This window comes from Budorcas taxicolor, chromosome 11, assembly GCF_023091745.1.
Source record: "Budorcas taxicolor isolate Tak-1 chromosome 11, Takin1.1, whole genome shotgun sequence".
In the NCBI taxonomy this organism is placed as follows: Eukaryota; Metazoa; Chordata; class Mammalia; order Artiodactyla; family Bovidae; genus Budorcas; species Budorcas taxicolor.
The window spans coordinates 36585428-36729606 of NC_068920.1; the positions used below are offsets into that span (position 1 = coordinate 36585428).

At 39.9% G+C, this 144179-nt stretch overlaps 1 protein-coding gene across 1 annotated transcript; it reads right to left on the bottom strand.

Annotated features, from left to right (window-relative positions):
- Positions 1-35878: 35878 nt before the first annotated feature.
- On the bottom strand, positions 35879-95390 carry TFAP2D (transcription factor AP-2 delta). Its single transcript, XM_052649467.1, has 8 exons — positions 95352-95390; positions 93833-94330; positions 90257-90317; positions 79674-79839; positions 79222-79340; positions 61264-61405; positions 56845-56958; positions 35879-36098 (listed from the first exon to the last, which is right to left on the bottom strand). The coding sequence occupies exons 1-8, from the start codon at positions 95388-95390 to the stop codon at positions 35879-35881; spliced, it is 1359 nt and encodes a 452-aa protein (XP_052505427.1).
- Between the last annotated feature and the right edge of the window lie 48789 nt (positions 95391-144179).

A 144179-nucleotide genomic window follows, 5' to 3' on the forward strand; every position in this document is an offset into this window, starting at 1 on the left:
ATTTTTGTCTTGGATTCATAAACAGGCAAAAGAAAGCAAGAAAAAGGAGCACTGACTTATTTTCACATACCCAAATACTACTTCAACCTCTTACCCATCAAAAAGCATAATCACTCACCAAATCAGGCATTACAGGTGCATGTTTTGTTGTGATAGTCTGACTTTAATTTTTTTATTTACCACATTTCTATCTGGAAGCTTTCTTGTAACCATATTTTGGAGGAATCTTGATTATATATTTTTAATATCAGTTTGGAAAAATTACTGTCGAATGTGTGAAACTACAATTCAAGCTCCTGCCCTTAGATTTATAAGACTTCGCTACCACGTAAGTGTCAGTGATCTGGATATGAGAGAGCAAAATAAGAGGGACTAATGTTTGCATAAAGGTTTTCTTTTTTAAAAAATTAAACGGGGGTGGAATGACCTCTAGAATGATTCTTCATGATTATACAGATGGAGGCAAACACTGGAAAGGAAACAGCTTTTCTTGCTTTAACCATAATGTTTAATCAGTGTCAATATTGTGAATTTCTAAAGTGATGTTTAAACTGAAATCACTTGTAAGGATGAAAATCACTGTGACGACAGAAACTTGGACTTTGAGGAGCAGCAGTAATTTTATTGCCTATTTCGGATGTTCGGACGTCCTCAGGCTTTTCTGTTTAATTGTGGGAGTGTGAGGTTGCAGAAAGGAACACTTTTCAAATTTCTATCTCCTGGAGATAAAGAGGTTAAGGAATGGAAGATGGGGTAGGGCTTGGAGTAAATGGTGCAAACAGCCAGAGAACAATTGTTTCCAACACCAGTGGATATTTCACATACAAAATGTGCGAGGTGCTCATTTTCCCTGGCGTGACAAATGCAGGGAGACAGGTATTTCCATCATTGTGAATATTTTCCATATTATTGCTTAAAGAAGGGGCAATCTCAAAGGGTGAGAACACTAAACAATTTGGTTTCAAAATGCAACCAATAGACCAATACACATCTGTGAGGAAAAATTTGCAAATAAAGACATGGAAAGATGTAGAGCAGAAATCTAACCTTTAAAGCATGAGTAAACACATATGATGTATAACATTAGAGCTGAAATGTCTCTTAAGTCCAAAGAACATTCAGGAGAAATTAGCATTACACGGGAACTATTTCCTAAAACTCCCATTCATGAACTTTGAGAAAAATGGAGAGAAAAATGGAGAATTACATGTAGTCTATGACTTTTTATTTCTTTAATGTAAGCAGATTCTTTCACTTACCAGCTATGTCATCTTGGGCAAGTCCTTAGATCTTTCCATGCCTCAATTTTCTCATCTACAAAATTAGGTGAATTTAATGAATGATATTGAAGTTCTTTTTCCTTAGAAATGGACTTAATGAGATTTATAAAAGCAACTAATGGTAATTAATGAAAATTTTAAAACGAAAGTATTTCTTTCTGAACACGTTACAGCAAAATCTGAACTCTCTGAGACCATCTAGGGGAGAGTTTAAGAGAACTGACCCTGATTTTTTGATAAATACTAGTCTCACACACGGAGAAGGCAATGGCACCCCACTCCAGTGCTCTTGCCTGGGAAATCCCATGGACGGGGGAGCCTGGTAGGCTGCAGTCCATGGGGTCGTGAACAGTTGGACACGACTAAGCGACGTCACTTTCACTTTTCACTTTCATGCATTGGAGAAGGAAATGGCAACCCACTCCAGTGTTCTTGCCTGGAGAATCCCAGGGACGGGGGAGCCTGTGGGCTGCCGTCTATGGGGTCGCACAGAGTTGGACACGACTGAATCGACTTAGCGGCAGCAGCAGCAGTCTCACACATGGGCTTCCCAGGTGGTGCTAGTGGTAAAGAACCCACCTGTTCATCAATGCAGGGGACATAAAAGACATGAGTTTGATCCCTGGGTTGGGAAGATCCCCCAGAAGAGGGTATGGCAACTCACTCCAGTATTCTTGCCTGAAGAATCCCCTGGACAGAGGAGCCTGGCGGTCTACAGTCCGTAGGGTCGCAAAGAGTCAGACATGACTGAAGGGACTTAGCTCACATGCACAAAAGTTTTTAGGAAAATCATATTAGAAGAAAACGAAGAAAGAATAAAACTTGAAGGAAGAGGCAATCATTTTGACAGTACCTAATAGGCGCTAATAGAGATAAAGTTTCAAGTCTAAAAGAATGACATCCTAATATAGTCAAGAGTTTGCAGTTTTGATCTTGAAATTACGGTCAGTTACCTTCAAAAATGTATGCAAAATGGTAAGAATGTGTATAGCAGAATCTGGAAAAAACTTATTTTTCAGAAAGAGGGAGAAAGAGGGGCTCTAGAAACTACAGTTGGGGCACCATGCTGTTGTTTCCACAGAAAAATGATAGTTTAAGTTGTCAGCATGGTTAGTCGTGCACTCTAGAAGGGCAAGAGGGCACCCCTAGGGGCCAGCATGGATTCTGGAAGAACGGATCCTTCCATGTGTTTGTACATCTTTTGCTATAGATTTACTAGACTGAGTATCAGGGCCATAATGTATCTGGAGCTCACAGAGATATTTCAAAACTTTCTCACTGGCTCTCCAGTCTGAGTTGAGTGATGCTATGCTGTGTGAAGGCAGTGTGCCTTTAGACTAAGGATATGAGCTTTGGAGTGGGACAGATATTTGTGACTTTCAGATCCATCCCTTGCTCTCTTGGATATTAGAAAATTACATAACCTCTCTCAGCCATAATTTTCTTGTATGAAACCCTTGAAACATACCTCTATATATGAGACACATTCATTATATGAAACATGCATAGCAATAATCTTTGCATGGGCATGGTTGTGATGATTAAATAAGATAATACTTATGAAATGCTTATCATGACCTCCAGCATAAGGAAATCAATTGGTATGTTGTATCTACCATTTTCACCCCAGATTTCAGCTATTTGAATAATTCTCTCCCAAAGAGGTTGATTGACTAATAGAAACCAATTTGAGACAGTTGCTTCAATGATTTGCTATAAGACTCTTGTCCTTAGCCTTATCCTTTCTAATATTAAAAATTAGTGACTCAGAAGAATTTGAAGATGTGTTCATTAGAGTCAGTACCTTGCATTACAGAATGAGGATTCAAAAATATTTTGACAGGTTAATACTCTGAAAAAAAATCCTCAAGGCTATAATTTAACAAAGATAAAAATAAAAACGTAAGCGTAAAGGGGAGGATGAGAAATTGACAGAGGAAGACATGAAAATATGTACAGTATGGGGATTCTCTGGCAATCCAGTGGTGAAGACGCCACACTTTCACTGACATGGGCGTGGGTTCAATCCCTGGTTGGGGAACTTAGATCTTGCAGGCCACAAAGCACAGCAAAAAACACATAAGCATCTCGCCCAGCAACATACTGAGACTGACAAACACGGAGAGTGAGTGAAATCCCCGATTGCATTAGTAAAGATCAGGGGTGATGTGCTTAAGACCTCATTTGTAAATCCAAATGTCCCTAAAAGAGAGCAACCAGATTAAAGAAAGTCCTGGACATCATGTTGAGGGAGAAAGAGTTGAGGAGACTGGGATCATCATCCTAGAACACAGAAAACTTAAAAATTGTAAACCCTATCCTCCAGTATTTGGGGCTGGTTTTGGGGAAGATGTAGACTGAGGATGAAGTTGATACTTGTCTCTTTCATTCTTACATTGCCAGCATACAACAAAGAGGTTCACCCAGACGTGCTCAAAGCATTTTAGGTGAAATCATACCAAAAAGGTCAGTCGAGAGATGTTACCAGGAGACTGATTAAACTCAATGTGAGAAATTTTTTTTTTCTAAAAATTTAAAGGACTGGAAAAGACAGCTTTGACTGTGGTGAACTGCCTGTCCCTTCAGGATGTAACCTTAGCCTGAGCGATCTCTGTCAGTGATGGGGTAACACCAACTGTATAGAACTGGGTGGGAGGTCCTTAATGAAGCCAAAGTATTGTGATTCTGCTCCATGTGCTCAGCTTGACATTCTATTGCAAGTGTAACAGATTAATCACTGAAAAGGACTGGCACTGAGAGGTATATGCAGAAGATCCTGTCATTTCTGCATCTGTATGACTATTATCTGATTGAGGGATTGCACACATTCACTCAGCCCGGGTTTCCAGATACTGTGTATGTTACTCAATGTTTACTGGTAAAACTAATATCCTAATAATTATACTCAATAATATTATTGGTCTGTCAGTCTCTGACTCTTTTGCTTCTGTCATTATCACTTTTTTTCTTTATTTAATTGGATTTCTGGGGGGTAGTTTTATAGAATTATAAAAGGAAGTTTATTTAGGATATGGATGAAGGGCACTTAAGCTTTCATTTGTAATCATTTTTGAGGGACATTTGTTTGACCCATAAAAGTAATACATCCTTTGCCAAGGATTTATCCAGTGACCACACTCCAACCCAAATTCTCTTGGAACCAGTTTCAAAACTCTTTTATTAGTGCTTTGTTATTCTAAGCAATGAACAGTAACTTTTATTTCTGGATTCTTTTGGGTAGGCAAATCTTTTTGCTCCCCATACTACAGTAATACTGTTAACTCACAAAAAGGTGTATTAACTAAATAAATAATTTTAAACAATGACAGCACCACAACAAAATCTTTAGACAGTTTAACAAACACACAATAATGGAAAGTCTTTTTTTTTTTTTTACTATTTTTATTTTCTATTTTATCCAACTTGTGTTGTTCAGTTGCTAAGTTGTGTCTGACTCTTTGCAACCCTATGGACTGTAGCCTGCCAGGCTACTCTGTCCATGGAATTTCCCAGGCAAAAATACTGGAGTGGGTTGCCATTTCCTTCTCTGGGGAAATCTTCCTGACCCAGGGATTGAACCAGTCGTGTCCAACTCTCTGCAACCCCATGGACTATACAGTCCATGGACATCTCCAGGCCAGACTACTGGAGTGGGCAGCCTATTCCTTCTCCAGGGGATCTACCCGACCCAGGAATTGAACTGGGGTATCCTGCATTGCAGATGGATTCTTTACCAACTGAACTATCAGGGAAGCCTCCTGCATTGGCAGGCAGGTTCTTTACTGCTGAGCCACCAGGGAAGCCCAGAAAAGTCATTCTTTTAAAATCTTTCTTTAATTGCTTTCACCATTATTTCTCAAGAAATTATGGAATATATTCTTTTCCTGTTGTATGTAAAATGTTTTTATTAATGCCACGATCACAACCTAAACAAAGAGTGAAAAAATATTTTAAAGCCCAACTAAGTGTGGACAGCATGTTTTTAATCATTTCTTTCTTGCCAGTTTCCTTCAAAATTTTGGTCAATACATGAAACACAGAGTTTTCAGCTTAAAAACTATCTGAAAGCTTCCAAGGAATCAAAATGGAAACTTCCATTAGTTCATATTTTCAACTTTTGAAGCCATGGGAGACCCGGGTTTGATCCCTGGGTTGGGAAGATCCCCTGGAGAAGGAAATGGCAACCCACTCCAGTACTCTTGCCTGGAAAATTCCATGGATGGAGGAGCCCGGTGGGCTAGAGCCCATGGGGTCACGAAGAGTTGGACACGACTGAGCGACTTCACGATGCTTTTATGGGGCCCGTCCTTTCAGTAAATGCTTTTTAAGGGTCTATTGTTTGCAGTGCTTTATACAGTTATAAAGGTAAATCAGAGAAGGAAGTTAATTGGAAAGATTTTACTGTCTGGCAAAGGAAGTGAAATAGGATGAGAAGAGTTTGTGATTTTTGCGATGAAACTACATTGTTATTTTATTTTCTAATGTAAAGCCTTAAATAACTTATCACATCCTATCTAGAGTTTAGAAGCCCTAGTTCTGACAAATTTTGCTTTTCTTTCTAAGAGTTTTGATTTATTTTAATATACAAAAACTGTGATCAGTGTTAGTAAATGAAATGCATTTGTGTGTGTATGTATGTGGGTTCAGTTCAGTTCAGTCGCTCAGTCGTGTCCAACTCTTTGCAACCTTATGAACTGCAGCACACCAGGCTTTCCTGTCCATCACCAACTCCCAGAGCTTGCTCAAACTCACGTCCATTGAGTCAGTGATGCCATCCAACTATCTCATCCTCTGTCATCCCCTTCTCCTCCTGCCTTCTATCTTTCCCAGCATTAGGGTCTTTTCCAATGAGTCAGTTCTTTGCAGCAGGTGGACAAAAAGTATTGGAGTTTCAACTTCAGCATCTATCCTTCCACTGAATATTCAGGACTGATTTCCTTTAGGATTGATTGGTTTGATCTTGCAGTTCAAGGGACTCTCAAGAGTCTTCTTCAACACCACAGTTCAAAAGCATCAATTCTTTGGTGCTCAGCTTTATGGTCCAACTCTTGCATCCATACACGATTACTGGAAAAAACATAGTTTTGACTAGACAGACCTTTGTTGGCAAAGTAATGTCTCTACTTTTTAATATTCTGTCTATGTTGGTCATAATTTTTCTTCCAAGGAGCAAGCGTCTCTTAATTTCATGGCTGCAGTCACCATCTGCAGTTATTGTGGAGCCCAAGAAAATAAAGTCTGTCACTGTTTTCATTGTTTCCCCATCTATTTGCCATGAAGTGTGTGTGTGGGTGGGATCTATTTGTTTCCTATCAGGCTCTATGATCCCTGAACTTTCATTTATTAATAGGAAGAACTGTTCCATATTTTGCCAGTGGTGACTGTGTCCCATGAAGTCTCAGCCTGAGCACCCCAGGTCTTGTTTACACACTCAGTAGCAGAAGCCTGGGCTTCCCTGGTGACTCAGACAGTAAGAAAGCTGCTTGCAATGCAGGAAACCCGGGTTTGATCCCTAGGTCAGGAAGATCCTCTGGAGAAGGAAATGACTACCCACTCCAGTATTCTTGCCTGGAGAATCCCATGGACAGAGGAGCCTGGTGGGCTACTGTCCATGGGGTTATAAAGAGGCACAACTGAAGTACTAACTCTAGCGGAAGTCTGTCTTCAAGGTCACATCTCTTATCGTCATCGTAACTTTTGACACTTGGCCCAAGGAAAGCAAAGAGCTGTGGACTGTGAACTGAAGAGGAGGCTAGTCCTGGCCTGGACACCCGTGTACTCACTACCTGGTCTTTTCACCTCCCTGGGCCTCACAATCCAGGCTAAGTATTCTGTGACTCAGTGTTGAATGACAGCTCATGGAGAGAGCTAGGTCAGGCAGCAACTAGGCAGTTACTTGGTGATGCTAAAGAGGATATGTTCCAGGACTTAACATCTTTACCAGCTTTTCTGATTTTCACAAATCTTGAGTTCAAGTCTGACTTTGGTTTAGTCTTAACCTTGTTTCATGGGACAACAGCTCCTTTTTAAAAAAAAATTATTTATTTTAATTAGAGGCTAATTACAATATTGTGGTGGTTTTTGCCATACATCAACATGAATCAGTCAAGGGTGTCCATGTATCCCCCGATCTTGAACCCGCCTCCCCACCGCATCCCTCTGGGTTATCCCAGAGCACCAGCTTTGAGTGCCCTGTTACATGCATCAAACTTGCACTGGGCATCTATTTTATATGTGGTAATATACATGTTTCAATACTATTCTCTCAAATCATCCCACCCTCTCCTTCTCCCACATAGTACAAAAGTCTGTTCTTTACATCTGTGTCTCTTTTGCTCCATGGCATATAGAGTCATTGTTACTGTCTTTCTAAATTTCATGTATCTGTGTTAATATACTGTATTGGTGTTTCTCTTTCTGACTTACTTCACTCTGTATAATAGGCTCCAGTTTCATCCACCTCACTAGAACTGACTCAAATGCATCCTTTTTATAGTTGAGTAATATTCCATTGTGTATATATATACCACAACTTCCTTATCCATTCTTCTGCCAATGGACATTCTAAGTTGCTTCCATGTACTATTTGGGACAACAACTCTTTTTAATCATTGGCCTTGATGTTATTTTTGAAAATACTTTTCATCTCAGCTCCAGTCATGAGAACAGTAGTAGAAAATGAGGAATGCAATTTTAGATGTGATGATGTTGGCTGCAAAGCGACCTATTACCCAAAGGAGTCCAAGAACAACAAAAATGAATCTGACTACAAACAGAGGCCTCCCAAGTCATATTTGATATGAAGGGAACCAACATATCAGCTCTAGCCTTTTGAAATTAGGGTGTTTCAGAAATATTCCTCAGACATTACTTCATGAACTTATTGTTTCCAGGCATCATTTTTTTCTTCAATAGAAGAAAGGAGTCATTACTTTTGGAATGACTATTATACCAATATATTTCTAGCTCCTCCGTCCATGGAATTTTCTAGGCAATAATACTGGAGTGTGTTGCCATTTCCTTCTCCAGGGGATCTTCCCAACCCAGGGATAGAACCCCGGTCTCCCACATTGCAGGTAGATGCTTTACCATCTGAGTCACCAGGGAACCCCATATTTCTAGTACCATACACTTACATTTGAGAATAAACTCAGCTGTTCTTGTGAGACGGTCCCATGACAGACACTTGGAAGGAATTAGCAATTTTTTGGTGTAACTTGGCAGAAAGACTCAAAGACTGATTGACCGTCAATAAATTTGCCCTTTACTCTGCATTTATTTTCTTTGGGCTAATTAGATTGTGCCTGTTTTGACAACTAACAATAATAATGCTTTACCTGCTATTGTGAGCTCTTCTACTCTTAAAATCTCTCCACGGTGACTGAGGTATGGCTTCCTTTTCCCTAGTAACCTCCTATTAGTAAGTAATAGTTGCCACCTGTTGAGACCTTCTCATGTCCCATGCCCTAAGCTAAGTACAGAAATTAGTTGAGCTCACTTAAATTTAAGATTCTGCAACTCCAATGCAGAATTTGATTCTTGTTCAGGGAACTGAGATCCCATGTGCCACATGGTGTGGCCATTAAAAACAAAAAACAAAGAAAACCCTAAATGTCCATGAGATACCTACTACTGGTCATCAGCGCTTTAGTTCAGTTCAGTTCTGTCGCTCAGTCACGTCCAGACTCATCAGCACTTAGGTGATGATAAGGATGGTTAAGGTTTACTAAAGTTCCAAATAGGAAAAGGAGTACGTCAAGGCTGTATATTGTCACCCTGCTTATTTAACTTATATGCAGAGTACATCATGAGAAATGCTGGACTGGAAGAAACACAAGCTGGAATCAAGATTGCCGGGAGAAATATCAATCACCTCAGATATGCAGATGACACCACCCTTATGGCAGAAAGTGAAGAGGAGCTAAAAAGCCTCTTGATGAAAGTTAAAGAGGAGAGTGAAAAAGTTGGCCTAAACCTCAACATTCAGAAAACGAAGATCATGGCATACGGTCCCATCGCTTCATGGCAAATAGATGGGGAAACAGTGGAAACAGTGTCAGACTTTATTTTTTTGGGCTCCAGAATCACTGCAGATGGTGACTGCAGCCATGAAATTAAAAGACGCTTACTCCTTGGAAGAAAAGTTATGACCAACCTAGATAGCATATTCAAAAGCAGAGACATTACTTTGCCGACAAAGGTCCGTCTAGTCAAGGCTATGGTTTTTCCTGTGGTCATGTATGGATGTGAGAGTTGGACTGTGAAGAAGGCTGAGTGCCGAAGAATTGATGCTTTTGAAGTGTGGTGCTGGAGAAGACTCTTGAGAGTACCTTGGACTGAAAGGAGATCCAACCAGTCCATTCTGAAGATCAGCCCTGGGATTTCTTTGGAAGGAATGATGCTGAAGCTGAAACTCCAGTACTTTGGCCACCTCATGCGAAGAGTTGACTCATTGGAAAAGACTCTGATGCTGGGAGGGATCGGGGGCAGGAGGAAAAGGGGACGACAGAGGATGAGATGGCTGGATGGCATCACGGACTCGATGGACATGAGTCTGAGTGAACTCTGGGAGATGGTGATGAACAGGGAGGCCTGGCGTGCTGTGATTCATGGGGTCGCAAAGAGTCGGACACGACTGAGCGACTGAACTGAACTGAACGTTTACTAGGTGCCTTTCTGTGCCAGGCAAAGTTCTAAGTGTATGTGTTGTAGGTGTTATCCCATGTACTGTATAGCAGCCACTGGATGATCTGGAGATGAGCAGAAATCAAAGCAGGATTCCTTCATCCTTTGGGAATATGTATTTAATTGAGAAGCAGTGCATACGAGGCTGAAAACCACTTAAATATAGAAGTGTCTGACTCAGTCTAAAAGAGAAAAAGGATAGAAGGGAAAACTAGTACTAGTCAGAACATGATTTTAATCAGAAAGGATTTCTAGGAGAAGGTGAATATGCAGCTAAAACTTAGGGGAAGCAGAGGAGAAGGAAAAACACGAAGAGGAGGAATGGGTGCCCAGGAATTTTGAAAATATAAAGATAGCCCCTCCCAACAGCAACTGAGAAATCCTGTGAAAGATCCTGGAATATGCCCTTGGTTGACGGGTTGTTTCCCATGGTTATACCGAAGGTGGAGTTCTAAAGCTAACAAAGTGACTCAAGATGAATCTAATTCAACTTGATCCTCGTGACCTTGGGACCTGAAGTCTTTCTGTGTAAGCCAGACAGCAGGCAGTCTGAGCTGCGAGGGGCTCCAGCAGAGGGACTGTGCCTTTCTCAGATAGAAATGGATGTCCATACTTCTACAGTGCATTAATAGTTTATTTTTTCATCTAGCTAGCAATCTCATTCAGTGAGATGAAAAAAAGGGGAAAAAATTATCTATTTTCCCAGGTGACCAGAAATGTGCATAGGATGCTGGCTAATAGGCTCACTGATGTAGTCAGATATTTTTGTTCAAAGGTGTATCTCACTCAAATACTGATTTTTAAAAAGGAGTAATAATATCACCCTTGTTTTAATAATGCGACTTCATTACATTAAAATAATATTGACTATTTTAGAGACACTATAACAAAATCCTAAAGCCTAGGTATGAAATTTCATTATGTGGTTTATTAAAAATATGTTTTAAAAAACATTTTGGTTAAAAAATATAGTCTACGAATCTACCGTAATATTCTGGTGGAGGGCTACCTCTAGTTGAACTATCACAAGGCCGGCCCAGTTTTCATCTTTGTTACTTAAGGAAATCAGGAGGATTGGCCAGATTCAAGGATGCTCCTGGGTCTATGCAGGGACTATTGTCATTAGGGAGTAGATTTTTGCAAAGCAAATCTGGCTTTATTTTTACTTACTGGTTTATGTTGGTTTTCACCTCTTTGATTTTTTTTCCAGTGGTTCTCATTTGCCTCTTCCCTGGATCATTGCTTTTGTAATCTTCAAAAGCAAGTTGTTATGTCCTTGACATTTCCTATCTACAAGATTTGAAGTTAGGAATAAATTAAACTAAAGTCATATTTTAAAAGTTTTTGTATAAAGAGGATTTGTAATTAAAATCAAACATTTCAGATTAATCCCTGATACAAAATGGAAAAAGCAAAATGAGTGAAATATGGCGAAGGAAGATAAGTAGCAAAAACTGATAAAGGAAATGTTTCTTTTTGTTAACATGTGCCTTAGGGTTCATGAGGAATGAAACTTCATATGGCTCTGCAAATTTGAATTTTGGCATAATTTGTTGTTAGACAATGGGAAAAATATAGCTTGCATTTTCTATGTAAATAATAGCAATGTTATACTTTAAGCATTCATGGGAAAAGATAAATTCATTCAAACAAATATTTAAAAAAATTTTTTTTAATCTTTTAATACAAGTGCAGGCCTTCCCCAATGGCTCAGAGGGTAAAGAATGCACCTGCAATGTGGGAGACACAGGAGCTGCAGTTTGGTTCCCTGGATCAGGAAGATCCCCTGGAGGAGGAAGTGGCAACCCACTCTTAGTATTCTTGCCTGGAAGATCCCATGGACAGAGGAGCGTGGCAGGCTACAGTCCAAAGGGTTGCAAAAAGTCAGATATGACCGAGTGACTAAGCACAAGATACAAGTGAAAATGTCTATACCAACTTCGAGGAACTGGACAAAAAAATAACACAATAAGCAATATTCTTTTTTTTCAAGTTCTGAAACATAGGATGGGAACTAAATATTCCCTTCAACTTTCAAGGTTATGGGTCTACACATGTACATACAAAGAAATAGTGAGAACATAATTGGTTAGATACAAAGGATGAAGAGATGGTGGGAGCCTTGAAACCTATATGTGATTACAAGTGGAAAAAAAAAAAAAAGTTGTCTTTGAAGCACTCACCCTTTTCTTGCAAACTCTCCAGATTTTGAAGTTAATAAGATGGTGAAACTCAGTCCTTGTGATTTAATGTCCCCTGATTCATCCTGCAATTGTGACAGATAGGCAAGGGTAGAATGCAAGTGAAGACATTTTGCTTGAATGTTTTGCCTCAGTCAGTAAAGAATCTGTCTGCAATGCAGGAGACCCAGGTCTGATCCCTGGGTCAGGAAGATCCAGGAGTAGGGAATGGTAACCTGCTCCAGTATTTTTGTCTGAAAAATCCCATGGACAGAGGATCCTGGAGGGCTACAGTCCATGGGGTCGAAAAGAGTCAGATACGACTGAGTGACTAAGCACAGAAATTACATGTTCTCACTTCATCCTGTTGGAAGGTGATTGAGGTCAGCCTGTGCCATGATTGGTGCTATAAACATTGATCGATTGGGTCAAATGGTGTCTGCCACAAGTCTCCACTGTAAAGGTATTTTTACCTTATCAGGAAGGAACACTGGACACATGCAATTTGAGAGATATATGACAAAATAACTTGCTCATGAAATAAAAGAGGGAGAAACTGTTCCATAGTAAAGGAGATTGAAGAGATAAGACAGCTGAATGTGGTGCCTAATCTGATATTTTCTTTCACTTTAAAAGACGTTATTGGTATAATTGGTGAAATCTAAATAAGATTATAGATTATCAATAGTATCTTAGCAATATTAAGTTCCTGATTTTGAAAGTTGTGTTATGGCTTTGTAAGCAAATACCATTACCTTATAATATATAAAATGGATAACTAATAAAATCTTACTGTATAGCACAGGTAACACTACTCAGTACTCTGTAATGGCCTATAAGGGAAAAGAATTTTAAGAAAGAGTGGATATATGTCTGTGTATAACTGATTCATTTTGCTATACAGCAGAAACAAACACAATCTACTGTACTCCATTAAAAATTTAAATGATCTTAACAATTAAGAAAATTAAAAAAATTTTTAAAGAGGAAACAAAAGGAAAACTTAATGAAAAAAGAGAATACCATCACACTTAGGAAACACACTGAAGTTTTCCAGGATAAAGCAGCATTGTGTCTGTTGTTTGTTCTCAAATGGATATACGAAAAGCAAATGAACTAGATGGTTAGTATTTCATCTAACTAGATGGTTATTCTAACGAGATGGTTAGAATATGGCGAAGTGTATATTAACATACCCATCAGCAATCAGTAAGGCAGAAGAAAAAGCCCAGTTTTGGCAGCTGGTCCTTGTTTTGATTTCTTGTCTAACCCTGGGAAAAATACTTGGGCATCTAACTTTTTAACTACTGTAACCATCACTCTCACTATTTTTCGCCTTGGTCTGTTCTCATTTGTAAAGACTTTATATTTGCTTTCTAATGCATTTCGAGACTTTCTATTCACTATCTTACTTTACAACCTTAATGAGTTCAGGTTTGCTAGGAGTAAACTTTGCTGAGAGGCTGTCTCTTCCAGCCTCTGAAGGTCATATATGTATATGACCAGTGAACTAAACATGTAGTGAAACTTCAGGATGGATGCTCAAAGAAAGATTAGGCTGGAAGAGTACATTTAGTCTTTTCTGTCTTCCTCATTTCTCTTGCCTGCTATGTGGGTATGGTGGCAGTCGTCTTGGACCATGAATTGAATCTTAAAAATGGAAACCAGGGCTTGAATGGTGGATTTGAAGGATAGAAGGAGCTTGGGCCATTGATGTCTGGCGTCACCACACCAACCCTGGGCTGCTTACCCCTGGATTCCTTTTATCTAAGAGAGAAGTAATTTTTATCTTACTTAAGGCATTGATATTTCAGATTTTCTGTTAAACCTTTTCCTGATTGACCATGTTACTGTGAGATTCTGAATAAGACAGTTTCTCCAGGCACTTACTTTTTAAAGATATCAAACTTAAGTTAATCTTAAGTCTTTCAAGTTTGGCAGGCCTTATGGAATGAGGACATGGCCAAAGACCAAGCTATTCTTTAGGTTTATTTGTTGAGGGAGGTTGAGTCAAGACTTATGCTATACCTTTGGTTCTTCCCAAAGAGCTGCAGGTGGAGGACCCAGAAGTACAGTGATTTTAGTCTCCTTCTTGTGCACAAGGGATGCATATATTTCTCCTCTCCTCCCAAGACTTCAGAAGTTCACTAGGTCTGGAAAGGGAAGGCTTCTGATCCCTGGGAGAGGCTGACAATGTCAGGACATGCCTATTCTTGAGGGAAACTTACAGTAGGCTCAGGATGTAGCTCAGACCTTCCTAAGACAGCACTATTGACATCTCCCCTCCACGCTTGAGACTTCCACTGTATTATATCAAACCCTCTGTCTGGACTTTAAGACTCCCAAAATATTTCTCCATGTTCTTTATCGGGTTGTTTCTCTCAGTCCTTATCAACCAGTTTCCATAATTGTACATCAATTACATCATTCCAGTTCCCACATCTGACTTTTGTTACTCTCTGCCGAATTTCAACATTATTTAAGAATCAATCCAAGTTTCACCTTCTCCTTGAATCGTCCCTCAATAGTTAGTGCTCCTTGATATCTCCAAGTGCAGTTAAAGTCAGCAGCACACAGGTTAGTAATTGATTATTATATGTCTCATGGCATAGCTTTCTCCTTGCACAAGACTAACACCTGCCTGAGGGTAAACAATACAGCTTATCCCTCAGTGAGTCCCATAATTGCCTCTTCTCTTCTTTTGTGTACATGGCTTTCTGTATCCTTGCTGTTTTTTTTTTTTAATTTTTTAAGTGTCTTTTTTTTTTTAATTTGGCTGCACCACACAGTTTATGATATCTTAGCTCCCCAATCAAGGACTTAACTCATGTGCCCTGAGATGGAAGTGCAGAGTTCTAGCCACTGGACCAAAAAGGAATTCCCTCCCTGCTGTTTGCAATTTCAAAACACTCAAATGAGGTGGATAAAAGGTATTTTAAAAACAATTATTTAATAGGAAGAAAAGCCGTAAGGCTAAGAAAAGTGAAATGGTTAATGGAAAATAAATTGGACAATAAACATTAGAACCAAAATCTTGTTTCCTAGATCTTCCTCATCCATTAGGTAAAACAAGTTAGAATATACGCTCCAGCAAGGCAGGGACATAAGTTTGTTTTATTTGCTGATATATCCCCAGTGCCTAGAAGAGTGTCTGGAACACAGGAGGTCCTCAGTAAACATTTACTGATTAACTGATGGGAGCTTTTGAGCCTAGATAATCATTTGCTCTTTATTTGAAGATCACAGACAAATAAGTGTTGGTCAGAATGTGGAGGAAAGGGAACTCTCCTGCACTAATGGTAGGAATAAAAATTGGGGCAGCCACTATGGAAAACAGCATGGAGTTTCCTTCAAAAATTAAAAATAGAACTACCATATGATCTGGCAATGCCACTTCTGGGTATTACCTGAAGAAAATAAAAACACTAGTTTGAAAATATATATGCACTCTTGTGTGTATTACAGCATCATTTATAATTGACAAGATATGAAAGCAATCAATAGGTGCTTATCAATAGATGAATGGATAAAGAAGATGTAATATATATATATATATATATATACACACAATAGAATGTTATTCAGCCTAAAAAATAATGAAATCTTGCCATTTGTGACAACATGGATGGAGCTGAGGGTGTTATGAAACAAGTCAGATGGACAAAGACAAATACTGTATGACTTCACTTTAATGTGGAATCTAAGCAAATAAATAAACAAAACAGAAACAGACTTATAGATACAGAGAAGAAAAATGGGTAACTGCCAGAGAGCAGGGGATGCGGGGGAGAGAAAAAAAGGTGAAGGGGATTAAGAGGCACAAACTTTCAGGTACATAAGTCATGGGGATATAATGTACATGATAGGGAATACAGTCAATAATATTGTAAGAGCTCTAAACAGTGACAGATGGTAACTAGACTTATGGTGGTACACATCTCTCTCGTAACATATATAAATATCAAATCACTATGTTGTACACCTGAAACTAATATAACATTTGTACTTGAATTTTAAAAAAAGACCATAGACATATAAGCTATTTTCCCATATCTTCAACAAAGTGTCAGAAGTTTCATGTATTTTATGGCAGGAAGCAAATAAAAATACAAGGTATATTTCCATCAAATAAATATAAATATATGAAACACCTATTTTTCTTATGTTCTTAATTAGCTGATAAAATGAGTCTTCAAAATCCAGGTTAGTAAAATTGCTGCTTTTTTGGAGTTGTAAAACAAAGAATATTTTTAAGATATTAAAGAAGATCATTTGTTTAAAATAAGAAAGGAGACATGATTTATTTTGAGAAGTGAAGAATTCTTAAATGTGACTTTATTGCCATTTAAATTGTATTATATTTATAAGGGTAGTGATTTAGAGTATTGTTTTAAAAATAGAGATAACCACATGCAGCTGGAATGTACTGATTAGCACCATGGAAACTAACCTGAAGTTAAGTGGAAATTCCCTCAAATTTTCCAGCTTAGAGTCATAAAAGCCTGTTTCACCAGGGGGTTTATGAATGAAGCATATAATTTCATGGTTCACAAGTAAGGTGTATTCATGATACCTTCCCATCTGTTACTTACTTATGCAGGTTGGAGTTGCAGACACACGAGGAAAGACTTGAAGGATAACACTTTGATCCCTGGGAGGAAATGCTTCACCTGGTTAAAGCAATCAAGAAGGGCAAACATTCTTACAGGGAAGGACATTATAAAATGTTTAATGGAATAATCTGGGCTGAAGACATGCCTGCTGAAAGGAAACGAAAGGTATCTATCCTGAAACCATTGGACCAGCAGGGAGGTTACCTCACTGCCCAAGAGGCTCTGAGAATCAAGAATGACAGCCCAATACATCTCTACTGTGGTCCTGGATCTTATGTTCTTTCTAAATAATGACTTAACAGAGTGAATTGATTTTCACTTGTTCTTTGCATTTTGGACACATGGATTCTTATAATAGATAACAAGGAGGCTGGTCCAGATCTGTGTAAGTCATGGGATTGCTCTAATAGTTTAAAGGTAAATAGTTTAGAGGTTAGCGCTGGAGGTAAAAAAGCAAAAACAAAAACAACATCAAAAAAACAACCTCACCTTCTTAGCTGCTCTGGTTGTAAACATCAGTTCAGTTAGGTCAGAGAAGGGGAATCTATCCTGTGGCTCTAACAAACCTGGTTATGGATAAAAGAGGGGAAAGGAGCTGGAGAAGCAAGGGTACATGTGAAGAGAAGGGTATTTCTCTCTCCCCTCAGTGCTCTACAGGGGCTCCAGTTTCTTTCAGCTGGTCACCTGTTTATGGGTCTCCACCCTCAAAATGGAGGGTCTAAGAAAGGTGATTTTTCGGTTTTCTTTCTTTCTTCCTTCCTTTTTTTTAGTATCAATCTGCTTTATACACTTCAGTTAAAACAAGTTTAAAAAAAGTTAAAACAAGAAGCAAGATCTCTATCCTAACACAAATTTGCAGCAGTTCTATTTTTTCTGAGCTGGAACTACAGTTCCAACAGTAGTTTTGGATTTTTTTTTTTTGTTTTTAATTTCTTTATTTTAATTGGAGGCTGATTACTTTACATCGGTTTCCTTCTAATGCTGCGTTCTGCAGGAAGACTCTGCAGTGAACTCAGTGAATGACCCATTGCTTTTAGAAACTGGAATACTGTCAGGTAGTCCATAAGGACCAAGTCATTAAAGGACAAAATACCAGCAACAGTTTTTCTCAGCACCTGCTGGGCACCAGGACTTGTGCTTCACACTCTGGATGCGCTGCGCCACGTTCTCCCCTAAATTCGGCAAGTTGAGTTTCTTTACTTTCATTTTACACATAAGAAAAATGCAATGCAGGGAAGAGATTTCATGACTCCCTAACTCCATGACTGAAGTCAGTGAAAGTTACTTAATACTTTCTGTGCCTTAGTTGCTTCATGGGTAAAATTGGCACCTCTCTCCCGGGTCTCTTAAACATGGTATATACTATGCAAGTATTTGCTCTGACAGATATTCAGTGCTTTGTTAGAACTGAGATAAAATTCCAGGTTTGTCTGAGTCTGAAACTTATGCCTGTTCCCAGCATGATGATGGGAATACCATCCTTGAGTCAATATTTCTGTCCAAACATGACCCCAGTGAGTCACGGAGGCATCATTCAGAAGTGAGTGTCAGCAGTACCTGGCAAGGGAGGATACCAGCATGTTCTTAAGCGAGAACTGCTTAAATTTTAAAGCCATTATATTTCCAAGTTTCTGGAAACTTTGAGTTAAATCTACGGTTCTAATAAAACTATGACATTAAACATGACATGTTTTTAAGAAAATTCAAGCACACACAGTTTGTCACCCTCAGGGTACTTGGAATATTGGAGAAAAAACTTAGATGCATAAGCTAAGGCACAAAGCAATGCAACTATTTATCAAATATGTTAAGGGCTCTCACGGAATATATATATAGAATAGAGAAATGAAATAAAGTATAATGCTGTGATAAAACCTTCTTTATCTATCCAGTTATGCTTTTCTTACTTGACAACAATTTTCCAGTTTCTAGCCTAAATCTTCTCCCTCTGCGGAACATCTTCAATGTATCGATTATCTGTATATGGGTTAGGACATCTCCTTTCACATTCCCTCCTTGTCAAATGCCTGCCATCTAAAAAGTGTTATCCTAGTTTTATTTTTCAAGTTCGTAGAAGTTTGACTTCGAACTGAAAATAGATCTAATGCAGTTGCAGAATATAATCAATCTTATCTCTGAATAATTATCTATACATCTACGAATTATCTATCATCTCTATCATCTATCCATCTATTTATCTATGTATCCATCTATCATCTGTCTATGTCTATATCCATCACGTGTTTTAGATGACACATTGGCTGACAGATGATAACTAACCTGGATTAGTTAACCGAAAAGTGAAAGTGAAAGTGAAGTCGCTCAGTCGTGTCCGAGAGAGCAGCCATTTCCTTTCTAGTTGATGGGTGATAACTCTATCTTCCAGCAGAGGGCAGTAGAATACGGTCTCTTGCTTATCAACGCCTTCAGAGCTACGGCTAATATTTGGAAAAGGTAGTGTTCATTTGGAGAGAGGGTAATGTGAAAGATATAGGTGAAAAAATTTAGAGGAAAAGTAGGGGTTACATTAATTCTTGTCATAAGAATGAAAAGTTATGTTTATTATAACTTCTTTCTTCTTCAGGGAATTGGTAACTGCTGCATGACTCAAAAGTCTTCATTATCACATAACCCTGTACTTTTCCTGTATCTTTGTGAGTTATCTTCTATATTTGAATAATATTTAATCCATTTTGTATTTCCTTGTGAAATGGGTTGTAGGGTATATAAATATAACGCCTATGTGTGTGTGTGTGTTTGGTCACTCAGTCGTGTCCGACTCTTTGCCGCCCGTGGACTGTGGCCCGCCAGTCTCCTCTGTGCATGGAATTTTCCAGGCAAAAAGCGTCTCCTGCATTTGCAGGCACCACTAGCACCACCTGAGAAGCCCCCATAACACCTATGGTTACTAGTTTAATCAGTAAGGTAAATCTGTGCTTTATAGTTACTAAAATAATTAGTAGTCAGAGAAAACTGTGCCTTAATTGTTAGTAGTAAGTAGTAGTAAAAGTCACTCAGCCATGTCCAGTTCTTTTCGACCCCATGGACTGTAGCCTGCCAGGCTCCTCTGTCCATGGAATTCTCCAGGCAAAAATACTGGAGTTGGTAACCTTTCCCTTCTCCAAGGACTCATCCCAGCCCAAGGATGGAACTCAGGTCTTCCGCACTGCAGGCAGATTCTTTTCCATCTGAGCCACCAGGGAAGCCCATTTTATTCAAGAAACATGTAAAATAACTTTAAAAATGTTTTAGAGCCCGAGATCCTCTTTCAGAGCCCCACCTCTATAGATGATTTTATCCCAAACCTTGTTTATTTTTGCCATTCCTGTAAGCATGTGAGGATATACAGGAAGTTCCCTCAGTCCTTTGATCTCACTGCCTGTTTGATCATATTTTTATTCCCTGTTACCCACATGTACACATCTCCACCATTTGCAAATATCCCTCCTCCCACTGCAGTGATCAATGTCAGTGCCAATTTTCAATTAAGAAGACAACGTACAGGAAATAAGAAAATGGAAACGTTCCCTCAGGTCGCATCTCCTTGAGATCTCCTGGTGCTGGAGACTCTTAGTTGTTTGCTAGCCATGATGAAGGTGAAACTAGAATCTGGGGAAACAAAGTGAAGGAAAGAAGGATGGGCCATCATAGGAGAGGTGGGAAAGTTTGCTGAGCAAAGTCACAAAGTTTTTTGTAGTTGTTCTTTCGAAGATTTCAAGTCTGTATTACCTCAAATACTCTATTCATTCTTATTTTTAGGAGTAAGAGACTGAGTTGTTTTACATGTATGGTTTATTCCAACTCCAAATTCTCTAAAGAGCTCCTCTTACCTGTTTGTCTGGTTGGTTTGATGCAACATCTTCAATAACTTTTCCTGCTGCCGCAGGTGCTGTAGGAATAAGATAGATAAAATCCCTGCCCACTCATGGACTTAATAGCTCCACAGAACTCATAGTGAATAGATAAACCCAATCAAGAATTATAGGGTTGCCCCTTTATTTAGACTTTCTTTATGTAATTGACTGACATGTATTGATGACCTATTCTGTGTCAGGTATCCTGCTTCCATGGAGACATGAAATAAATCACTCGACAAATAAATAAGATACAGAGAATGGCAAGTGCTATGAAAAAAGTAATCAGAGATTCTGTGTTTGAGTTAGTCACTCAGCCACTACTCTTTGAGACCCTATGGACTCTGACTGTGTGACTCTGTGGACTGTAGCCCGCCAGGCTTGTCTGTCCGTGGAATTCTTCGGGCAAGAGCACTGAGTGAGTAGCTATTCCCTTCTCCAGGGGATTTTCCCGACCCAGAGATCAAACCGGTGTTTCTTGCACTGCAGGCAAATTCCTTACCATCTGAGCCACCAGGGAAGCTCCATCAGAGATTACTACGCTACAAATGCGGAGTGAGTGTGAGAAGCTTCTGCTCTGATCATATCTAGTATTATGTACTAGCGGGTAGTAGTTTTGGTGGTGCTAAGTGACATCACAGAATGCTTCCCAAAGGATGTGGTATGTACACAAAGAACCAAGGATTCACAGGTGTAAGAGGTAAAGGGGAGGGTGCTGAGTGAAGAGCATTCCAGCATGTGCCGGATCTAGATGGGATGACTTGCCCTTTAAGATTGTTGAAACCGTTCGGAATCTTCCCAGGATCTCGGAGTACATTTGGCGGCTGGCAAAATTGGAAAGGCTGACAGAGCAAGAGTTGAAGGTCCCTCTGCTTTGTTAAGGTGTTTGTCACAAGAGTACTGGGAAGCAATTCATTTCAATAGAATTGCTGAACGTTTTAAGAAATATTTTCTAGATATGCTTTGATATTGGGTGCCGTTTTCAAGTTTGTGAATACTTGCTTTGCATATGGCCCTTTTGTAAGGGTCCTGTATTAAACATGTATTTTCCAAAGAATACTTTTAATTTCATTCATTTATTCATTAATGTTTAAGTGAACACTTAGTGAAAGTGAAAGGCACTCAGTTGTGTCCCACTCTTTGTGACCCCATGGACTATACAGTCCGTGGAATTCTCCAGGCCAGAATACTGGAGTGGGTAGCCTTTCCCTTCTCCAGGGGATCTTTCTGACCCAGGAATCGAACCAGGGTCTCCTTCATTGCAGGCAGATTCTTTACCAACTGAGCTATCAGGGACAAAACATTAAATTTTCCCACACATGGAAACTCATTTGAAGGAATAAATAGGAGAAAATTGAGGGAACTGTTGTCAAGAACTATGTAGAGTCTGAGATTTTACTGTACTCACAGGCTAACAGCTTAGTCTGGCTTGATTTCATATAAGCTGGCAGAAAATATGAGAATCCTGGGTCAGAGACAAAGGACTTTATTAGGAGCCAGAACATAAGCACTTGTTGCCACAGGACTATGTGGAAAGGGTCGGGTAATACCTATACATGCAGTGAGTTGTGTTATAAGAGAGGAAACCTGAGCCTCCTGAACTCAAATCTTTTATAAAAGACAGTAAACAGAAGCAGGACTATCCCTTGCTCCAGAGGGAGACACTATACTATCTCCCGTGACGGAGCACAATCCAAACAACCTTGAAGAGCTAGTTCAGACCGGAATACTCAGAGCAAAGGACAGGAACACAGGAGACCCATGGAGGACAGTCCTCCAACAGCTTTGTCTCTGTTCCAGTCAACTTAAAGCTTGGGCCATGATATTATTATATGGCAAAATGAGACCGAAGTGCATCTGCTTCTTTTTTTTACTAACAGTATATCTGGATCTATCCTTAGTGGGTCTGCACAGGTGAATTTTTGTGACTTGCTGACCTCCATACATTAGATCTGCAGACTTTAGTCCTGCCTGCAGACATGTTCGGAGAGGCCAGGAGGTTTGGGGTTTTAGATCCTCCCTTTTGTGACTGTTGGAAGTTTGTTACACCTTTTAGCAAACTTCAAAGCTGCTTTTCCTGTTTACATGGCATTTACATGCTTATGTATAAAGATAAGAACAAGGTAAAATAAAATATACCAAAAAATGGCTTAATTAGTAAAATTATCATAGAGAATACATTGGTGGTTGCCAGGGGAAGAGGAGTGGGAGAGGGAGGGATTGGGAGTTTGGGATTAGAAGATGCAAACTGGTGTGTCTTGGCTTCCCGGGGGCACTGGTGGTAAAGAATCTGCCTGCCAAAGCAGGAGATTCAAGAGACCTGGGTTCCATCCCAGGATGCGGAAGATCTTCTGGAGTAGGGAATGGCAACCCACTCCAGTATTCTTGCATTCTTGCTTGGAAAATTCCATGACAGAGGAGCCTGGCAGGCCATAGTCCATGGGGTCACGAAAGAGTTGGATGTGACTGATGACACAAACACACACAAACTCGTGTGTGTGTGTGTGTGTGTGTGTGTGTGTGTGTGTAATGGGTAAACCACAAGGTCCTGCTACACAGCATAAGGAGCTATATTCAGTTTCCTATAACAAAACTTAATGGAAAATAACATGAAAAGATAGATGTATATATATAATTGAGTCACTTTGCTGTACAGCAGTACTTAACACAACATTTTAAATCAACTGTACTTCAGTTGTAAAAAATCAACACATTGTAATCAACTATACTCATAAAAAATTTCAAAAAAATAAATAAAAAATTTTAAATTGTCAATGTGGTAGCTCTTAAAAAATTATCATGGAGAATTCTCTGGCCAAATTTTTTATAGATATTTAAGATTGGGTATCCTTTTTGATGGCTACTTGACTCTGTCAGTGCTTCTAAGTGATTTTAAATAATATAAATAAGATTTTAATTGTTACCTTTAACTCTCGAACTCTAGATACTTTAAAGTTTCATGTTATAGTATTTTCATACAACATACATTTAGTTTCTTATGCAATAATTACTGTAAATTTTAAAAATGAGAAATGCTATTCTTGTCAAACATACAAAACAACCATTTTGGGGAGCTGCATGGATAAAAGTATTTTAAAATACTAAAGGAGACAGGACCAGTGTCTTACTTAGTTAAGCACAGAATTTTTTTTTTTGGCATAAACCTCACACTTGAAAGATTCACTTTGTTTAAAACCATTGATCAATCCAATAGAACATTCAACTTCACAAAGTTGAATGTTGATTTCACCCCAAGTCCCTGTCCTCTCTTTTCGGATAAACTACTGTATGCTAAATCTAGATGACACTTGCCTATTTAAATAGGAGTAGCTTTTTCCTATTTTTCCTCTGAGGAAGGTAGGGTGGGCATTTTTAGATGAATGTCATCAATAGTTCTATTTCTTGATATCACAGAGTTAATGTAAATTCATGTGCCCAACACACAGTGAGGACAAAGAAGCTGAAAGCAGAGAAAGGTTCATTGCAGAGCCATGCAGGGAGACATGTGACTTATGCCTTAGAAAGCCTGGAACTCCCCAAGGGTTTTGGCAAAGCACTTTGAAAGGTGGGTGAGGGAGCAGGTGTCGCAGGGTACTTTATCAGATCGTGCAAAACTCTCTGATCAGCTAATGGTACATCACAGAGGTTACCATTGTCAGTCCCTGGCTCCAGCAGACCTGGGGCTATGTGCTCTGGTGATCAAGTAGTTAACATCTTCCAGTTGGTGGGTGTTTTCACATCTGCAAAACAACTCAGGAAATCTGCATCAAATACTATAATCTAGGTACTTCAAGGATTAGTCAAGGAGTATGTCAAGGCTGTATATTGTCACCCTGCTTATTTAACTTCTATGCAGAGTACATCATGTAAAATGCCAGGCTGGATGAAGCACAAGCTGGAATCAAGATTGCCAGGAGAAATATCAATAACCTCAGCTATGCAGATGACACCACCCTTATGGCAGAAAGTGAAGAAGAACTAAACAGCCTCTTAATGAAAGTGAAAAAGGAGAGTGAAAAAGTTGGCTTGAAACTCAACATTCAGAAAACTAAGATCATGGCATCTGGTCCCATCACTTCATGGCAAATAGATGGGGAAACAGGGGAAACAGTGGAAACAGTGGCTGACTTTGTTTTTTGGGGGCCCCCAAATCACTGCAGATAGTAACTGCAGCCATGAAATTAAAAGATGCTTGCTCCTTGGAAGAAAAGCTATGACCAACCTAGACAGCATATTAAAAAGCAGAGACATTACTTTGCCAACAAAAGTCGGTCTAGTCAAAGCTATGGTTTTTCCAGTAGTCATGTATGGATGTAAGAATTGAACTATAAAGAAAGCTGAGTGCTGAAGAATAGATGCTTTTAAACTGTGGTGCTGAAGAAGAGTCTTGAGAGTCCCTTGGACTTCAAGGAGATCCAACCAGTCCATCCTAAAGGAAATCAGTCCTGAATATTCATTGGAAGGATTGATGTGGAAGCTGAAACTCCAATACTTTGGGCACTTGATAGGAAGAGCTGACTCATTGGAAAAGACCCTGATGCTGGGAAAGATTGATGGCGGAAGGAAAAGGGGACAACAGAGGATGAGATGGTTGGATGGCATCACCAACTCAATGGACTTGAGTTTGAGCAAGCTCTGGGAATTCATGATGGACAGGGAAGCCTGGTGTGCTGCAGTCCATGGGGTCTCAAAGAGTCAGACATGACTCAGTGAATGAACTGAACTGAGGTACTTCAAAGATGAGCTAAAGCAGAAGATATGGGGGAAGGCCTGTCCCGGTCCCATAGGGTCCTGCCTGGTTACAACAGGAATATTCATAGTTTTAAAAACTAAGATGTGAGCTGGAGTTTCTTAGGCCAGGCTCTGTATTTAGAGAGCAATCTCATTCATCTCATTGGGCTTCCCTTGTGGTAAAAAATCTGCCTGCAATACAGGAGACCTGGGTTTGATCTCTAGATTGGAAGATCCCCTGGATAAGGAACTGGCAACCCACTAGAGTATTCTTGCCTGGAGAATCCCATGGACAGAGGAGCCTGACGGTCTTCAGTCCATGGGGTCACAATGAGCAACTAACATTCATCCAACAGTGTTAAACTTTATGGGTAACCCTTATTCTTGGGAAACAACAATGTTTAAGAAATCCTCCCTCTCTTCTGCTTTCGGGAAATGCATTACTACCAAGAAACACTCTTCCCCATCTGACTTTAATAAGACCCAGGTATCTGCTCACTGACCTTTGGCCATGCCAGACACACACCCTCCACATTCTCATTCCTTGTCTCATAAATGATGAGTTGAACAGTTTGTACCCACTGACTAATCTGAACAAAATACCTGACTTGACCAAAGTGAAGTGAAGTTGGTTTCTTCCCCCAAACTCTTGAACTTTGGGTTACTCTCAACCTGAGCCAGTGTGCAAGCCCTCCTTAACCACCCTTCCGAGAATCAGCTGACCCAAAGAACAGGCATTCCTGGATGAACTGTCGATCACTCCACGTCCTCCCCCACCCCAGACTTCTTCTAGCCTTATTTACTCCCCATTTCTTATTAAAGTCCTTTTCTGCGGGACCATTGAAATCCTGCAGATCTTCCAGTTGGGGTGTCTCCCTCCTGCAAGAGGCCCCCCTTCCCATCCTGCAATGATTTCTTTGAATGAAGTTTCTCCTTAACTAAGTTCAAGTCAGTTTTTATTTAACACAGGTTTAGTCTCCAATACTGTTCTTTTCACCCCTCTTTGAGGAAATTGTCAACCTTGTTTACATAGAAAATTAAGTTCAGTTCACAGACATGTTCAAAACATTCAAAACACTTGACTGTGGATGGTCAGGTGTTCACTAGGACTACCATGATGCTCATTTCACAATACATATAAAATACGGTCAGTATAATGTACACATGAAACTAATAAAATATTGTAAATTATATTTTAATTAAAAGCAAAACAAACAAAAACACACTTGACTATGGTTTCCAAAAATGCTTGCAATACATCTAAAATGTCAAGTTCATATGAATTTCTTGGGGGTCCAGTGGTTAGAATTCCATGCTTTCACTGTGGAGGGCCCAGGTTCAATCCCTGTTCAGGGAATTAAGACTGTGCAAGCCACACAGGATGGCCAAAAAATAAAATAAATAAATAAAAATTTGAGATAAACTTTTGCTGCTGAATACTTGCTAGTGAAAAGTCAAGTTCAGTTTCTAAGGAAGCCATATACTAAAGATAAAACATGATGTGGTAAATACTTGAACATCAACTGGTTGCCAGATCCACTCTCAGCAAGTGATCCTGGGGAATTTGAAACTTCAGACATCAAAGAAAGTGGCTCTGCCATGATCCTCACTGAGGACTTCAGCAATCCAGGATTTTGAAGATGCAGATTATCACGCTTACCCCGAGGTCTAAAGGGTAGGGGGTTGGGCAGCCTCCCTCTGGAATCTCACCAATGCTCTTTGTCTACCTCATCCTACAGACATGTACCTGCTTTTCCAAAGAGATTTTAGAACATTTATTTCTAAGCTCCCAAAGTTATTTTCCTGTTTCCAACTAGAAGGGAGCCCTAAAAAGAAAGGAAAACATAAACGTTCTAAAGGACAGATAGGAAGAGGCTTTGAGAACTAAAAACCCCAATTGGTTTCATCATTTTCTGGATTAAAAACTCTCATTGGCTCTCTACTGCACCTACTATGAAACCCAAGATCTAGAGTTGGACCACAGGTCTGGAACATTCCTGTCATCTCATTTCCACCCCTACTCGTGGCTCATCTGGTCCTAACTCACCCCATGGAAGCCACATTGGCTTCTGACAGTTCCTGCAGATGTCAAGCTGTCTTCCTCCTCAAGGGCTCAGCACATGCTGTTGCTGCTGCTGCTGCTAAGTCGCATCAGTCGTGTCTGACTCTGTGCGACCCCATAGACGGCAGCCCACCAGGCTCCCCTGTCCCTGGGATTCTCCAGGCAAGAACACTGGAGTGGGTTGCCATTTCCTTCTCCAATGCATGAAAGTGAAAAGTGAAAGTGAAGTCGCTCAGTCGTGTCTGACCCTCAGCAACCCCATGGACTGCAGCCTTCCAGGTTCCTCCATCCATGGGATTTTCCAGGCAAGAGCACTGGAGTGGGGTGCCATTGCCTTGCTGTTACCCCACCAGAAATGATCTTCACTGTCTCCTTGGATTAAACACCACAATCCTTCAAGTTATTCTCCATTTCATTAGTAAGGTTCACCTTCTCTCTCCTTGCCTAAATTAAATCTTTGTCATCTTGTTTCCATAATAGTACTTTACATTACTTGTCGATTCATTACTTCATTTCGAATAAGTGAAGTGCTGAGGTTGAGAAACTCTAATTTGCTGAAAGAGTATTGTTCATTGTTCCTTTCCCACAGATTTTTTTGAAAGACTTTCCCCCTCTTAATCTAAGTGTCAGAAATAGTTGTATTTCTGCCTAGCAATTGTTTTGGCTTAGTCTTAGGTGCAAACACAGTGAATTGAATAAATGATCAATTTCCATTTTGCTATTAGAATTAAATTTGTTACCTACCTGTAGTAAATGGGACTTCCCAAGTGGCTCAGTGGTAAAGCTCTCCTGCCAATGTAGGAGATGCAGGAGATGTGGGTTTGATCCCTGGGTCAGGAAGATCCCCTGGAGAAGGCAGTGGCAACCCACTCAAGTATTCTTGCCTGAGAAATCCCATGGACAGAGGAGCCTGGCAGGCTACAGTCCATGGGGTCACAAAGAGTTGAATGTGACAGAGCACACTTATAGCAAATACTCATAACTCTATTTTTTATTTTAGCTTCATTTCTGGCTCTACTTTTGATGATCAATTTGTGTTTCCCAGCTGTTTCTTTTTTTTTTTTTCAGTTTTCTTTTTTTTTTAATTTTAAAATCTTTAATTCTTACATTCGTTCCCAAACATGACACCCCCTCCCACCTCCCTCCCCATAACATCTCTCTGGGTCATCCCCATGCACCAGCCCCAAGCATGCTGTATCCTGCGTCAGACATAGACTGGCGATTCGATTCTTACATGATAGTATACATGTTAGAATGCCATTCTCCCAAATCATCCCACCCTCTCCCTCTCCCTCTGAGTCGAAAAGTCCGTTATACACATCTGTGTCTTTTTTGCTGTCTTGCATACAGGGTCGTCATTACCATCTTTCTAAATTCCATATATATGTGTTAGTATACTGTATTGGTGTTTTTCTCTCTGGCTTACTTCACTCTGTATAATCGGCTCCAGTTTCATCCATCTCATCAGAACTGATTCAAATGAATTCTTTTTAACAGCTGAGTAATACTCCATTGTGTATACATACCACAGCTTTCTTATCCATTCATCTGCTGATGGACATCTAGGTTGTTTCCATGTCCTGGCTATTATAAACAGTGCTGCGATGAACATTGGGGTACATGTGTCTCTTTCAATTCTGGTTTCCTCGGTGTGTATGCCCAGCAGTGGGATTGCTGGGTCATAAGGGAGTTCTATTTGCAGTTTTTAAAGGAATCTCCACACTGTTCTCCATAGTGGCTGTACTAGTTTGCGTTCCCACCAACAGTGTAGGAGGGTTCCCTTTTCTCCACACCCTCTCCAGCATTTATTGCTTGCAGATTTTTGGATCGCAGCCATTCTGACTGGTGTGAAGTGGTACCTCATTGTGGTTTTGATTTGCATTTCTCTAATAATGAGTGATGTTGAGCATCTTTTCATGCGTTTGTTAGCCATCCGTATGTCTTCTTTGGAGAAATGTCTATTTAGTTCTTTGGCCCATTTTTTGATTGGGTCGTTTATTTTTCTGGAATTGAGCTGCATAAGTTGCTTGTATATTTTTGAGATTAGTTGTTTGTCAGTTGCTTCATTTGCTATTATTTTCTCCCATTCAGAAGGCTGTCTTTTCACCTTGGTTATATTTTCCTTTGTTGTGCAGAAGCTTTTAATTTTAATTAGGTCCCATTTGTTTATTTTTGCTTTTATTTCCAGAATTCTGGGAGGTGGATCATAGAGGATCCTGCTGTGATTTATGTCGGAGAGTGTTTTGCCTATGTTCTCCTCTAGGAGTTTTATAGTTTCTGGTCTTACATTTAGATCTTTAATCCATTTTGAGTTTATTTTTGTGTGCGGTGTTAGAAAGTGATCTAGTTTCATTCTTTTACAAGTGGTTGACCAATTTATACAAAAACAAGACCCCTCTATATGCTGCTTACAAGAGACCCAGCTGTTTCTAAATTGTAGTATGTTATTATCTGTATAAGTTCCTGAAAACTGTATTAAATCTTATTTTTAAAGCATCTAGGGGTATAAATGAATAAATGCATAAAACAAAATAAGGTATTTGCACTCTGTGATCAAGGACTTACTAAAAATTAAGTACATAATAAGAAATTCTACATAGCCACTGGAAATGAACATGAGTATCTCAGGTCTAGGATTTGAAATGAATGTGAATCTTTAAATATTTAACATAGTGACTAACATGTACTAAGTTCTCAATGAGTATTTGTTGACTAAATAAATAAATAGATGAATGAATTTGATTAGCCTCCATTCTCATCATGACAGTGAAATGATTTTATAAGAATTTCTGGGTTCAAGAAAGTCCATTATTCAATGTGATCTATTGCTGAAAATTAGAATTTTAGCTTGACCTATTTGTAAAGAAATCTGGAATTCCCAAAGTTACTATTATTTGTTCTAGGAGTTACATGTCCATACAACAATTAAATACATGCTTTCATTCAGGGTACCCAGGCGATAGAGGAAAAACTTATACACAGTGTGCTCTGAGCATAATACTGCTTTTTCTTACATGTCCTAAGAAAGTCACAGGTGATCTTTGCCAAAACCCTTTCAATAAAACCATTATAAGTCTTCTGTTTCAAATCCATTATAATGGCTTTATAACTTCTAGGATAAAAAGCTATAATTTTCAGTGAAATTCTGTCATTCATTAAGAAAACAAAATTTATCCACTATAAAATGGAAGTTAACTAATTAGAGAAAACATTTAGGAAGTCAGAAAGAAAATGCAGCTTTGCCATACCCTCTCCACTACTCCAGAAAAAAAGAAAGCATCTCAACTGCTAGTAAATAGGCTTTATAATTAGGATAATTAGGAACAATAAGCATTTATACCCATTTCAGTGCTTTTTGAGGATATGATACCATGTATCAAGAATGCTCTGCTGTGCATGAGACAACAAGTTGTCAGTTTTATTTTGCATTGCTCTTTCATTTAAAATCTTGGTTTTAGCAACATGCTTACAGGATTTATACACTGGAGGGTGAATGTGACAGTGACTTTTTCTGTGTTAATGCAGGAGATATTTTGCTACTATCACTTTTTGTTCTGGCACTGTGAATCTGAAAACACTTCTAGGGCACCCAATAATTTATAATTGTCCATTTTCTTAGAGTCCCACCTGCCCTGCTTGCCAGCTACCTGGGTTGCTTCTGGGTGTGCCTGAAATATCCATTTTTTGCTTCATCTCTATGAGTTGCCAGAATAGCTGCTGCTTTTGTTTTCTGCTCACATGCACATTGTCCTGGTCTCTCCCGGCCATGCTGAGAGACTCTTGCGAAAAACCCAGTGAGGTTGTCCGAAAACTGTCTGCCTAGACACACTCCATAGAACCCCAGCTTCTGCTCAGGGCTGGGTCTTCTTTCTCCCTCCTGCACCCCCAGGATGTGGTCTCATCTTAGAGGGATGCAATGATCACTAACCTTTCTTCAATGCTTCTTTTATCCTCTCGTTCTTTTGTCAACCTGAGGACTATTTTCTGGGGCTGCTGTATGTGTGTGTGTGTGTATGAGTGTATGAGGAGAAAGATAAAGGTCCTGACTGGCTTTTAAACCTCAAGTCCTAGGACTTCCCTAGGTTAGGACTCCACGCTCCCAGTGCAGGGAGCCCAGGTGCCACACCTGGTCAGGGAACTAGACCTCACATGCTGCAACTGAAGATCCTGCACACCACACCTGAAAAAAACAAAACAAAACAGAAACCCGCAAGTCCTCCTTAGGCCTAGGATTTTGCAACTGAAAACTTGTATAGAGGTGCAACACCTTTGCTGCCTGCATCCACTTGGTCCTTCCCTGAGGCAATACGGGCAACTTGTTAGGTGCCCTGCAAATGGAGGAAAAAATAACTAGAAATACAAGCGACATCAGTTAGTTTTCAAAAATCACATCCTGCCCTAAATGTTTTTAACTTACCCAGAACCGTAAAATCTCCTATTTCTGGCTTCCACCTTTCCCTTCCCTTCCACCTTTACAACCCCTTCCTTGATTTCCCTCCCTCCCCACAATCCCCTGGACCTGGGTCTGGTTTGTGTCAGGGTAACTTGAGCACATTTACATCAGGATGCTAACCATATTCTAATGGCTGGGATCGTCATAGGAGAATGCAAGAAACTCTCAAGAAAAACACTTAATTCCACTATCTTCAGTCTCTCAGACAGAGCCTGACATATATAATAGAAGGGATTCAATAAACTGAAGAGATAAAAAGTATGGTTTGTCCCAACTCTAAGTATTAATGACCACAACAAATACTCAAGTAGCAGTAGCTACGCCCCTGCTCTTGGCAATTTGGATACGTCAACTCTTTGATTCAGACAGTAATTCTGTGAACAGGTATCTATCATTATCCTTATTTTACAGATGGGGAAGTGGAGACACAGAAAGATTCAGCAACTTGCCCAAGATCACACAGAAGCAAATGAAAGGTCCATGATTTGAACCCAGGTAATTTGGCTTTAGAGTCTATGCTCTTAGTCACTGTCTCAGGCCACCTCTCACATATTGACTTGGCTTTCATAGGGAGATGGCATATTCATTGTGTAAAAGATGCTGATACATTTAAAAAATTGCTGGTCAAAAACACCTCCAAAGAAACCCCAAAGAAAGAAAATATAGGGCAATGGAATTACATTGCTTTACTCATCTTAACAAGGATAATTCATCGACACGTTTACTTTAAAAGTGCCAGATGACAAAAGGTCAGATTCCTATCACTGTCACTCTAGGGTCTGGGTGCTCATCTATGCTAAAGGTCACGTTTGGTCTTAGGCACTGAAGAGAACACACCCTCACAGGTGGGAAAGAAAAAAGGAACTGCAAAGCTAGAAAGAATTACCCTTTTAAAAAGCATCTGGAAAGAGGGATGCAGGAGAATAGACTAGATACTTTTGTGCTCTGATCTTCCCAGAGAAGAAAATATAGACTAATTCAGAGTTTTCTTCACTTTGCGAGAACCACCAAACTTAAGTTAAAAAATAGCTCCAGTGAAATAACTATGGAAATGGCATTTAAATTGGTTATTGAAATGGCTTTAAAACAAACATTTCTTTTTGTGGGAGTTTGACTCCATCTTTTACAAGTTTATTAATTCTAAGTAATTAATGACAGGTTTGGACAAAATGCCTGGGCCAGTAATAGTTAATCTAGAAAGCCTTTTCATTGCTTTCTTACTAAAACACTGAAAATCAGACTTTGGTGAACTCTTTTCCTTTGCTATAAATTATGATACTGATAATGATCATAATTTTACTTCTCTGGACATTTTGATACTTACCTTGTTGCTTTTATTGTTTTATATTAAACGCACCTAATTGCAACTAATGTGATAGAGTGGAAATACTTTCTTACTCAAATAAAAAGTGTTATCCATAAACTATCATGGAAGAATCCAGCCAGATTGAAGCAATGGGTTTCCAAAAAAAAAAAAATCAAAAGTAAAAGTAAAAGGTCCTTTGGCCCATTTTGGACAAAGAACACACACACATTCATTTACTCATTTATTTAAAAAGTGTTGAGTACCTATTATATACAAGGTAAAAGTTGGCATGTTAACAATGTCTATTAAATATGATAAATAATTACTCTGAACATGACCAGTCCATTAATTCATTTATGTCCTAATGGCTGGTTAAGTTAAATGATGGGTGCTGTCCATTTAAGGCTCTGAAGACACCCAGAATCCTGGAAATAATATGCACTGTAGTTATAGTTATACTTCTGTTTCCAAAGTTAATAAATATAACACCCCACTGAGGTGTTAAGAACCCCAACTAGTTACATCTATGGGTGAAGTAAGCTGGTACTATAAGCCGGATCTAATTTTTTTGTCTGATTATGGGTGAACATTTGACATGGTATATAACTACATTAAGCACCTAGCAGATATACATATCAAAATGCCATATTAAGTACATATGTACGTTAATAATAAAAGGAATAAAAGTCAATGTGGAAATTTCATTAAGGAAATTAGTAGCCCGCATTATCTGTATATAGCTTTCCTACAACTTATTAAACTGAAATAGTCATTTTTTGTTTCATGTATGTATTTTACAATATGGGAATTTTCATGTAAAATGGAATCAATTTATTTTGTGATGAAATTTGGAACCGCAGCAGAATCTCAGCTTTTATTCTATTTTATTTGAAAAAGTTAAAGCCATGAATAATGGTAAGATTTTAAAAAATGGAACTAGAGAAACACACGAAGTCACAATGCATTACTTTTACATTTTCTTTAAACTCTTCTACTGTGTAACTATAAAACCGCTTTATTATAGAATTCCTTATTAGGGTCTTCTGTTAACTGAATTTAATCTAGAAAATTTAAATATTCATTGGTTATGTTCCTCTTTTCTGTACAAGATTGAAGATAAAAGTTAAATGATTTTAAGAATTATCAGGTAAAAAGCATTTTCTTGTGATCTCTTGATGAAAACTTTCAAGCAATTTCCTTTCCATTAAAAATAATAATAATATTCCTTATGGGGTTATACTGTGGCTGAGACTTTCTGAAAGTAATTGATGTATGTTAACGAGAGGAGAATGTTTTCATGCTAAACAATGTCAGGGGTTCACGTATTTTTTAAATATTTTTCATTGAGGATGACCTACATTTTTATTTGCTTACAACTTTGAAAACTGTTAACAGTAACAGTAGAAAGGTTAGTACTATGTGGTGCCAGTTAGGTTTCTCTACACATTCAGGTTTTAATGGACTGAACTTTCGTTCTACTAGCCCCTGGACTTTGCAGCCAGGAACCTCTTGTTTTCAGTGTTTTAACTAAAGGACAATAAGGCTTAAGAACAAGCTATGAAAAAAAAAGGAAGCATCTTAAAAGCAAAAGTCTTCTCTGATCATTGTGTTTTCGTTTTCTTTATTGAACACAGACCTGAATGCTTTGAGCCTCTAAAGGTTTAGAACACAGCTACTGGGCAGGTGGAAGAACCACAAAGGGAGACAAGAATAGTGGCTTTCATTATAACCATACAATCATTGGCCGCCAACACTTCGAGGGGCCTCCACTAGTTTCCAGGGCTCCTCTCCTGTCTCTGAGGGGCAGGGCTTCCTGGAAAGTGCTGTTCCTATTCTCATGCTTTTCCAGGTGAGACAATACCACAGCTTTTCTTTAGAAGCCTAAGTAGCCGAGCTACCCTTTCCTACATCCATCTTGCCCTGACCTGCTATGTGCAGTCTGTTTCCCTAAACTGTTAGGTTGGGGATGTGAGGAGATTGGATAGAAGAGGTCATCTCTTATTTTTTAAACATTCTTCTGAGCCTTTTCTTTTAAAAAATTGTTCTTAGGATGGGGTGGGAATAATCATACAAAGAGGGGATAGAGTTTTCTGGAGTTTTTAAATACCACCAAGGCACTGGTAGTTAAGTGGGCTAGCGGTGACCAAGATTTTAAAATTGCTGTCAATTCACAGGACAAAGATTCATGAATGCCCTTTTCAGTTCCCAAAGCATTTATTGATGGACCGATCGCCAAATTGGTCTATTTAGTGGAAAGAGGCACTCTTTCGTTATAGGGGATTAAGCCGAGAAAGATGGGCGCTGGTGGTGGGTTCCAGTTTGGTCATGCTTTCTGATCCCTAACTACAGAGTTGGATAAGAAAGTGCAACAGTTAGATGTGAAAAAGCATGTGCTGCCTCTCCAAAGTCCAGAAGTGCTTAAAAATTGTGATGTATATAATTCGGAACAATAAATTACGTGCACAAAAGGAGTTTATCATAACATAAAATTAAAAGGTGACAACTTCATCACACAGTTACACTGTTGTTTTCCTTTTTTTTTGTCTTTTTTTTTGATTTTGTCCTTTTTTGTTTCATTTTTCATTTCCTTTTTTTTTTTTTTTTTATGGAGGGCTGAGATTTTGTCCACTGAAGATTAATCACCCTCAATGATATATAAATTAGAAAAAATATCAGCAGCAAGACTCTCTGGAAATAGATTCTGTTTGATGTAGTTAGTCTGTCTTTTCTGTTTTGCCCTCTTTCACGGCTGCCTCTGAAGTTTTCCGCAGGGGGGCTTTCTCCGAGGTGCCATGTCCTTGGCCAGAATCTGCCGCTCCACCATTTTTGTGAGCAGTGTGTTTTTCCAAGTAGTTCAGCATTTCACTGAGGACTGTTTGGAAAGTGCTTAGGGCTGCACATATTGCTGGGGTCCCAAAGCCATGAGTGATCAAACTGGAAATGAGAAACAGTAGGAAAAAGAGATGAGCAATTTGCAGTATGATGTGGGATAACAAATCATCCCTCCCTCCCCATTCAATCTGGAACATTACATTAAAAAGCATTTATTGTGTTCCTAAATGGTGCCAAGCATTGTGGAAGGCAGATGCAAGCCAATGTATTGCTCTGAATGACAAGAAATTTAGGTCTATTTGTTATAATATGTCCTTAATAGACTTGATTTGTTGTTGTTTAGTCGCTGAGTTGTGTCCCACGCTTTTTCGACCCCCATGGACTGCAGTCTGCCAGCTTCCTTTATCCATGGGATTTCCCAGGCAAGAACACTGGAGTGGGTTGCCATTTCCTTCTCCAGGGTGTCTTCCTGACCCAAGAATTGAACCTGTATCTCCTGCACTGGTGGGTTCTTTACCATTGAGCCACCAGGGAAACTCTGACAGACTTGGTAGGCACTAATTAGCATTTCCAAGTGTTTGACACATGCCTTGACTGAGTCTCTATGTCATTAAGAAAGCCAGTAAATACAACTTTCTATTGTGAGAATCATTGCTTTTAAGAATGGCACATACCCTTACATAAGCAGAGATCACACAATAAGAGACCAAAAGTGGCTGAGTGTGCTTGACGGTTAGCTGTTCCTCTAACTTCATTCTTCTTTTCTCCAAAATTACAAAGTTTTATCTGAGCATAAGGCATCCTGCTGGAGGCCACATTCCCAAGCTTCCCTTGCAGGTAAGTTGGACCCAGGACTAACCTTTCCACAACAGACCAAAAGAAGTGATGTTTGCAATTCCCATCTGCTTAAAATGAAAGGTACTGCCCTCTATTTTCTCTCAAAATAGCCATGCAGCTGTGCAGATATGAATGGAACAAGATGGCAGGAATCTACTCAACTCCTGTCTCCTATCTATTTTTGGGGGGTTTCAGCAGGTAACTAATTCACTAGTAACTATAACTAATGAGACATGTAGGGAGGGCTGTGGCAACCTCAGCATTGGTAGCCCATCCAACCGTAACAAACATCTTCTCTAATTGAACAAATACCTAAGCGTAGATTCACTCTTTCTGCAAACAGAACCCACCCAGATTATTCACTTGTGTCTGTTGTTCCTGAAATGACATTGTCAGGTTGCTCCCCATTACTCATATCTTGTAAAATATAGAAAAACGTGTTTGACGTACATCTTGCACATGTTATTATATCCATTTATCTATAAATAACATAGCAGATAAATGGTACATTCGATAAATGAAGTCATTAACTGCTTACAAGCCCTAGTTGTTATGCTGGCATTTTACAAAGCCTACCTATGCCTTAGTCATAACTAACATACATTAAAAAGAAAAAAAACCAGACCTCAGTCACCAATTATCTAGAAAACAAGACTGGTTAATGCTTGGGCAACTATATACACCAAAGTTTGCCTTTTATGAGTAAGGCATCACTGTTGTTGAAGCATATACATATACATATCTCACACTGCTGAACAGGAAAACTGACTTTGGCTCCATTTTTACAATGATAACAGTTAAAGGGGACTCCAAATGTTTTAGAACTTATCAGGAAGACAGAACATAAATGGAGTTGATTAAGGTTGTAGCAGAATTAATCATGGAGGCAACCACATAAAGAACAAATGAGGCGACCTATTAATGTCTAGATGCTTGGCCCTGAGCTCAAACTATTGGGTTGACCAAAAAGTTCGTTCAGTTTTTTCCATAGGATGTTATACATGTTAATGGGATACCTCTTTTCTCATGCTTTATTCCTGTTCAGGGCTCTCTGTACCTTTGAAAGTGAAAGTGAAAGTCACTTAGTCATGTCCGGTGTCTGACCTACTGTGACCCCGTGAACTGTAGCCCACCAGGCTGCTCTGTCCATGGAATTCTCCAGGCAAGAATACTGGAGCGGGTTGCCATTTCCTACTGCAGGGGATCTTCCTGACCCAGGAATCAAACCAGGGTCTCCTGCACTGCAGGCAGATTCTTTACCATTTGAGCTACCAGGGAAGCCCATTAGATAAATTTATTTTCCCTCTCTATTGCCATGTCCTCTCAGTTTTGACTCCTCTTTCAGAAATTACAGAATTTAGTTCCACTTGGGTAAATATTAAGGTTAGTAGCCAATATTTGAGTCCTGACCATATGCCAGGCTGTGTTCTAAGTGCTTTCTTCTGCACCTCTGATATAATCCAGGCAACAACTCTAAGTATTATTACGTTGATTTTACAGATGAAGAAACAGCTACTCAGACATATTAAATAATTTGCCTGAGAAATTCTGTATTGACTCTGTGCTTATTTACATTCCTCCCAGGCTGTGGGTGTGTTTATGACTTCATTTTGAGAAATCAGTCTGTTGGCTATTTCTGCTCAACTTCTTTAACTGAGCTTTGTTCTATGGGCCGGCTTGTAGCCTGAAAGATCGTTCTTACTCATTTTCCTGTTTAAGATCAGGATTCTAAAAGGCCAACTGCAGGAACTTCCCTGGTAATCCAGTGGCTAAAACTCTGCTCCCAATACCGGGGGCCTGGGTTTGATCCCTGGTTAGGGAACTAGATCACATATGCTACAACTAAGTGTTCACATGCCTCAACTAAAGATCCCACGTATACCAATGAAGCTCTAAGATCCTGCACACCACAACTAAGACCTGGTACAGCCAAATACATAAATAAAAATAAATATTAAAAAAAAATCTTTTTAAAGGCCAAGTACAAAGTAGACAGGTCTATATAAATGCTCTACTTCTCCATGTTGAGAAGAGTGGTTGCCATAATGAAAGATTCTCAGGTTGGCATCCCTCCTTGGCTGATGGTCTTTTTTGCTTCTAAATATGTACCTGGTCTTTTGTAAGCTGCATTGGCCCATGTGCCCTGGGTTGAGAACTCTTTGCGTAGAGTCTTCACACTGCCTTTGACCTTAGGCACTGTGTAACTTGTGGGAAGTTACATAGCCTTGTAAGATGGTCTGATGAAAATATCTGCAAGTTTCTTTCCAGCTCTAAGCTGCGGTTCACTGGTATAATGCTTATGGTGCACTTCTTAAAACTAAGGACATGACAGAAGGTTATGGACACTGAAAAACCACTTGGCTCAACAGAGAAGTCTAAACCTCTGAAATATTCAATGTAAGAAAAGGAAGGATCTGAAGTGTTATCTTCAAAACAAAAAATATAATGTAAATGTTAATTTCCTTGATTTCACATTACCTGCACATCAAAAAATATGTATGGAACACTACATGGGATAATGCTAAATGCAAAATATAGCTCTGTTCTAGCAGTGTTCAGTGAGGTTTATGAATCCAAATAATTTAAAGTAATCTGATACTGTATGAGAATCACAGAACAAAGTGTAAAAGCACAGGATGATTAAAAGATTTTCTGGGGACGTCATGTTTTTCTTTTGGCCCCAACCATTTCAGAAAAATAGGTATATCTCTCATTCACAGTGACACACAAAAAGAAGAAAAGGAATAATATAGAGTCTACAGAAAAACAAGAGAAAAACAGAAAAAGATGAGGCTGACTTTCAGTCCTAGACAGAAAATAAAGTCATGTATAAGGTAACACACCATAGTCAAATCTTCAAAATCTTTGATAAGGCCATTTTTTTGCCCTTAGAAAATATTTTTTAGCCATAGATTCAATGCTTGTTATATTTGGCATTTGCATCTATTTTTATCAAATTAATATCAGAGAGCATTTCACAAGTAAATATTACCTGGGCTAAGTAGCAGCCATGATGGCTTGAAGTAGGTTATCAAAATATAAAAGTCTTTATAAATTCATATTCATCTAAAAGTTTGTCCTCAAGTACACACGTGAGAAAGACAACCAACATTGTGCTAGACGTATCATCTTCATGCCACATTTAACACATTTTGCTCGACCCTGGCAGACAATACAAAGGTTGTATCAGCTTTCTTAATGTATTTGCATTTTACTGCTCTCCTTTCTTCACTCTTTATAATCATATGTTCTATTATTTTATTTTTGAAAGGCCTATCTCTTCTCTATCCTTAAACCTACCCTGGTCATTCCCACTTGTGTTTGTTTATCCTCCCTTTTTTTTTTTTTTTCCAGCCAATCTAAAAACCACTCACCCTTCAAAGCTCCTTGGATAATATTGAAAAAAAGAGTCAGTTTCCTGGTCCCCTGATTAAGACATTGAAAAGGATGTGCTTCTACCAAAGGACAGAAACTTGCCAAAGTGATGAGAAAACTTAACTTGAATTCTGAAGAGAAAGGAGTAACATTCCCCATCCCACCCCCATCCCAGAATATAAAACTAGAGAGCCCAGAGAACACAATGAAAATAAAATAAGTGAGGGCAAGATCTCATCATCAAAGAGGAAGCTATATGGAGCCATATCAGTTACAGCATAAGTGATTGTCCAAGTTGCAACTTCGACCATGCCCAAAAGGGCAGTCATGGAGGTCCTCCAGTGCCGGCAGGAGGGCCTGGGCTCCTGAGGCTCCGAGGGGAACAGCAGCCTCCAGGTTCTGCCCTTGCCCTCAGGCTTCTAGAGACTTCTCAAAGCTATTCCTCAACTCTGAGACCCCTCCTCTGCTCTGTGTACGTAAGCTGTGAGCAGATACCAGCTCTCACGCGTACACGTGTGTCTGCCCAATGCAGGGGAAGATGGTGCTCATGGCTTCCTCTAGGCAGTCCTCAACCCATCACTCCTTGCAGGGCCTCAGTGTTTGCATATCCTCTGCTCGAGGCCTGAGCCTTCTTGCTCTCAGCACCCTGGGCTGCGGGCTGCTCCTAGGCTGGGCCATGATCTCCCTTCTGCCTCTGGCTGGGTTGTCTGTCCTGGCCAAGTGAGTTCTGACAGTGCCTCCCCTTTCTGGGGCCTCCAAGAAAAGTATTTTTACACCTCTCTCTCTCTTCTTTTTTTATTCAACTTGTTAATAAAGAGCTTGTAGTGAGAAAAAAATTTAATATAAGATTTAGTATATTAATATAAAATCTATATTGACATAGATTTTAATGTAAGTGGCAAATAAGATGTTGAATGTATCTCCAACAATCTGTGGCTTGAATTCTTACCATAAACTTTTAATCAAATGTTAGAGTCTAGCCTTCAAAGAAAACCAAAATAGAACCAAACCACCAGCCAACAGCAACAACAACTAAAACAAACAGGACTGAGCTGGAGCACTAGTATTGTCAACCTACACTCTACTTGACATTGTCTGATTGCCACCATTTGGGTATCTGTCACTTCCAGGAGGCAGAGTCTTGAGGGAGAGGAGGCAGGACTCCCATGTATGGAATAATTGAGTTAACGAAGACTAAAGTTTCCTTGATGAAAGTGAAGAGGAGAGTGAAAAAGTTGGCTTAAAGCTCAACATTCAGAAAACAAAGATCATGGCATCCGGTTCCATCACTTCATGGGAAATAGATGGGGAAACAGTGGAAACAGTGTCAGACTTTATTTTTTGGGGCTCCAAAATCACTGCAGATGGTGATTGCAGCCATGAAATTAAAAGACGCTTACTCCTTGGAAGGAAAGTTATGACCAACCTAGATAGCATATTGAAAAGCACAGACATTACTTTGCCAACAAAGGTCCGTCTAGTCAAGGCTATGGTTTTTCCTGTGGTCATGTATAGATGTGAGAGTTGGACTGTGAAGAAAGCTGAGTGCCGAAAAATTGATGCTTTTGCACTGTGGTGTTGGAGAAGACTCTTGAGAGTCCCTTGGACTGCAAGGAGATCCAACGAGTCCATTTTGAGGGAGATCAGCCCTGGGTGTTCTTTGGAAGGAATGATGCTGAAGCTGAGACTCCAGTACTTTGGCCACCTCATATGAAGAGTTGACTCATTGGAAAAGACTCTGATGCTGGGAGGGATTGGGGGCAGGAGGAGAAGGGGATGACAGAGGATGAGATGGCTGGATGGCATCACTGACTTGACGGACGTGAGTCTGAGTGAACTCCGGGAGATGGTGATGGACAGGGAGGCCTGGCGTGCTGCAATTCATGGGGTCACAAAGAGTGGGACACGACTGAGCGACTGAACTGAACTGAAAGTTTCCTTGGTTTCATCCAGGAGTCTCTGTTACCCCAGCCTGTAGAATTTACTTTTTTTTTGGTTGTGCTGGGTCCTCATTGCAGGCACACAAGCTTAGTCACCCTGAGGTATGTGGTATTTAAGTTCCCTGACCAGGGGATCTGTGTCCCCTTCATTGGAAGGTGAATTCATAACCACTGGACAACCAAGGAAGTCCAAGACCTATAGTTTGAATTTTTGTTCCAAGAATGAGGAAGAGGAACAATGCAGAGACAGGCTTAGGTGAGGGAGGACTCTGTTAGCAAGTGAAAGATTAAATTGTAATTAAGATACTTTGCTTTCTTCTCAAAGAGGTTAATCTTTAAAACTGGTAAGGGTATTAGTGGAACTGCAACTTTTTTTTTTTAAGTATATTTAAAGATAAAGAAAACATAGGTGTTTGTTTCTGAGACACTCGAGTGGCTGAGTAATCTTTGAAAAATCATAGAAGATGGAAATGAAGTAGTGAAATAGAATACTCCAATACACTGGCCACCTGATACCAAGAGCCAACTCATTAGAAAAGACCATGATGCTGGGAAGAATTGAAGGCAGGAGGAGAAGGGGATGACAAAAGATGAGATGGTTGGATGGCATCACTGATTCAAAGCACATGAGTGTGAGCAAACTTCAGAAGATAGTGAAGGACAGGGAGGCCTGGCGTGCTGCAGTCCATGGGGCTGCAAAGAGTCAGACACCACTGAGCGACTGAACAACAAATACCTTAATAATCAAAGCAGGGAGGGAAAGAGACAGATTTTAGAAATTCTAGGTTATTAAATTACATTTAATTAGTCCCATAGTAAATTTCTAATAATGAGATATTTTTAAAAATCATGTATACCCAGTTTGAATTTACATACAGTAATACTAATCCTTTTTAGGGATGTAATTAGTTGAATTTTGACAAACTTACAAAGTTGTGTCATGACTACCATTACCCAAAACATTTTCTTGTGATTCGTTTTGGTCAATGACACTTTCCTCACCTCAAGATCCTGGGAATCAGTGTTCTAATTTCTATCTATATAGTTTTTACTTTTTCCCTGAATGTCATATAAATTGGATCATGAAGTCTACAGGCTTTTATCACTGGCTCTTTTCACTTTGCCTAATTATTTTGGGATTTACCCAGATTGTGGTGTTTATCAATAGACGATTTCTTTTTACTGCTGGTAGGTTTTCCATTAAATGGAATTATTGCAATTTGTTCATGTAATGAATACATCTAAGAGGCTAATATTTTTTAAAAATATAAGTGATCACTACAATACTGCATGGGTTCAGTAATAATAATTGAGTTAACAAAAGCTAAACGTTTCTTAGTTTCCAGTGGAATGCCGCAAGACTTTCTCATTAATCCTACTCTGCTCCACATCTTAATTGACAACATGATTGACAGTGTCATGGATTTGTAACTTAATGGCTGGCATTAGAATAGAGAGGAAAATTGCTGCATTGGATAACAGAACCAAAGTTCTGAAATACCTTTATGTGGTAAAAAGCTTAGTTGGTGGGCTAAATCAATGATGTGAAATTTAGGAGAGATTAAAGAAAACACATCCACTTGCAGTACATTGAGAAAAGGAGACAGCTGACTCGAGCAATTTTCAGGGAAAAAGCTCACCAAACAGTAAGTCAAACCAAAAAACGAGGGTCAAAATGTGAAGTTTGGATGCTAGCTAGTCAGGCTTATAACTACATTCACTTTGAACTATTTTCTAAGTAGATTCCAGCTCATTGATTTAATTTTCCCATGACTAATTTCACACCGAGGCGCAGACAGGTTTTGACAACCACCTGCTGAGAAAACCCAGACTGTTGTAGTTTACAGCACCCGATGTTCTAGAAAATGTAACTTATATTTAACAGTCATCTTCTTAATTTTACTCATGGTTTTAAAAACCCCTATTTTGCTAGACCTCTTAATTGACATTCTCTAGAGCATCTTTCTGCCACATAAACCATCTTCAAATTGGCTCAGTTTAGGAAGGTAGATAACACTTTGCTGGATCTAGAGGTGAAACCCTACTTTTGACATTGCCCCTAGTGTTAAAGTATGCTCACATCTCAGCAATGGGAGAGATACCAAATCATAGAACCACCTTTTCTAGGGAGTCTCTGTGTTAGTGTATACACACATGTACACACAACTGACTTATACTGTTTTTATTGACCTGAACACATACTACAGAGACAGATTTTAATTTTTTAAAGGAAAATAGATTGCAACAGTTCAAATTGTACTCTCTGTTAATGAGATTAAAAATGAAATAATTGAGGGACTTCCTGGTGGTCCAGTGGCTAAGACTCCGAGTTCCCAATGCAGGGGGCCTGGATTCGATCCCTGGTCAAGGAACTAGATACCACATGTCTCAACTAAGAGTTTCCATGCTGCAACTAAGACCTGGCACAGCCAAATAAAGAAGTAAGTATTTTTTTTAAAAAAGAAGAAATTGAGGAAAAATGAAAGCGGTCATAGAGGATAGTAGAGAAGAGATTGTTGCTTGAAAAAGAATAAATTATTATTCTTTATTCTTTCTCCCTGGGCAATTTTCTAATAAGACATTATTAACAACCCATCTTTAACTCCAGCAGTATTTATGTTTATAAACTACTTGACATTAATCATGCGGAATTATCAGGAGACTTCTATATAATAGAAATTTCACAAACTCCCTGTGGTCTCTGGCTAAATGAATGTTTTTTGCTTGTGGCTAAATCCTGACGTATTTATCTTTAAAATCTCCAAAGCTTCATGCTTACTTGGAATATAGGTTAATATAGGATTCTGAATAAATATCTACCAGAGGAACAAGTAAATATAGTTTACATTTCAACAGCCTTGCTGTCCACCAGAGACGTGTTACAAAGCTTTTTCCATATTGCCCTAATTGTTCTTCAGAAATGCTTTATCATTACTTTAACTGATTTGTCTAAACTCATTTAAATTAAGCTACTAAGGTAATTTTCTAAAGCATGGCCTAAAGCAAATTTCTATGGAATCTTCCCCTGAATTCTTCCTATCTTGGCAAGAGTTGGGCGTGGCACATGAAAAGACGGATCAACACCACTAATATTAGAGAAATGCAAATCAAAACAACAATGAGACATTACCTCACACTTTTCAGAATTGCTATCAACAAAAAGTCTGCAAGTAACAAATGTTGGTGACATGTGGAGAAAAGGAAAATCTTATACACTGTTGATAGGAACTTAGCTTGGTAGAAAATAGTATGGAGGTTTCTCAAAAAACTAAAAATAGAGCTACGATATGATCCAGCAATTCCACTCTTGAGTATGTATCCAGAAAAAAATGAAAGCACTAATACAAAAAGATACATGTATGCCAATGTTCACAGCATCATTATTTACAATTGCCAACATATGAAAGCAACCCAACTGTCCATCAATAGATGAATTTACAAAGAAGATGTGGTATAGCCACTGCAGGAAAAAATAAGGTCTGCCCTTTTAAGCAATGTGACTGAACCTAGAGGATATCATTAGTGAAATAAGTCAGAAAAAGACAAATACTGTATGAAATCACTTACATATGGAGTCTAAAAAGTAATACAAATAAATGACTGCTGCTGCTGCTAAGTCGCTTCAGTCGTATCTGATTCTGTGTGACCCCATAGACGGCAGCCCACTAGGCTCCTCTGTCCCTAGGATTCTCCAGGCAAGAACACTGGAGTGGGTTGCCATTTCCTTCTCCAATGCATGAAAGTGAAAAGTGAAAGTGAAGTCACTCAGTCGTGCCCGACTCTTAGCGACCCCATGGACTGGAGCCTACCAGGCTCCTCCGTCCATGGGATTTTCCAGGCAAGAGTACTGGAGTGGGCTGCCATTGCCTTCTCCAAATAAATGACTATAACACTATAAAAACAGACTCACAGATATAGAAAACAAACTAGTGGTTACCAGAGGGCCGAGGGAAAGGGAGAGGGGCAGGTTAGGGTTATAAGATTAAGATATCCAATTATTATGTATAATAGATAAGCAATAAGGATACACTGTATAGCACAGGGAATTATACTCATTATCTTATAATAACATTTTAAAAAGTCTAAAAATACTGAATCACTGTGCTATATACCTGAAACTAACATAGTACTGTAAGTCAATTTTACTTGAATTTTAAAAAAAGTTGGGCCTGAGGTCCAACATATCCTTTCTACCTACTAAGTAAACATTCTCTAATGGCAGAAAGTGAAGAGAAATTAAAGAGCTTCTTGATGAAAGTAAAAAGAGGAGAGTGAAAAAGCTGGCTTAAAACTCAACATTAAAAAACTAAGATCATGGCATTTGGTCCCATCATTTCATGGCAAATATGAGGGGAAAAAATGGAAGCAGTGAGAGATTTTATTTTCTTGGGCTCCAAGATCACTGTGGACAGTGATTGTAGCTATGAAATTAAAAGACGCTTGCTCCTTGGAAGGAAAGCTATGACAAACCTAGACAGCATATTAAAAAGCAGAGACATCATTTTGCTGACAAAAGTCCATATAGTCAAAGCTATAGTTCTTCCAGTAATCGTGTACAATGTGATAAGCTCAGTCGTGTTTGACTCTTTGCGACCCTGTAGACTGTAGCCTACCAGGCTTCTCCGTCCAAGGGATTCTCCAGGCAAGAATACTGGAGTGAGTTACCATTTCCTTCTCCAGGGGATCTTCTTGATCCAGGGATCAAACCTAGGTCTCCCGCATTGGAGGCAGACGCTTTAACCTCTGAGCCACTAGGGAAGATATACAATCTTCCCTATACAGTGTGATAGTTGGACCATAAAGAAGGCTGAGTGCCGAAGAATTGATGCTTTCAAACTGTGGTGCTGGAGAAAACTCTTGAGAGTCCCTTGGAAGGCAAGGAGATGAAAGCTGTCAATCCTAAAGGAACTCAACCATGAATATTCATTGGAAGGACTGATGCTGTAGCTGAAGCTATAATACTGTGGCCATCTGATTTGGAGAACCGACTCACTGGAAAGGACCCTGATACTGGGAAAGATTGAAGGCAAAAGGAGAAGGGAGTGGCAGAGAATGAGATGGTTAAATAGCATCATTGACTCAACGGACATGAATTTAAACAAACTCTGCAAGATAGTGAAGGATAGAGGAGCCTGGGGTGCTGCAGTCCACTAGGTCACAAAGAGTCAGACAAGACTCAACAACTGAACAATAACAACAACAACAACAAGCAAACACTAATTTAACAGGATTAAAAGGAAAATGAAAGTCTCATTACTATGTGCCACTGAAGACTGCCTCACTTAGTTGTGTCTCAACATTAAAAAACTAAGGACAGATTTTTTTGGCTTTCTTTTGGGAAACAAAAAGCTAGGCATAGTAGATACTATTATGCTACAAACTAGAAGAATGAAATTCAAGAGGAAATATCCTGGGACTTTCCTGGTGGTCCAGTGGTTAGGACTCTGTGCTTTTACTGCAAGGGGCACAGGTTTGATCCCTGGTCGGGGAACTAAGATCCCATAAACCACATGGCCAAACAAAAACCAAAAACAAAAAGACAAAAAGGAAAAGAAAATTATCATTTAGATAATTAGAGCAAAACCTGATTTTATTTTATCAAACTTTAACTTTCTATCTGGAAAAGTTCTGGTGTCTGTAAAGGTTGAAATAGTTTGGGCTACTCCTATTATTTTGTTATGTTGCATCAATCCAATGTGTGCTTGCTGTCATGTATCTTTGATTTCCTGCATAGCTTACGGATGCCACTGTCACCAACCTCAGTTCTGCTTTCTGGCCTCCGGGAGGCATGCAGGTAGCAAGATTTAAAGGGAAGATAAGTCTTCTTTTCCTTCTCTCCTGGATTATTCAGTGACTGCAGGTTTGGGTCCAACTGTAGCCTGAGGCTCAGTCTGTACTCCTCACTACAGTTTTAGGTGGCAGCTGGAAAAATGCCTCCTTCCACTCATGAGAAAAGCCATGAGGGCAGGAGGCTGGGAAATAGCCACTGGAGAACACCAGCAAAGGATTGTGGGGCTTCTCTGCAAAACCTTAGTTCTTTTCAGAACCATGAGGGGAAGATGCTTCATGTCTCCTGAATATAGATCATGGAGAGAGACCTCAGCCTGAGAAAAGCAGCTGGGGCCTTTGCACCCAGAGCTGCTTGATGACATCTATCCTTTGTAGCCTAACTGGCAGAGGAAGCAGAGAAAAAGGGAACTGGCTGATTGTGCTTATTGTCTACATAAATTATATTATCCCATAGGCCCAAGGGCTTTTAAAATGGAGGTTGCTTGAGGTGCATAATTAAGGTGTATGGTTCTCTGGTAGTGAGGAATCCTTACAGTTCACTCATTAGCGAGGCCTGTCAGCACTCACAAATGTTCTGTGGTTCCTTTGGGTGCTGGTTCTCAACCCTGGATACATGCAAAAACCACCCAGGGACCTTATTTTAAAAATGCCAGTGGTCTGGATGGGAGGGGAGTTTAGGGGGAAAATGGATACATGTATGTGTATGTTCATTGCTGTTCACCTGAAACTATCACAACACTAGTCTCCTATATGCTGAACCTAAAACTCCACTAAAGTGTTATCAAATGACCTGCAATAGATGCTTATATGTTCGGATCTCTTGCAGCATTTGGTTTGGGGCCATGCACCTTGGGAAGTGGGCTTCCCTGGTGGCTGAGTCAGTAAAGAATCTGCCTGCAATGAAGAAGACCTGGTTCGATCCTTGGGTCAGGAAGGTCCCTTGGAGGAGCAAATGGCAACCCACTCTAGTATGATTGCTTGGGAATTCCCATGGACAGAGGAGCCTGGCAGGCTACAGTCCATGGGGTTGCAAGAGTTGGACATGACTGAGTGACTAAACCACCACCACGTTATGAAGTATAATAAATGTTGGCAACTGATTTACACTTTAATTTCCTGCTTAACATTAAATGAAGGTAAGTAATTTAATGTAGATTCACACAAGAAAGGCATCGTGGTTTCACTTGTCTGCTAAGGAAAACAGTTCTTGGTTTTTATTTTTTAGTCTATATTTCTTTCTATTGAAAGTTTTACTTCAAGGGAAATGGGTTTTTTTCTCTTATGTAAACACAGACTATCCTTTTTAACTCAAGTAGTGAATAAGACTTGACCACTTACAGGTATGTTTTTCTTTGCAGTTGTGAGTGTAAGTACATTTTTTGACTTTAAGTTTTAAAGTTTAATTTCAACCTTACAAAAAAGAGTTTAAGTTTGCAAAGCATAAGATTTTTTTTCCTTCACAATTCAGGCCTATTATTTCCAATATTCTTAAATAAAATGGTCTTCGAAGTTGCCTTGAACTGGCAAAACATCGTCAAGGAGGCCTAATGATTCTATTTCTTAAATCCAAGCTTAGTCATGTAATTTATTTTATGATGTTTTTCTTTGGGGATTGGAGGTTGGAGATTTAATTGAAATTTAAATTGAAATTACTTCTCCTCTGCCATTAAAAATGCTTTCACAAGATTAATAAAATAGCCCCTCCTGATTACCTTCCCCACCATTTTTCCATCTTGAGAAAATTTAAAAAATAAAAGCAAACAACAAAAACAGTATACATCTCAGGCTCCTTGGAGAGGAAGACCAAACGTGCTCACATTTAGTAGAGACACATATCCTATCTTCCACATGTCGCTAAGCCAGAGCACTCAGAAAACACTAGTCAAGTTGACTGGAGTGCATGTTATGTGTGGAACACAAAGAAAAGGAAGATGAATAGCCCAGAAAGAGAAAACTCAGAGAGACATGAGAGCTGCCTTTAGAAACTGGAAGGGAAACAGGATTAAACTGACTCTGTAGGGCCCCCAAGGAGTGGGATGTTAGGAAGACAGATGTTGCCTCAGTGGAAGGAAGGCATTTCTAATAGAGCTGTCAGAGCTAGAAGGGATGCCGAGGCAAGAAAAGAACCACCTATCAAGGGAAGGTTTTCAGCCTGGAATGGGTGACAACTTGACAGGGATGTTGGAGGGACGATCCAAATGTTGAATGAGAGTGGGCAACTTGAGGGGCCTTCCAACACTGAGAATCAACGATGAAAATTTAATCATCAGCAAACACAGATATCTAGGAAGCCTAGGCATTTCTTATTTCCAAGTGTTATGGGATTTCTATTTCTAAGAAGATGTGATGTCAGTACACTTTGTGACTCAAACAGAAGAATTTAAGTACATTGACCATTTCACTTCCCCAGCCCATGGTTCAGTTAAAATACTATGGCCCTGGGAAGGAACCAAGGGAGAATACATACAAGACCTAACAGAGTTAGCATCATAATTTACATTTAGCAAAATATTTATTGGGCACACACTAGTGCTAGGAGCTTCCCCAGTGGCTCAAGCAGTAAAGAATTTGCCTGCAATGCAGGAGACACAGGTTCAATCCCTGGGTCAGGAAGATCCCCTAGAGAAGGAAATGGCAACCCACTCCAGTATTCTTGCCTGGAGAATCCCATGGACAGAGGAGCCTGGCGGGCTACAGTCCATAGGGTCGTAAAAGATTTGGACACAACAGAGCATGCACACACATTCATTCATTTACTAGTGCTAAGTACTGTGGGGTCGCAAAGTCGGACATGACTGAGCGACTGAACTGAACAGAAAGAGGAAATCCTTCAAGTACCTGCTGTATAGCACAGGGAACTATAGTCAATATTTTGTAATAACTTATAAGGGAAAAGAATCTGAAAAAGGACATATATGTATGTATCACTGAATCACTGTGCTGAACACCTGAAACTAACATGATTGTAATTCAACTGCACTTCAACTATAAAAGTATTGACAGTGAAAAAAAAAAAAGAGAAGAAACCCTTTCCGAATTACCCCAGGGAACTACCTGCACTCTGCTTAACCCTCTATTATAAGCTCCCTCTCTCTTGTATTTTATATCTTAGTATGTCATTGTCTTCCACATTAGAAGTTCTTAAAGATGGGACAATTCTTTAGCCATCTTTATGCCACCTGCCATTAGCATGGGAAAATACAAGAAAAAATAAAATAGGCTCCCAAGGTGGGCGTTGAGAAAGAAAGCGTCCTTGTTTTTCCGATAGGCTGTTTCCTCTAAATTAAGTATTAGAAAGGGCTTCCCTGGTGGCTCAGTCAGTAAACAGTCTGCCAGCAATGTGAGGGACCTGGGTTGGATCCCTGGGTCGGGAAGATCCCCTGGAGAAGGAAATGGCAACCCACTCCAGTACTCTTCCCTGGAGAATCCCATTAGAAACAGCCTAACTTCCTCCCTTTAAGTTGTTTGCTGTGCTTTCACTTGACTTCACATTCAAGGATTTTATGAGAACATAAGAACAAAGAAGGGCAAAGTTATTAATTTCTCGAGCTCTCCAAGAAGGGAATCCTTACCATTTCAGAAAATCAGGGTTTTAGTTTCTATCTGAATGGTGTCTGTAGGGGCATCTGCAGATTTTTATCAATCATCTTCCCCTTTCCCATAGGTGTTGTGGTGTCTATGTTCTCTAAAGCAATATACACTTTGGATGGCACTCAGTAAATTACAAATAACGAATAAACCTGCCTCCTGTCATTTTGATAGAAACAAGCAGCATTCCAGGCTGTGAGTCAATCAGCAGAAAGGTCACTGCTCTGCCCACAGTTTCCCAGAGCACTCTGATAAGTCAGCTACCAGAGAAAACTAGAGGGAGTTATTTGGGCTTCACAAGGCCAGTTCATTTCCTAGCTCTACCTGGACATAGTCAATCTGTTGAAAGTAAGCCAGAGTTCTCCAGATATCAAAGCAGCCACCCTGGAAGGTGTAATTCAAAGAGTTCGCATTGGGAAGGAGATTTTGATCAAATAAAACAGTGTAGCACAACTTGATGCTACTAGTTAGAGTTGTCTCTATGCCTGTCTAATTACACTGCCTCTTCTTTCCCAGCCAGCACTCAGCAAAAACAGTGGAAATCAGTCTCTCCCAATGGACTGCTTTCAATGTCAGATGTAATATACTTCCTTTCTAAGTCATTTTTCTCTTGAGCTGATGCTTCTGTCAAAATTAAAGTTACCACTATCAGGAAATTATGAAATAGATGCCCTCTACGCTAACACATTGCTACCCAGATTATTAGTAAGATAATAGATGTAGAATTCCTTTAATTCACTAGAGTACAAGATAGAACTTTACATAATTCTCAGTCACTTTAAAAATGAATTAGAATTATTTTTTCTTCTAAGGGAAAAAAAGCTAATAGCCTAGGAATATCCTAGGACTGTGGTTCTTTCAAGCTGTCTAACTATGAAAATCAACTTCAGATTTTGCAAGTTATACAGATGCCTGACTCCAATCTGAGACTGACCTATTAAATCAGATCTTTAAGAAGGTACATCAGGTTTCAAGATTTTTAAAAAGCTTCAAGAGAAATTCCACTATGAAGCCACATTTAAGAGCTACATTTTTAAAGTGTAGAGTCTTTTTCCAAGGTCAGGCAACAAGCTGGACTTTATAGTCCTATTAAGATATTTTACTGAGGCTACTTTTAATAAATGCATAGTAAAAAACAAAAAACACACATTTAAATTCAGTTTACAGCAGGAAACTTAAATTTGGATTTTAATTGGAAATCTCAACCATGTTGAAACACTTTATTTAAAAGAAAATTCTTTAAGACATGCAAAAAAGTGAAGTTGGATACATCTTGTACTATATACAAAAATTAACTCAAAATGGATCAAAAACCTAAACATAAGGCCTAAAACTATAAAACTCTTAGAAGAAAACCTACTAGGGGGAAAGCTTCATGACACTGGAAATGGCAAGGATTCCCTGCATATGACACAAAAATCAGGCAATGAAAGTAAAAATAGGCAAACTGAACTACATCAAAAACTTCTGTACATCAAAGAATACCAGAGAATAAAGAGGCAACCTCCAGAGTGGGAGAAAATACAAATCATATGTCTAATATGGGGTTTATATACAGATTTATAAAGAATGACAACTGAACAGCAAAAAGCAATCATATTTACAAATGGCAAAGGATGTGATATAAATATCTTTCCAAAGATATCACAGAAATAGCCAACAAGCATATTAAAAGATGCTTAACATCATAATCATTAAGGAAATACAAATCAAAACTTCAATGAAATATCACTTCACACTCATTAGGGTAACTACTACCCACCCCCCAAATCAAACCACAATGGTAAATAACAAGTGGGGGCCCTGTGCACTGTGGGTGGGAATGTAAAATGGTACACCCACATTAGAAAACAATATGACATTTTCTCAAAAATTAAAAATAGAACTACCAAATGACATGGTGATTTTACTACTGGACATATATATATATATATATATATATATATATAAATTGAAAGCAGGAGCTCCAAGACATATTTGCGCATGCATGTTCAGAGTAGCACTATTCACAATAGCCAATAAATGGAAAAGCTAAGTATCCACTAGGATGAATGGATAAACAAAATGTGGTTTATGCATACAGAAGAATACCATTTAGTCTTAAAGCGAAGGAAATTTAACATGTGCTACAACATACATGAGCCTTGAGGACACTATGCAAAGTCAAATAAGCCAGTCACAAAAGGACAAATACTTATCAATTTACTTATACAAAGTATTTAGTCAAATTCATAGAGACAGAAAGTAGAATGGTGGTTGTCAGGGGTTGGGGGGAAGGGGAAATTTGTTGTTTAATGATTATGGAGTTTCAGATTGCAAAATGAAAAAGTCTCAGAGATTGTTTGCCTAAAAATGTGACTATACTGAATACTACTGAATTAGAAATCATTAAGATGGTAAATTTTGTGGGGTTTTTTTTTAAACCACATTTTAAAAAATGATATAATTTAGGAAATTTGCTGTAGGGTAAATTTTGGTTAAGTGATTCCTAGTGTCATACTATCTGCCATTATGAAATCCAGAAGATTTCATCTAAGTAAATAATCTGGGATGTAGTTAAAGCAAAATAAATGGAAAAATCTGACAAATATTAAAAAAGTATAGTAAATGAGAGTTAAAACTTTCTGATGGCAAACTACTCAGCATATAAATAACAACACCAAAATTTTACAGGTGATAATTTTATAAGTAGATATACCAGGTAATGTTGAATGTTTTAAGATATGGTTATACATTTCAAATTGCTGTGATCGAGAATCTGCAGCCATACATCCTCTTGAGAGTTTTATACCCAAAATGTAATCTCTCCCTTTTTTCTTTAAACTGAGAATAAGGAGGGGGTAATTTACCATACATTTAGCTCTTCTGCAGGAAACATCAGATTAGTTTCTCTGGGTAATTCTAGACTAGATTGTTACCATATTCTGCACGGGTAGGGACCAAACAGCATATAAAACACACTAGAAAACATTCAGCCCAAATGTAGCAATGAACATTTTCTCTAAAGAGTCCTGAGACATTAAGCTGGCAGTGACTAAAAATTATTAACAAATCAACAGATTGTGCCTATGTTAAGCAAACAAATGGTTGCTGATATTCAATTTACACATTGATGTGTAGTCTGTTTTGAGCCTGATAAAGAACAGACCCCTGTCCAATAAAAGCTGCAACATCTGTGATTGGAAATGACATAGCACTCCAGTTCTCTGTATTTGAACAGTGAATTCCTTCTTAAATTCATAACTCAACAAATCTCCTTAAATCCAGAATTAAACTTGTATAAAAATTATTGTTTTTAATTGAACTTCTGTTGAAATTATCTTTTTAGTATGTACACAAATAAACATATGGAAACTATTTGTACAGATGTGAGAGCAGAAACCTTTAAACTTGGATCAGTGGTGCAGTAAACAGTATATTATTTATCAAATGCTTATGCTATGTTCATTTTCTCATTTTAGCCCACTGCCAGTATATAAAGGAGGGGTTCTTATTCCATCTAAAGCTAGAGAAAGATAAGCTTGAGAAGAATACATACATTACCCCAGATAACTCAGATCAAATGTACTAGGGGTCTGGATTTGAAGACAAGTTCTCTTGACTCCAAAACCTTTTGCTCTTACCTCTGGGCACTATACTTTATCCAGTTTTGGCACATTCACCTTCATTAATCCAATTGAATGGTAGGAGAAAAGTCCTGGGAACATATACTACATTTGATGCGTTTTTAGAAGATAAATTCTAAGTTATAGAATTTAGAAGATAAATTCTGTTACATCTTGAGGAGCATTGTGATGCATGAAAACTTAAATATTCTTTTTTGACAATCTCTAAATTGCTATGGTTTTCCACTGCAAGGAGATCCAACCAGTCCATTCTAAAGGAGATCAGTCCTGGGTGTTCTTTGGAAGGACTGATGCTAAAGCTGAAACTCCAGTACTTTGGCCACCTTATGCGAATAGTTGACTCATTGGAAAAGACCCTGATGCTGGGAGGGATTGGGGGCAGGAGGAGAAGGGGACGAAAGAGGATGAGATGGCTGGATGGCATCACCGACTCAATGGACATGAGTTTGGGTGAACTCCGGGAGTTGGTGATGGACAGGGAGGCCTTGCGTGCTGCAATTCATGGGGTCGCAAAGAGTCAGACACGACTGAGCAACTGAACTGAACTGAACTGAACTGAAGTTCCATATAAAATTCCAATTTACTTAAATACCCACTACTTTATATAATGAAATATCCTCTTCAAAGGCATTATAGTCATCGAGAGGTATAAAAAACTTTTTAAAGTTTAATGTATGTTAGTCTTTCCTTAGCATTGTTTTTTAAAAAAACTAAATGATAGTAATAAAAACAGAGGATAAATATTTTAATTGGTGAGAAATACCATGTTGGCATTAGAATTCTAGAGTTTTACAATCGGAAGTCACCTGAAAAATAATCACAATCTTTTTCACATTGCATTCAGGGTATAAATTAATCAGGAAAAATAGTCTATTCTCTTCCAAAGTATCTCAGACAATTAAGGATATGCTTTCAATAATCCTGGGTTCTTTAAAAGTATCCTGGGTTCTTTAAAATATGTTTTTGTGGTCTAACTTAAGAACCATTAACTGAGGTGTACAATTTCTAACTGCAGAGAAATCATTAACATAGTCCTGGAAAAATCAGTCTATGATAGCCTACTAATTTCATCTGTCCATTCAACAATTTATCTAATCAAGAAAAAGAACTGCTTAAAGGATTTCAGTATCCTAATCTGAAAGTGTTATTGTTTAAAATAACAGTGCTCACTCTCAAAGTCACAAACTCTTGGAAATCACAAAAAAATATAAATTTTCTGATCCAAAGTGCTTTGTGCTTTATTTACCTTTACAATTTGATCTCAGATGCTTGGAATTTCAAAAAAATCAGGCAACATCATATAAATATATATGTTATCTCTAAATGGAACTGTGGCAGGAGTACAAACATGCCTAGGTTAGTAAAGACTGTCTTCACAATTGAAAAGAGAGTCAACAGAGGGGAGAATGGGGGGAAGGGATAGTTAGGAAATTTGGGATGGACATGTACACACTGCTATATTTAAAATGGATAACCAACAGGACCTGCTGTATAGCACATAGAACTCTGCTCAATGTTATGCAGCAGCTTGGAGGGGAGTTTAGGGGAGAATAGATACAGTATACACATGGCTGAGTCCCTTCACTGCGCACCTGAAACTATCCCAACATTATTAATCAGCTATCCCCCAATATAAAAGAAAACGTTTTTTTTAAAAAGGAGAATCCAACCAAATTGGAAAACCAGTCTTACCTGAAATGTGTTAAGTGTCTCTGAATGTCAAGGTCTAGAATTGGAGTGGGTCTGGAGGATCCCAGCGGTGATCTATCTTGGCTCAAGAGGTCTTGAAATTCTTTACAAATTTGTCTAAAATGAAAGACTCAAAATTAAGGTTGAACTCTTTAAACAGGGTTTTAATTTCATTGCATGATATCTTTCCAAAAGTTTGTTTTTTCTTTTAAAAGAAGGCTTGATAAAATTTCACAAAACAACCTCTGAAGTTCCATCTACAACATACAAGTGAGGAGGGATGAACTGACAGAATAACACTGAAACATATACATTAACATATGTTAAATAGACAGCCAGTTGGAATTTGCTACAATGAGGCAGGGATTTCAAACCCAGCACTCTGTAACAACCTAGAGGGGTGGGATGGGGTGGGAGGTGAGAAGGAGGTTCAAGAGGGAGGGGACACATGCATGCATATGGCTGATTCATCTTAATGTTTGGCAGAAAATAACATAATATTGTAAAGCAATTATTCTCTTATTAAATAGAAATTTATAAAAAAATATACAGATGAGGCTCACAATGGCAACTATGTCTCAAGTACTATAAGATGATCATTTAAATATATTAAAAAATTTAAATGGAGGTTAAAACATTGCTTTAGTTGTTATATTAGGATATATGAATATTTTTGATGATTGAATAAACTAATTTATAAGTTGGCAAATCAACTGCCTTACTGTTTAAACAATAGAACAAGTTACAATAAAGTTAAAGCTGAGGAAGAAATGAGGAAAAAGCAAGTATGGAAAAATTTAGCTTATGCTAAGCAATTCAGGTACATCATGAAGCTGTATCTGGAGAAGTTTTAGAATTTCAACCTTGATGTTTGATTCTTCTTAACTCACTGACTTAGGAGAGCCTCCAGACTTAAAAACAGATGACAACTTTGTAGATTTCCTTTAGGCAATTATTATATCTTATTATGACAGTTACTGAGTTATTATTTTTATGCTTGATTTCATTCTTATTTAAATTGTTATTTACAAAGCTACAGTAAGAAATATTCTTATTTTTTTAAGCAAAATGTCACATTATGAATTATGTAATGTACAAGATGATCTTTGATGAATCATAAATTCTAACTTTATCACTTACGTCATTGTCCTTAAGGACATAATTTTTTAGCTGATGTCTGAATTTAAAGTTCTGTTTTTCCTTTTGACTATCAATGTTACGCTATCGATTAAAACTCCCTGACTATTCTGCTTTACCCTAACACAGATTAGTGTTAATCATACTGAATTCTAAATTCAATGAAGAGGTTTATTCATGTTTTTCATAAATCAAATAAATGTTTTGTCGGGTACATTTTTTGATTCCCAAAACTGTCTAACTCATTTCTATTCCTCACTTTAAATAATTGTCTAATTAATCAAAATATCTGATTAATCAACAAAGCCCTGGGAACTGTGAGGAGTTAGAAGGCTAATGGCTTTTAACAAGCCCTTCGTACAATTGTAAATTTGGCAATATAATTAAATAGAACAGAATCTGTTATTCATAGAGGTAAAAAAAAAAAATACGCAACCCAACGTGCCAAGGCAGATCAGTAATTGGGTGTCTCATCTAAAGAATTCTGAATTTTGTATATATTTTGGATACAGTTGTCACAGTCTTGTGAACAAAGGTGAACTAATCAGAATATAATGAATATCCATATAGACTACTTCATTTCAACTTTGAATATTTTATTTGAAAACAGCCAATGCTTTACTACTGGAAAAATTAGAAACTACTCATAACACATGTTGGATGCACTAATATGTTGCAGAAAGGCATTAATTCCAAAACTCTCCTTACTTCATCTACTTATATTAATGAGTACTTGTGTTTAGTACATTTGCTATGACTGCATAGTCTCTGGTTCTTCAGTTCTTCATATGGTCTAAAAAAAGATGGAATGGATATATATAACCACAAAGACAAATTATTTTGTCTGTCTCTTGATTTCTAGATGTTTATAGCCTATCTACTCTTGTATAAAATAAGATAATTTGAATTAGTGAATTCAGTTCTTGCTTAACATTTAATGGTCTGCTAATGTTCAGCTATGGGAGAGGGATCAAAGAGAATTACATGTTCTTGAAATATTTTTTGAAATCAAAGTTCAAAATATCACCTAAAATAATTGGTGATATTATTGAGTCCACTACTATAAAACAGATGTCTCTGTATAACTTTGACAAATATGAAAGCACTGATGCTTCCCTTACTTCTCCTAACTTCTTCGAATGTTTACTTCTATGAAAACAAAATCTCAGCATCCATTTGAATGCACTGGCTTCCAAACACTAAAATAGAGTGATGGGAATTCTGAAGAAAATGGGAATTTGTGTTTGGAATGGCAATGGTAGCACTGCTGTGGATGGTAGGGGTGGAAAGTTATAAAGACATTTCTGGAGGAAAGAGGACAAGGATTTCTCTGGATTAGGGGAGGTGAAATTCTTGGAATATGCATGATACAACCATAATCAAGTGATTTTGAGGTATAAAATATGAAGGTGTTTTATTTTGGGTAATTAGTATTGGGGGATAATAGTATCATTCAGAGGTATCACAGGGCTATATATATTAGGAAATCTGTAAAATCCTGCCAGTTACAATGCTTTGGAACACCTAGAAGATAGGACCTAACTTCTAGCACTATATGTTTCTTTTAATCTGTAACAAATATTTATAGTCTCCTGAGATTATATTAAGGATAGAAATGAACAAATGACATGCGCTGGGTTGGCCACAAAGTTCATTCAGGTTTTTTGGTAGCAACGTTCAGTTCCTTCTGGAAAACCTGAAATATGGTAGATAAAGACCCCTCTGAGTCCAAAACTGTTGGAAGAGGGAAAGTAGAAACAAAGCAGACGTGAAGATGCCCAGGGAGATAACAGCACAGAAAAATCTCGGTTTAGGTCTTTTCACTAATAAGTATTCAGGAACTTCCCCACCACAAAGCTCATCTCAAAATTTTAAGTCCAAATGCTATATCCCTCACAACATTCTTTCTCTAACTCTTGGTCTTCATTCTCTTTCTGCTATTCCTTTCCTCTTTATCTCCTTGTTTTGTCTTTTCTTTTGCCCTACCTTATGTTTCTCTTCTCTCTGGGGGCACGATGAGAGAGCTATCTAGTACTCTCAGAAGAGCAATGAGTAAATATATCTGAAACCCAAGCAGCGACAGCCATGAGCAGCACAAATACCGAATGAGGGGTTTGCATTCTTGAGCAAGCCTGTCGGGCATACCATATCAAGCCTTAAATTTTAAAAAAGACCTATCTTTCATTGGATGGGGTAGAAGGAGGAATATTTAGTTTTTGTTTGATGCATTTTGAGACCATTTACATTTTAGCCAACATATCATAAGGTCATTTTTTGAAGCAATGTTTCCAACATTATCTACCATATACTCTCTCTTTAGAAGTTTCCCCTAAATAAGAAACTAACTTATAAATGATAAGTTAATCAGCTGGAACTATTAGTTCTAAAATCTGAACATAGAGTTAGGAAATTAAACAGGACTAGTAAGACTCTTTATGTAGCAATAACTTCTTTTAGTAAAGAGAAGAGAGCAAGAATTAGCTACCACTTGAAAGATTTTGGTCTAAAAATCTGAATGTGACTTGAGCAGTACTTAAGTACTTAAGCAGTACTTTTACTGGGTTTTCACACAGTAAATGGTAGTTCTTCCTTTAATAATCAAAAAGCTTTCAAGTTTGAGGGAATATGGAATCATCTTATGCAAGCTTCCTCCTTTCTGCATCATTTCTCTCATTGTCTTAATTCATATTTTAATTGAGCTTTTTACAATTTGCAGAAGTTCTCATACATTCTATCTTTTTCTTTTTGACAATATCACATGAAAGCTGGGACAGTACAGGGATCATTTGCTTAATCATATACAGGAAAAAAATGAGGGCACTAACGTCGATCCTGGATCCCAGAGGTCTCCCTGTTACCTCTCATGTATCTGGGTCCTCAATTTTTGTCACACTCCCTGAACACTTCTAGTGTTTCAGATCTTTATCCCCATTTACTATGGCACAGTGAGTGGCTTAGACCAAATTACATATTTAATACCAACTAACTGGCATATCTGCCTGGAACTTACATCTTCTAAACACACTTTTCTCCTAAGAGTTCCTGTTATTCTGAAGAGGTTTTCTATGAACTTTCATCAGGCTCAATGGTAGCTCTATCACTAATACAATTGGCAAATCTTGCTACAGGTACCATGTTGAGGAGGTCCTTGTTTAATACATCTAACTGCTGGTGTGGGAGACCCTCTTGTTTTAGAGAATGGATGTTTTCTAGACTGTTTTCCCTCATTCAAAGAAAATGAAAAAACAGGACAAAGGCACACAGAGGCTTCCCCATTCTGCTTACTTGGTGGCTAGGATCATCTTTTTTCTTGCTGTCTGTTCTTTCTGTTCCATATGTTGTCTGGCAAGATGTTCTCCTACTGCTTTGGCTGGAAACTCTGTTTCACAAGTGTAGCCAAAATCTCGAGCCAAGTGTAACGCCTCTCCTGTTGGCAGACAGTAAAAGTCAGTTTCTCAGTGATGTCCACACTCAACGAGAAGGAACACCTTCTTTTTCCTCAAGCCTCATTCCTGGCTGGGGGGGTCAAATGGATCATTTTTCCCATTCACTGTAAACAATCTAAGAGGAAAGAAGCTTCTGGGTGGTCGGTGAAGAAACAGAAACAGAAGCTACTTACCAGGCAGGGGTATGTGGAAAACTGTAGGAGGAAAACCGGAACCACAGTCAAGCAGTTCTGACTCCCCGTAAGGCTCTGACCATTAGACCAGACACAGATCAGAGATCCTACACCTTAATGCCCTGGGCAAAAAGCTCTATGGGCATGTTATTTTGTTGCTCCTCAACCTATAACTTATTTCAATGTAACTGAAATATTCAGATATCTTTTCCATGATATCTTCCCTTGTGGCTTCCATAATAGCTTCCTTGTGGCTCAGCCGGTAAAGAATCCGCCTGCAATGCGGGGGACCTGGGTTTGATCCCTGGGTTGGGAAGATCCCCTAGAGCAGGGAAAGGCTACCCACTCCAGTATTCTGGCCTGGAGAATTCCATGGAATTCCATGGGGTCCATGAGGTTGCAAAAGAGTTAGACACGATTCAGCAACTTTCACTTTCACTTCACTGCCTTTTCCATGAGACCTATCAAAACATTGACAAACGGTCCACATAATTTTTCAAAGAATTTGGAACACTTTGGAAAGGCAAATAATCGAATTATGTCAATTTCATAACATTATGTTGCTAAAGAAAGCATACTGCATACTTAGAGTACTAGCATTGTCAGGCTTTATGGTGAGCCTCAGTACCTTTTAGCACTATGTACAGTGCTTCTTCAGTACATTATTAAAAATAATAATATTTTAAAGTATAGTATAATGATTAATAATGTTTGTTCTTTCATATAATCTGAACCCTGAGCAAACTTTTAAGACAAACAGTAAAATGACTTATTGGCAAAGTAAGATTTGGCCACGGATGTCAGTTTGGAAAACAACAGTATTTTAAAAACTCAATCAAGCCAATTCTTACCTGACCATTAAAACTTTAAAAAAAGCAAGGTCTTGCTACATATGTACTAAGCACCTCTTTTGCTCAAGGTGCAGTGCTAGGTATGAGTAAAGGGGGTATAAAAGGACACCAAAGATTGTCCCTGTTTCTAGGAAGATGACAATCATATCAATAATAGTAGTCACAGCAACAATAAACCCGGAAAACACCTTAGTAGCACTCATAAATTATATTGCATCTATATAAGCATTATCTATAATCTGTACATGTTCATTAACATTATACTAATATTATATATAATGAATGTTATCATATTGTATTACAAGTATCAAGTGACTATTAGAGATAAAAAATTTTCAGAGGAGGACAAAGTGGTACTCATGGAAAGGTGACCAAACAGTCAATCAAATTTTGCCATGAAGAAATTAAAAAATAGTCAGGTTTGATGTGTCAAACCTCATGACACTTGTTTGGTGATTGGCCAAAGCAATGTATTTGATTCTGTTTTATATTCATAGAATAAATAGTAGTTAATAAATCAATACCAGGAAGAAATAAAAATGATTAATATTACTACAGAGAAGGAGGAAAAGTTTATAGATACATACACATAATAGGCTAACTAATTTCAATGAAACATCCCTTAGTAAAGATACAATTTTTTTCCTCTAGAAAAAAAGAGAAATATTAATCTTTCAGATTGGGAAGCTCATATTTATAAAAATGACCCCAAAATTATCAACAACAGAAAATAAGAAAACAGTTTAGGATAGTATAGAGCTGAAAAAATATAATCCTGAGAGTACTTTTCGCTTAAATTTTTCTTAGATACATTTTTTCCCCTTAGGATCTTTAGTTGTAAAAAATGTAAATAATAATGTTCAATATTTGTTTGTGGGATTTTTTTCATTAAAAGCTTCTATCTCAAAGGTTTATCCTTATCTGTCTTAAGGAGAAGAAGGAACAAGACGAAGGGTTCTTTAATGATGGTTTAGTTATACGATTTACTCCCATAGAGCTAATGGAAATTGGTAGGGTTCCTGCTCTTGTTTATTTCAGAGAAAGGCACACTTAGCCTATGGACAGCTCCACTGTCACTAAGCAGATATTAGTTAATACCCTGATTTGAAGTTTCAATGTGTACAAATATTAACCATACATCAAAATCAGACTTCCGTTTATAGAAGTGTGTTTAAATTTTATTTATGCTACTATGAGACAAGAATGTTGCGATTCATCCTTTTCATTCATTCCCTGAGTCTTTAACAATTTTTTTCATTCTCCAAACCTGAAAAGCCCTGTTCTAGGCCTTGGAAGAGTCTAATTTAATATAAAAATATGATAATGTGGTAAAATGTTAGATCAGATAATGCTTTGTGAATGATCCAGTCATAATTTTCCCCTTAGTCTGTTTCAAAGCAGCGGCAGGTCTGAAGTTAAGACTTTTATATTCATGGGGTAGAAAACATCATTTTTTCTCTATTCAAAATAGAAAAATGACAAAATGGATAAAAAAAGGTCTCTATATTGACTAGTCTGGGTAGTGCTAATTATTGGAGGGTCACACTTTTGGATAAAGCTGCAAGGTATGAGTAATATTTTAAAAGTGCTTATCACAGGAGTTGATCACCCTAACCAATTAGGAAATAAAATATGTGCTTATTTGACAGAAGAAAAGGCACAAAGGTTTTTTTTTTTTTTTTTTTTTTAAGGGACATTGTAGGGATGTCCCTGGAGATCCAGTGGTTAAGACCTTGTTTTCCAATGCAAGGGGTGCAAGTTCGATCCCTGGTGGGGGAGCTAGGATCCCACATGCCTCGTGACCAAAAAACCAAATATAAAAGGAGCAATATTGTAACAAATTCAATAAAGACTTTAAAAATGGCCCACATTAAAAAAAAATCTTTTAAAAAAAGGACATTGTAATGCCACGTAGGATGATGACTTTTCCTAAGAAAATGACAGATGAGAGATAATTCAAGAAATTTCAAATGTGAGGTAAAAAATCTTAAAGCTTGACCCAGTAAAGAATGGCTATAGCACCTGATCAGAGAACAAACTCATGTGACCTTAGGACTCAGAAGTATTTTGCAACTAACACAAACACCTTTCACAACTTCATCCTTGTAGAGCAAGTCGAGTTATATAAATTGATATGTCTTCATACTGCAGTATTCACACAGAAACTGATATTTAAATAAAAATTTAAGAGACTATTACAGATACACACAAACATATATATACACATGGATATATGTACAATACATTGTTTTCCTCTACTCTTTGTGCAATAGGAGGAGGCGTGAAACAGTTCCTACAGGGGAATGGCAGCATGCCTCTTAAATTTTGTGCTAAAACCTTTTTCTTGAGGATCTGGGTCATTCTATGCAAAGCTCTCACCGGGCAGAAGTTTTAAAAACAGTTTGGACGGAACAGGTGCTATTTACATTTGCACTGACAGCCAGATCCTTTCTTCCCTTAGCTCTGTTTACTGCTTTTTCCTGCTTGCGAGGTAGCATTGTTACTGGATGTACAACGATGCTACATCAAAAGAAGTGGCAAGTGAAGACACTGATGTGTAGTAGTTAAAATGTGTAGACTGTGCCACAAAGCTTTGGGTGTGAAAACCCAAGAATGAATGACTAAATGGGTCAGTGAATTGAAAGGCACGTGATATTCAGGAACAATGACAAATCTATAGTTCAATCCTGTACCACAGGCATCATCGAGTCAACAGGTTTAAGAAAAATGAAATATGGGGAGCAGAAAAGCATGTGAATAAGACATTAGGGGATTCAACTGATTGGTAACAATAAAGATCTACAAGCTTCTCTGTCTCTGTCGGGGGACAAAGTACCCATGTGAACAAGTAGGTGCAGTAACCTGGGGTGGCAGAGTGATCCCTGAGGGTTATATCCCATACAGCAAACATGGCTGCTGTTGCCTCATTTCTGCGCATGACGAGCTAGGCTGCCCCATGGTGGCTGTTTTCCAAAGTGGATTTAATCTCTTCCTTTATTTCAATGCACTGTGCCACCTGACAAACCAGTACTAACCCACCCCCACTTTTTTACACCACCGAAGCAACACAGTAACTTTGGCAAATACGTCCATTGTTATTTCATGCCATTGCAAGAATTACTATTTTAGAAGTAGGTTACATGGGGATAGTAAGAGAGCTTAGAGTATTCTCAGTGCAAGGCTTTAGGCTCTCTAGGCCAAGGAGTGCCATCCTCCCCTTCCAAAAAAGGGGAAACCACTGGGGGTTTTCAATTTTTCAGCAGGAACAGCAGCAGTTGACGACCCATGTTGAGGATCTCTTTCCAAAAGCTGGTACAAGCAAAGTTACAGAATACGGGAAGAACATAAAGAGAGAATTTGCTCCCTGGTTTCAGGGCATTCGTTTTTCACACTGTAAGGCAAACAAATAAACAAACTGAAGGGTAAATATTAGGAGAAATGTAAATGGCAATTATTGATGCAGCCCAGAAATGGACAGTTAATGGAAAAATGTTTTTTGAAGAAAGTGAATTGCTCATTTTCCTGACATTCTGGGTTTCCCCATTATTCTACCTGAAGTAGATCTAAATGCATCTTTTTCAAAGATTTTTAAAAATTGGAGTGTAATTGCTTTACAGTCTTGTGTCCGTTTCTCCTGTACAACAAGCATGAAATCAGCCATATGTATACATATATTCTTTTCCTTCGTATCTAAATGCAGTTTTAAAATAGAAATGAACACATCTGATTTCAACATTTTATCCAGTCATTAAGGACTTTTTTCTTCCTTTAAAATTACTGTATTTTAGAGGTAAATATATTTTAGACAACTATCAATAAATATCTAAAACTACTTTCTACTAAAGATACTTCTACGTTCTTATTCACTGGATAATTCTCACCAAACGTCACTAACTACATTGCCTTAGAACCTATTTAGGTTTAACTTCTTACTGTAATACTCAATAGTATTCAATGAAAGCAATAATTCATATGTGTTAAATTCTACTCACATATCTGTGATTTCAATTTTAATTACATGTATGGAAAATAATACATTCAAATCTATCTCTGGGATTATTCCAAGAAGTACCTATTGGAATGCAAATTTGAGAATATTTTCAAATCTGGATAAGATATTATATTAAATAAGTTATCTTATAACATCAAGCTGCAGAACAGGTTTAATATATCTTTTATAGGCATCCAGAACGATTCTAAAAGGAGTGCATTCTGTAACACTATATATCATACAACCCGGGTTATAGATAAGGGTCTTATAAGGTGGTAGTTTCTCTATTTAATGATGATTTTGTTTCAATACCAATACTTTGTTTTCAAAGTGATAGTTTTATTCCCCATTCCATGCCCTGTACTTAGTACAGTATCTGATTCATAATACGTACTTAGTAAACATTTGTTAAATGGAAAAGCTTTCAAATATTTCATTGGCAAATTATAACAACAGTCTTGAGAGTTACCCTTTACAAAGAATATAAATGAAAAATTAGAACAAAAGAGAATTGCTAGAAAGAATGAAATTTAAAAAAAAAAAACACTGAGTATATCATTGTATCAGTGAAGCCATTTAATAAAATAGGTAAATTTAAAGGTAGTGTTTTTCAACCCTTGCTATTCCCACAATCGGGGAGTCTGTTTAATACGTATATATACAAGTGCACACACACACACACACACACACAGATACACACTTACACATACACACATCAGGGTTTCATCCTACATCATTTAATCTCTGGAGTCAGGGCATCTGCATTTTTTGAAAGCTCTTGACCTCCTCTCGAGCCAGGTTTGAGAATTACTGTCCTAAGCTGAAAGGAAAGCATTATGTGGGAAGGAACTCTACACCTTCCCCCAAACCAGGATTCTGTGGCTTATGCAAAAGAAAGCAGTTGCTATAGAGTTAATATTAAACTGTAAAGACCTCTGTCTATCTGGGTTCTCTGCGTTCTGCCTTATTGGCTTTGACACAGAACACACTCTAGAAACAAAAACAGCGATGTGATGGTAATGGAGACAGCATTCTTGGGGGAAAAAAGTCATCAGTCTATTAAAAAGTACTTTTGTATAAGGAGATTTAATGTAAGACAAAACTTGCTTATCATAACAGTAGGGGAAAATGAATTATCAATAAAAGGTGTTGGGACAACTGGCTGGCCATCTGGGCCAAAAAAGCGAATAAAATTATATCATACATCCAACAACAAAAAACCTCCAGATGGATCAAAGATTTAAAGTATAGGTTCACAAAGTAATTAGAAGATAATGTAGGAGAAATATTTTATAATCTTGGAATAAAAAAAGGACTTTCAAAGTGTTATAATAAAAGCTAAAAGCTATGGAATGAAATATGTGAGAAATATGATTATATCAATATAAAAAAGTTCTGTATGATATTGACCTGAACAAATAAGCAACCAAACAAAAAAAGTCATAACAGCAAACAGACAAACCAGAGACGGGGTGGAGAGGCTTTGCATCTCATATCAGAGACATACAACCTGTTTTCCTTGTATATAATGAACACTTACAAATGAATGAGAGAAATGTCAAAAATTACCCCACCAGGACAAAGTGAAGAGACAAAAAAGCTCATAAAATTCTCCTAAGAATATACTCAATCTCTTCCATAAAAGAGGAGCTTATTTTTTTTCCAATCAAATTAGCAAAGATCAAAAAATTGATAGTACCCGGTTTGGACTAGTGTATAGAGGGAAGTACTCGCGTATTGATACTTCTTACCTCCATCATTGATAAAACTGTAAATTTAAAACCACTGTAAAGAGCAACCTTCCAGTAATCTCCCAAAATTACAAATGCAAATATCTTTTGATCCTATAACACATTCTTAGGAATTCACTGAATAGAGGTACTTGCCTATCTGTAGAATTATTTGTATAAATGTGAGCTTGCCCATTGTGGCACTATTTGTAAGAGCCAAAGATTAAAAACTCCTATATGGTATCTAGTGGAGTACTGGTTAAATATGATGCCTTTAAACAATGGAATACTGTGAGTGTTTAAAAGAATGAACAACTTTCAAAAACTGAAATAAAAAGAACACTAAGATAAGGTGTGAAAAAATGTGTAGGACAGTATGTATAGATTGCTATACATTTTTTATTTATTAAAAAATAATTTATTTTTAATTGCAGGATAATTGCTTTACAGAATTTGGTTGTTTTCTGTCAAACATCAACATGAATCAGCCATAGGTATACATATGTCCCCTCCCTGTCGAACCTCCCTCCTACTTCCCTCCCCATTCCACTCCTCCAGGTTGACACAGAGCCCCTGTTTGAGTTCCCTGAGACATAGAGCAAATTCCCATTGGCTTAGACTGCTATAACTTTTAAAATGAAAACCAAAACTACGCATACACACAATAAACACACACACACAATAAACATATACACACACATCTCTTTGGAAGAAAACAGAGAAACCAACAACATTTCTTTCTTCCAGGAGGGGAACTAAATGAAGGATACAGTGAAAAGAAGCTATTTCACTCTTTTGTAACTTTTGGGTTTTTACCCTCTATATAAATTATCTCTTTAAAATTATATTAATTAAAAACAAAACTACTCTCTGACCTAGATCTTAGAAAGTTTTTATTCAAAACTCAAATATTTGTTGCAAATTAAAACCTAAAAACTTCCACTACTATTCAATGGGCATTAGACATCACTAGGAATTATACAGTTTACAGTTTTATTAGAATACCTACAAATTTCGATAAATCTAAACAATGGAGATAAGCAGAAACAGGAGTGTTTGAAAAGCACATTAGTTGGCATAAACTTTGAAAGAGAGTATAATAGAAAACAGAAATGAAAAACCTAGAAAAGTAATGAAGAGACATGCTTTCAAGGGAGCATCGCGATTCATAAGAGTGAATACTAAGCTGGACCTAAGGGGTAGGGAAGGACTGAGCCAAAAAGGCTTGGATAAACTTGACTTTTTGTGCCTGAATAGGAGTAGGACTCTAAGGACCCCACAAGCACACAGTCAGATACAAAGGCATGCGTGTAATAGCCTATTTCCTCTACCCCTACATGTAAACACCTTTCTCTCTGAAAATGAAAGAACCATAACATTCAGGTCAGAGGAGTACTGTTAGGAAGTAAGCAAACAATTTAAGAAGATTCCTCTGAGATTGTGTCTATTTATGGATAATATAAGACGCTGAGACCAATCGTTGACAATTCTGATAAATATTAGTTCTCAACTATTAGACAAGGATATCGGATTGTCATCTATCAATAGTCAAAGCAGAGTCTCTCAGATAGAAACTATTCTATGACTTAGAATAAGAAATATACAGATAAGACAATACCTATTAGTCTGAAAAAGAGCCATTTTCCAAGAAAGACCTTAAAATGACTGACTAACATAGACTGCACTAGCATTTACTTATTGAGTCCAATTCCACTGGCATCTCTGAAATGCAAAACTGTGCCCAAGAAGACACGGTCAATGCCAGAGTGTGTGCAAAAGGGGATAGCAGGGTCCCCTAGTGCTTGGGCTTTTCTAGCTGATCATATGACCAAAACGAGCACCAATGAGAACAGTTACAATATAACAAGGAGTCAATTTATGGTCTTTCTTTAATCATATACAGTTTTAGAAGAAAGCTAGACCTTGTTATCCCAGAGGAGGGACTAAAGTGGAAATACATCTGGAGTGGGTGGTGGAGACGTTATATCAGGATGATGGTCCTTTTAGACCTACTAACATGCTGTGAGTCCCTGGAGGTCACCCTTAAACTCCACATACCCAGAGAAATCCACTGTGGTACTTGTGTGAATATCATGGTAATATCAGCTTTGTCCTAAAGAGCAAACAATCCTGAGCGTACCCTGTGAATGTATTATTACTGATACTAAAGGATTTTGGTGTTTTGAAGCCTCAAATAGTGAACAATATCTCTTCCAAACAGCCATGGACTAATTATAGAAAAAAAATATCTGCTCCCTATTATCTCTTTTAAAGGAAAAGAATTCATTGTCAAGTTGATGGTTCTTTTCCCTGTTTTCTTGGAAATGCAGTCATACAGACTCAAGATTACAGACAAAAGGTAAATAGCACCAACTGATAGCACTCCTTTCTCCTATCTTTGGTTGGTTTGGCTAAAGTGGAAAGGAAATATTTTGTAAGATAGTCTAACTAACTAGATTGGCATCCTCTTGAAAGGACAAGAGATACTTTTTATAATTATACCAGAAAAATGGAAAGAACCAAGATTTAATGTCATCCTAACTTTGAGGGATTAAGTGGCAGCAGATGGTATATCAGGACGTTAAAAAAAAAAAAAAAAAAAGGACAAGAAAGCTCAACAAACGTGCTCAGGATTCCTACCAACATGGGATGTCCAATCCATAGTGAAAAACAGGCCAGCTTCTTTCTATTCCTTGGTTACACTGTTACACTGTTATAACTATAACTATAAATATATAGCTGAATTCAGAAGTAGTTCAGCAATGCAACTGTTCAGAATCTATATCACTAACATAAATTAAAAGCAGAGACATTACTTTGCCAACAAAGGTCCGTCGAGTCAAGGCTATGGTTTTTCCAGTGGTCATGTATGGATGTGAGAGTTGGACTGTGAGGAAGGCTGAGCGCCAAAGAATTGATGCGTTTAAACTGTGGTGTTGGAGAAGACTCTTGAGAGTCCCTTGGACTGCAAGGAGATCCAACCAGTCCATTCTGAAGGAGATCAGCCCTGGGATTTCTTTGGAGGGAATGATGCTAAAGCTGAAACTCCAATACTTTGGCCACCTCATGCGAAGAGTTGACTCATTGGAAGACACTCTGATGCTGGGAGGGATTGGGGGCAGGAGGAGAAGGGGACGACAGAGGATGAGATGGCTGGGTGGCATCACTGACTCGGTGGACATGAGTCTGAGTGAACTCTGGGAGTTCGTGATGGACGAGGAGGACTGGCGTGCTGCAATTCACGGGGTCGCAAAGAGTCAGACACGACTGAGTGACTGAACAGAACTGAACTGAACTGAACATAAATCTGAGTGGAAAACACATGATCATGTTGCAAACCAGACCTGGATTCTCCTCCTTGCTGTTCTCATAATCCTGTGCAAAATGGTGAATCTCACTGTACCTTCCTTAGTTTTCTCATTTGAGAATAATGATCACTAAATTTAATTGACACTGACTTTGTGCTGGGAACCCTGTGAACCACTCTACAAACATCCTGATTTCACTCCCATGACAATCTTATGAGGAGGGTACTGTTATTGGTGATGGACAGGGAAGCCTGGCATGCTGCAGTCCATGGGGTTGCAAAGAGTTGGACTCGACTGAGTGACTGAACTGAACTGAACTGTTATTAACACTTCGTAACACTGATGCTCAGAGAAGCTGTGTGTCTTTGCTTATAGGACACAGCTAGCAAGTGGTAAGTGGTAGAAGTGGGTTCATACAAAGTTATTTGACTCCAGAAGCACACTGTTAAACAGAGGTACTATGACTTAGTGCCTTGGGCTACTCAGTTTTCCATTTCCCTCCAGGGCTAAAGTTTTATGATTCTGAGTAAATTCTGCTATGAAGTAATACTGTTGTTTAGGGAGAGAAAAACAAGAGGACAGGTACTAATTTTTAACAACTGCCTCTGTCAAACATGGCATCAAGTGTTTAATCTAGCAAATGGATTTAATGCTACAAAAGACATACAAGGCAGATGTTATGGAAGAAAGGGGTGCTGGACCGTCCAAGGTCTGTCCTTTCTTTTACACTACAGAGTTGTTGCTAAGAAGGTTCGGGACATGACATTTTCTAGCATATCTCACACCCACCTCTGGAATTAGGTATGGTCGTGGGACTAGTTGTCATGCAACATAGACAGCAGCAATGTAGGCTACTTCCTGGCCAAGTAGGTAGGAAGCTGTGTCCTTTTACCATCCGATCTTTCTTTATTGTGAGCTGAATGCACAGGGCTTCGAGAACCTAGAGGAGGGCATAGCTAGGGGCAGAAGGATTCTGGCCCCTGAATGAGACTATGAGAGGAAGGAAGGGTCCCAAGGAGGAACACTCATGTCATCTGTGAAGACTGAGAAATAAGCTTCTATTGTGTTAGTTCAGTTCAGTTTAGTTCAGTCGCTCAGTCGTATCCGACTCTTTGCGACCCCATGAATTGCAGCACACCAGGCCTCCCTGTCCATCACTAACTCCCGGAGTTCACTCAGACTCACGTCCATCAAGTCAGTGATGCCATCCAGCCATCTCATCCTCGGTCGTCCCCTTCTCCTCCTGCCCCCGATCCCTCCCAGCATCAGAGTCTTTTCCAATGAGTCAACTCTTCGCATGAGGTGGCCAAAGTACTGGAGTTTCAGCTTTAGCATCATTCCTTCCAAAGAAATCCCAGGGTTGATCTCCTTCAGAATGGACTGGTTGGATCTCCTTGCAGTCCAAGGAACTCTCAAGAGTCTATTGTGCTAAGCCCCTGAAAATTTGGAAATTAACTGTTATAACAGATAGCACTACCCTAACCATTACAGATAGTATGACCTTTGTCTGTATATAAGGAAAATGAAGCTTAGTCAGGCTAAGCAACTGACCCAAAGTCAGACAAAATGTCAAAAGTGATATTATGGGGGGTGTACATGATAGGGTCTGGAAGCCTACTGATTTCTTTTTAACTAAAGAAGGAAGCAATAGCAACAAAGGTTTTAGATTTGAAAGAGTGAATAGAAATCACACACATATTTGTAAATGGTCCCCTTTCTTTTGCTGATGGATATTTATACCCTTCCCTCCCCCATATTGTTTTTTAAAATATATATGTTGTTCAGAAGCTCAGTTGTGTTCAATTCTTTGTGACCCCATGGACTGTAGCATGCCAGGCTTCCCTGTCCTTCACTATCTCCTGGAGTTTGCTCAAACTCATGTCCATTGAGTCGGTGATGCCATCCAACCATCTCATCCTCAGTTGTCCGCTTCTCCTCCTGCCTTTAATCTTTCCCAGCATCAGAGTCTTTTCTAATGAGTAGAATTTGACCTCTAGCCATGACAAACTGAAAAGGCTTCCCAAGTGGCGCTAGTGGTAAAGAACCTGCCTGCTGGTGCAGGAGATATAAGAGACATAGGGTTCAATCCTTGGGTCAGGAAGACCCTCAGAGGAGGGCATGGCAACCCACTCCAGTATTCTCACCTGGAGACTTCCATGTAGCCTGGCAGGCTACAGTCCATAGGGTTACACAGAGTTGGACTGAAGCAACTTAGTATGCACGCATACATAACAAACTGAAAGCCAACGCATTTATGTTTAAGGACTTAAACTGTGCTTCAAACTCCTGGTGTTACCTGAGAATGCTATGTGAGCTTTTGCAAGTTCAGCAAAACTGTCCCAGGAAAGCACCCCACTCAAGTAAACAAAACTTCCCTTCAGCAACACTCTGCAACTTTGACCATCTTGGAAAACCTCAAGTGAGGTGGGAGTGATGGGCAAGAATGATTACATACCTGACTCCTCATATTTGTTTTAATACCACCAACACTGCAAAGATTGTAAAATGTAGGGGAGGCAGTTAATTGGTGATTCATAAATAATAAATATATAGCAAGGATATTAGAACTAGGACAATAATATTGGCCAATTCTTTGAATGCTTTCCAGAGACAGTATTTTTCCCACTAAGAGAGTCTGGGATTATCCCAAGATCTCAGGAAGATCAATAAATTGGGTCGCTGCTGCTGCTGCTAAGTCGCTTCAGTCGTGTCTGACTCTGTGCGACCCCATAGATGGCAGCCCACCAGGCTCCCCCGTCCCTGGGATTCTCCAGGCAAGAATACTGGAGTGGGTTGCCATTTCCTTCTCCAATGCATGAAAGTGAAAAGCGAACATGAAGTTGCTCAGTTGTGTCCGACTCTTAGTGACCCCATGGACTGCAGCCCTCCAGGCTCCTCCGTCTGTGGGATTTTCCAGGCAAGAGTACTGGAGTGGGGTGCCATTGCCTTCTCCGGTAAATTGGGTTAAGCAAGTCTAATCTGAATTTTCCAGAGAATGACAACTCTTTGGTATTATAGATACCAGAGTGGACCAAGGAGAAGTCATAGCAATGTGATTAACAAGGGGAAATAAAAAGAACTTCAGCCTTGCAATAAAATGGATAAAAGAAGCTGTACCAACCATTAGTTATGTATTTAAACCCTATTAAATGAAGGCATATGGGTAACAAGGAAACAGTTACATTCAGGGGGTTAGTATTACATTCGGGAGATTCTGAACTCAAATACTTATATTTTATTGTAGATCAAATATATCTGTACATGTGGACCAAAAAATAAATCCCCATTCTAAAGATGTACCTTACTAAAGTGTCCCCTTTCAAACAGCTTTAAAAGGTGAAAAAAGTCAGCCACTTTTGAGTTTATCCCATTGGTTACTAGGTGCAATGATATTTGTAACCAAGTTGTGAATAATTTAAATATTATAAATTTGCATGAAACAGTCCTCTCATACGTTCTTAAAACAGTCCCTAAAATAATGACTCTAATATGTTGATTTGACAATGATGCTAGGATGGCACTGTTAGTAGAGTGATTCCATTTAAAAGAAATATAGAAAGGAATGATTATAAAAATAATTAAAAACTAAATGATTGAAAACCCAAAGCAAACATGGAAATCTAGGAATATCATGATGAAACCACTACTAGATTAAGGACAAGTTAGTTGTTGTTTCCATTTTTTTTGATAAATAAACTTTCATTTGCTAATTTCAGTCCCCATCATAAGGAACCTTACTGTTCATTGTTTGTATCTTGACAATGGTTAAGTCATGTCTGCATGGAGAGTCTAGTTGGATCCCCATATACCTCTCTTTCCTTGTGATTTTTATCACAATAGCAACAACAGAAAGGCTGAATTCAAATCATTCCCAGAAAGCAGCAGAGACAAGTACTGAAACGTCACAGAAGATGGACCTTCAGGAGATGTATTTCTAAGTGTGGTCAATGAGGAATAAAACCAATCAGATATTACTTGTCTTGTTCTCAAGTGCTATACCAAAATGGGAAAGGGCTGAACCATTGCTGAATGCATTGGGTCATCAGGAAGTTAAATTTCTTCCATTATCATATGTGAAAAGGATCACCAGTCCAGGTTCGATGCATGAGCCAGGGTGCTCGGGGCTGGTGCACAGGGATGACCCAGAGGGATGGGACGGGGAGGGAGGTGGGAGGGGGGTTCAGGATGGGGAACACATGTACACCCGTGGCGGATCCATGTCAATGTATGGCAAAACCACTACAATATTGTAAAGTAATTAGCCTCCAATTAAAATAAATAAATTTATATTTTTAAAAAAAGCATTCACAATCACAGTGTACTTGTAAAATGCAAATAAATTTGATTGAAAGTTAAAACAAAATTTCCAACTGATTGAAAAAAACAAGTATTCTTTCCTACAAAACCAGAGGTTTACAAGAAAGCTGATGAACTATTTTTGACAATTAGAAATCTCATTTTAGAATTTCTGGAGAAATGCATCTAAAATGTTGCTGGCTCCTGTAAAAATGTTTGCTTGAGGGGCAAAAATATTACTCAAAGACATGGTCAAAGAAAGGTCCATGAATACCAACTAGTAAATATGGTAAAGTTTTAATATTTACTAGCTAAAATTATGTAAGCAAAACATGCTTGAAATAACTAAATCAAATTCACATTAGCACCGAAAGGACCACGATCACAAAATATTAAGTTCTCCTCTTATTTTAAGACAACTTGTAGTTTTTAGAACTGTCAGTCATGACGTGTGACTCAACAGTGAGTCTTGAAATAAATTTAGTGGGCTTATGTTCAACATTTAAAAGTAATGGGTCTACAACTAGCATTCTAAAATAATACAAAAATATGAAATAGAATAAAAATACTATAATACATATTAATGTATATAATATAGTATATAAATGAAACTTAAGATGTGCATGTGTGTGTGCATATGTGTGAGAGAGAACACACACTTGAAAGTCATAACATAATATGTGGGGAGTTGAGAGATACAAACAGTCCTTTTGCCATTAAACCTCATTTTTTCAGTTCCATCAAAATGCCTGGCCTGGAATTCAACAATAAAATATTTCTTTCTCTACATCATGAATATCTCGGGGATTTCAAAAGCATCCCGTGAAAAGTAAGACGTATCTGTGGAACTCTGCTCAATGTTATATGGCAGCCTGGATGGGAGCGGAGTTTGGGGAAAAATGGACACATGTATATGAATGGCTGAGTTCCTTCCTGTTCACCTGAAACTGTCAGAACATTGTTAATTGACTATACCCCAATATAAAATAAAAAAGTTTAAAAGAGAAAAACATAAAGTAAGATGTATCTGGGAAGAATACAATTTTAAGTTTCATCAGCCAAGGCTGACGTAACTCCTCTGTGAGCAGAGGTCAAATGAATAGAACACAAGTTAGGCATTTTTGTGATAAGAGAGGTTTGCTGGAAGAGTAGATGCCAAAACCAGGAGATTGGTCCTAGGATTTCACACATTTAACCTGTACCCTTTCTGGTAGCATTGCTCAAGGATTCCCTCACAGGGTACTTGGTGTTTCAGTTCAGTTCAGTTCAGTTGCTCAGTCGTGTCTGACTCTTTGCGACCCCATGAATCACAGCACACCAGGCCTCCCTGTCCATCACCAACTCCCAGAGTTCACTCAGACTCACGTCTATTGAGTCCGTGATGCCATCCAGCCATCTCATCCTCGGTCGTCCCCTTCTCCTCCTGCCCCCGATCCCTCCCAGCATCAGAGTCTTTTCCAATGAGTCAACTCTTCGCATGAGGTGGCCAAAGTACTGGAGTTTCAGCTTTAGCATCATTCCTTCCAAAGAAATCCCATAAAAAGCAACAAGAAGAAATGTGAACATGTGCTTTTAGGGTTCTCAAGGTTTTACTAGGAAGCCTGGCATGTGCAGTCCATGGGGTCACAGAGAGTCAGATGTGACTTAGCGGCCAAACGAAAACAACTGTGATTATATTGTATGTCTTGTACTATTTGCCTGTGTGTGCTGCCATTCCAGCATGTAAATATCCACATTCACAGACACTGTGAATAAAGGTCTTTGCTAGGTCTTTGCTTTTCATACTTGCTACATGAAAAGTATCTCAAGGAACATTTAAATCAAGGATCCTTAAACTTCATTATATATCAGGGGGTGTTTTTAAAAATAAAGATACCTGCACCATACCCCTAGAGACTACATTTCAAGTGGTTTGGGAATGGGGTCCAAGGATTTTTAATAACCACCCTCGGCTGATTTTACTGTGGATTTGCGTTTGAGAACCAATCAAGTTCTTCTATTCATGTGATTCTTGAATTCACCATTATATTTTGAACATACTTTTGTTCTTTTGTTAGGTAGCTATAATTTTAATGATGTTTTTACTTAAATTAAGCAGGAATCTGCTTCTCTTTTGAATCAACCCATGAGTCATTTTTTCTACTTTGTTATCCCTTTAGTACTTCCAACCCCTATGAGTGGATTATGAGTCAACTTCCTTACCATTTGCCAGCTCTCAGTATCAGCACACACAGGCAAGTAGTATAAGCCGTACAACATAATAACAGTTGCTTTTGTTCAGTTGCTAAGTCACATCTGACTCTCTGTGACCCCACGGACTGGGCACGCCAGGCTTCCCTGTTCTTCACTATCTCCCGGAGTTTGTTCAAACTCATGCCCATTGAGTCAGCGATGTTTATTAAATGTTCATGGCCAATAATAATATTGTGGTTGTTATCATTACTACAACTAGGAAGTAAAGCAAAGATACCTGTTAAAAGCAAAATCACCAAAGTGATTTTGTCAAGATCAATGTCAAGAACACACTACTTCACAGAGTTGTTCAATAAATAGTGTGTGTTGATGATCTGGAAAAGGACAAGATATTTGTTTCTGTGTTTCACTTACTTTTCACCTCCTACACTGCCTTATAGACAAGTGAGAAATCAATGCAAGAAAAGTGTCAGAGGTGTGTGCAGGTGAGTCTTGGCAAAAAGGTTCTTTCATTCATTTTTAAAACAATAGCATTCTAGGTTATACAACTCTCCCTGACATTCAATGGCTCCTCTACAAGGTGTGAAAGATGTCCAATGATATCTTTTCTTAGAAGATTGAACGAGAATATGTAAAGTTTAGTTCTTACAGAAGAAACACAAAAGAAAAAATAAATTGAAAAAAAAAAAAACTTTTCGGAATATGTTTCTACCTCTGTGTCTACCCCATTGGTTAGCCTTTTGGGTCAGCTCACTCGCTCATAAAGCCATGGACCTTCACTGTACCTTAAGAGATGTCTACAGGATTAAGACAACGTGCTCTCAGACTCGTGACCATGCATTGAGTCCTGTGAACTCCTTATAAAGGATTACTGGTTATCCTGTAGGTCATGCTGCACTGAATAACAATTAGTTAAGCCAGATTGATCTGAAGTTTAAAATAAACAATAATTTTAAAAAAGCTGTTTTTTGTTGCTGTTATGTGGGGAATACTTGTCTAAATATCAAAATCTTCCATTGCTATCATCTTACCTATTACTGCTAAGATTAGTAAATGAAATGATAGCTTATGAATCTACATCTAAGCCTCCTATTAAGCCTAACTGAATCATTACTATCACAATTAGTTGGGAAATTCACCTGTAAATCAACTGTCTTTAACATATAAACAAAAATGAAATGGCATCATCAACAAACCTGAATTTCAAAGAACTGCTAACCTTCCATCATTACTTTGCTGTGCTGAAAAGCCCTACCTTCAACTAAGGAAGTGAGCAGGGTAACGTTGGCTGCTTTCCGTCTTCCCGCGGGCAAGTTCAGACCCAGCCTATCCAGCTTCTCCCTCAGGCAGCGACCCCCATTCTTGGATTTTGCTCTGCCCAAAAACAAACAAAAGCTAGGTTTTGCAGGTTGACATTTAGAGGAAAACAATGAGAAGACTTGACCATCTGAGGTGTTCAACATGGGACAGAAGATATAAGGGCTGAGGGTTGAGAAGTGTGGTACCAGCACAGTTAGAAGATCACAGTGCCAGTGACTTCCCTGGCCGCCCAGTGGTTAAGCCTTCGAGCTGCCAATGCAGAAAGTGCAGGTCAATCCCTGGTCAGAGAACTAAGATCTCACATGCCATACAGTGCGGCCAAAGGATAAAACACCGCCCCCCCCCCGCACCTCAAAACTACAGTATCAGAAAACTCCTTTGTCTTACCTTCTCAAAATGCCTCCCAAGAGTGAAGCGTTGAGGCATTCAGGGGGAGAGAGTCGTCTCTTCACCTCGGCAATGGTCACCTTGTATTTGGAAGTAGAACTGAGAAGGGACAGACGACCAGGGACAGAGCAAAACAAGTCTGTGGGGTTGACCACACAGGTGCCACCTTTGGAGGGAAAAGTATATTATATATTAATGACCATGAGCACAGATACTAATAACTATATAAAACATAGTCACTATCGTGGTACTACTTAGGACTTGGAAATACACAGTATGATTTTTCTTATACATTCACCACCTGGGGCATCTCAGAAAGCTGATCTGAAGCTGTCTCTTCCAATAACACTCACGCTTTGGTTTTTAAATATCATCCAGAAAATGTTTGTGAGGATATGATTTTCATTTTAGCCCAAGTTAGCATCCTATGAAGTGCTGGCTGGCCCACCAATGTTCATTTTGCCATCATCCACACCAAGAAACACTTCAATTAGTTAAAAACCTCAAACTATACCAACTAGCCCACAAAGGGTAGGTATGATATAGCCATGGCTTTGTGTATGTGTGTGTACACACATATACACAACGAATAGATATAATTGTATCCATGACTTACTATATACATAAAAGTTTTGAAAGCTCTGTTCTAAAATGATTGAGAACCGCCATCTCTCTTCCCTCGTCTATCTTCCAAGTACAGGCATCAAAGTCATTTAGTCCCCAGGTACCATTAAAAATCATGTGCCCATTGCCAGATACTTCCAACCCACATGTGCATGCCTGCACTCTAAGTCGCTTCAGTCCTGTCCGACTCTTTGCAACACCATGGACTGAAGCTCACCAGGCTCCTATGTCCATGGGATTTTCCAGGTAAGAATACTGGAGTGGGTTGCCATTTTCTCCTCCAGGAGATCCTCCAGACCCAGGGATCAAACCTGCATCTCCTGTGGTTCCTGTATTACAGGCAGATTCTTTACCGCTGAGCCACAGTGCAAGGAAGCCCTGCACTGTGCATGGGGCACACGAACTTGAGTTAACATTAGAACATAGTAATACTAACATATAAAATGCTAGTGGCCACTAGCCACTAGCCACAGCTACTACTGCTGTGCTTATTATTATTACTACTACTAGGGAACAAAGCAAAGATACCTGCTGTTGGCAAAAATCACCAAAGCAATATCCCCCTGCTGGTGCTCCTGGAGCAGAAGCCTTCTGTCTCCAGGATCCAGAAAGCCCCTGGAGCTTTTCTGTTCTCCAGGAATAACGGAGAACATCCCCTAACTTCAGGCAGCTGAAGTAGACTGAGGACCCAGAGCAATCCATCAATCATCAGTGGGGAAAGTTTCCTATTGTCAGACCTTCCCTTATTGCAAAAATCCTGAGCCAGTGTCCACACCACTGCATAGCCCCAGGATGCAAGGCTGCATCCCCGGGCACCAAGGGCAGAGCTTTGGAGGTTCAGTAGCAAGTTCAAATTCAAAGGTTACTTTTCTGAGCATACACTGGATTTCTTGAGTTATGGGCAATTTTAAGACCCATCTCCAGAAAAGGGTCAAGTTCAATGTGGTTAATGAGAAAAAAAAAAAAGAGAGAGAGAGAGAGATGACGATTAAAGAAAAATGGGCAGGAGAGTGTTGGCTAATATTTTTACTCAAAGGATGGTTCTCAACTGGCAGCACTAGCATCTCCTGAGAGCTTATCAGAAATGCTGAATCTCAAGCCCAGCCCCAGATCTTGAGTAGAGCCTGCATTTGAACGAGCCCTTCAGGTGGTTCTTTAAGTTTTGAGAAGCGCTGGCCTAGGGCTCACCACCTGCCTTCCTTTCTTTGACAAAGCAGCTCAGATAGAATGTTATGTCCATCAGGTCTGTGGCATTCAGAGTCAGGTGTGTTTTCTAGGCACGGAGGTTAAGGAACCTGGGAGGATCTTTAAAAAGCTAAAAGAGGCCACAGACCTGGGTGCAGAGGACAGACTAACTTTGCCCCACTCTTAGGGGATTTCTACCCCTGTGCTGTCTGGAATTCTTCCTGCTTTCCTAGGGTTATCCAAGATTCTCCTGAAAGTGCTGGCACCCACCAAGGTCTTTCTCCTGAAGCATTCCAAGGCTGGAAATCACCCTGAATGCCTCCTACCCCAAAACACAAGAGAAGATAATAAGAATATCCAAGCAGCCAGCTCACTACAAGTTGGAAGATGGGCCATGTACACTTGGCTAAATTCCCAATGCTAGAGTTTGGAAACCTGCCCTCAGCTTGAAATCTGAAAGGTAAGAGTTTCAATGATCAGATTTGAAATCTTTTTCTTGGTAATTAAACTTGTAGCCAATATAATGAAAAAACATACAAATGCCTGCCTCAGGAGCAGGGAACACAACTTCAACTGTGCTTCTTCACCTCATATTCTCAGAGAAGATTTTAAAACCAATAATAATAATAGTAATAATAATACTAATTTCCCCAGATGTCTAGAAGTAGATCCCTGGTGGCTCAGATGATAAAGAATCTGTCTGCAATGCAGGAGACCCTAGTTCGACCCCTGGGTCAGGAAGACTCCCTGGAGAAGGAAATAGCTACCCACTCTAATATTCTTGCCTGGAGAATTTCACGGATAGAGAAGCCTGGAGGGTTCCAGTCTCTGGGGTCACAGAGACTCAGACAGAACAGAATGACTTTGCACACAGTGGTCTAGAAACTACCACTATACTTTCACTGATGCTCTCACTTTGTACTTGTAGATGCAAAATGTATTGTAAGGACTTCCCCGATGGCACATTGGGTAAGAATCCACCTGCTAGTGCAGGGGAGACAGGTTCAGTCCCTGGTCCCTGGTCCAGGCAGATGCTGTGAAGCAACTAAGCCCACGTGCCACAGCTACTGAAATCTGCGTGCCTAGAGCCTGCGCTCTGCAACAAAAGCAGCCGTCACCATGAGAAGCCATGTGGCCACAACGAAGAGTAGTTCCTCGCTCAACACAAGTAGAAAAAGCCCACGTGCAGCAACGAAGACCCATGCCCTCCTCCAGGGGATCTTCCCAACCCAGGGATTGAACCCAGGTTTCCCACATTGCAGGCAGAGTCTTTACCATCTGAGCCACCAGGGAAGCCCAACAAAGACCCAATGCAACCAAAATTAAATAAATAAACTCAAGCAACCACTCAAAAGTTGAAATGAATAAGACAGTAAGTTAGGTATCAGTGAATCTGGATTTTATTGTCATGTAAGAATCATGACACAGTGAGCTTCAGAACTTAGGTCATACTGAGTTCATCTGAAGCAGGAATATTAAGAAGATAATACCCTGGAGGTTCAGTGGGTTAGGACTCTGTATTTGCACTGCTGGGGGCCCCATGACACGGCCAGAAACAAAAAAGAAATGAAATGATAATGTTTTTACTAAAAATTCACACATTTTCACCTGAAAATGAGCCTTTCCCTGTGGTCACTATGAATCATTAGCAAATTTATATTCTTGCATAAATCTTCTTCTCTTGCACACTAGCCAGTACACAGTGGAAGACACAGGAATCTCACTCAACTGGTCTCAAGTTTATTATAGGTGTATGTGTTGTTTTCCAAGAAAGGAAAGAGCATAGTTTTAGAACTTTCCTATCTTGGCTAATCTATGGTAGGTGAGATATGAAATTTAGGGAGCTGCAGAAGATTATAATTTTTCTAAAAATTAAAAAAAAAAAAGTTAAATTGGGCTTTCTCCAACTGGAAAATTGCTCCCTTTGGACAAAGTGAACCCGTGTGACAAAGTGAACGAGCTACTTTCAAGGAAGTCACTGAGTCTGCTACCTAACCAAAGGTGAAATCCCTGAACCCTAGGCCTTTTCTCCTGCATCCAGGTTAGTCTTCTGGCATATGCTCAAATAAGCATTTATTAGGTAAGTCACACAGGCTGCATATTAAGAATATGTTTTATGCACACACAAATTGCCTGGAGGATTTATTTTGTATTCAGGATTAGCCATCAATTCCAGAGTCTTTTATTTTTTATGTCACAGCATCTTTAAAGGGAATTTCTGTTACTTTGATACTGGGCATTGCTGCAGCCTTGGGGAACTCTCTTGTCCTGGCTGAAGATTTGGCAACTTGTAGAGTTTACAGCAGCGTGAGGAACCTGATGTCTTTCTTCCCAGTGCTTTATTTTTTAAGGAGGAAGAAAAGAGTCATAGGTCAACTTAACCAGAGTTTTGCATTTGGAATGAAGGTGGGACATCTCTAAGGGGATCCAGACTACAGATGGCAATGATGAGATTTCAAAGAAGGAAAGGCATGACAGGGTCAAGGATGCCAAGCCATTGACACTGTTCCTCCCCAGTGTCGCTAGCTGAAGTTCCTCATGGTCCCTGCATTGCATGTCAGCTCTGATTAATCATGCAATATTCATTCTAGATCCAGCACTCCAGTTAGGGGCATCTCTCCTGCCATGGCCAAAGTCCTCATGCCCAGCTCTCTTCTCCAAAGAGTATATCTCTTTTCCATTCATAGTGTGCAGAGGCAATAATACTTCCACGGGACTTATTATTTTAAAAATCAAAATTTGGAGATAGAGATTCCTATTTCCAGTGAGGCTTCAAACTCAGATGGGTAGCTATAGTAACAGCATAAGAAATCACCTACGCAAGGTCACTTGTCTAGGACATGGCTATCATAAAAGGGACAACTTTGCCACAGCTATATTGAAAAGTCAGCCAAAGATGGTATGTGGGGCAAAACCAGCACAAAACACAGAGAGGCAGATCCTCCAGCTGCCAGACTTTGTCAGAGCCTATGAAGCTAAAAACAGCGCGGGGAGGGAGCTGCGCCTCTCCTGGTGTAGCCGGGGACGGTGTCGGGGCGGGAAAGAAGTAAAACGTTGGCCAACTAGTGAACCATGCCACCTTAGGGGAGTAGTTCTGGGCCTCAGTCTGCCCGTCTGAAAAGTGGGATGCTCACACCTGCTCTATTTAACTTGTGGAGGTAAATAAGCAAAACGGAGGCACACGCCCTCAGCAGCCTGAGTTTAAGCCACTCAACCCCACCATTGTGCTGAGAAGCCGCCGCGGAGCTGGGTGCAAGCGGTGGAGCGCGACAAGGCCCCGCCCACTTTGTGCGCGGCTACGGAATCGGAAAGCCAGGCGCCGCTGCCTGGGCGCGCTTTTTCTTCTCCTCCCAGGCAATTAGGGCCGAGGAAAGAGCCCGGGCCCTCTCAGGAACTGCGGCTCCCCTGGAGCCCCTAAAGCTGCCTCTAGGCTACTCACCCCCACTGGGTGCCTTCCCGTCTCGGAACAGAGCGGGTGATGGCTAGAGGCCCCACGCGCTCTGCAGGTGCGATCAATACTTCCCGGCGGGCTTCCGGGCGCGGGCCCGTGCGCGCAGCCTCTCCAAAGCCGCAGCGCCGCCCCAATCGCCGCCGCCTCGGTGTTGACATAATTAGACCAAATCTTGAGAGCAAAATAAATGTTCTGTTCGCCTTACAGCCAAACAGATGTTTACAATTCAAATGAAAGAAATACAAACGGCAGGGATTTTTTTTCTCTCTCTCTCTCTCGTTCTTCATCTCCAGTGATCGCTCGTTTTTTCTGACACATTAAAAAATGTGTAAGCGATTACAGGAGTTTCCTGTCCCTGTTTGTTCTTCGGCTGCATTTCTGCGAGGTGCGGGTGTAAATGGGGTGGGGTGGGATCGTTCTCGACTGCTTCCTCTCTAGCCTCTCGACCTTCTCCATCCCAAACCCCCCATGAATCCCCTTCCTCCACGCAAAGCGGATGTTAATTGTAATCAAACACCAAAGGGATAGGGGCTTAACTGCAATTAAATAGGCCTCGGGATACTGTATCTGCAGCGAGTTGCAGTGTTTAGGAGAAGGTTATGTAGTAACAGATATTACTGGATTACCAGGTCTGAGTGCGCTTCTCCGGGTGCGGATTCCACGCAGAACAAAAGAAAGGGAAGTCTGCATAGAGAAACTACTGTTTTAAGGTGGCGATGGATGTGTAATGGTGTGTGTTAGCGGGGGGTGGGGTGGGTGGGGGTGGGGAGCAGGGGGTGAAATTAATCCCCATTCCCCAGCGCAGAGAGTGCCTTGGCTTTTGGTGATGTTCAAAGCAATAACGAAATTAAGAGAGGCAGCAGTAGGCTATGGAAAAGTAGCACCCCCTCCCCGTAAAATATATTCCCCACAAACCAGGCCTCTAGATCCTCTCCTACATGAATTTTAAACTTCTTAAAGGAGACTGAATTCTGGATCTGCAGCATCTGTATTTGGGTAATGCAAGACAGGTGAGGCTCCTGGTGTATTTCTGACAATATTTTCACCATGGATGAGCCACAGAAATGAGTTTTGGAGATTTAAGAGCGATTCCCTGGGCTCTGACGAAAGAAGAGGAACAAGGCTTCTCAACCCGCTTCAATCTTACTCCTTTTAAGAACTGCTGCAAGAGCCAAAAGGCTCTCTCTAACTCCAGTTCCAAAACTCAGGACCCTGGCGAAAACCGAAAAAGCAGAAGAAAGTTCATCTTCCTGCCCAAGCCGCCTGTGGGCAGCCATGAAGGCTGCAGACAGGAAGAGCGATCAGGCCCATCCCCTGTTATTGGCAGACTGGGCGACTGATGCTAAGCTCCATTTCACGGAAGCTTTTTTTTTTTTTGAAATTAAATCAGATCTGACAATGTTTGTACCGTAGCGTAAATGCCTCCGCTGGCGTGCCAGTCACCTCTAAGCGATCTGACAAACTCCAACTCTCTTAAAACGTGCAGAGTTCAGATCATATTAATTCCCCAAAAATGTTTTGATTCAAAGTAGTTTGTATTTTGTGTAGCCACGGGCAATCCGGTAAGCGCTCCTGCCTGCCCGTGGCCGGGTCCGCTCCCTCTCCGCGTGGCCCAGAGGCTACGGCGGTATTTAAGCTTCTGAAATTAGCCTGGGGCTGCAAGGCAGAGTGATCACAAAGCGAAACAAGGGCGCTTCCCCTCTTCACTTTTTTCATTTTTTTCTTTCTTCCTTTTTTTTTTTTTTTTTGAGTTTGCCATTCCGATTTCACACACAAAAAAGACCAGGGCCAAAATGTCACTTTTTCACCCAAATATGGAAAAGCTATGTCTTCTCTTCTAATCTCCATTCTCTTCTGAAAGCCAGGAGCCCCTACCCAATTGAACCCCTACCCCCGCGATTTCAATCTGGATTCACTCATTATTAGCTTCATCATCATCATCGTCGTCATCAACATTGTTCTCCCTCTATTAAATTCTCAGAGCAAGAAATGAAAGGGACCAGCATCTGACAAAGGGGAGGGGGCCATGAGGGAGCCTCAGAAGATTCATGGGGAAAAGAAGAGTGGTTTTTCCTTTCTTTCTTTCTTTTATTTAATGATTAAAAACACAGACGACTCCTGTAAATAGAAGCCTCATTTCTTCAAGAGATGCCTTTTGAAACCCACTATCTGAATATTCAACGAAGGCAAAGCTCCACTCTGTACGTACAACATTAATATGATCTCTGCAGAATTTGCTACTCAGAAATATTAACATATCAAAGCCGATGCCGGAGGCGAGAGAAGCTATCGATACGCGAGCACAGGGTAAAGTAAAGATTATTGGTTCTGATGGTTGGAGTGGCGGAGCTGCGGGCAAAATCGTGCACACCATTAACCGAGAGTGAGCGCGCGGGGAGTTGCACCTCCGAGGCGGTGGCAAATATTTTATCTAGGTGGTAATTACCTTGCCGCTGCCCCTCTTCCGCTTTCTTTGGCTATAGGGCTTCATTATAGGCGAAAACAATGTAACTACTACTTACCAAAGTGAGTCAGGGAAATGGTATTTTGTTCTCTGCAAACAGAAGTGGCTAAATTTAAGAACGGAGACACCGCTGCTCTCCTACCCCCAACAAACCCGCACACACAACACTGTAAACAGGACAGCCTCTCCCTGGTGAATTTGTGTAGGGCATTAAGAGATCTTTTTTTCTAGAAGAGCATCCAGGGGTCATGAGAAGTAAAAGAGAATCTCTTTTTTTTCCCCCTCCCATTGCAAATTCTAGAAATCATTAGTAATTTAAGTTTATCCAAGAGCTCAGCAGTAGAGAAACAATGGCAAAAAGTTGTGCTTTTCAAATCATGTTTCATATGGTGAGTAACCTGCAAAGCTCCATCTGAGCTATATTGCACAGTGTGGTCATATAGCAGAGCGCTTGAGTTAAAGTCCTCCCAATTCTTGATGAACAAAGGTGACTTGAACTATGGATATTAGAATGCTGTGTGCTGCCATGACAATAGAGGCAGGAAACTTCCTTAGCTGTTCTTGAAAAAAATGAGTCCTAAGATGAAGGACGTGGGCCGGCGGCAGGATAAACACCGCCTTTTAATACAAGACTCCCTTGCTATCCATTTGTAAATTGTCATGAACATTGATCGTTTCAGAGTAAACAGACACACCGAGACACACTCCCTGGTCTCTGAGGCACAACTAAGTTAACTGGTCTTTTTTAAAGACACGTGGAAATGGAATAAACTCAGCAGCTAAATTCTGAATTCCTTCGCATGGAGGGGGATGGATCAAGCTTAGCCAAACAATAGATATGTAAACCCCAAGTTACCTCCCATTTTTGCTTGGAGCCCTGCTGTTCTTCTAAAAGATCAATATTTGGTTTAAAATACATTCAGCTGTGATTTTTAGGTGAATGACACCGAATTCTACAAGAGCAATCAAACATCACCTAAGGAAAACCATTTTCCGTGGCTCTGAGAGGATAGGAACGCAGTTCCCATCTTGTGGTGACTGGAGAGCGTTGGCCGTTCGTGGATAGCTGGTTAAGTCTATTCCGTAAATCTCTTCAAAAATTCAACTCATTGCACAGCAGCCTGTGCAGCCTTTCCAGCTCCCGGCCTGGGTCTCAAATAATTCTAACCCCCTGTCAGCTATCGTATGATCTGATGCATTTGGAAAGGTGATCTTGGAGCAAGCGCGGAACTGAACGCAATAACGCAGTAGCGCGAGTCGGGCTCTGCGAGGAGCCGGCTCCGGGCGCTAATTAGTGGCGCTGTCCTTCAGCACCACCGACATCTTCGTGCGCCCTGACTGCTTGGCGTCACCTTTAGTGTGGCCGCCTCAACACACTTGTCACCTGGTCCCTCTTTCACTGTGTGTTTTAACCCCCTCGCTCCAACAGTATGTATATTTTATTTCAATTTTCACTAGTCTAGGCCTATTTCATGTCTTTTCAATATGGCAGAGTATTGGCCTGGCTGACAAGCTTAAATCTGGCTCATTTTTAAAAAGTCTTTGTGGAACAACACTAGCAGTGGCGGGGGGCGGGTGGGGGGACAACTTTCAAATCTCCATAGGGTGAAACAACAGATTTAAATAGCCATTTTCCATGTAATGGCAATCCCAAATATCCACTCTGACAATAGTCTCTCAAAGGAAAACATTCTGTTTTCTTCCCACCTCAATTTAAATGGAGTTTCACACTGGACACTGGGCTGTAAAACCTGCAGTTTAAACATGAAAGAAACCAATGCTTCCTATCCATGCAATCCTTTCTTTGGAAAAGCACTGTAGTCTTTCAACAAGCTTTGAAAGGGATGGAGAGGGACTGAAGAACATTTATTTGGTGCCATCAGGATTGACTCAGTTTTTAGTGGTTCAGTTACAAGAGACAACTGCGGCCCTGGAGCTGGAATTAGTCCTGGTGAATAGGCCATGTCTTATTAATTCGTATGAAGTTGGGATAACAGCTGGTCCCCCTTGCCTTGTGTGCTCCTCGGGTTACTCAGCTTGCTAGGAAAATAAGCTTCAGAAGCTCTGAGTACAGTGAAGTGAGGAAGCCAGTGAAATTGGCATTGCCTTGAGGCTCATAAAATGTCATAGTTCAAAACCTTTTGTCAAAATGGAACATTTGAGATGCAGCCGTCTTCAGTGTCTGGGCCGAAATCAACAGCTCTCCATTCTTGTCTTCCCCCCACCTTCCCATTCCATGGGTAACTCTGGGTTCAGATGTTTTCCTCAACAGATGGGAACAAGAAAGCTTTATCTGGTACAGTTAACACCACCTCCTCTTCTCACCCTCCCTTAAAGAAAGAAATGTTCTGGACATTTAGAAAAATAAGGGCAGCTACAATATTGGTGTTTCATTAGTTTTCCCTGAAGCTCAATGAATTTAGCCTTTCATAGAATCCTTCAAAGCCTCAAGCTAACACCAACACCTCAAACACCCAGGCTGTGGCTGGCACATTTAGGGCTAAAAGAGACCAGAAATTCTGCTCGAGGATGTGACGATGGGGGAAGGGTTTGTGAGAAATATTTTTTTTCCTTCTTTTTTCTTTTCTCTTTTGCCTCTAACTTTGATTCTGTCACTGTTTCATTGAGGAAGAGCAAATCTCTTCTATCACTCTCTTTTGGGCACAGGCTAGTTCAAGCCTCAGTGGAGTAAGGGAAGCTTTTTAATGTGGATATGCCTGTGTGGGACAGGCCTAATTGACCAAGTCATTGTTTTCTTTATCATCAGGAGAGGATCTGATGTTTAAAAGCACCTTTGGATTTTCAAAACAAAGTAACCAGTGAGAGAAGAATGTTTAGTTTCATTATGTTGTTACTTACCCCTTCTTATCACACCACCTTGGCCATTGAGAACAAGCCCACATTGGGCTTCCACAGAGCCCTTAATGAAAGAAAAAGAAATACAGTCACTCATGTGGATACTAACAGATACATGAGTTAAGTCTTTCAATCTGCCCAAACGCTGAACCCCATATCCTCATTACCCCATAGTAGACATTTAAAAGCAACCATTGAGCTGAAGCAACTTTGGCAGCACACACTATTGAAAGGGGGAAAAAAATTGCCAGAAAAACCACAATCTAAAAGTTGTATAAATCTTAAGGTATGCATTTTACAGCACCATACAATATTACACTTCAAAGCACCTGAGTGCCTTTTATCTTGGCATAAGAGAATGAGAAGCCCTTTAAGTCTCCATCAAGGCACATAGCATATATATAGACAGTTTCCACAGCACTTTCTGCATGGAGCAAATTACACTGTAAGTGTCAAGTCTGCCACTGCAGGTTTCTTGGGAGCTCAGAGGAGCTATTTCAAGTGCAGGATTCAAGGTATCTTATGAAGGTACTGTTTTACCCCAGATGTAGGAACATCCTATTATGCTACCCAAAATGTGTCTTATAGAGGGAACACCTTCAGCGTCACTCACTGCATATCTCCAGGCTCCTAGTGGATTGAGGGATCATTTGAGCTGGGAAGAAGGAAAAGGCCTGCTGATTTTTGATTAAGAAAAATAAAAATTTCTGTCTCTCTCTCTCTCTCTTTTTTTTCCTGAGTCGAGATGTGTTAAAGGCTCATTTTCCTTTACAAACAAACGAGGTATTGGACTTGAAAGAGGCCTTGAAGGGTGTTAACCTACCCAACAGCCCGTGAAGAGTTAAGTAAATGCGGAGAGAGTCGGTGCATAATAAAAACCCACTTTACAAAACAACCTTTACAGCCCTGGCTCCCTTTTGCTTCCCCATTTTCACCATATTGAGGCAGGCCTGTAAGACCCCCCTTTTCAACTTACTCATGAGCTCTTTCTTATTTTAACTGTTCTGCCTTAAAGTGATTATCAAATCAATATGAAAAAAAAAAAACTTAGAGACTGAGCATAAATTAAAGCGGTGATGGGAAAAGGTGTGACAGTTTCCTTTGTTGGCCATAGCAAATCTTTTTAGGGGACTCAAAGATGGAACTGAAGCCACAAGACTGTTTGCATCTGTTAGGCAGACTTAGACCGCCCTCCAAACCATTGGACTTTCACTTAAAATTCTGTGCAGGGAAAAGTATATTTACATTTGTTGCATTTGAAATGAGGCATATGCTGATGAATGTTTTAAAAAGGAAGAAATAAAAGGAGAGAGACGGGTTTCTCCCACACATCCCCTCCCCATTTCTCTTTTAAAAGTAGCTATGACTGTTTTTCTTTTTCATTTTGACAACTAAGTCCAGGAGGAATGGAAGAAAATAACTTGCCAGAATTACAACTTTCTCCATATATCCCTATCTATGTCAAAAATGTATATAAACACTTCTATAGACATAGATACATAAATATATCATATACCTCTGTTCTTCATTTCTGCTATTATCTTGGAGTGTGTCTCTCAGTATGAATTTTCCCTCAGTGTGAGCAATAAATGGGAAAAAGGAGGTTAAGAATGTTAAAAAAAAAAAAAAAAACACACACACACACACACACAACAAACAGGATGAAAATAAAGGTTTCAAAATATCTGAAATGGAGACGGTAGAGGCCCGGAAGCTCTCCAAGGGAGGAAACCGCTTTTCCTCCTAGGCTCTGGCGCACTGTTAAGGTGTTTATTTTCTTAGAAGAAACGAATCTAGGTCTCTTCACTTAACAAACTTTCCCCTCTCATAAGTAAAACATGTTGTTTGGTCGGATGACATTGCATAAATGACCAGTTGAATGGCACTAAGTCGAAAATTGGATAAACTACGGTGTTCTTTTGCACGGGATTCGCTCTTTGTCTGGTGCTTGCAAATGTTCTAATCCCCTCTTTTGAAAAATGCCCGGCTTTGTGCCTAGCACAGAAAAAAAATTTGTTCAGATACAAAAAAATCAGCAGCAGACGCGGCTATTAAAAGAAATAAATAGGTTTTAGTTGAGCTAAGCATTGAATGGCAGATTTTTTTCCTCTTGAGACATAAGGAGATCCTTGTGAAAAATGTAAAAATGCCCTGAGCGTATAAAATTATTTCGTGAATGTAATTGTAGAAAGTCAAGGTTTATGGAGCTAAATCTTTTTTCTTGTGCACCGATCTTGTGGCTTGGGCTCTTTGTTGGGACTGTAAGGGCTTTCACTTTAATTTTAAAATAATCCCTTGCTCAGAGGTAAGTGAGGGGGAAAGATTTTCTGTGCGCAACGAGGGATCTCTTCTGTCTCCAAATCGTGCTCCTCCAGAATCTCCCTTTTCGCTTTGGGGACCTTAGAGAAAGTAGCCAGCTTTGTGCAGGCTCACAAGCAAAGCTGTAATTTCAGCCAAAAGAAGTTACAAATTTGTGTCTTCTGGGTCTGTTTGGGACATGTGTAGACTTGGAAATATGGCTGTGACAGTGTATCTACATAATTATAAATTCTATTGTTGGCAAACTGTGCAAAAATACAGAAAGAGAGAAAGTACATCATCTGATTGAGTCATGGCCTTCACTGTATCTGAATTCCTTCCTTCCTTCCTCTTTTTTCCGTTTTTCTCTCTACCTGTTCTTTTTTCTTCCTCCCTTCTTATTCATTTTCTCTCCCCGCCCCCCCCTCCCCCGCCCCCCCCCCCCCCCCCCCCCCGCCACCGCCACCCCTTTCCTTATTTCATTTCCTTCTCTTTAAGGAGTTGCATCTTATGTAAAAGTTAATGGCTTGGAGAGACAGGAGAAAAAAAATAATAAAGTCGTGAATCGTCCAGCGGGTGCCGAGAGTGGGCACTCCTCAGGCAGCGAGAATTAGGTTCAAGCCTGCACCCGGGTCAAACGCACCGTGCAGAGGCTTTGACAGTGGTTCATTTTTGAGGATTTCATTTGGGATCCTTCACTTTTCACAGCAGTCTAGAATATTGGTGAAACTTTCGCTGGAGCTCAGGGCTTCCCCCTCATCCCGCCCCGCAAAGTTTTGGAGCAAACCAGCTCTCCTAGTTCATAGTAAGCGCCCCACAACCTCAGTCTGGGACAAATGCCTGAAACACGCGGGTAGACCCAGCAAAGCGCCGAGACTGAGGGTGCGATTGGTCATCAACTTATCGGGTCTTACTCTGAGTCCATTTGGCTCAACCTCAGCCTCCTTGATCTCCCCCACCCCATCCCCTCAGGGACAGAAATGCGGATTCACAAAAGACCTCGGTGCAGACCGCCGGGAAATAGGGGCCCCGAAGCTAGCCGGACTCCCGAGCGTCCAGGTGAAATGCCTGCTCCAATGAGAGGGACAGAATGGCACACGCCTCCTCTAATTGTTTTGATAACTTTCCATAAGTGGTGTGTGTGTGTGTGTGTGAGAGAGAGAGAGAGAGAGAGAGAGAGAGAGAGAGAGAGGAAACGGCTTACAGCCGGAGTATTAACGGTGCGGGAGGGGGAGGGAGAGGAGGGGAGGGCGCAGACAAATTCGCCGCATGCTTATTTACCTGCAAGTCGTCGGCTCCCGCGGCGGCCAGCCCCAGGCTGGGCCCTGGCAGGAGTCTTTGATCTGGGTGCATTCCATACTGAGAGCCATGGCTCATGAGGGACAGGTCGTGACGGCGGTAGGCGTCGAGGCAGCCCAGCTCCCGCCTCTGCTCGTCCAGGCAGGACGACTTGAGCGCCCGCGCATTGTGCAGGTTGATAAAGTCGGCGGGCTCCCCGTGGTGGATCTGCTGGTAGTACTGCTGGGAGTGGTGGAGCGAGTTCAGGGAGTAGGCGTCGGGGGTGACGGCCGGGTGGCTATGCTGAAACTCGTAATGGAAGGACTGGTGGTGCAGCGGGGTGTACTGGTGGTTAGTGGAGAAGTAGGGGGACGCAAACTCGGTGCCGGTGGTGGAGTAAGTTAGAGGGGAGGAGGAGGAATAGGCGACAGTGGAATTGGCTACGGACTCCAGACAGCCAAGCTGCATCAAACGGTAGCTGTTTGATCCGTCGTGACGTATCTGGAAGGAAGAGGGGGAAAGGGGAGAGCAGAAAAACTTGAGGTTTGTCATTTTGCAACCGAGGCGCAGCTCTCCCGGAGCCCGGGAGCTTTCTCTGGCTCTCCAAGCGGCGCGAGCGCGCAGGGCTCGGGCCGAGCCGCAGCCGGGCTCCGCGCCTTTGCCAGGGAGCGGCTGCGAGCAGGCGGGCTTGGGGTGGGCGGCCTCGTCCTCACAGTCGAGAGCGAGGAAGAAAAAAAAAAATCCCCCACCCTATATAGGTGCGGTGACACACACACACATACACACGCGCGCGCACACACGCGCACACACACACACACACTCAGCCCCTGCCCAACTTGCGCAGGGCGCTGGGCTCCGGGAGCCAGGTTTGCCATTGACTCCGGGACTGCCCGGAGCAGAACGAGAGAGTCCACAGGCGCCTCGGAGCCACTCCAGCCCGCGCCCGACAGCGAGATGGCTCGGCGGTCCCCGCTGGGATGGTCTGCCAGAGCTTCTCAAAATCATTATCTATGTATTTTTTTAAAAAAAATCCAGTCTGTGCAAATCGTCCAACTTGCTCATTTCTTCACCATTTGGGGCAAGGAATCCGACCCCCCCCCCCAACCCCTGTTCTGCTTTACTTTCCTAGAATAAGCCCATTCCTAACCGGGTGCGTGTTCCCCACCCCCCCTTGTCCACCTACCCACCCCCCATCAATCTCTTTACTTTGCCTTTCTGAGTATCTTTTCTCCATCTCTATCTCTTTCTCCTCACCCCTCCTCCCTTTCTTTATTATTAGGATTATGTTTTTCCCCCTCATTATGGCAAATGTTTCTTAACGTGGCAGAGAGTTGCCCTTCCTGGCGACAGATGTCATAACGAACTTTCCTCCCTTTCCTTCCTTAACTTCTCCCCGAAAGCCAGATTATAATTAAACGTAACGGTCCAATATAGATTAGAGACAGGGAAAGCTGCCACCGCCGCCGCCACCACCGCCGCCACACACACGCGCGCTCAAAAAAAAAAAAAAAAGTAATAATACCTCGGCATCGTGGACTAGTCCCGGAAAGGTAGTTGACATGTTGGGTTTCTCCGAAAGCTTACGATGCAATTTCCCCCTCCAAAAAAAGAATCGGGAAAAAAATCCAAACTTCTTGTATTTTCCAATTTTTTTTAAGGAAAAAAAAAAATGTTCTATAGATAGAGATCTAAATTGTAATGGCTTTGCCCGGATCAGATAGCTCCTTGCCTCGGACCCACTTAAAAACCTGTAGGAACAAAATTTTCCCTCTGCACAAAAGCAGCTCCCTGGAACAGATTTTGTACTTGCTGAGTATTTCTTTGGCTGATGTCGTAGGTCCCTTGGTAATATAGAAGTTTTGAAAATTAAGCATCAGCACTGAGAACTGGGAGGACAATAGGCAGAAGAGATTTATCCCAGGAGACAAGGAATAAATATTGTATCTTCGCCTAATAAGGAACTGGAGGTTCTTTCAACATTTTTATCCATTTTTTCCAACCTTTATCATGCTTTTCTATACCGACTGAGGTGGGGACTCATCTCTGCAGAGAGCATTTGCACACATTTTATTGTGAAGATAAAGATCTAGCCCCGCTGTGTGTATATTAGAGATAGAAATATATATTAATTAAAGCTTCCTTTTCCAAGTAAGTGTTCATTCCTATTGGTTCCACTCCCTGGTAGCTGAAAGCTGCTTTTTTTTTTTTTCCAATGAGCACCCAAATCAATTTCACCCAGATTGGGGTATCTGCCTTTGCCCAAGTGGGAACAATACTCCACTCTCCACATTTACATGAATTTGGGTTCTTTTCCCTTTTTTGAAAGGCAACACCTGGCAGTAGCTTACACTTTCAGCAGCTTTAAAACAAATAACCATGATGGGCAGTCCCCAGTTTCCATCATAAAGAAATAGTGTAACTGGCAATATACTTAAGAAAAATATAAGAGAATAAAGACTTGTGACAAGATTCTACATTTAGGTGAAACGTTGTCTTCCACTTCTCAATCCAACCCGTTTCCCCCTCTTTTTGTATTTTCCTTCTTCCTTTTCAGAATGACTGCTGAATAGGGGGTGGGGTGTGGACCATTTAGCACTGGCACAAGGTATTTGAACACCATTACCCCCTAAATAACCCTTATATGTTTGAATGTAATATTTTACAAAGAGAGGGCAGGAAGGAGGCAGTGCACACCTAGCTTGGTCTCTTTGGTGGCTTTGTCAACTTCCAAACAGTATTTGAGCTTTACTTCGTTCAAAATTCAGCTTCCCACACTAAGTGCCCTAGTGCCTGGGATCGGGTAGCTGTGGCTACAGGCCCTCAATACTGAGGCTCTGCTGATCTGCTAGCCAACTCTGCCTGTCTCCTAAGAACTGGCTGGCCCCACAGACTCATCTCAGAGATAGAAGGGGTAATTTGGTCTTAATTGCCATTTCATTTGGTTAGCTTTTAAGTGTTTAAGCTAAGAAGGTGTCTTAATAATAAGCCGCAGGCAAACAGGCATGTGGCTTTTTTTTTTTTTTTTTTAGGTCGGGGTTTGGGAGGGTTTATTAGGATCTGCTCATGCAGGCTAACTAGGGCTGTCACTCAGCGCTCTTCGCTTTATATAAATGGACAAAGGCACACGACAAGAATTGAAATGCACTGTCTGAAATGGAGATCCGTGATGCTTCAGTCCTGAGCAAGGGTCAGTTGCCAACACTTGCTCCCCTTTTCAAGGTGTGCACGTGGCCCCTCCCAACTTCTTGAAATTCCATATTTTGGTTTAATGAAACCAGCCCAATGAAGATGAAAAGCAAGAATGACCAACTTGATCTTTAAGTAGGAGGGGTAAGATAAGGGCCATTGCCACTAAGATGACTTCCAAAAATGCTTGCAGTGAAATCTTTTGTTTGGCAGGACCAAGAAAGGCCTCTATATTTAGCCTACAGACAAAACAAGTGTCCGTGGGAGCCTGCTCCCACGACCTTCCCTCAGGAACCTCCACCCCTACAATACTTCCCCCGCAAAAGAAGAATGTGTAGGGCCTGCAGCTTATCTGGAGAATGGCCAGACACCCTTTCTTCCCCTGGGTGACTGTTGGTTTCCCAGTAAGTCCCACCTGAGAAGGATGGCCCCTTCTCAGACAAGCTGCAAATCCCTCCCCCAGCTCCCCTACTGTCAGATACATCTTCACTGAAGGTGAAGGGACCTTCTTTCCCCAGCTAGGTCCAGGCAGCAGACGCAAAACCCTGTCCCTCAGGAATGACCACTCCTGGTCAAGATATCTTGGCCGCCTGCTCTGCCTGCTGTCCCAGTCTGTTTGGCCCTGCGTTTGTCCAGGTCGAGGCAAAGATCCACAGGCAGCCCTTGCACTTCTGATCCTCCTGGTGATGAGCTTTTGCCTCGAGATGAGCACATCCACAGAATGACCTCTGATTGTCTCGGCCATCTGAATCCTTCTGGACATCACTGAAGTCCTGGCAAATGTACCTCTCCTTTCCACTCCCTAACCCCTCTCTGTTCTGAGTGACTTCTGGGTACCAAGTCAAAAGACGCCCAGGGCTTCATATACTGGGCTTCTTGACCTCCCCACGACAAGACAACCCCCCACCGCCGCCCTCACCGTGATATTAGAGGAAACTAAAGATCATGAAGGGTGAAGATAATAATAATAATAATAATAACTTGTATTTAAAGGAGATGAAGTGTGGAGGATAAAGTGCTTCTCTTTTTGCTTAGGAGTCTACTTTGCCAGGACCCAGTGTTCTTTGGAAAGTGCTCCTCTCACCCGACTGCCCCAGCTTCCCACACCAGCGTCTCAAAACTGTAGGGAAACCCCATTTGGCCAACTGCTTCCTCTCGCCTCATCCCAACTTTAAAAAAAAGAAAAAAAAAAAAAGCTATTTGTCCCTGAAAGAGAAGTTGGGGGAATCATGTGTGCCATATGCACAAACTGGTCAGCAACTCCCTTCCATCTGCTCTGGGGTTGTTCAACGTGCCCCTTTTCTAAAGAAACTCATCGAGGCAGGTGTGTGCTGTGCTTGGTATCTGTGTGTGTGTGTGTGTGTGTGTGCTGTGTGTGTGTATGTGTCTGTGTGTGATATGAGAACACAGGATTTGTTTCTGTCAGACAACCCCCTCCCCCATCTTCCCTTCCCATCCAATTAATAGTCTTAAGCAATTAATAAATGCCATCCTGCTTGATCCAAAAGGCTGGGCTTTTCAGCAAAGCTCATTCCTCTTTCTCTGCTTGGGCCCTTTCTGGGAGAGTGACTGGCCACACATTCTCCAGCGGGCGGCGTAATTGAATTAACTGGCCAAGGCAAGTTGGAGACACAGTGACAATCGCCTGGGGCTCCCTCCCTCAGGAAACCGATAGTGAGCATCCCAGCCTGAGCCCCGAGGCTTCGCTGGCTCCCGCCCACTCGAGATGGCTCATAAAAGCACAGAGCACCAGCCTGGAACCCTAGAAGCTGGAGAGGGTTTCTCTTAGCACCCAGCGCTTCTGTTCTGCCTTCTGATTCCATGCTCCACGCTCCAGGAGGGATTGTTCCACTGCAGTCGCTTTACAGATCTGCAGGGAAATCTTTATATCTATCCTAACTGTTTTGGTTGGGATCCAGAGCTGGAGAAGAGAGTTTCTGAACAGTTTCTTATAGTTTCAGACTCTGATACGGGAAGCTCAGGACCTGTCCTGGGCTTCTGAGAGCATGCATGCTAAGTCGCTTCAGTCGAGTTTGACTCTTTGTGACCCCATGGACTATAGCCCACCAGGCTCCTCTGTCCATGGAATTCTCCAAGGCAAGAGTACTGGAATGGTTGCCATGTTCTTCTCCAGGGTATCTTCTAGGCTGGTAGCATATTGGTCACCTCAGTTTTCATCCAATCCCAAGCATCTCCATAGAAAAGGTCTGCCACCTACTGTGCGTGTGAGTTTTGTAGACAATTAGCAACAAGCAAGGGCCTATCCCTAGCTTTATTAAAATATATTTCTCTTCCTCCTCCTGCTTCTTCCTACTTGGGATTCCTTTTGCTCCTCCAAATGGACTTTTTTTTCTTTTTCCTGTTGCTTGAATTGACTTTCCCTACAAAATTACTTGCATAATGCTAAGTGAAGTAGAGTAGTTAAGGACTGTAATTACATGGGCATTTTTCAACCAAAAAAACCCTTCCTTGTATATTCACATACACCAACCAACATTTCTTCCTTCCTCTCTCCATTTTTCCTCATTTCTTTTCTTTCTTCCTTCCTCCTTAGAGGAAGGTAGAGATTGAATTCATCAAGCTTTAAGACAGCATTGTGTACATTCTCTAATAATGAAATTTAGTGTGGTCTGTTCCCAGTGGGGGATGTGGTTCCATAACCCAGACATGAGTTGGCAGAAGAGGAGACAATTTTTACGATCACAAAGACCCTGGCTTCAGAACAATACTTGTACAGGAAGACAGCAAAACACTGATGATCCAATATTTTCTCTCCACAGAGCGGCCAGGAGGTGTAAATCTGTTCATCAGTACCTCTCCTGGCCCTTTCAAGCTTTCAAGCCCCTCTCCTTTCACTTTTTATTTCAGATGCACATAAGGAGAAGAGGTGCCTTTAGAGATTTTAAAAACCAACAAAAAACAGTGTCCTATCTTAGTGGTGTCTTACCTGGGTGGTGTTCTGGTTCTATCTGCCCTCACCCTGTGAATCTCTCACCTTCTGAGCACTCTGAGCTGGATAGTCCTCTAAGACATCAGCCTAGAGTCTCCAAGAGCCAACCACACAGGGGACCCGGTTTCACAGTCCCTCAGGATTGTAATAACCTGGAAGCATCTTCTTATCCAAGGACCTACTCTGGTGTGGTTCGCCTGGCATCTCCGCGTAGTGGGTAGGTGGGTGGGTGGGGGAACAATCCTTCAGGTGGTGGAAATGGAGACAAGCTAGGTCCACCAGACAGTATCATAACCCCTGGTTCATTCAGTTTTCCTAATTAGACAAGTTAGGGAGAGAAGAGTGCTACAAATATCAGGAAAATTCGGGCGGGCGGGAGCCAGGAATCTAAAACTTGACCCAGTTACATGGACCAGGATATTAGAGGAGAAAAGTCACGGCAACGTGAGTAGGTAAGGCGCTCGGGGTCAGATTCCCCTCCCCGTACCCCTAGAGAAAAATGAGTAACTTGCCTTTCTTACTTCTGTTTGCCTAAGCCGGTGCCGAGTCTGGACGTCTTTCTAAGGGTCCCTCCCCTTGCCTTTCCGGTGAGGATTCGCGAACTCTTCTTCCTCTTGGGGGTATTCCCTATCCCCAATCCCATTCATCCATCCATCCACAAGAAAAGGGCCACTTTCAGAAAAAACGTTACCTTAATTGCAAATGAGAAATGGCAGACTATTTTTAAAAAGAACTGTGGGGTATTTAGGAGAAATTAACAATTCCTATAGACTCGCCAGTCATTTCAGTTTAAGGGTTGTCATTGACTTAAAAATAAAACAAACAAATTCTGTTTTCTCTTTCTTTCCTTTTTGTAAACTTTTTTTTTTTTTTTGTTCCCCGGATAAAACCATCAGGCAGGACCCTACCGCCCCGCCCTCTTGGCTGTTTGCCAAAAGCCTGACGCGGATCTGTATTCCGCCGTAGCCTTGCAGCCCACAGGCAACGCGGATTCCGTAATCGTACAGAGAAAATGCATTTGCAAGCAATTAAAAAGCCCCGCGAACGTATTAGTCGAAAATTAAGCGGCAGCACTCTCTCGTCTGAAGTCTTCCTTTTGATAACAGTGCAACTTGGAGCGGAGGCCCTCATCCGAGAGGGCGGACTCCTCGCCCTGCTGCAGCAGCTGCTGAGTTGGGCCGGGGCGGGGCGCCCACCCTCTCCCCGCCGCGCAGCCGCAGCCCCGCGGGTCTGGGGGCTCTCACCCTAGGCAGCCGGGCGAGCCCTGAAGGGCGCGGCGCCCGGAGGTCTCCCGGCTGGCTGCGCTCTCCCTGGGCAGGAAGCTGAGGCCTTGCTCTCCCGAGGGAAACTTGCCTCTTAGCTAAGAAACTCGTTAGTTCGCAAACGACCGCGCTGCGTCGCTCGCTCCTCCCTCCGTTGGTCTAACCTTGGAGCGTGTTAGGGGTTTTGGAAAGTCCGCCGGCCGGAGTTCCCGTATCCTGAGCCCTCGTTCACTAAAGCACTTTTACAAGTGTTGACTGCTCTGATCCCGAGAGCATACTCTCTCCCCGTTACTTTCTTTTGATAAAGCAAAGAATAGCAATTAAGTAACAGCAACACTAACACCGAGCACTTCTACGTGTTAGCTCGGTTCCGAGCTCTTCAGGAGCGTTGTCACCGTACACATCCTTCCAGCATCCATGCGAGTCAAATATCATGAGGTAGGTACACTGTTACCATCTGTGTGAGACAGGTGTGAGCGCCAGCCGAGGACCCTGAAGCGCTCGGCGGCTCAAGACTCTTCCTCGCCCAGCAGGAGGGCAAGCGGTGAAAGTCAGGTTCAAAGAGATTTGAGTGATCGCCTGGGTCAACTTTCGGATTCAGATCCAGATCTCTCTCCCCCGTCCCCCTCCCCACTACATCTTCTGGCTTCTACTGCATCTAAACTTTTACCAGGTTTTAATCTCCTTTTATGCCAAGTCTCCATACCTTTCTAGATGTCTAACAGAACGCACCACACGAGGTACCCACATCGAGGCCCCGGTCCAGTTTTTTTCTGTAGTAGTAAGAGAGGGTCGACTTGACACTCTTGGCTGCAAATCCAGGTTCCCAGATCTGGCCCCTCCCTTTACTGGTGTGGGGGGCTTCCTGAGCCTGCCCCCCATCTCCCCACCCCCAGGACGGTCAGTCCCTGGCTCTATCCCCGGGAGACAGTGGTTCTGGCCGGCCGGCTCCAGCATGTACTCTCTGAGGTTGCGGCGCGAACCCAGAGCCAGGCCGCACGGGCGGCCAGAGGTACTCGCCAAGCTCTTCTTCTACGTCCTTCCCAGTTCTGCGGCGGCTGTGGTTTTGTGGCTCCACCGCGGGCCTCCCGGGCCCCCTTGTAACTGAGATGGCTAATAGTGCTGCTGTAGAACCGCCGGATTTGGAACCACAAAGTCTGAGCTTCAATCCCCGATTCTACTTGAGCAGGTTACTTCATTTTCTCACTTGTACAACGGAAGGTGAATTACTAACACTTATTTCCTCTGCCTGTTGTGAGGCTGAAGTGGAGAAATAATCTTATTATCTATCTGTCCCTTTGATCAGTCTGGACCGAGGGGAGCTTTTAGTAAATGGTGGGTATTATTATTTGAAAGGAGGACAATTGTTAAGAAGGCCCCCAAAGAGAGGTTTTGTTAGTAGGACATCCCCACTTCCTTAGGGTCCATTTTTGCAGCCCTTGGACAGATGGCACCAAAGAAAACCCAGCTGAGAGGGACTCCAGAGGCCACAAGATCCTATCCTTTGCTAAAGTGTAAAGTCACACAACTAAATAAGCCACAGGGCCAGGGCGAGAGCTGCAACTCGGGCTCCTGTGCTCGCATCCACATAGTCCAAGGCCTCTCATTCAGGATCTAGGGAATGGACAGCTCCCTCCCTCCACTCCACTTTCTTTTATGGCTAATAAGTATTTTCCCTTGATTTAATTAACATGTTGGTCTGTAAAAAATTTTGAATTTCCTTTCTTCTCATTCACTCTCCCCTCTTTATTTCCTTCCCTTCCTCCTCCTCTCTCCCTACTTTTGCCCCAGGGTCCCCATGTGCTTCCTGGGATCCTGCTCATTTATCTCCCTCTTTTCTAATCTCTGGCTTCCCTGTGGCTCAGTGGTAAAGAATCTGCCTGCCAATGCAGGAGACAAGAGTTCAATCCCTGGTCAGGGAAGATCCCCTGGAGAAGGATCCAGTATTCTTGAATATATTCTTGCCCGGGAAAACCTCATGGACAGAGGAACCCAGCAGGCCATAGGGGTTGCAAAAGTGTCAGACACGACTGAGCAACTAAAGAACAGCAACAAACAACTTTAATTTCCAAAGGCTTTTGTCTCACCTTGGCCTCAATATCCTGGGCATCTTCTCAGTGATGTGGCTGGGGAGAGGAGGGTTGTGTGCTTCTCCATCTTCAGTATTTCAAGTTCCGGTCACCCTAGTACCTATCTCACCTCCTACTTTCTAACCACCCCCTGTGGGTCTGCCTAGTTGCTGACCCCAAGCCCCTGCCTCTGCTTCTTCTCCCTCCTAGTAGCCTTGGGGAGCTTTGAGGCATCCAGGCAACCAAGGCTTCCTTTTTTTTTTTTTTTTGTTTTACTAAAAGAGCTTTGTCTGCTTCTTCTGTCAATTACCCCAGCAGCCTCTCAGAGGTCCCGTTTATTTTTCCATTGACCTTTTCTTCCTTATGTACTGGAACAATGCCTTATTATTTTATTTATCTTAATCTCTGGTGCAATCGCCCTTTTATTCTTCAACTTGGCTGTGCTAGTGTTTGCCTTTACACTTTCTTGACTTCATTATGTAATCTTGCCGAATCTCCACGCTCTGTGCATGCTGTTTAGACCTCACGTCTGTCTTTTACTTACCCTTGAATAGTTTTGTTTTGAAACTCCTAGTCCATCCATATTTACCTTATTCCTTTGTTTCCTACTATCTGTCTGCTGCCTGGAATGCCCACAGATATTGTCCAGAAATTTGCACCAATTCTGCTTTATTGCATATCTTACCTAACAGGATGCTCTGTTTAAAAAAAAAAAAATTTTTTTTTTTTTTTTTTCCTACTTTGGTCCTGCCACTTTTGGTAGCCTGTGATAATGCCCCTTCTTTCCAAGTCATTTCTGGTTATAGGGTTCATGTGGTCCTTAGACAATTGCTAAGTTTCTCTCTTTTGATTTCCCTTTGAACAAGTGGAGGATGATAAAGAATGCATAGATCCTGCCACAGATTAGCTCTGTGACTTTAGACAAGTTATTTCACCATTCTGTTCTCTCTCACAACCAGGCTATGTTAAATGGGGGGTAAATATGTATGAACCAGCATTGTAACTGATAATGTGCTTTAAAATGATTGGGTATGATTTATTTCTGCAAATCACCTTCTTGCTGATAAGCCAAGTTGCCTCATTAGGTTTGTATCAACCCTTATTGTGATGAGGGCTTCCTTTGTGGCTCAGCTGGTAAAGAATCTGCCTGCAATGCAGGAGACCTAGGTTCGATCCTTGGGTTGGAAAGATCCCCTGGAGGAGGGAAAGGCTACCAACTCCAGTATTCTGGCCTGGAGAATTCAAAGGACTATATAGTCCATGGGGTTGAAAAGAGTTGGACACGACTGAGTGACTTTAAGTTCACTAATTGTGATGAAGAGTGTTGTTTCTCTTCCATGACTCATCCTTTCCAACAGTAAATTCTGCTCTGTCTGTCTTCGTAGAAATGTTTACATTTCTACTAATTTCCATATCAGAAGACTGTGTTCCAGAAGTCTAGAATCAGAAGGAGACACTTTTTGCTCAAGTCTATTCTCCATTCTGGAATCACAGAAAGCCTCGAGGGAACCTATATGCACCCTCTATATTGCCAATCTCTTATTATTATTATTTATTTGGCTGCGATGAATCTTAGTTGCAGTTTGCAGGATCTTTGCTGAGTCACGTGGGATCTTTCATTGTAGCACATGACTCTCTAGTTGTGGCATATGGGCTCCATAATTCGAGGGCTCAGTAGTTGTGACTCATGGGCTTAGTTGCGACACATGCTCCACAGCATGTGGGATCTTAGTTCCCTACCAGGGATGGAACCCGCGTCCCCTGCGTTGCAAGGCAGATTCGTCAGCACTGCACCATCAGGGAAGTCCCAGTTCCCTGGATCTTAGTGTTCTTTTTGAAAGATGGAGCTCGCAGTCTCAGAAACAACTCATCAACGCTCCTGCCCTCTGGTAATCCCCTTCCTATCAATTTCCTTTTCCGCTCTCAACTACTCTTCTCTCCCTGTCTTCAGACAGAGAGTCTTAACTGAAGGAAGAAATCACCTCAGAAAAGAAGCAACCCACTTGGGGCTTTGTCCCCTGAGGGATACCCCACTAGTCTTCCTGGGAGTAGATCATGTTATGGAAGGTCCATTTGAAGAAGTTTAGTAAAGTGGGACAGTATGGGTTAATGTTTTGTGATCGTTAGATGTGAAAATGATACCTCTCAAGCCTTCCCTTTTGGAGGAATTAGAGATTAAACCTAGCACTGAGATTTCTCTCTGGTACAAGGCACTGGAAACCTGTATAGACTGTGATGTATTAAATATGTGCCATATATTAGCAATATCTGTAATGAATGCAGACATTCTGATAAATAATACAGTGTAAGGTTCTTTGTGTGACTGAACACTATCTACTTCTCATATATTTATCTGGCAGCAGTTAAAGAGAACAGGTTTCTTTCCCTAGTTAAATACGTTGAAAGGAGTGTGTTCCAATCTGAATGCTAAGATTTAGATGGTGACAAAACTAAGCACATGTAGCTGCTCTGCTTTGGCACGTTCGGTTTTGACTTAGAAGAGAAACTCTTCCATTAATTATCTGGGCTCTGGTGGTGGAGGAGCTGTAGTAATGCAGAATGTTAGAGCAACATCATTTTAATGTTTCTTTTCATTGATGAGATCAAGTGCATTTCAGATACAGTTGGCAGCAAAATTCAAAGTCCTTGAGATGTAGAAATTGTATACCTTGACAATGTCTTTACCATCATTGTAGAAAATAACTGTAGGAAGGTCATCCTACTTCTTCCCAAGATGGTATGTCTAACATGAGACAGAGGTTATGTTAGGACTCTTACTTGGTTGAGAAGAATGTCAGTAGGGTGACTTGAAATGACAGAGTTAGGGTTTTATAACATCATAGAATCTATTTTTAAGAAATGATTCATTGACTGGACACTCAGAAATGCTAAAAAGTAGAAAGATGTTTCACCCATTTATTGAACTGCTTTTGCAACTCCACACCAACACAGAAAATTGGGCCATCCTCACAAACCTAATTACAGAACTCTTCATCACATGTAATGTAGTCAGTACATTACATGATAGTGAAAAAAAGCTGATGAGAAAGAGAGACCAAAGAAAATCCAGAGCTTCTTCACTAGCAGTGAAATTTGCAAAATCTTTTTGATTCTACTGGAAAATATCTCCAGTCAATGTGACTCTCTAACAAATAGACGCATTCAATTTCAGATTGTCTGAAATAACTGCTGTCTTATGCAGTAATAACTAGCCACATGTGGCTATTGAACACTGTTATGGACTGAATTGTGTCCCCACCCCCCAAATTCATATACTGATGCCCTAACCCCCATGTGACTATAATTGAAGATGGGGCCTTTAAAAAGATAATTAAGATTAAATGGGTCATAAGAATGACTCATGTCCTTATAAGAAGAGAGAGAGGCACCAGAAATGTGCACCTTCAAAGAAAAGGCCATGTGAGGACAGAATAAGAACTCAACCATCTGCATGCTAAGGAGAGCCTCCTGGAGAAACTAAACCTGCCAACACCTTAATCTTGGACTTCCAGCCTCCAGAACTGTGAAAAAAAAAAAAAAAACATTTCTGTCCTTTAATCTACTCAGTCACTGATATTTTATTGTGGTGAACTTACCAGACTAATACAGGCTCTTTGAGGAAGACAAGAAACACAAAAGCAAAGTGATCCTTCATTGTTCAAGTGTTGGACTAGTATTATTAGTTAGGCCCTGGTGTTGCTATGGGCTGGCCTGACTGACACAGTCAGATCTGGGTGATCCGTTGAACACAAGCCTTCACAGAATGTCAACATCAGACGGTGCCACACTGACCATGATGGATTAAGATGGAAATAAAACTACTCTGGAAGCCTCTCTGAACACAGAACAGAGAAGCACCCAGCATATACATCTCTTGGTTAATGTGGATTACTGTTGCTTCCTCCCCAATACAACTTTAGCTTTAGTTTTTCCTCTCTATAAAAAGTTCATTGGGGGATTTCCCTGGTGGTCTAGTGGTTAGGACTTGGAGCTTTCACTACTGTGGCTCAAACTGGTTGGGAAACTAAGATCCCACAAACTGTGGCATGGCAAAATAAAAGGTTTACTGATATACCCAATCATAAAATTCTCTCTTTCTGAGAGCACTTTATCTAGTGTGAACCTCTGCTTCCCTGCCCATCCCTGAAATCACCCAACCAAGACACATATCCTATAATAAGTTCTTTCTAATACCTTTTGTTGGATGTTCCATGATTCTTGGTGATGTGTGTCCTCTCTTGCTACAAGTTATAAACCCAGTTTCTTCAGCTGCAGAGGTGTGTTTTGTGGTTTTTGAGTAGAAGGCATTGACAATTTGAAATGAAGCTAGTCCAAACTAAGATGTGTTGTAAAGTGCAAAACATATACCTGATTTTCAAATACTTAGTATAAAAAAGATAATGTGAAATATCTCAATTTTTATACTAATTATAATGATAATATTTTGGATACAGTTATAAATACATTATTACATGTTTATTTGTTTCATTGCTTTAAAATGTGACTACTAAATATTTAAACTTACTTATGTGACTTACATTTTATTTCTTTTGAACAGTGTTGATTTATAATGTTCCCCAAAATGTCAGTTATTAAGAATTCCAACCATGGGCAGCTTACTGAAGGGTTTTTTTTTTTTTTCTTCTAAAGGAGTTTATTAGTTAAATTATAAAATGCTTCAATGTAGTAACAACTCCAAAATCTCTCTGGTTGAACACAACAAAAGTTTATTTCTCTCAAATACACAATTGATCCTGGGTTTGGAGTCCTTCTGCTGCTAGCCTCTATCTCCATAGCCTCAGGGACCTACTGAGATCCTTATCTCTACAGTATCTCAAGGTGGAGGTTTGGGAGTGCTCTGCAGGGTCTAGCACTAGTAAATTATCCTTTGTTCTTTTGTTGGAAAAGACCCTGATGCTAGGAAAAGATTGAAGGCAGGAGGAGAAGGGGAAGACAGAGGCTGAGATGGTTGGATGGCATCACCGACTTGATGGACATGAGTTTGAGCAAGCTCTGGGAGTCGGTGATGGACAGGGAAGCCTGGCATGCTGCAGTCCATGGGGTTGCAAAGAGTTCGACACCACTGAGCTACTGAACTGAAATGAAAGCGATCTTTTTTTCCAGAAATACAGTGGCCAGATCTAGTCATGTGGCACTGGTTAAGTATAAGGCCAAGAGAGAGTGTAATCCTCCCATATGCTCAGAAAGAGGGGATAATTGAAAATGAGGAACAATAGTAATTAATACCCTCCATAAGGGGAGAAATATAAATAGAGATACAAGTTCTAGGTCTCAATTTAACACAAACTTGTGGCATATTTGATACATGCCTAAGGTATTTTATTTAGGAGACCTAGACTCAGAGAACATCTGCAATGTTGAGCACATGGTCCAAAAAATGCTTAAATTTTCCAACTCACATTTCTTTGATAACATTTTAAAGTTTCAAGTGAAGTGAAGTCGCTCAGTCATGTCCGATTCTTTGCGACCCCATGGACTGTAACCTATCAGGCTCCTCCATTCATGGGATTTTCCAGGCAAGAGTACTGGAGTGGATTGCCATTTCCTTCTCCAGGGGATCTTCCCAACCCAGGAATCGAATCTGGGTCTCCCGCATTGCAGGCGGATGCTTTACCATCTGAGCCACCAGGGAAGCTTTAAATGAACAAAATGTGTGGTTACCAATAGCTCACATTCCTTACATCTTTTCTCTTATATCTAGGTAAACCTTAAAAGAAAGTTGAAACTTTGCTTGAAAGCAGTATATAATTGAATTAAATAGAAAAAGAAGAAGCTTTTCAAGATCATTAATATTCTCCAGTTGGGGATCAGGCTCTATGTCTGTATCTATATTTATATCAACTCTATTTCCATGTCTCATTATATGTATACATACAGATATGTGTGTGTGTATGTATTCACACACACACACAGAGACACATTTCACCTGCATGTATTACTTTATTCAACAAGGATTCGTAACATTAAAAACAAATGTGATCCTGGAGATTTCATTAGTAAGAATCCTCCCATCTGCAAGGAGGGATTCCTAAAATGCAGGCGAACTTGCCTTTTCTTATCTTCAAAGGTCTCCTCCTAGCATCAGAAAAGTTGTTTGTAGTAAGCCCAGGGGAGAGAGGAGGGTCTGACAAGCTTTCTCCTCCCCTTTTGTGGCTGAACTGAGCAGGCTTCTAGTATGACTAATTTTAACAATATAGATCAGTAGGTTAATTTCTGGAGGAGGCAAGCCTATGGTTGTGTGGGGCATAAGAAGTGGGTGAGGGGAGAGTCAGCACTTGTTTTCATTCTCCTGCCCCCTGTTTCTCTTCTTTCTCCTGGTTCTGCCACTGCCCTCCTACACTGCTCGCCCCCAGCACACAGCCTAAGAGAAAGGAGCTGTCCGTTCAGTACCAGGGCCACGTGCAACCTGCCCGCCAAAACACAAAGAACTGAAATATTAATTAAAAAAAGCCAATCTGCTCAATCCTCCGCCCGCAGGCAGGCTCTAACGGAAAACCGCATATGCTTTCCCTTTCTCTTCAATAAATCTTCATCTGGGCATTAAAATACCTAAAAGGATTAGTCATTAAATGCTTGTACATTTGGCTTAATTCGCAAGAAACTGTATGTCACAGGGTTACATCAGAACTGCAGTTTAATCTAATTTGCAGTATTTGCGTAAGTGCTTTATTTCTTCGGCTCACTGTTGCAGGGATAATATTAATATCGCACGTGTCCAGAGGGAGAAGGTTAAAACACCAGCACGGAAATGAGCTGGATGCTGACTGATGTATAAAAATATCAAAGCTTCTTTTAAGGTAAAACACAAAAAAGAATAAATGGGAGTGTGGCTTTTCCTCCTCAAGCTGCATTTATTATTATTATTTATTATTTGATCCTAAGGTAATAAGAAAAAGGTGTTTTTTTTGAAAAGGGGTTTTGCGCTTCAGTTGAGTATGCTGTCCAACACAGAGCATTCAAAAGTTTTCTATATGGAAACAGTGAAACAACTCTTCAAACTCTTTAATTGTAGAGTCGTTCTTATTTTTTTTCTGAAGAGTTCCTGTAGCAACAACATCCAGTCCAGTTATGTGGGTCATTTCATCCTCCCGCCCCCTGCCAAGTATTATCCTTCCACTGAACTACTGGATGGAGCCCATACTGTCTGTATTATGCATCTACATCTGGCCCTGATAATATACTTTTTGGTGCTCCTACTTAATTTTGTGCAAGACTTTTATAATTTTGTCTGTGTGTGCTCAGTCATGTCCGACTCTTTGTGCCACGCTCCTCTGTTCATGGAATTTTCCATTTCTAGGCAAGAATACTGCAGTGGGTTGCCATTTCCTACTCAAGGAGATCTTCCTGGCCCAGGGATTGAAGCTGTGTCTCTTACATCTCCTCATTAGGCAGGTAGGTTCTTCACCACGGGTGCCACCTGGGAAGCCCTTTTCATCATCATCGTTTAGTTGCTAAGTTGATTCTGACTCTTGGGACCCCATGGACCGTGGCCTGCCAGGCTCCTCTGTCCATGGGATTCTCCAGGTAAGAATACTGGAGTGGGTTGCCATTTCCTTCTCCAGCGGCTCTTCCTGAGCCAGGAATTGAACCCAGGTCTACTGCATTGCAGGCAGATGCTTTACTAACTGAGCTATGAGGGAAGACCCTTTACCAGACAGTAAATCCCCAGGCAAAAAGAGATCAAAGCTCTAACACTATCTTTAAAAAAAAATCTAACTTATTAAATACATATTTATTGATCACATGCTCTGTGTGAGCATTCACTTTGCTGATTTTTATGCATGATGTATTTTCCAAACTTATTTTTTGATTACATAATTTGGACAATCCTAAATTAATGAAAGAAACCCTTAGGTTGGGTTAATTCTTGCTTTATCTTGCCAGAATGCACACAGAATATAAGCTAATGTATTTTTAAAATATGCATTTAAAATTTAAAGTTTGTATTAATTTCAGTGAAACTAGTTTCTAAGGGTATGAGATTTGAATGTGAAGTCAGCACTTGATTGCTCAAACTTTATCTATTCATAATAAGTAGCATCAGACTGGGGCTTCCCAGGTGGCACTAGTGGTAAAGAACCCCCCTGCCAATGCAGGAGACTTAAGAGACCCAGGGTCGATCCCTGAGTCAGGAAGATCCTGTAGAGGAGCTCATGGCAACCCACTCCAGTATTTTTGCCTGGAGAATCCCATGGACAGAGAAAGCATAGTAGACTACAGTTCAGTTCAGTTCTCAGTTCAGTCACTCAGTCGTGTCCGACTCTTGGCGACTCCATGAATCACAGCATGCCAGGCCTCCCTGTCCATCACCATCTCCCAGAGTTCACTCAAACTCATGTGCATCATGTCGGTAATGCCATCCAGCCATCTCATCCTCTGTCATCCCCTTCTCCTCCTGCTCCCAATCCCTCCCAGCATGAGGGTCTTTTCCAGTGAGTCAACTCTTCTCATGAGGTGGCCAAAGTATTGGAGTTTCAGCTTTAGCATCAGTTCTTCCAATGAACACCCAGGACTGATCTCCTTTAGGATGGACTGGTTGGATCTCCTCGCAGTCCAAGGGACTCTCAAGAGTCTTCTCCAACACCACAGTTCAAAAGCATCAATTCTTCGGCGCTCAGCTTTCTTCACAGTCCAACTTTCACATCTACACATGACCACTGGAAAAACCATTGCCTTGACTAGATGGACCTTTGTTAGCAAAGTAATGTCTCTGCTTTTGAATATGCTATCTAGGTTGGTCATAACTTTCCTTTCAAGGAGTAAGCGTCTTTTAATTTCATGGCTGTAATCACCATCTGCAGTGATTTTGGAGCCCCCCAAAATAAAGTCTGACACTGTTTCCCCATCTATTTCCCATGAAGTGATGGGACTAGATGCCATGATCTTTGTTTTCTGAATGTTGAGATTTAAGCCAACTTTTCACTCTTCTCTTTCAGTTTCATCAAGAGGCTTTTTAGTTCCTGTTCACTTTCTGCCATAAGGGTGGTGTCATCTGCATATCTGAGGTGATTGATATTTCTCCCAGCAATCTTGATTCCAGCTAGTGCTTCTTCCAGCCCAGCATTTCTCATGATGTACTCTGCATAGAAGTTAAATAAGCAGGGTGACAATATACAGCCTTGACGTACTCCTTTTCCTATTTGGAACCAATCTGTTGTTCCATGTCCAGTTCTAACTGTTGCTTCCTGACCTGCATATAGGTTTCTCAAGAGGCAGGTCAGGTGGTCTGGCATTCCCATCTCTTTCAGAATTTTCCACAATTCACGGCGTCGCAAAGAATTGGACATGACTGAAAGCAACTTAGTATGCATGCATATAGCCTTAGACTCGTAAAGAGTCCATTTCAATCCCATGTTTTCCTTTGTCCATGATGTGCTGGATGACATAAACAAATGTTTCTTCTAACAACTTGGAAGGTTAGCAGTAATACTTCATTGACATATTGTGCAGGTGGAGAAAAAAGATGATAAATGGACAATCAGACATTCCTTGGAAAAGTAGATATTTTTAGTTGATTCAAAACAGCAGCATTACAACTGAGCCCAAGTGCATTACTATTCACTATAGATGAGTAAATATCTGTATATTGTGCTAAAATAGCCTATAAACGTATAGAGAGTTTTTTACATTCTTGGTTTAGTCTTTAATTTTTCCATCTATAACAAATATCTTGGTCTCTGATGACTTAATTCTGATGTCAGGCCAGTATATTAGGCATTTTTCAGATTTTTTCATGCTCTGATCTTCTTTGGATTCAGCTCCTAAAATTTTCATTCCATAGCCCATCATGATATTCTTATCTAAGTTAAAAGTTTTCTTGAGTCACTTTTTAGTTTATCTTTAATAAAGAGGTAATTAAATGGAAATTTTAGTTAACAGAGCTGAAATCACAAGAATTATTTCAGTTTTTACTTTTGTCTCAGACATTTACTTTCTTATTTTTTTACTCCTATCTCCTTTAGGTGGTATGGTTGCTGAATAATTAATTGTTTGTCAAAACATAAAATGATTATTATTGATTTCTTAATAGTCAATCAAGGTTATGACTTGATGTTTTTATCATCAAAGTTTTGTTTTACTTTGAAAAACTTCGTTACACAAAATTAAACTGATTCTGATGCTCAATGCTATTTTTGACCCTATTTAAATGTAAGTTTAACATGTTGCTTCTCAATAATTTAATTAAATTCCAATAAAAACAATTACATAATTAGTAGGCACCTATTATATTTATATCTAATATGTTATTAAATAGTGAGGAAGGCACTAGGAAGTATATAAAAATAATTTTCAGTGGGGAATTTACAATCTAGTTGGGGAAACAGTATTCACATAAAAAAGTAAATTAAGAATACAAAACCAATTATAATGAAAGGCAAAATGTGATAATAAAGTGTGACTCATGAAGTGAGTCAGAGAATGGCGTAGGTTAGTTTTCTGGGATTTGATGAAGAAGGACATTCTAAAACAACATGGTCATAGCCTAGGCATAGATTAATGGCATTAAAATCAAGTTACAAAATCATAATAATTTATTCACATTTTCAACCTCTAATTCTTCTTTGACAGAAAAAATTTTCTCCATTTTTATATTAGAACATGGCTATTATTTTGTCCTTTATATAAAGCCTTTTTTTTTCCCCCCCCAAGGAACTCTCATGTTCTCTTTGCTCTAAGGAAGGAAATGATACTCACATTCAAAGCATAAACCTGAACTTCCCATGGGATAGCTTGGATGATAACTGGATAAGAGGATTACATTAGGGCAGAAGTGCAGGTCATATCATATCAAACCAAAAGCATGAGGCGAGAGTCAAGTTTAGTGAATTTTGTTTGTATCTGATCATTTTCAGGTCAGCTCTGCAGTTTAAGTCTTCCTAAACAAGGATAATATTCCTGTCATTGAACATTTAATTGAGTTTCTTTTAAAGTGATTAACTAGCACACAGAGTACCACAGACTCAGAAATTAGACTTGATCTGAAACAAATTGAAATGAATAATTCCTAATTGAGATAATGGCAACTAAAATATGGGAACCATAGAATTAATTAGGTGAGATTTTAAACTAAGCATATTGCTTTTTAACAAGTCCATCATTTCCAATGCACTGGCAATTCTAGGGAGAGAAGTTTGGGGAGACTTGTAATCTACAAGACTATTTAATATCATCTGTTGTCTACAAAAATACATAGCATTTACATCTAATTTGTATTTTTAACAATTATTTTGAGAAAGTTCTTACTATGACAAATGCTTTTTTGCTAATATATTCTGTCTGTTACATTTGGTACATATTTACAAACTCTGAAATAGAGAATTTAGGGTAAAAGTTGCCTTTATATATATATATACATACATATATACACACACACACACACACACACACACACACACACACACACACTACTTGCTAAATAATAGTTTCATTTAAATAATGTTTGAGCTATAGTCTTGAGGCAGGAGGTAGATGGGCCCCTTCTAGGGTAGATACTCCAAGATGAAAATATCAGGACAGTTGAGGGAGAAGGCTGAGGCCTGCCCAAATAGAAGATACGAGAACATGTATCTCTCATTCTTGAAGTAGGAAACCTCTCCAATTACACATGTGCAGAAAGGCTCCTTAGAGGTCAAAAGAGGAGTAACGCTAAGTGATGCTAATTATTCATAGGCCTCTTCAATGGAATCCATCTTTTCTAAGAGATGCTTGTGCATACATGGGAGGATCCTGAGATATACAAAGTAGGGACTCTGAACCAGGCAAGTCAAAAGACCGAGCAAAAGAAACCCAGAAGAAAAGCCCCATATAAGTGATTTAACCTGCCACAAGGGTGCTACTTTGTGACTGTCTCTCTGAGTTTGCCTACATATACTGTACTCTTCCCTCCCAATAAACACTTTCCTTGTTTCTCTACTCTGTCTTTGTGGGAATTCTTTGTCCACAAAGTTGAAGAGCCAGGGCCTTGTCACTGACCATTGGTTTAGTGGCTAGTACTGGTGCTATTACCACCATGAGTCGACCTCAATCTGTGGCAGGGAACCAAAGCCCTACTTTAAGCTACTGCAGGCTGAGGCCAATGGAGATCAAAACCAGGATCTGGACTCCATTTCAATGCTCATTTTCATTTTGGTTTGCTTGAATGGAAATTACTAGCACTATTTTTTGTGTGTGTATGTCTAAAGAAAGTGAAATTTGGTTTATGTCCCCCCCCCCTTGCAAACTTGGCTATAATCGCACGATAATAAGAAAATATATCTGGTTTCTTATGAATAGCATAGATAATGATGAGATTTTTAAATTTAATTTTGAGCCAACACTGAAATGTAGAGAGAGCAGCTTAGATGTGGACACGATGTGTCAGAAAAATTTCATGTTTAATTTTTATGTGGAGTAACAAGAATCTCTGCTTTTGAATAACGATTCAGGAGTGATTTGCTGGTTGGAGAGACAATATGCTTCAAACATATGTTATTCAAGATTGGAACAATTTTCAGAGTCCAGTCTTAAATTATTTCTGAGAATGTCCTGTGGAAGGAAAATGAATTAGAAAGGATCTGATATGGAAAATTCATTTGCATCCCATGTACAGCAGAGAACCTGTTGAATGACATTTAAAAGAGGATTAAAGCTGATTTCTTACAAGCTCTGGGATAATCAGATTTCTAAACCACAGCAGAATTAGGACTTCCAATTCACTTACAAAGTAACTGATGTCCTTGACCAGAACCCTCACAGTACATTTGCTTCTGGACAAATGATCCCTGCATCTTTTTATCTCCTTCAGGACTTTGGTTCTTTCCAATATATTTTGATGATGGTGGTTTAGTTTGCTAAGTCATGTCTGACTCTTTCGACCTCTTGGACTGTAGCCCACCAGGCTCCTCTGTCCGTGGGATTTCCCAGGCAAAGATACTGGAGTGGGTTGCTATTTCCTTTTCCAGGGAATCTTTCCGACACAGGGATCGAACTTGCGTCTCCTGTGTCTTCTGCTTGGCAGGCAGATTCTTTACCACTGAGCCACCTGGGAAGCGCATTTTTTCACAGTGGGGCTAAAGATGTTGTTTTGTGTTGCTGCTGTTACTGATGTGCAAACTCTAGCTAGGTATTTTATAGTCAAGATTAATGAAGCCATGCTATGGTTCCACAGGCTCCATATTGTTTCTTGAACAGCATAGATCCTTCCATGAATAAATGCTAGCTGACAGACATAAGCACACTATTGAATGGAGCATATTCCTTGAGTGAATAATGATGTTACCATTTCCATCTTGTCAATGGAATGTGTACTTTTGAGATCATGCCACTTTCCCTCTGGAAAGCTCTGGATGCTGGGGTCTATTGGATTTCCTTGGGAATAGCTTAATGCTCCCATTATATTTTTTGTCGATATTTGTCAAACCTGACTCTGTTCACTTTAAAGTGAAAAATGCATCTTGAGTGTGATTTCTGGCTATCTGCTTTACAATGAGAATCTTTCTCCAGATTCCTTTAATTTTTTCCCCCTATTTTTGATTGAGATATAATTGAAATATAACATTGTTTGAGTTTAAGCCATATGATTGATACCAAACAGAACCCTGTGGGGGCTCCTGGGCACAAAAGCCTTTCTGTGTCTCTCATTTCTTGATTATAGGATGGGCTTCATTCAGCTTCCATGATCTTCCCTAATTTCAAATGGGGCAGGTTCAAATAGTTGCTTTTTAGAGAAGGGAAGGGAAGCTGAGATAAGGAACAGTCAAAAGAAACAATAGAGCAGCCTTGGGGTTAAGGTCCTGATTCCCCCTCAAGGAATATACATAGCATTATCTTTAAGCTGTTGGGCAGATACCTAAACCTCCACTAGGTGGGAGAAATTAATGATAAGTGCCGTTCTTACCTGGAGAATCCCAGGGACGGGGGAGCTTGGTGGGCTGCCGTCCATGGGGTTGCACAGAGTCGGACACGACTAAAGTGACTTAGCAGCAGCAGCAGCCCACAAGCAAGTAGATCCCAGACCTTGTTAGAAATAGAAGGTTGATAATATTGACTCCCATTCACCTCCCCACCAACTAATCAGAAGAATGTCCATGTGCTGATCATGCCCTCTTTGAATCATTACAATAAAACTCACTCATTACCCCCTCCAGGTTAGTACACATAGGTTTGAGGCCATTAGCTCACTGTAGCCCCCTTTGCCTGCAAAGCAATAAAACAATTCTTTTAGACTTCCCCCGAAACTCTCTCTGAGATTTAAATAGATGTCGGGGTATAGAGGTTGGATTTGGCTTCACAATCTGTTGGTGTGATACTTTGATACACTGTAATACAATTGCCATCCTAGCATTAGCTAACACTGCTATCACATCACATAATTACCCTCTTTTTGCAGTGAGGACACAAAGTCTAGTCTCACAGCAACTCTGAAGTTTATAATGCGGTATTGTCGATTATAGTGAGAGTGCTGTGCATTCAACCTTCAGAACTTATGTATCAGCTAGTTGTCAGTTTGTACCCGAATTCTCCAACCCCCAGCCTCTATTGACCACCGCCACCCCCGTCTGTTTTACAGCTTTAGCTTTTTAAGGTTCCATATTTAAGTATTTGTCTTTGTCTGACATAGCATTCTGCCTTCCTTTGCATAATGCCCTCAAGGTCCATCCACGTTGTCACAAATGGCAGGCTTTCCTCTCTACACTGTTCTTTATTTTAAAATTCTCACCTTCGCTATCAGTTGTCATAATAGTCAGGATTATTGTTCAACGTGCATTCATTCCCTCCTCTCGCTGAGGGTAGAGGATGCTTTACTGCCCTGTTTAATTTGACTTTGGCCATGTGACTTGCTTTGGCCGGCGGAGTGTTCTGGAAGTGTAATATATGCGTTCACAGTTTTGCTTTGTTCTTGTACTTCTGCCATGACCATGATGTCCTGGTGGCTGCTGACCCTCAGCCTGACCCGAAAATCTGACCCATGGAACAGGTCTGTCCTAGCCCTTACCCTAGAGCCAAGCCCAGCTGAGTCTGACAGATCAGCAAAATTTCGACTCCCGGGAACGAGAAAGGTAAGTATGTGTTGATATAAGACACTAAGAGTATGTGATTAGTTGTTATTCAACATTATTGTGGCAACAGCTGATTATACTGATGGGTAAAATCATTGATCTTACATTTTGTGACAGGTACATCAAGGCAAGGAAAAAGGATTCTCAGAGCATACATGAGCTGTGACACTGGGACTATCACTTTATTACTTTGAGAGTAAATTGCTTATTTTATTTATTATGGATGATGCTCAAAACTAATCGAGTACTTGCTATAATATATATCCTGCACTTACTAGATCCTTTATATGGGGTATCTTATTTATCAAAAAATTGTTTTTTAAAACATTGAGTTTATTTATTTGGCCATGCCAGGTCTTAGTTGGGTACATGGGATCTTCAGTACTGGAGTGGGTCGCCATGCCCTCCTGTAGGGGATCCTCCCGATCCAGGGATGGAACCCATATCTCTTAAGTCTCCTTCCTTGGTAGACAGGTTCTTTACCACTAGGGCCATCTGGGAAACCCTCCTATTTTTTAATTGCAACATTAGAACTCTTAGTTGCAATATGTGGGATCTAGCTCTCTGACCAGAGATCAGACCTGGGCCCCATGCGTTAGGAATGTGGAGTTTTACCCACTAGATTGTCAGGGAAGTCTCCTGGAGTATCTTATTTAATTTTCACAATAACTCTGAGAGGTAGGCCAAGTCATTACTGTTTTAGAGCTAAGAAAATGAAGGCACAGAGAGGTTTAATAACTTTACCACAATCATTAGCTGGTTAAATGTTGGAAGTGAAGTGAAGTGAAAGTTGCTCAGTCAAGTCCAACTCTTTGTGACCCCATGAACTGTGCAGTCCATGGAATTATCCAGGCCAGAATACTGGAGTGCGTAGCCTGTCCCTTCTCCAGGGGATCTTTCCAACCCAGGGATCGAACCCAGGTCTCCCGCATTGCAGGTGGATTCTCTACCAACTGAGCCTCAATGGAATGAGCCCTAAATGGTGGATCTAGGATTCAAACAGGCAAGTGGGATTAAGACCATACTCTTGACATTGATCTAATAAGGGAACATCTCTTTAGGTTAGTAAAACATCTCTTTATGCATCTCCAGTGATACCACACTGATAGGAACATAAAATAGTGTTTTGTGTGAAAGCATTATAAAGAAGCCTCAATAACCTGATTTCTTTTCTCTAGCTGTAGGTTTATCATTTTTATCTCTTTCCAACGTATAAATCTTCTAGTTTATGCCAGTACTTGATGAAATCTGTATCATAGATTTACTGCTCACAGTGGTGAGTGGTTTATCCTGAAAACAATTCCTTCAAATTTCATGACTTAGGTCCTGATTTTGAAATTTTTTAATTTGGTGACAAAGTCTGATTAATCTTACTTATAACTTTCTATAAATTGCAAACCTTCACACCTTCTCAAATTTTGTTTTCCTGAGATTCTCCCATGTCCTACTTACTTCAATTACTTGGGTTATATTTCCTCTAAACCTTTTCTCCAGGGAGTAGTCCTTATTTTGCACTAGAGTTAATTAGTACTTTCGCTTTTGTTTCCTACTGTCTTCTGGAAGATCTCCAGAATTATTCTGAGCCTTCAGCTTTTGGCCTTCTCTTCTTTAGGAATGTGTACATTTTAGATTTCCAAAATACTCAGCAGTACTTTGGCCACATTTCACCAATGTTACTATACTTTTCCTAAAATAAGTTCTTTATAGTTCAGTTCAGTTCAGTTGCTCAGTTGTGTCTGACTCTTTGTGACCCCATGAATCAGCAGCATGCCAGGCCTCCCTGTCCATCACCAATTCCCAGAGTTTACTCAAACTCATGTCCATCGAGTCAGTGATGCCATCCAGCCATCTCATCCTCTGTCATCCCCTTCTCCTCCTGCTCCCAATCCCTCCCAGCATCAGAGTCTTTTCCAATGAGTCAACTCTTCTCATGAGGTGGCAAAAGTATGGAGTTTCAGTTTCAGCATCAGTCCTTCCAATGAACACCCAGGGCTAATCTCCTTTAGGATGGACTGGTTGGATCTCCTTGCAGTCCAAGGGCCTCTCAAGAGTCTTCTAAAGTTATAGTGAGTCAGTTTTGAGTCATTTTCTCTCTCTAGTAGTAAGGATGCCCGGATTGCATGGTTTTGTTGCCTTGATAATGCAAATGTTGAGGGAGTATTCATATATGTTATAGGTACTTTTGAAACACTCTTGACAAATGCCTTGTAATAAGAGGGCTGTAAGCATGTCTTTGTCAAAGTGTATGTTTGTTAGTGCGCTTCTCTGGTGGCTCAGTTGTAGAGACTACAACTGCAGTGCAGGAGATTCTGGTTCAATCACTGTGTTGGGAAGATCCCCTGAAGAAGGAAATGACAACTCACCCCAGTATTCTTACCTGGGAAATCCCATAAAAAGAGGAGTCTGGCAGGCTACAATCTACAGGTCGCAAGAGTTGGACGGACATGACTTAGCAACTAAACCTGCCACCACCATGTTTGGTGGGGATGGCACGTTGCAGTGTGAAAATGAGAAGTATGTTGTGTTTCTGCTTGGTTACGATCTTAACAGCCACAACAGAAACAACGGAGGACACACAAATACCATGTCAGTAGTCAGGTGGGATTCCTGTTTACTCTGGCCCATGAAAGCAGTTATGTACATTTGACAGCAGCGCAAAATCCAGTATATAGATTGGGTTGGGGATGGGATCTGGTTCAAGATGGAATGTGTTAATTATGACTTATTTAGTTTCACGTGGGAATGTGTTTGTAATCTACACAGGGATGAAGTAAGCGCTGAAGAATTGATGCTTTTGAAATGTGGTGCCAGAGAAGTCTCTTGAGAGTCCCTTGGACAGCAAGATCAAACCAGTCAATCCTAAAGGAAATCAGTCCTTCCAAACATTCATTGGAAGGGCTGATGCTGAAGCTGAAGCTGCAATATTTTGATCACCTAATGTGAAGAACTGACTCATTGGAAAAGACCCTGATACTGGAAAAGATTGAAGGCAGGATGAGAAGGGGATGACAGAGGATGAGATGGTTGGATGGCATCACTGACTCAATGGACATGAGTTTGAGCAAGCTCTGGGAGTTGGCGAAGGACAGGGAAGCCTGGCATGCTGCAGTCCATGGGGTCTCAAAGAGTTGGACGTGACTGAGTGACTGAACAGAACCGAGACCTTCCAAAGTATATCAGCAGAAAGTAGCAAGATACACACAGACACACACATGCACACATCCATACCTGGCCTGTGTTCCCTGTCAATTGGACTACTAACATAGATGACTATGGGCTTCTCCGGTGACTCGGTGTTAGAATCTCCTTACAAAGAAGGAGACAGAGGAGACGTGAGTTTACTCCCTGGGTCAGGAAGATCCCCTGGAGGCGGGCATGGCAACCCACTCCAATATTCTTGCTGGAAAAATCCCATGGACAGAGGAGCCTGGTGGGCTACAGTCCATGGGGTCACAAAGAGTAGGATTCGACTGAAGCGACTGAGCACGCATGGATGATTATTCCCTTTGCTCAGCTTGTCACAAGCTTGGATTTGGGGTCTGAGAATGCAAAACTAGTTGTGTTACAATATTACTACTCTAGATAGGTTTTGTTTTTTTTTTTTATCTCCTTTCTTGGCATATCACAGCATAAGTAGAACAGACTAATAAGTTTGAAAAATCAATTTTCACCCATCTTTAAAAATACATATTTATTTATTTGGCCACACTGGGTCTTAGTTTGGGTCTTAGTTGCAGCATATGGGATCTTTCAGTTGCAGCATGCAAGCTCTTAGTTATTGGCATGCAGGATCTAGTTCCCTGACTAGGCATCAAACCAGAGTCCCCTGCACTGGAGGTGCAGAGTCTTAGCCACTGGACCACCAGGGAAGTGTCTTCACCCATCTTAATGGCTAATATAATGTTTACATTTTATATTTCTTATAATCTTAAGAAAGACGTATGGCCTTATATGAAAATACTGGGGATGTGACTGTCATTATACGGCAATTTGCCCTGGAGTGGAGGCTCTAAAAAGTACAGAAGTTCAAGGTTTTCACCTCATCCACCAGTGGAAATGTACAGGGATAGAACCAAAAGAAAGAAAGGCGACCTTATATTCTTTCAATCCAAAAAAAGGAGGGCTGCAGCGGTTGGAGAAATGATTCTCAGCATGATTTTTAGTACTGTTGTCACTTTAATTGGGAATGGTTTTGGGTGGAGCTAGAGGTGCCACACATAATGATGGTTTCTGTGTAAGGTTATGTAAAAGCGTTCTTGTATGAATTTCTTTTCCTGGGAACAGCAGGGGCCTTGCAGTATCTTTTGTCTGTCACTCAGGTTTATGACTAACTAGAGAGGAAAACTGTAGGAACTGAAGGGATGTTCTTCTCCTTGCCCCATCTCTCCTGGGAGACATTCAAAGAGAAGAAAGTCTAAACCACTAGATATCCACTACTTAGTTTTGTAACTGTAGCTAATTTCTGCCTGTGACCATCGACCTTATATTCTTCCTTTCATCTTCCTGTACGCACCCCTGGACAATACTCGGAAAAGAAGGACGGAGGGTGCTTTGATGGGTAAATGAAAAACCATCTACTAAACAATAGATTCACCAGCGGCTTTGAAAGAAAATAACAGATTGTCCGGAGGAAGGGTAAATCACTAACAAACAGAAGTAGCGAGTCGCTTCCCCCCCAAATTTCAATCAGCAACCCCCATTTTGAGCAGCTTGACGGCAGTTCAAGAGCTCATTTGAAACCAGGAGAGTCTGGCCCTCTGGATTAAGGACTAATTTCATACTTCTTTTTCTATTTTAAACCCTTTTTCTTTGTTTTCCTAAATCTCTCCAGATTTTGCTGAACTTCAGTTCTCCACTGTCATGCTAGCAGCTTACATTCAGAAGCTTCCCTCCAGGCTAAGAAATCATCTGAAGGTGGCCAAACATCATCCTCCCTCAAAAAAATAATGATTGCATTTCTTTTCGTTTAACGTCCACTTACATTATATGATGAGAAGTTACTGACCAAGTTGCCACCCTTTCGCCCCTTAATATCCAGAATGTGGTTTAAATTTTAAATTCAGCTTGTATTCATGACTTTTAGTTTTCAGAACCTTCAATATTTAAAATATCTGCAGTAGTAATTAAATAAGGTAATTCATGAAGGCGGTGCCAAAGTAATAACATCGTTCCTTAAAAAAACAGTAAGACAAGCAAAAAAGAAGGCCTTACATTTTATTCTATTTAGTGACCAAATCTGTTTCTTGCAGAAAATTATATAATTGGGATAGGTATTTTAAATTGTTTTGGAAAATACTGTGGTTATGATATGAAAAATGGTTTGAATGGTAAACTATAAAAAATACTTTACAAAATAATAATGCATATAATGTACTAGAGGAAGGGAATTTTGGTGTGCTTTTCCCCTACTATGAGTGTACTAGGTAGGTACTGTATGTTTTGGTGTGTTATCTAATTTTTTTTCTTTAGTGGATAAAGATCCAATTCAAATTACAATTAAATTTTGTCCTCTTCTTTCTATTACTAGGTCTTCTTAGAGAAAAAGAAAATTCCAGCTTAAGTGTGCAGCAAAGATGAACAATTATTTTTTCCGGGTAATTTTCACTGGTTAATATTTCTCATTCTCAAGAAGCATTGTTTTTTTTTTTTTTTAATTATCTTCCCTGGACTCTGCCCTAGTGCCTTTTTTCTTGCTGTTTTTAATCTATATTCTTTCACTCTCATAAACCGCAACCCTGAGTACAACAGCTCTTCTGAGTTCTTTGAGTCCTCACAAATCACTGAACCTCAGTGTGATTTTGAGGGCCCTCAAACATACCTCTCCAACAAGTGTGACTCAGCCCCACAGGTGGAGGAGAAAGGGAACCCTTCCTTGGGCATTCTGTCTCAGCTTTATGAGCAGCATCTGTTCTCAAGAAGCATTTTTTTCCAAATGATTTTTCAAACTGTTTTAAGTAAGGTGTTAAGAGCCACTAGGGAAGCCCAATAGCATCCAGTGGTTTCCAAAAGGCTTATGTGCTAATTACAAATAGCTCTCATCTATTAATTATAGAAAGACTTTAGAGAACTGAGGCAGTGCTTCATGAATCTGAGATATGTAGGGGTGTGTGTGTGTGTATGTGTGTGTGTGTGTGTGTGTGTGTGTCTGCCACACCATGAGACATATGGGATCTTGGTTCCATCCCCCAGGGATCAAACCTGGGCCCCCTGCAGTGGAAGTGTTGTGTCTTAACCATTGGACCATTAGGGAAGACTCTGAGATGTTTGATAAAATGGAAAAGTGTCCAGTACATACTCTGTGTTAATGTTGCTCCCTTTCTTTTGGTTCACTCATTAAATATATATTTAACAGGATCTTACTGTGTTCTAGAATAGTGCAGAAAAGGGGGTTAGAGGCTGCTGGAGGTTGATGGGGTGGGGCTGAAATATTAGGTAGGGAGGACTGAGAGTTTATTGAGCTGACATTTGATTGAGACCTGAAGGAAGTGAGGAAGCAAGTCACCGGGGAGAGGAACATTGTGGGCAGAGGAAACAGCAAGAAAAAAATTTGAGTAGGAGAGTACCTGGAGTCTCCGAGGGATAACAAGGAGGCCATTGTGTCAGCTGGGAAGATAGCAAGGAGGAATGGAGGAGATGAGAGGAGGCATAGGGGCTTGATCATTTTGATGAGGCTGCCCCTGACCCCACCCCTAGTGTTTTACTTTGAATGAGATATGAAAAGATTGAAGAATTTTGACCTCATGTGACATAGTATTAATAGATTCACTCCGGCTGCTGTGCCGAGTATTTTCTCTAGGAAAGCTCAGGCGAAAAAAGTTATTGCAATGATTCAGGTGAATGATGATGGTGTCTTGGGCCAAGAATGACAAAAGTGGTTAAAAAAAAAAAAAAGTCCAGTTCAGGATATATTTTAAAGCTGACAGGACTTGATGACAGACTGGGGTGGAGAGAAAGAGAGAAATCAAGCAAGACGCCAAAGATTTTGGTATGATAACTGGAATTACTGAATGAGAATTATGATAGAAAGCTTAAGAGAGGAACAGATTGAGGGTGAAGTTTATGACTTTGATTTCAGGAATAACTGGGTTTGAGAAGCCTGTCAGACTTCAAAGTGGAGGTGTAAAAGGCAATTCAATATTAGGAGGCAGGTTGGTGCTCAAGGTGTATATTTGGTATAAATTTTGGAATGATCAACATTTTGATCATTTTAAAACCCACAGACATGGCTCAGGTAAATACAAAGATAGGAAAAAAGAAAGTCAAAGCCTGAGTCTTGGTGTCTGCCACTGTCTAGAGTTTGGAAAAGGAGGGGATATCAGCAAAAGGGGTTGAGAAGGAATGCAATGAGCCTGGAGGAGAACCAGTGGAGTGTATGTCTCAGAAGATAAATATGAAAAGTTGTTTAAGGAAGCCCATTGCTGCTGACAGATCCAGGAGGAGTATTAAGAAGTGCCAACTGTAACAGCAGGTAGAGGTCATTGGTGACTTTGATAACTGCAGATTTTCTTTAAAGAGAGAGAGAGAGAGATCTGATTGGATTTCAAAATGAAATAGAGCAGCAGGAAGAGGCAGAAGTAGGGTTAAGTACGAGCTTTCTTTTTAGGCTAAGAGATGTAATAACGTGTTTATATACTGATGGAAAAGACCCAGTAGAAAGAGAGGACATGATGATTCAATAGAGAGCAAAGGAAGTTATCAAAGGAGCAATTATTTTCGCGTTGGTGTGAGAGGATGGGATATATTGTGCACGTGGATGGGTTGACTTGCCCAGGAGCATAGATAGCTCATCCTTAACAGTAGCAGGAAGACATATCATAAGGGGACAGATGCTGATAGGAAGCGTATGGGAACTTGTGGATGTTTCCTTTTGAAGCAAGTATGAAGCAGGGGGTGTTGGAGGATTGAGGATAGAACATGAAGTCTAAAATAGACATCTGCAAGTGTTGCTTGAATGAACCAGGAAAAGACAGTATAATCTCCAAGCAGTACTGAGGATCTGCTTGAGATTTGCGGTCATACATTGGAAGTGAGATCAAGTCAGCAGACTTTTTTTCAGCCTGAATACACTGTTCAGGTCAATTATTTAAAATGTTATTTTTTTCATGCTAAATGTCATGTACTGGCGATATAAAAATGACCAGGCAAGCATACCTACCCCTGAGGAGCTCATAGTCTACTGAATTTGAAGGGCCTTTAAACTAATATTTCCCTGGTGGCTCAGATAATAAAGAATCTGCCTGCAATGCAGGAGATGTTGGTTTGATCCCTGGGTTGGGAAGTTCCTCTAGAGAACGGAATGGCAACCCACTCCAGTATTCTTCCCTGGAAAATTCCATGGACAGAGGAGCCTGGCAGACTACAGTCCAAAGGGTCACAAAGAGTCGGACATGGCTCAGGGACTAAAGCAACAAAAAGTAAAAATATTGGGACAATTTCTATAGTAATTATATTAATATAAAGTGTGCTCATGACTTACTTTACACTGAATGGAACTCAATTGTTTACATACCAAATGGTCATAGCAAAATGAAAAGAAAAAAAAGATCTTCAGAGAATGCTTATTCATTTTGATATTTGGCATGTCTGTGTAAAATATATCTGTGGTATTTGTAAATGGTTGCAAAATACATGCTTTAAGGAAATTTAGGGAAATTGTTAGGGTTACAGAAAATCAGAGCTGGACTGAGACATATGATTCAGTCTCTTACTTTTACAAATGAAGAAGCTGGATCTCAGAGGTGAGGTGATGTCGCTCAGTCGTGTCTGACTCTTTGCGACCCCGTGGACTGTAACCTACTAGGCTTCTCTGTTCATGGGATTCTCCAGGCAATAATACTGGAGTGGATTGCCATTTCCTTCTCCAGAGGATCTTCCCGACCCAGGGATCGAACCCTGGTCTCCCGCATTGGAGGCAGACGCTTTAACCTCTGAGCCACCAGGGACCTCAGAGAGGGAAAGCAAATTGCTTTAAACGACAAGCCTGGTGACTCTCAACCAGGACTCTTTCTGTTTCACCACCTGCTAGCTCCAGACCAGGACTTCACTCAACCCAAGGCACTATAATACTTTTCATTCTATCCAGTTGTATTCTAACTGGACTTGGTACTGAACTTTTCTCCTTTGCAAGACTTTCCACTCTTTCATAGTTTCAGAACAGAAATTGCTGTGGTTTACTTCAGAGATTAAACTCAAAAAGTACGAAAGCAACCAAGAAGTGAAAAAGAGACAAAAGAAAAATGTATGAAGCTCTTCAGGACAGAGTCATTCCAGGGGATTTAAATCTCTTCTAAATTTCTGCTTTTCCTCAACAGAACACATAGTATTTCAGGATATCTCATCAGGTATTGTGAGCATATAGAAAAATACAGAAGATTGACACCTTTGAGAAAGTTAAAATCCATGGACTTAGCAAGCAACCCTACATATCCCTCCATTCCATCCTCCTTCCTTTTGTAGATTTCTCCATCCGTACTCCACCCTTACAGACACTCCTAAGTGAAAGGAAGCATTATCTGTTATGAACTCAGTAACTTTCTCTTAACTCTCTGAAAACATCAGTTAGGTTTAGGTAAAAAAAACACCATAGAAAAGAGGACTTTTTTTCAGCCTAAAGGTCATAATAAGTATAGATGACAATCCAATCAGCCCAATTACTCAATTAGTTAATTATTAAAGAATTAAATCAACATTCATTTAACAAGTAAATCAACATTTGAGTGTCCATTATAGGTGCTCAACTGTTTTAAAAGATAGAGTATATGTGTCAATTATCCATGCATAATATAGAATACATAAAACATGAACACTGAAGATTGATAATGAGTCTAAGTTGATAAAAATATATTTTAAAATGTTTGGTTTCTATACTTAGGTAAGAATCTTTGATTTCTGTTTTTGAGTCATAACAAAATGAACACAAGTTGGAAATATATATGTATGTTTGTGTACATATGCTGTTGTTTAGTTGCTAAGTCGTGTCCCACCAGGCTCCTCTGTCCATGGATGTCTCAGGCAAGAATACTGGAATGGGTTGCCATTTCCTTCTCCAAGGAATCTTCCCGACCCAGGGATTGAACCCCAGTGTCCTGCATTGCAGGTGGATTCTTTTACTACTGAGCCACTGGGAAAGCCTGTGTGTATTTATACACACACATATATGTATGTATACACACACACAGTGGAGGCTGCTGGAAATTAAAGAGACAACTTCAGCATGAAGTGCATGAAAACCCCTTCTTGAAGAGGTTTTTTTTTTTGCTACACGACACAGCATGTGAGATCATAGTTCCCTGACTGTGGATAGAACCCGTTCCCCCTGCAGTGGAAACGCAGAGTCCTCCCTAGCCTGCTAGGGAAGTCTCCCAAAATCCCATTTTAATGATCATAAACAAATAGCTGAATGAGATGTTTATTATTATTATTATTAATTTTTGGTTTGTGTTTCTCTAGCTGTAAACAGAACAAGAAAATTGGAAAACTGCATCCATCTTGCACCATTATTCTTGCTTTTCCTCCTGGTGAACAATCTTCCTAGTTCTCCATCCTTTAATTGGTCCTTGGAGAGTCCTCTCAAACCTTTACAATGACATTCAGTGAACAATTCTGAGTGGTGCCAAGACAGAATCTCTGTGATAGCTCACAAATTACAGATTGAACTAAAGCTGTATTACTTCCTTTTGCAATGTTTAATGCATGAGTTTTCTTATTTGGTATGGCTAAGCTGATGACATACAATCTTTCTTTTCTTCTTAAAGCTTCATGAATTTTGGGGAATATGGTTTAAAATGTATTCTTTTAAAATGATTACACGACAAACCTTTCCTTCTATTGTTTCCTTTGCACATGGTTTAAAAAGTCAAATGATTACATATGAATGATAAATTTTCCAAAAAGTAGAAATAGTCTCAGAGGTGTATTTAAAATACTTTAAAGTCACTGATTCTGCTTTGACAGTTCCACACAAATAAAAGTGAATTTTGGAATATTTGCAGATTCCCAAATATTTGCATCGCCACCTCATAAATGAAATAAAAGGCATATTTTGGTGCTTATATTACATCAGCTTGAAAATATCTTCAGTATTGACTAGATAAGCTTCAGATGTGGGAGAAAACTTTAAGAACTTTTTCGAAAAAGAAAAAGGAAACAAAATTTCAAATGTTACTCATGGGTGATTATTGTTTTCTACTTGAGTTTCTCCTTATTTCAAAATTATGGAACATATTATGTATAAAAATCCAATAGATGTTATTTTGAAATCACGTATGGACTCATTGGATAATATGCTTCCATCCCCCTTATACTTCTTAATTCTTTTTAGCATTTATGATTTTTGGACATATTTTATATATATTACATTTTCTGTTGACTGACTTTCTCTAATGACTAGAATGCGAGCTCTGAGAGGCAGAGGGGATATGGTCTAATAATATTTTGCTGACCACTATATCTGAATAGTACACAGAACAGAGGCTAGGGAGGAATGAGGTTGGTCCTATCTGAACAATACATAATAGATTTTCCATTGGACAAGAGGAATTTTTCCAGGAGTTGAGTTGCTAGACAGATAAAATAGCAGTCTACTGTATTTGAGGGACTTCCCGGGTGGCGCTAGTGGTAAAGAACCTACTTGACAATGCAGGAGACGTAAGAGACACGGGTTTGGTCTCTGGGTAGGGAAGATCCTCAGGAGGAGGGCATGCCAACCCACTCCAATATGCTTGCCTTGAGAATGCATGAACAGGGGAGACAGGTGGGCTACAGTCCTTGGGGTTGCGAAGAGTCAGACATGCACACACAGCATTGAACTTGTGGTTTCCTAACCCATCATATTCGGACATACGTACAGTAGCACATGCGTGTGTGTGCTTTTCCCAGCTATGATTTTAAGAATCATATCAGTTGCAAACAGAAAAGCACTCAATCCTCAGTGGGAGACGTGTTGTCACCTCTGGCTACTATGTCTAGTTCTCATTCCAGTGGATATGTTTTCCTTGATGTGGATCCAGATATGGCTCCTCAAGATTTGACAAAGAATAAAATTATAGAACATATTATGTATAAAAATCCAATAGATGTTATTTTGATATCACGTATGGACTCATTGGATAATATGCTTCCATCCCCCATATACTTCTTAATTCTTTTTAATCCCTAACACTCTCCTGGGCTTCCTGCATAGCTCAGTCGATAAAGCATCTGCCTGCAATGCAGGAGACCTGGGTGCAATTTCTGGGTTGGGAAGATCCCCTGGAGAAGGAAATGGCAGCCCACTCCAATATTCTTGTCTGGAGAATCCCATGGACAGAGGAACCTGGTGGGCTATGGCTCATGGGATCGCAAGAGTCGGACACAACTTAGCGCTGTCTTTCTTTCTTTCTAACATTCTCCTGGGAAGAACAAGGCATCTGTGCCTTGGCAAGGGAGATGACTTCTTGGTGAGTACAACAGAAAATTCTACCTGGCTCCTTGTTTTCCAGGACCGCAGCAGAACTAGATAGACAGGAATTTCTCTTGTAGGAGCTGAACCTCTTTAGACATTCATCTCTATAACGTGTGGTTTGTTGGTGGTGCAGCAACAGGTAGAGAATGAATTACCTTAAGTCCAGGAATGGGAAATGGGTGACAAGCTTCTGTTTGTCACACTTAGACTTTTTTTTTTTTTTTTGTCAATGCAAATGCTGTATTGCCAGTCTGATCAACTGCTACTTTATTGAAATTCTTTTCTGTCAGTTGTTCGGGGTGTTTTTATCTAGTTGTGGTCCATAAATATAGACTGCCATCAAAATCTTCACCCCTGTCTCCTTTTGTAATTCCTGCCTCCTTAGCAATCAGCTTCAGAATTCTGCCCATTTCTCTCATCTTTCTAACACTGGCTTTAGTCTTGACATGTTTCTTCAATCAACAGGAAAGGACAGGCTTCCCCAGGTTTTTTCTATATGGAAGGAATATAGAAATTGTTGTTTAATCACTCAAATTATCTACCTATCAAAATATTTAACATATAACATTGTATAAATTTAAGGTATTGTTGTTCAGTTGCTCAGTCATGTCCAACTCTTTGTGACACCGTGAACTGCAGCATGCCAGGCTTCCCTGTCCTTCACCATCTTCTTGAGCTTGCTCAAACTCATATTCATTGAGTTGATGATGCCATCCAGCCATCTCATCCTCTGTCATCCCCTTCCCCTCCTTCCTTCTTTTCTTTCCCAGCATCAAGGTCTTCTCCAATGAGTCAGTTCTTCGCATCAGGTAGACAAAGTATTGGAGCTTCAGCTTAAGCATCAGTCCTTCCAATGAATATACAGGGTTGATTTCCTTTAGGATTGACTGGTTGGATCTCCTTGCAGTCCAGGGGACTCTCAAGAGTCTTCTCCAACATTACAGTTTGAAAGCATCAATTCTTCAGCTCTCAGCCTTCTTTATGGGCCAACTCTCACATCCATACATGACTACTGGAGAAACCATAGCTTTGACTATATAGACGTTTGTCAGAAAAGTGATGTCTCTACTTTTTAATATGATGTCTAGGTTGGTCATAGCTTTTCTTCCAAGGAGCAAGCATCTTTTAATTTCATGGCTGCAGTCACTGTCCACAGTGACTTTGGAGCCCAAGAAAATAAAGCTGTCACTATTTCCATTGTTTCCCCATCTATTTGCCATGAAGTGATGGGACTGGATGCCATGATCTTCATTGCTTGAATGTTGAGTTTTAAGCCAGCTTTTTCACTCTTCTCTTCCACTTTCATCAAGAGGCTCTTTAGTTCCTCTTCATGTTCTGCCATAAGGATAATATCATCTGCATATCTTAGGTTATTGATATTTTTCCTGGCAATCTTGATTCCAGCTTGTGCTTAGCCTGGCATTTTGCATGATGTGGTCTGCATATAGGGGCTTCCCTGTTGGCTCAGATGGTAAAGAATCTGCCTGCAGTGCAGGAAGTCTGGGTTCAGTCCCCAAGTAAGGAAGATCCCTTGCAAAAGGGAATGGCAATCCTCTATTATTCTTGCCTGGAGAATTCCATGGACAGAGAAGCCTGGCAAGCTACAGTCCATGGGGTCACAAAGAATCGGACATGACTGAGTGATAGAGTAATCACACACACACACACACACACACACACACACATGGTCTGCACATAAGTTAAATAAGCAGGGTGACCATATACAATCTCGACGTACCCCTTTCCCAATTTTGAACCAGTCCGTTGTTCCATGTCTGGTTCAAACTGTTGCTTCTTGACCTGCATTCAAGTTTCTCAAGAGGCAAGTAAAGTTGTCTCATATTCCCGTCTCTTTAAGAATTTTTCATAGTTTGTTGTGATCCATAGAGTCAAAGGCTTAAATAAGTTTAAGGTATATAGCGTGTTACTTTGATACAACTATATATTGTAATATGATTACCATTATAGCAGTAGCACCTCTATCATGTCACAGGATGATCATTTCTTTTTTGTGGAAATAATAACTCATTGGAAAAATGAAAACAGAGACAATGGTCTTTGCTGACAAAGGTCCATGTAGTCAAAGCTATGGTTTTTCCAGGAGTCATGTTGGATGTGAGAGTTGGACCATATAGAAGGCTGAGGCCTGAAGAACTGATGCTTTTAAACTGTGGTGTTGGAGAAGACTGTTGAGAGTTCCTTGGACTTGCAAGGAGATTGAACCAGCCAATCCTAATGGAAATCAACCCTGTATATTCATTGGAAGCACTGATGCTGAAGCTCCAATACTTTGGTCACCTGATGCAAAGAGCCTACTTATTGGAGAAGACCCTGATGCTGGGAAAGATAGAAGGCAGGAGGAGAAGGGCACAACAGAGGACAAGATGGTTGGATGGCATCACTGACTCCACGGACATGAGTTTGAGCAAGCTTCGGCAAATGGTGAAGGACAGGGAAACCTGATGTTCTGCAGTCCATGGAGTTGAAAAGAGTGGGACATGACTGAGCAAATGAACAACAGCAACCTGTTTCTTGACTGCACCTCCCTTCTCACTGCATCCCCTCTCTCCCCTGATTAATGACTATTTGACCTACCTTTTGGATCCCAGGGAAGCTCCTGGAGGTTGAAGCCCATTATCAAACAAGCACTGGGGGACACAGGAAGGCCTCTTTGTCCAGGAGCCCCACAGGGTCCTGCTCGGTTTCACTAGCTCCATGTTTGTGCCGTTAAACATCTCTCCTACTCCTAATCTCTGGCCCCAACCCTCACCCCTGGGAACTACTGTTTTGCTCTCTGATTTTATGAATTTGGCTTTTTAGAATTCCATATATAAGTGATATCATGCAATCATTTTTTTTTGTCTGCATAGACAGTGTTTATAATGTAGACAATCATTACTTTTGTTAGGCTGGCACACATGGTTGGAGTTTGGAGGGGCCTGTCAGATCATGACCCCCCTTTCTCTAGCTCTTTCCATATCACAACTTAATTTTCCCCAGTTTCTACCCTCCCACATCTAATTTTTGCTTATGCTTTATTTGACTCAAAGCTACCTAATGGGCTGAAAAATGCATGGTTAATATAACCCTTAGCAGTTTTAGGTTTCTCGCTCCTGGCAAAAAAGTTCTCTTGCAACAAAAGATTCTTACTGTTTTGTTCTTTCTTTTCAAGGGATGAATCAGCCTGAAGAGCCTCCCTTTTTGTAATTCCTCACTGAAGTAGCCAGCAAATTCTAATATCATGATATTTTTCTACAGCATCTCTCAAGTTTCTAGTCTAGGTATAAGTATGGGTTGCAAGATATTAATAAAAAATTCTACAAAATATATAAAGATAAGGTTATCACAAAGCTAATTATACTTTTCTTCTGGTCATAGTAAAACAAGGAAAACTCCATAATTCTTATAATGAAACAAATATAAACTGATATAACAACCTGAAAAAAATTGAACCAAAAAGAAAACTATAGCTTATCAATGCCAAACTTGTAAATCAGATGTTAGCAAACAGATTCTGAGGACACTTAAAAATTCATCATGACCTGGTGGAGTTTACTTCAGGAGTGCAAGGGTAGTTCAACAAGAGGAAAACCAGTAATATAATTCAAAATGTTGATAGAGCTAAGGAGAATAAATATATTATCATTTGACAAGAAAAAAGACGCTTGACAAAATTCAACAGTTTTTAGTATTAAAGGTACACAATCTGTTACATTTAGATTTATAAGACTTCTTAGACTAAGTTTTGTGTAGGATGTGAATCAGAGATCAATATTTGAACTTCCATGGTGATCAAGTGGTTAAGACTCCATGCTTTCACTGCAGGGGGTATGGCTGTGCAGCATGGCCAAAAACTTGCCAAAAAAAGGAGAGGTTAAGATTCACTTTTTTTTTTTTTCTTTTTTTTTTACCAGTAACATGGATATCCATGTCCCAGTGCCATGTATTGAAAAGATCATTCTTTCCTTACAGAAATGAAAGAATCTCTCTCTCTCTCCGCCCCCCACCCCAATTTTCCCCCCAAAGAGTCAGTTCTCCAGGTAGCAATCAAGGTGATTTTTAAAAATTGTGCTTCATATGATATGATTTCCATGCTCAAAATTCTCCAATAGCTTCTTATCACACTTTAAATAAAATTAGAGAATCTCATGGCCCCCAAGCATCTATAGTATCTGGTTTATACTTTATCACCTTTGACCTAATGCTCCACCAGAATCTTTGCATCATTCTACTGTAGCCACACACACATTGGACCCTTGGTGTCCCTTGAATTCTTCAAATACGTTCCAGTTCAGTAGTGTTTCTCTCTACTCAGAGCGTCCATCTCCAGGTATTTGCATGGCTTACTCTACTGCAGTTCCTTTAATGTCATTTCCCCAGAGAGGTTTCTCTTCAAAGATTCTCATAAATGGTCTAAAATAGAACCATTTCTCTGTTATGCTGCTTAAGTTTTCTTCATGGCACATTTTGCTACCTGACATTAATACTGTTTTTAATTTGTTTTTACTTAATATTTTATATTTCAGTTGTGTCTCTCAGCTTGCAGTATCTTTGTTGCCCAACCAGGGATGGATCCCAGGCCCTTGGCAGGGAATGTGCTGGGTCCAGGGAATTCTCACTGTCTGCTTACATATACTTGCTTATTTGTTTATTGTCTGCCTAACTCCCACATTAGAAGGTAAGCTCCATAAGGGCAAGGACTTTGTTTTATTTACTTCTGCCACCCAACATTAGAATAGCACCAGATATCATTAGAAACTCAATCAATATTCATTAATGAGTTATTGAATAAACAGCAAAATAGAGATTGATGTTAAGATGTTGAAACACATGAAGGATGCAGAGAGAAGAGGGCTGAAATTGCACTTCTGTCTTTGAATTATTTTGTACTGTGTTGCTGCTGCTTCCTACATGTGCTCTTCTTGTCCTTCATATAGCAAAGTACAAAAAGATTTGACTTCAAATATTGATTCCATATGTACCATTTCTGTCATCTTTGATCCTGAATTTCCTATAAAATAGAAATAAAAAAATCTCTGCCTCACTGTGTCATTATTGTCCGTTTATAAATAATTCATATAAAACACCTTCCCAAAGATGCATATGGAGGATTAAAAATACTATAACTATTTTTATTAAATATTATTTCCTATTTATAAATTAAAAGCAATATCACTGATTAAAAAAAAAAATCTCTGTACATCTTCCGAAGTTGCTAGTAGAATTTTTGCACTTATTAAGAGTACAACAAATGTTTGCTGAATAAATGAATAGATGCAGACAGGCTCTTAAGAACTAAAATTGTAACAGGAGCCTGCTTTCTTTTTTCTCTCTGTGTCTCACATTGATTTATTGATTAATAATGGAATTAATGTGTCCTTGGGCTAATTAGGAAAGTCTCTGGAGGAAAAAATATTCCCATTTTATCAGTACATAGACTCCTAGTCCTGATATATATTATAAAATATCTTCTCTAATTTTAGAGCTAGACCTTTGGATTCCTCAATATGCACAATTGTATATTTCAGTAATTTTTTTTTCAATAGGCAAAAATCCTTCCCCCCCTTCCCTTTTCACTTCTCAAACCTCACAAGCTGTTCAAATGTCCATCCCTTCTGCTCCATTTCCTCACCAAAATCCTATCACATACCATATGAATTTTTAACCCTAACACCTGTCTACCCACATGGTTTCAGGGGGGTAAATTAAAAAAAAAACACCCACAACAATAAAGCCCTATGCAACTAGCCCACAAAGTCTATAAAAGATAGTTTGTCAGCATGGATTGTCTGCTGTAAATGTAACACCAGGGGCCAGAGGAACACACATGTTCTGTACAAGAATCACCATTTTTTTTCCACTTTTTTGGTTCCTGACCAATGATTCTGCTACTCTTCAATTTGTATAGCTTCAGAAACCTTGCATTTATTGCTTTTGCCTCATTATCCAGGTGCCAAGCTGTCCTCCAGGCTGCAGAGAAAGCTGCTCTGTGCGATCTGCTCCTGCCTTAGGGTGTGGTGCATGACAGAAAAGAACAAGGAGGAAGTATGTTATTGCCAGTTTTAATTTGATTCATTAATTACACAAATGCTGAATGTTATCATTTTCTTATTCGTGTATTGGGTGTGAGTAGGAAAACCTTTTAAAAAAGCTTCTCTATGAAGCCCTTAACTCTGTGGATATTTGAATTTCTATGTACTGGGAATCATCAGCTCCCCTGTAGGGTATCTGGAAAGACTGACAAGCTTCTCCATGTAGTCTTTATTGTCCCATACTTCTCCATATTAACTTCTTTTTTTTTCTTTTTTTTTGCATCTGATGACCCAGTTGGGAACCAAAGGGAAAACATAGGTGGGAGCAGCCCACTTTGGTAGGGAGGAAGAGTATTACTGACATTGTTCAGAATCTAGTACATGGTAATAAAAAAAAGCAGATCAACTTTTAGCTGGATTTTTATCACTGTTGTAAGATTTTCTGTAGACAACACAGTCTTTTCTTGCTGGCACCCCGGGCAGATCATTCACACTCCCTACTCTTCCTTGAACACTACTGATAGCTTGACACAGTTAATGTCTCATGAGATATTGAAATATATCATTGGAAGGTCAATTCAGTAATGAAGCTTGACACAGTTAATGTCTCATGAGATATTGAAATATATCATTGGAAGGTCAATTCAGTAATGAGAAGATGACTGTTTTGACAAGTAGAAAAGTCCTCTTTTAATAGTACTCCAAGTTAGGTATGTTACTTAAGAAATTGCATTTAGCTGGTTTTTTTTTCCCTCTTTGCTCATTCTGGTTTTTTTGTTTGTTTCCTTCCAAAGTTTAATGCTTAGGAGTTATGTTGGTAAAGAAGAGTCCGTTTACTAATAATTTAAGTAGTCTGATCTAAACTTTTATTTCTGTTTCAAAGTTTAACAAGGAAGAATAAAAACAAAAAAAATTGGTAGAGCAATTTTTTTATGTGGCGAAAAAATGACTTTTACCAGTGATTAATGTAAGCACTGGCTTCGGGAGTTGGTGATGGACAGGGAAGCCTGGTGTGCTGCAGTCCGCGGGGTCACAAACAGTCGGACACAACCAAGTGACTGAACTGAACTGAATGTAAAACTAATGAGGACAAGGTTAGGGATCTTAAATAACTGATTTTCATTGCTATGTTTTATAGCTACAGAGAAAAGTCTAATTCTAATCTTGATTCTTTATCCTGAGAAATTATGCCCTTTTTATAAGTGTTCAGGGGCTGTAATGTGCACAGATACCATTGATTCTACAAATATCTTGTTAAAGAAAAAACATCAAAAGACAGTGACATACCACATTTTAGTGTATACAAAATGTCTTTTGATTATAAGCGAAGTCTCTCAGTCATGTCCGACTCTTTGGGACTCCAAAGAGTCCCTGGTGGGACTGTAGCCCACCAGGATCCTCCATCCATGGAATTTTCCAGGCAAGAGTACTGGAGTGGGTTGCCATATAAGATGCTCCTTTATTTTATATACCATAAAGAAAGAAAAATATAATGCTAAGCATTTATGATACAATGGTTTCTTATTACCAAAATGTTTATTTTCTATTTATCAAAAATAGATTTTGATATCTGTTTAGACACAAATTTTATATTTTATCATACTTGGATATAACATATAAAAATACATTCAAGATGAATTGTTCAAGATGTTTCTAAAGTTTTTTTACACTCCAAGTCTAGTCTACTTGGGATGACTTAAACTTAGGGTTGTCGATGTCAGTATTTTTCTAAATAATTTCGTCCTTTGTGTCATCAAGAGTTTTAGTGATTTAGTAACCTTGGGCAATAACAACCTGCCTGAATTTAGTTTCCCTGCAGATTATGTGAGGATAACAATACCTCATTCTAGGTACAAATATTCAATGACACTGTATGTTACAGTACTCATGTGACTCATGGAGAACAGTAAGTACTCAGTAAATGGTTGTGATGATGGTGGGGATCATGGTTTGATATATAAGAGCAATATTTGTAATAGAAAAACCATCAATCAATCTTAAAATTATAGACAAAACAAAAGCAAGAAGGAATTTTACAAAGTTCCATTTGAGAACATGTTAGAGTATCTCAATATGTCAGACACGCAGAAGTTGAACAATTCATCAGCAATAGACCTTTACAATATTGCAGCACGTTCTCTAGGCAGAAGGAAAATGATATCAGATGGAAATATGAATCAACATAAAAGGATGAAAAAATGGTAGCAACATAGATAAACACAATTTTTTTCTGGTTACTCAAATCATTTTACAAGATAACTGGCTATTTCAACACAAATAATCACAGTGTTGTGAGGGATTATAACAGGATTAAGGTGACATGTATGACAGCAATAGCATAAGGGTTGGGAGTGAACAAACAGAAATCCAATAATCTAAAGTTCTTACATTGCATATGGTATACTTTCACCTGAAAGTAGATTATGATAAGTTAAAGATCTATAAAGATGTAATAAGTTAAAAATATAAGTATTTAAAGCAACCTATAAAGTGATTAAAAAGTTATAGCCAATAAACTAAGAAAGAGGATATAATAGAATTATTATTATTTTTTAAATCACACAAACAAGAAGGCAGAAAGAGAGAAAAATTAGCAAAAAAAACCAGATTGGGCACCCTTGTCTGATTTAATCAATGTGCTCTACTATTATATATCACACATAGTGAATAATGTTTCATCTTAACAGTCTCACTTGGCTTTAGAAATGGAAAACAAAAACTAAACTTATCCAATCATCTCACTTACACAAGACGTAGACTGAATGTGAGAATGTTTATTATACCAATCAGAGTAGGTTTGATTATGCTGTAACAATAAACAAAACCCAATCTCAGTGGCCTAGCATAGTGAAGATTAATTTTTTGTTTTCCTTGCTGCTCTTCTAGATTAGCAAGAAGGATCTTTAAAAAATTTCTATTCAAGAACCAAAGTTGATTGAAGCTTTATCTTAACACATGCTTTTAGGATTTATTTGGCAGAGGAAGAAAATGTGGTAAATCACATGCAGGATCTTAAAGCATCTTTGTCATCTTTGCTCATATCGCAATGGCTAACCTATGTCACATAGGCATGCCTCACATCAAAGGGAGCAAGAAAGTTAAATCCTACCCTATGCCTACAAAGAGTTGGAATATCTGTAATAAGTCCTAAAAACTATCACTGTTAAGAAACTTGACCAAGATCACTCAGCCATCTTGGTCTTATATAAATGTTTGTTATATCTTCCCTCTCTGCTCTTTCTGCTATAAGATAGATGAATACTGTACCGAACCTGGAATAAACTGTGGCGTTCTTTGTGGGTTTAGAGGAGAACAAGAGCTAGAAAAACTAAACAAGGCAAGAGAGGTTTTCCTTGATTATTCTTCTTCTCCCTAATGGATCACCAGTCCAGACCTCTGCTTAATTTCCTTGTCTACAAATAAGCACTATTTGTTCTCTGTTTAAACAAAACTGTGCTCTGTCCTCTTACCTCCACTAACTAAAGTCTTATTATTTTTTTAAAAATTATTTACTTATTCTATTTATTTGCCTGTGCTGGATCTTAGTTGCAGCATGCAGGATTTTTGATTTTAGTTGCAGCATGTGGGATCTAGTTCCAGGACCAGGGATCAAGCCCAGGCCCCCTGCATTGGGATTACTGAGTCTTAGCCACTAGAGCACTAAGGAAGTTCCTAAAGTCATTTTTTTGCTTCCATTCTCCTCCTCACTCTAGGAACACTTTGCTCTTCTATTTTTTTAAAGTTCTGACTGTTTCCTCTCCTGTCATAATTTATACTACTCTTCTGAGTGCTGAGTACACTTTACAGACGATTTATTAGTCCACAATGACTCCAAAATGAAAAGAGAAGTGAAATTACGTTTAAATCCCAGGTCTAGCCTCTACTAGTGTGAAAACTTGGATATGTTAATTCACTTCATTAAGCCCACTTTTACTTTAGTAAAAATGGTGATATTACTCCCAAAACATTTAAAGGGGGATTATATGTGAATGAACTTGGTGAATAATAGGTACTCCCTAAATGTTTTCCTGTTTACTTTTGTTTCTCAAACTCCCTACTTCAGACTTTATTTTCTTCTGCCAAAATTTTCTCCAAATGGACTTCTCTGCTTAAAGTCATTCTCGTTTAATTCATTTAAACTGTTCTACCAGACTACTCTGCAGAGGATTTAAAAACTTTTTTGAGTTAGAGAGTAATATTATAAGATTTACTTTATGAAATTAAAGTTCACATCTACTCAGTCTTTCTGTGAAGATGGCACCAATAAAGTCTCAAAGTATGTCTTCTACCATAATTTCATCATTCTCCTAAAAGAATGCTTTACTATGATAGATTAGTTTGTTGTGAAATTAAGTTCTATATGCACAGACTTTCCCCTACCTTGACTCATCTCTAGAATGCCTTCCTTGTTTTTTCTTATTTATTTTAGTTTTTCTTCTTTCCAATACCATTTTCCTTTGTGAAGTCGCCCAGGGTTACCCCAGTTTACAGAGATCTTGTCTCCTCTAGACTTGTAGAGTACCCTCTGTCTGTACCATTGATATAATGGTAAAAGTATCTGAAAGTATAATAATGCATGTGCTTTCATAAAATAAGAATGTATGAAATATGACAGACTAATTGTTGTAATAAGCAACCTCAAAATCCTAGTAGTTTTACAAAGTAGTTTAGTCTTGCTCATGTAGTAATTCACAGAGAGTACTTTGGAGGTGGCCTTTGATGTGTGACTCAGAAACCCCACTCCTTCCACCTTAGGTCTCTACTGTCCCCTAGAGCCATGCTGTCCAAAATTGTCATCAGGGGCCTGCATGTGGCTATCAAGCATTTGTAATGTGATGTCCTAATAAACTGAGATGTATTGCAAGTGTAAAATACACATGGATTTTGAAAACTTAGTGTGATAAAAAATTGATAATATTTTTTTTATTAATTACATGTGAAAATGGCAATATTTGGTATGTAATAGATTAAATAAAGTACAGTATTCAAATTAATTTGACTTTTTTTTGTGTTAAAATTTCACATGTGACCATATTGAATTTCTATTAGATTGCACTGTTCCAGAGTTCTCTTGGTTCTTCTGTAGCTGGTGAAAGACAGAGGAAGAAAAAAAGTACTGATGAGTATAATAAGCTGTTATGAGCCAGGCCTGCAAGAGACAAATGTCACTTTCATCCCAATCCCATGGCCAGAACTGAGACATGTGGTCTTACTTTTTTGAAGGAGGGCTGGGACATGAAGGTAAGTGTCCCAGCTCAAGAGACACTATTGCTCAAGAGAAATAGAAAATGGATTTTTTTTTCTTTTTTTTTTTTGCTGGGCTCTTATTTCCCTGTCCAGAATCGAACCTGGGCCACAGCAGTGACAGCACTGAGTCCTAACCACTGAACCACCAGGGAAATCCCTAGAAAATGGATTTTAACCATCACATAGGCTGTCTGTTCTGTATGTGTTTGTGTGCATATGTGTGTGAATACATGTCTTGTTACCCATGTTAGAGACCAGCTCCTTAAATCTTAACATTTTTGACAGTTTCCTTGCTGGGCTTTGTAAGTCATTTAAGCTGAATCTCAATAAATATTTTTAGACTGATCTGAAAAATCCGAGGAAACAAGGAAGCAGAGATGAGAATTCCTGAATTGGAAGACAGTGAAGATATTGGCCTTTTTGAAATGGGTGGATGTATATGAATGGGTGTAGGTTGAGGGATGGGGTAAGGGGGAGATGAAATACCAATGGAAAAATAATTGGAAATTTGACAGAGGAAGGGTTTATATGGAAGGCAACGAATACCACGTAGAGGAATATAAACTCAATGCTATTAAAAATAAATTGATTAAAAATTAATTGATTTAATTGATGGTGAGAACATTATTGAAGAAAATTAAAGTTGTATGTCTGATGCATTGGAGTGGGGAAAAACTTTGAATCAGGGAGCTGTGGGGAAAGAAGGTTATTGATGATGTATTGAGGTCAGGTCAGGTTATTGAAACTGTGTATTAGGAGTCAGAAACAGAAAGGTGCTGTGTTACTAACCTACTATCTCCCCATCTTAAACTTTGCAGCTCCTCTTTTCTAAACAAAGACATTATTTTTTTTAACACGGTTTGCCACAGAGTTCTGTTTATTTATTCTTCACATGCTAATTGCCTCTTGTTTTCCAGCCAGTCTGCTCATTTCAAAGCCGACACAGGATAGATGGGAGGCTTATGGCTTTATACCCTCAAATAACAAGGAAATACTAAAGTTTCTTCATTGTTAGAAAACTCCATGTGGTCATGAAGTCAAGCCATGAAGTCAAGCTGTGCCTGTTTGGTGTCAGTCTCTTTCGTCACACCAATTGTTTTGGAAACTTTCTGCTGTGGAAGAAGATGGTAGAAGTCCCTATCTTTGAGAAAGGAGCCACTGTGGGGTCTGGGAATGCCCAGGTGGGTTGGTAGGGGTGTCAGTAAGAGTTATTGGTACCTGAGTGTTTACCTATCTGTATGCTACCACCTGTGAAACAGATAATATATAGTACAGGAAGCTCAGCTCGGTGCTCTGTGGTGACTTAGATGGGTGGGATGGGGTGGAGGTGGGAGGGAGGTCCAAGAGGGAGGTGATACATGTATACATACGGTTGATTCGCTTCCTTGTATAGCATCAAGTAACACAACACTGTAAGACAACTACACCCCAATAAAAAAAGATTTAGATTTGTTATCTTTTATCATTTGGTGATGTCTAGAGTAGAGACAGTGGAAAATCTGCCCACTAACTTAGCAGCAGCAATAATGTGTGTGTAAGCATGTATGTGTATGTGTGCATGTCCACAGGAATGTGTGTGCACTTTAATAAAGGATATTCTGCACTCCATAGTCATTTTGGATAAAGGCTAAGTAGGCTGTGGGTTGAATGCATAACCATTGTTTTCAATATTGTGATCAGATAACCCTACGTCAAAGCATCTAGATAAACTTTGTGTCTTTTTTTTTTTTTTTTTGGTCATTAGAATGTATGCTTTGTTAGCCACTCAGTCATGTCCGATTCTTTGCGACACCATGGACTGTAGCCCCCAGGCTCCTCTGTCCATGAGATTTCCCAGGAAAGAATACTGGAGTGGGTTGCCATGCCCTTCTCCAGGGGATCTTCCAGACACAGGGATCAAACCTGGGTCTCCAGTATTACAGGCAGATTCTTTACCATCTGAGCCACCAGGGAAGTCCATATATGCTTAAATATTGTTTTTAAATAACACTTTCTACTGTTATAAGCACTGTGACATCTACTGTGTCATTTGATCTTTGCATCCATCCTTTGAGGTAAAGAAAATATAATTGTTTCAATTTAACAAGTAAAGAAATGAGGACC

Coding starts and splice junctions, on each gene's coding strand:
- TFAP2D (XM_052649467.1), bottom strand. CDS start 95,390: ATGTCAACTACCTTTCCGGGACTAGTCCACGATGCCGAG. Junction 90,318..93,832: donor CGGGAGCCGACGACTTGCAG/GTAAATAAGCAT, acceptor TCTTTCATTAAG/GGCTCTGTGGAAGCCCAATG. Junction 61,406..79,221: donor GCTCACTTCCTTAGTTGAAG/GTAGGGCTTTTC, acceptor GTCTGCCAACAG/GAGAGGCGTTACACTTGGCT.